This window comes from Mustela lutreola, chromosome 3, assembly GCF_030435805.1.
Source record: "Mustela lutreola isolate mMusLut2 chromosome 3, mMusLut2.pri, whole genome shotgun sequence".
NCBI classification, from domain to species: Eukaryota; Metazoa; Chordata; class Mammalia; order Carnivora; family Mustelidae; genus Mustela; species Mustela lutreola.
In genome coordinates, this window is record NC_081292.1 from 34504156 (window position 1) to 34648334 (window position 144179).

The 144179-nt window shown below is 42.6% G+C and overlaps 1 protein-coding gene and 3 long non-coding RNA genes across 5 annotated transcripts; 2 read left to right on the forward strand and 2 right to left on the reverse strand.

Annotated features, from left to right (window-relative positions):
• Nucleotides 1-4088: 4088 nt before the first annotated feature.
• Nucleotides 4089-44189, reverse strand: ATP6V1C1 (ATPase H+ transporting V1 subunit C1). Its single transcript, XM_059165874.1, has 14 exons — nt 44011-44189; nt 29298-29468; nt 28229-28296; nt 23146-23231; nt 22422-22516; nt 20698-20789; nt 19585-19683; nt 17611-17679; nt 9967-10059; nt 9784-9877; nt 8051-8148; nt 7110-7236; nt 5422-5513; nt 4089-4556 (listed from the first exon to the last, which is right to left on the reverse strand). Exons 2-14 carry the CDS (start codon nt 29427-29429, stop codon nt 4547-4549), a joined length of 1155 nt encoding a protein of 384 aa, XP_059021857.1. The 5' UTR covers nt 29430-29468; nt 44011-44189; the 3' UTR covers nt 4089-4546.
• A 7320-nt stretch (nt 44190-51509) lies between these two features.
• LOC131826523 (uncharacterized) lies at nt 51510-62948 on the forward strand. 2 transcript variants are annotated; one of them, XR_009351632.1, is made up of 4 exons: nt 51510-51653; nt 60081-60223; nt 60384-61269; nt 61626-62948. It is a non-coding gene; the product is annotated as an uncharacterized LOC131826523 (long non-coding RNA). The 2 variants fall into 2 exon arrangements; XR_009351633.1 differs by lacking the exon at nt 51510-51653 and adding an exon at nt 54337-55450.
• A 1713-nt stretch (nt 62949-64661) lies between these two features.
• On the forward strand, nt 64662-76770 carry LOC131826524 (uncharacterized). Its single transcript, XR_009351634.1, has 3 exons — nt 64662-66029; nt 75442-75558; nt 75850-76770. It is a non-coding gene; the product is annotated as an uncharacterized LOC131826524 (long non-coding RNA).
• Nucleotides 76771-90134: 13364 nt separating this feature from the next.
• LOC131826525 (uncharacterized) lies at nt 90135-105647 on the reverse strand. The gene is made up of 3 exons (XR_009351635.1): nt 105605-105647; nt 104261-104343; nt 90135-90781 (listed from the first exon to the last, which is right to left on the reverse strand). It is a non-coding gene; the product is annotated as an uncharacterized LOC131826525 (long non-coding RNA).
• Nucleotides 105648-144179: the final 38532 nt, after the last annotated feature.

Sequence of the window (144179 nt, forward strand, 5' to 3'; positions counted from 1 at the left end):
TTGGTGTTTGTGGGCTTCTCTAAATTGACTGTTTCATAACCAACCACGAGGGAGCGTGGGGGAATAAACTACCTGTTTGCTTCTAAGTGGCACGAGGGCGCCCTCTTGTGGTGAAATGTAGACCCACGAAAACACAATTCCTTTTTAAAGAAACAAGTTAACTTTATGCTTCTAGCAATTCATTAAAACCTGTACTGACCTGTAACTACTCTGAGAATCAGCTCAAATATGCACCTAGTTAAATATAAAATCTGACAAGTTGTATTGGTGAAAAAGATAATTAAAAATGATCTGTCACAGGATTATCCAAAGAGGTCATCCACATATGACTAGAAAAACCGTGAAATACATCAAAGCTGCTCTTTGGATTTGATATTCTGGAGAGATTCTGTTCATCCTCTGGTTTAAGAAAAGATGATTTGCAAGTTCAAATCTATACAGTGTTTCCTTTTTTGACCTAACATCAACAATAATCTTTGCTGCACCCAACCTTTTTCACTTTTGACTTAATACCCCTTTCCTCATGCAAACCATTCTTCGAAAATCTGCTCTTGTTCTTTTCCACTTTTATAAGCAAAATAAATCATACCCAAACTGGGTTTTCAAAAAAGGATAGGAATGTGATTTTGGTCACTTTAGTTTTTGCAAAAATTACAATTTGATATTCTACGGCCTTGCAAGGGTAGAGGACATCTACGCTGATGAGTTTCTGCTGAGGCAGAACTTTCTGGTTCTGTTGATTAATAATGTAGAATGCTTCTTTAGGTGGCAGAGCTGGAGAAGCTGATTTCTTCATAATGATCCTACTGAACGCCGCCTGTGTGAATGAGAAATCACTATTTGAACGAGACCTCAAGATGCTCCCAAATCCTAAGCCAATGACCCTATATCTGGGGGTTCAGGGGAAGATTCTCTCAAAGGCGTCTCATTTAACTGGCTTATCACCAGCATCTGAATCTTCTGGGTGTTTGTTTAAAAATGTAGGTTATTCCTTCGATCTACACAGGACTTACAAACCACATCCCTGTGGAGCTGGGCAACGAATCTGCATTTTTATTAAATTCCCCAAGTAAGAACCACTGTAGATCTAATCAATTTCAATTTTAAACTATCGGAAAATCTGTTTGTGTTTGCTCATGAACTTTGTTTTAAATTTTCTTCTTGCATTATCTTAACCATTCCCAGTGTGGAGGATGTTGTCCTGCTTCTCCTGTTTCACTCTCTTCTCCAACTAAGCCATCGCTATTCCTACTGCTGATTACTTCCATGGTTTAACCTTGTTCCCTTTTTCTCCCACAAGTCATGGGGCCCAGATCCAAAACTAGTCTAAAGGTGAATGTGCTGGTAAATAAAAGTCTTGGTGGGCAAAAAAACCCCACCAGAATTACATTCATATATTAATCTAAAGCTATCCAGGTTAGAAAAATAAAGACCCTAAATAAGTTTACAGTACTGAAATGGGTAAACTTACTTTAGATTACAGACCACTAAATTAGGGAAGTTTTCAATGCACTTCCTTTAGAACATAATACAGTTACAGACCTAGGATAAACCATCTTTCACTGATGTTAACAGAAAAAAGAACCACTTTTTTTCCTAGACAATAGCAAGGTTCTCATTATTAGCTATTCTATATTTGTATATGTGGCCTTTAACCAAGTGCATCTGACACTCTGATTTTTTTAAAGATTATCTTAGAGATAAAAAGAAAGAACAGGGGTGGGTGGCAGGAAGGGGCAGGAGGGGGGAGAATGTCTTAAGCAGACTTCACGCTGAGCGTGGAGCCCAGTACAGGGCTTGATCTCACGACCTCAAGGATCATAACCTGAACCGAAACCAAGAGTCAGAGACTCAACTGAGTGCACCACCCAGGCACCCTGTTACTCTAAGGAAAAAAAAACAAGGAAAGAAAGAAAGGAAGGAGGAAGGGAAAGAGGAATGAGAGAGAGGGAAGAGGCAAGAAGAGAGGAGAGCTAAGAGGAGAGGGCAGAGGAGGGGAGGGAGAGGAGGGGGAGAGGAGGGGAGTGATGGGAAAGAAAGGCAGAAGCAGCTGAGAATAAAAATAAAAATACAAACATCTAGATCAATTTATATTTTATTTCTAACATTTGGACTATTTAAATTTGAAGTGACAGCAAAGAAAAGTTCATGTTTGCAGAGTACCTGTGATGCACAAAGTATTATTCGAAAGGTATTACTTGATATATGCTCGTTTGCAAAGCTACATGGGGGGCGCGTGGGTGGCTCAGTGGGTTAAGCCTCTGCCTTTGGCTTAGGTCATGATCCCAGAGTCCTGGGATCAAGCCCTGAATTGGGCTCTCTGCTCAGCGGGGAGCCTGCTTCCTCCACTCTCTCTGCCTGTCTCTCTGCCTACTTGTGATCTGTCAAATAAATGAATTTAGGAAAGACAAGAAAAAAAAGAAAAGAAAAACTACATGGGAGTCTTCCTCCCAGACCACACAGTGTCTGTCCAAGAGCAACTTCAGGAGGCAGGAAAACGCTCCAGGTTGAGGAACTTGGGCTCCTGAGAGTAGCAGGCAGCAGGCACATCATCACCCATCACCGACAAGAACGTCTGCACTCCTACGTTCCCTCCAAATACCAGCACAATTTAATATCTCATAAACCACATCTAGTAACTTTTCTTTTTCTACATCACGGTCTTTCTTGGATCAAGCTGAAGGAAAAGTGTGAGGCTCACTCATACAGGACACCATAGAGGGCAAGAGGCATGATATGGACAAAAGAGCCCAGCAGTCAGAAACCATGGGTTTGAACACTTACTCTAACCGAAAATCTGTGAGAGGTAAGAAAAGAAACTCAGTAAAGTCCTTTGCCCCTGAGCCTCCACTAGTAGAGGGGGGACCACCAGTCCCCCCAATACAAACATGGGGAAGGGATGAGGCAATAGGTACTGAGAACACTGGCAGAACGGTCTCGAACAGATGCCCAATAAATGTCTAATGAATCTCAAACTGACCTGAGCCCCATCCTAGAGGAGAACCAGTAGACTCTGAACAAAGCAAGAAAAGTTGGAAGAGTCCCCTTCCAGGAACAGTAGCTCCCATTAACAATTTATATAAAAAATCCAACATGTACTGAAGCTCAGAGATACTCAAACTGCTTTAACATTATGCTACATCCACAAAGTCTACTCTATACACACATCACTTCCTTCTAACCTTCAAACTCCACAATGTCATGAATCTTGATGGTGAAAAGAAGCTGGAGGCACTCATCTAGGATTCTGAGTACACGCTTCAAGCACTCACCGGGCACCATTTCAAAGCACTACACATGCAAGTGGGATCTCTTTCGCTTAGCACAGCAGCCCTGTTGGGCGGGCACTCTGGTTACCCCCGTTTTATGAAGGAGGGCTGGGGCATGGAGATCACAGGGCTCCACAAGAGCTGGACGGCTACATCTCAGCCACTCTGCATCCCTGAGATACTACAGTGAAAGTCCTGACACACACTGGGATTTTAAACTTGAAGTGACCTTACCTACCCGCACTGGAACAATGTTACCATCCAGGTGAAACCCAGAAGTCACCACGCAGCCCACCAGCTTGCTCTTCAATGCCAAAAACATAGCCTCCAGCCCAGATTATGCCCACTATCCAGAGACGAAGACACAAAATATACTTGCAAAAAAAGACAGAAAACTACAATTTTCTGACACCAAAACCAAAAATTTTCAGCTACCTCTTATCCAAAGGAAAATTGAAAATAAAATCTGCATCCTCAAAATGTCTTAAATTTAGAATTCTGACAGGGAACTTGGCAGTATGTGTCAAAACTTTAAATATGCATACCCTACGGCCTATGAAGCCTGCTTCCAGGGTCCCTCATACAGAAATACTAACACATTTCCATACTAAAGATACCTGAAGAAGATCTACTGCAGCAGTGTTTGTCAAGAGCAAAACCAAAAAATAACGCGAATATCCAGCCAGTCAGCTATCTTATGGCGGAAATACACGATGGAAAACCATGCAGCCAGTGGCGGGGGAAGAGGAAGCTCTAGACAGACTGCCATCTAGCGATTCTGGACATACTAGCAAGCAAAACAGCAAGTGACAGAATATATGCAGTCTGATCCTACATTTATTTAAAAATAAACTAGGTTTGCACGTGTGTGATATATACATAGAAAAAGGCCTGGAAGAATACATCAACTTCCCTGAGAAGAAATCGGGGGGGGGGGGGGCAGGCAGGCAGAATCATCTCTCAGTTTTTACCTTCTAGAAATCTGAGTATGTTTGAAGTTAATTTCTTTTGAAATAACAACATAAATTTGGAAGTAAAAAGGATTTGGGAGACTAATTTCTAGAAGGAATAGAATAGTTCAGAAATGCCCTTAAAACACTAACTCCCTTCTCCCATCCGCAGGCCTGGGAGTGCACGGAAAGGGAGCATGGTCACAGAACCTCCTGGAAAAGCTCCTTCAGTCGTCCAGTTCAGAGATCTTTACAGCAAACAATGCCTCCTTTCAGACGATGTCATAAATGATATACGAAGGCTTGTCCAAACGAAGGCTTGTCTGGTTAAAAAATCCTAGGAAGGAAACATGTAAAATCAGGACTTACACAAAACAAATGACTGAAGCCGCAAGGTTTCACTACACTTTATTCGAAGTTGGCCCTACTTCCTAATTATTCAAGGGAACTCAAAATCTAGTGTCCAGACGTAAATATCCATCATGTATTGAAAAATAATCTTTACATTTGTGCTGTGACCCCGAACTGGCACACTGACATCCTACGCAAGGCAGACACAAACAGTTGGCCCCCGGTACGGAGAAGAAGTCTGGAAGTGGCCCAGTAAGTGCGCTCTGCTCTCTTTTATAACCTCTCAATCCGGACCGTTATCTTGCAAAGTTACACACACCACAATACACCTTTGCACAGGTAATTTTATTCTCTCCTGTGGGTGTCAACAGTGCTCACAGATTGGAATTTGAAACATTCAGAAAGCACATACCTGAATATCATCACATTTTGTTACATCATGATTCAGTAACTACTGAACAGTTATGTCTACTAAATACAGTGAACAAAATGGTACAAACGTTTACCATTCCCTTGTAAACAAGGCTTTTGTGCACAACAGTAACAAATGGAATTAATGCATACCACAATATCAATGAAGAAAGACCTTCTCTTTAAATAAACTATTCTGTTTATAAATAAACTCTGATTTTTTTTTTAGTACACATTTACAGACCTGATCAATAAAAAGAAATAAGACATTTAAGAAGAAAATATTGAGAGATGGACCACTATGAAGAACTCACTAGGAAAAGTGGTCAGAAGCAAGCAAAGGACAATAGGGAGTTAAAAGTACTGTCATACTGCAGCCTAGTTCTGTTAGATTACACCAACACAAGGACAGGATTGTCTGGGAAGGAGCTCGTTTTTACTTGAATTCCAGCAAGTTGCAATCAATCTTGTAGTACACATAGGGGTAGTATTCCTGTTGACTCAGGTTTAAGCCTGGAATATCCATAGGAGCCTACAGAAAAACAGGAAAGTTATCCAAATGAGTACTGACAGAAATCAAAGGGAAGAAAAAATTAAGTATTACCGTTTACCTTCTGACTGAACACCTACGCTGGCACTAGGTGTAGATGTTTATGCTAATTTAATCCGACTTGGGCATTATTACTCCTATTTTGCCAATGAGGAAACACAGTGGGTAGTAAAGCCAGATTTAAGCCCTCACAGACTCCAAACCCTGAATGTGTTTAACCATGACCCTATGATCCTTTTTTATGCATAATGTATAAAATTACTTTTTAAATCTCAGGCTTGGGGTCTTCAGTTTACGGGGCATGTGGCTTCTTAAAATGTTGAATAGAAGAAAACCAAGTACGATTTTAATGATATCACTTACTAACTATGAATGTTTTAAGAATATATTGGTGGGAGGGGTGCCTGGGTGACTTGGTAGACTTGGGTGTCTGCCTTTGGCTTGGGTTGTGATCTCAGGGTCCTGGGATCGAGCCCCAAGTTGGTTCCATGATCAGTGGGAAGTCTGCTTCTCCCTTTCCTCTGCTTCTCCCCTCCACTCATGCTCTCTCGCCCTCTCTCAAATAAATAAAATCTTAAACGAAAAAAGAATATACTTGGTAAGGGAATGCCTGGGTGGCTCAGTTGCTTAAGCGGCTGCCTTTGGCTTGGGTCATGATCCCAGCATCCTGGGATCGAGTCCCACATCGGGCTCCTTGCTCAGCGGGAAGCCTGCTTCTCCCTATGCCTCTGCCTGCCACTCTGTCTGCCTGTGCTCGCTCTCTCTGACATAAATAAATAAATAAATAAAAATAAAAAATAAAAAACTGACCTGGATTAAAAAAAAATGTGTATATATATATATATATATATATATATATATATATATATATACTGGTAGGAAATTAGGTATCAGTAGTTGAACCTCATGTATTTTCTTGACAATTACATGAAAATGTAGAAAGTAATTTCCTGCATTTACTTCTATCAAGAAAAACTGGTGTGTCATGGGTTCTAATTAATGTAAATGTAAGGTACTACCATCCTAAAAAGGAAAAAATTCAAGATTATTTGAAATAAAAACCCACTACAGTTTTAAACATCAGCAAGAGTTTGCTTATACTGTCTGAAAACACACTTTGCTTACACCCACCGTCTGAAGTAAGATAGAAACATACCGGTTTAGAAAAATGGTAGCTCCCTTTAAAATACTCCTATACTGACTTTGCTACTTGTCCCAAATACAACTGAATTACCTACTTATTATCTTCTTCTCTGAAATTTATTAACTTTGGTAAACAAGTAGGATAGTATTGCTACTTGCTTCTTTACTTCTGCAGCTATAAACATCTGATCTATAGCAAGACAATGACTGGCGTAGAAGCAAAAGCACTGCTCTAACTAGTATAAAACACGGTAAACAATGTCAATTACCTGCTGTGTTTATCTAACAAATTAACTGAGGACCTCAAAGTAATAAAAAAAAATAGATTTAATAAACAATATTTACTATCCCTTTTCCATTTATCTCCTTCCAATAATTTTTTTCTGAAATTCATTCCAGTTCCTGCTCCTCCAAGGCACCTAAATAAGTGCTTACATCAATAATGGCCGCCGCGCTGCTGTCTAGATGTTTGTACAGTTCGTGTAATACTTCTCTTAGTTTCTTCACTGTTTTCTTATTGGGCTGAAGGAGCATTGCTTGGAAGTTCACTGGCAAGCCATACCTTTTCAGGAAGCAAATGTTCAGTACGTAACACAAGTAAACATATAAAGAGATTTTCTTTTCAAAGCAAATATTCTCGTAGTCTTCTTTAATCAGTTAATAGAGAGAGGGTACCTCATTTTAAGGACAAGCTCAACTAATATACAGAGAAACTCAATCTTCTCTGGTCCTCACTGTCCACTAGAAATCTTACCTTAAAATGAGAGCCCACTGCCTATTAGAATTTACTTTTAATTACTCTTCGATTTTTAATCTATGAATACCCTCAGCAATAATATGTACGCTTAGGAGACACCTTCATGATAAGGAAATAATACAATTACATCTTGAAAAGTCAATGAAATTTACAAATGGCAAATACAGCTACAGATAACTATTTTGAACTACTTTTAATATGAGCAAAATATATAGAGGATCATAAGATGATTGACATTTTTAAGTATCTCAAAATGATAAATGACTCTAGGTTAATATGAAACAGTGATTTCAAATAAACCATCAGTATACCAAGTACCAAACTACATGTAAAGTATGTGAAAGATCTTTTAAACAAATATTAGCTAAATACTTTATAATCTACTTTTAACTTTACACCAGCAACGAACCAGGGAGTATAGTAGTATGGATCCCTTTTTCCAAACCTGGCATCAAGGACAAGACTAATATGAAGGTAGGATACTGACAATCTCTCTCTCATGGTTGTCCTTTTGGTTTCTCTCCATCAATTTCCTATTACGACTGTTGTAACAAAGAGGTCTAATGTAAAGGGATCCATAAACCCTTCATTTCCAAGTTTCTTGATCAACTTTCTTTACCTTAAAACAGACTCAACAAAAACCCTCAATGCTTTCACATGAATCCACGCAATAAACGCCTCACTGAAATTTACTTTCAGCCACCGTACAAGTGGTCCCTATAAAAAGGAAAAAGAAAATCACCACAAATTTGGTCTTGAAAATGGCAATTAGAAATAAATAAATCAAGTATTTTTAAAGGAGTGACTATCCAGTAAGAATTTAGAGGAGAATTAAATCACATAATAATTCACTTTAAAAATGTTTCAAACACTTCACCTTAAATAAGATTAAAAGGTTAGCCACTACACTATAACCTTAGCAGACACCAAAATTCATGGAATCTATTTCACTACACAGAAAAAGGCATAAATTTTAATGAAAGCAGTTTAAACTGATATACAATATAGGTATATCCTAGACTTGAAAATCAAAATATAAAAAACTTAGTGCAATACATGCCAGACATTTAAAATAGGATTCAACTTATAAACAACTCCTCAGGGACAGGATAAATAGTGACATATTAAGTTATTTAATACATATCTCTAGGTCTTAATTTTTTCATACAGTATCAGGCCTGTTGATCTAGATCCCTTAAACCTCTTCACATTCTGAATTTTTAATGATTCTATTATGTAGGATAACTTCTCTTTGAACTTAAAATATTTGGTATAGTTTCCAGTACTAAATAAAAACACTCCTTTAAACAGATTTTAAAATAACTTAATACTGCCTTTCAGTACATAAAAGACATACGTGATCAGTTCGGCTGAATTATTTAGTGAACATCGTTATTTTCATTTGACGTACCAACCAATTAATTTAAGCAAAAAGGACAAGACAATGTGAAAATCTTTGGTTCAAGTATCTGTTCTTTAAAAAGGCTCCGGACCTTCTTAATAAGTTGGTTCTACTGGGCATTACTTGGTTAGGGTTAGTTTTCTCCAATGGAGATGCTATGGTTTATAAGTACTTAGGAATAATTTTAAATGGGATTTATTTTTATTTTCTCTTGCCTTACAAGAGAAAGAAATTTTCACTTATCACCCCTTTCATGCAAGCTTCTAGTCTTCACAGTAATCCAGCACTCAAAGATGACAAGAGAGTTGACACCACCTTCCCTTGTCACTTCTCCACCTCCCTTCCCAATTCTGCCTCAAACATACAAACTCTCCAGTGGTTTAAAAAGAAATTGCTTCAGTATCATATTGCAGCATTAAAAAAAATTTGCCACAAGGAAATGAAAATTCTTCCTGAAAGAACTACTACTTAGTTAAAATAATACCTCACTACATTGCATTTAAAATTAATTCCTGATACAGATTTGGATGGAGTAATTACCTTTAAGGCATGGATTTTCAAGATCTAAGTTTGCTTAGAGAAAATTCATTTTGGTTAAGAGAAAAAGTAACTAAACTCAAATGTCTTAAAGTAAAATCAGTTTTCTCTTTTAAATAAAAAGGAAATAGCAATACTGTCTTTTCTTCTGCTTAACACTGATAATACTAAATATTAAGAACACATATGCAGCACCTGGGTGGCTCAGTAGGTTAAAGCCTCTGCCTTCAGCTCAGGTCATGATCCCAGGGTCCTGGGGTCGAGCCCCCATCGGCCTCTCTGCTCAGTGGGGAGCCTGCTTTCCTCCTCTCTCTCTCTCTCTCTCTCTGCCTGCCTTTCTGCCTACTTGTGACCTCTCTCTGTCAAATAAATAAATAAAATCTTAAAAAAAAAACAAAAAAACAAACACATACAAACTGCTTTTTCTTGTCGGTAGAAAGCCTGTTCATTTCTTCTTTATCTGCTTTCATCTCCTCTTCATTATACTGGAAGTCACGAACGATGAATCTGAATTTGGAGTGGGGGAGAAACAAAATTGTCCACACTGTGTATATAGGAGATCCAATAAATTAAAAAACAAAAAATAATAATCTTACTTGTTCTCCCTGGCTTTGTGTCTGAAGTCATCAACTGCCTTCCTGAACAAGGTGACATTACAGAGATAACTGTCTTGGTCCTCGGAGAGAACACTATGGGGAAAAAAAACCCAAAAAAGTCCATTTAAAGCTTTATATTGATTGCTCTCTTTCACACCGAGGGCAGAATTCACAAACAGGAGGAGGAGGAACAGAAGGGTGTGGCAGCCCTTCCCAAACCACCTCCAGGCTAACTACTTGTACTGCCTTGGACACTCTGGGCACTCCATGTTTATGATATGTAACTTTACAAAGTCTTAACAGCCCTATGCCATCTGCCTCTTCCTAACCCAATGAACTCCAACATTTAATCAAGTTCAATGTCCAAACTCTAAAAACCATGCTTTCCCATCTATCAGTGCCAGGCCAGATGTAGCAAAATCAGTAACTACTTTATTCCAGAGGCTCCCTGCTTCCTTGCTAATAAGTACGTTCTTCTCTTCTGGAAACCAAATTCTCTCTACCTCTCTCCAGCCCAGCCCAGCCCTGCCCAGCCCATGAAGGCCTGGCTCACCCTCTCTACACTGCCAATACCTCCTACCTCGGATCCTTCCTTCCCCGCTGCCCCCAACATCCTAACTCAAAAACAGACAAAGGCAACGGTCTAAATATCCTTTGACAAAACACTTTTCTGCATCTCAGGGCTTCCTCCTAGGCTCTAGAAGAATCCCAGCGAGGTGAGAACTTCTATCCAGTCATGGGTCTCACGGACATCACTGGAAATACTTTCCCAGACATAACTGTAGGGAAATTTTAACTGTCATATAAATTCCTACGGGGAAAAGCCGTTTGGAAAGGCAAACCATACTGTTCGTGCATACCAGGACTCCCGCTTGGCTTTCAAGTTACCTACAGCTACTCATGTAAAGAATCCCACAGGCAGGGTCTACAAAGCCATACACTGAATTGTTCAACAGTGATGAGGCTGGGGCAGGAGTATCACTTAATTTTATATGGAGGGGTCTCTTTTCCCTTCTACTTTCCAAGTATTAGGTTTTTTTGTTTGTTTAGTTTTTATTTACAATGTGGAACTTCTGAAATCCCCAAAAATAGTATTTTACAAACCTGAGTGCTTGTGGAATTCAAAGATACTTTACTAAATATGAGGGAGAAGGAAAAAAAAAAAAGCAAGTTTAGTTTTTCCAAGAAGTCTAAGAACTGCCTGGTTAGCAGTCAATTCAGGTAAATTCAGGAGGCAGTGACAATACTTAATGGCAGAACGGCTGTAAGAACGGAGGCAACCTGGCTCTTGGTCTACCTCTCCAGCAGCAGGACCGGCACGTGCCTCTGGGAGGACTGATCACTGGCATCGCTAACAGAGAGAAACTCAGCTACTCTGGATCTGGGACATTAAAACTTCCTTTTCAAAGAGGTGCCCTCTTGGGGCACCTGTGTGGCTCAGTCAGTTAAGCGTCCAACTCCTGATTTGGGCTCAGGTCACAATCTCAGGATTGCCAAGAACAAGCCCCCTACTGGGCTCTGAGCTGCGAGTGGAGCCTGCTTAGGGGTCTCTGGGTCCCTTCTCTCTCTTCCTCTGCCACTTCCCCGCTCCCTCTCTTAAAAAAAAAAAAAAAGAAAGGTGTCCTCTCTGGCTGGCTCTGCCAGCAAAGCTAGAGTGTGTGACCCTGGATCTTGTGAGTTCAAGCCGCACATTGGGTGTGGAGAGCATTTAAAAATAAATTATTTTAAAAATGTAAGAATTAGGGTGCCTGGGTGGCTCAGTTAGTTAAGCGTCTGCCTTCAGCTCACGTCATGACCCTGGGATCCTGGAATTAAGTCAGGCGTCAGGCTCCCTGCCCAGTAGGGAGTCTGCTTCTCCCCCTGCCTCTGCCTGCTGCTTCCCCTGCTAGTGCTCTCCTTTACTCACTCTCAAATAAAATCCTAAAGAAAAAAAAAAATTAAAATTTAATAAATAAATAAATAAATAAATGGTGCTCTCTCAAAACTGTTACCCTTAGTTCTTGCTCCCGGTGCCTATCAAATCCAAGGCAAGGCAGCTACCAAGCGGACAAAACTCAGTAACGAATCTTTCATGATCTTCAGGTCTCCCAGGCTTACCTCCGTAAAATGCACACTGTGATCCAAAAAATCCAAATCCAATCTGACAGGTGAGTGCAGACCCCTAACAATATTCCTCCACTACCATAGTTATCTTCTAAATTCACACCGTACTTTGCCGTTTTTAAGACCATTTGAAAAGCACCTGATGTCTGCCACAGCTCTGTGACAATGAGCAGCACAGTCTACCATGTAGAGACCTGGGTCACAGCAAAGCTGTTTGGCTTATTCAAAATCCTTATGGTGAAGAAGCCAAGATTAAAAATTCAGTCTTAGGACTAAATCCTGCTATGCTACCTTATTAAGAAAAAATAAATGGGGGTGCCTGGGTGGCTCAGTGGGTTAAAGCCTCTGCCTTCGGCTCAGGTCATGGTCCCAGAGTCCTGGGATCGAGCCCCGCATTGGGCTCTCTGCTCAGCGGGGAGCCTGCTTCCTCCTCTCTCTCTCTGCCTGTCAAATAAATAAATAAAATCTTTTCTAAAAATAAATAAATAAAATAAAAAATAAATGAAACCATTTGCTTTTCTTTCTACCCCCAGAAAAGATATTCCTTCAAACATTATAAAAAACAAACCATGAGTCCTTGGTATAACGGACTTTCAATCATTTAACATGTACTGAGCCTCTATAAATGTGACCGGCTCTTGTTACGTATTGGGAATAAAACTAAGACAACTTGGTTCACGGACCTCAAAGCATGGGTCTAATCCAGGAAACAGAAATAAGTAATACAATACAGAATTGCAAATGTTACAACAGAAGATATATGTGACATATTAGGGCAAAAAGGTAACTGATACCATCGCAGGGGAGATCAAAGAGTTTCACAAACGCAGTGATGCCAACCGGAAGCGGGAAAGGCAAAGGAGAAAACATGCCCGGAGAGCCCCCCACGCAAAGGCACACAGGTGTGGAAGAACCCGGCGCATTTGGGGCTCTGCCAGAAACAGCCACAGCTGAACAGAGTACAGGGAGGGGTGTGTGTGCACGCTTGTGTGCCAGTGATAGACTGGTACACCACAAAGTGAGAACGGCACCAAGGCAGGAGGCTGCCGAGAGGGAAGAGAAGAGCGGAGACAGAGGGGACGAGCTGACCGCAATTCCAACAGTCCAGGCCAGAGATGGAGAAGCAGCGGCTGCAGCTGGGGGCGGGTGGGGGGAGTTAAAGTCAGTTGAACCGTAAGAAGTTGTTGGTACCTGACCATTTTTGACCTACAAAACAGCAATTTTGTATGAGTCAACCAAATGCGACTGGAGGTAGAAATAACACGGCTGTTAGACTGGGTCGTGGGAGGGCAGGTCGGGAGGGAGAGGTACGAGTCCAAAATGACTGACTACCATGGTCTGGTTTGGTAACTAGGCACATGCTGCTGCCACACACTACAAGAAGGGGGGCGACTGAGGCTGAGATTTGGGGGGATAATGTCCTATTCACAGTTACGCGCCTATTCATGGCGCAGATATGTATAGTGTCCAGGAGGCACCCAGGTGTGAGAGTGAAACTATGGGGTCAGCCAGGCTACAAATGGAGACTTCGGAGTCCCAAAGCTGCAGGCAGCGGTCAGAGCCCTGGGTGTGGCTGAAAAGGCGCTGACAGAAGAACAGGCTGTCCCACTAAGACAGAAGAGTCCACGTCTAGACTTGCCAATACTCAGGGCTACCAGATTCTCTCGAGCTCACTCTGGCAATTCACGCGTAAAAGCCCGCAGGCTGCATTACAGATTAATTCAGGGAGGGAATGTGCAGGAGGTCACAGGGGCAGAGATGATGGTGCAGGCAAGACAACAATAGCTAAAGTGATCACTAGAGAGTCCAGGCTCAGCGGGAGAGGAAGCATGGCTGGAGGAAATCAACAATGTCAGAGCAAAGGGATAGGGACTAGAGATGTGGACAAGGTCAAAGAGCAGGTTCTGGGACAGTAGGAAAGATGGAAAGAGGGCTCAGGTCATGATCCCGGGGTCCTGGGACTGAGTCCCACACGTCAGGCTCCCTGCTCAGCAGGAAGCCTGCTTCTCCCTCTGCCTGCTGTTTCCCCCGCTTGTGTGCTCTCTCTGACAAATAAATAAATCAAATCTTTTTTAAAAAATAACAAATAAATAAACGACGACAACAAAAAACTCAAGGGGAGGTGATGATTTGTGAGCTGCAGGGATCGGGGAGACGAGAAGCCAGAAGCTGGAGGCATTTCAAGTCAAGCCAAAACCAGCATGACCTTAAGTGACATTATGAAATCAAGGCACAGAAACAAAATCAAAGCCAGAAGGAGAGGAAAGAGTTAAGAGAGTGCCATCTTTTAATCTTGGACTATGCCTGGAAGGGAGCTTAGTTTAGCTTAACCGAGGCTGCACCAGTCTTACTAGGTTCAAATAAATGACCCAAACGCACTGCTTCCTTTAGTTCTGCTGTTTCACAGTAGGAGCACCAACCTCACGCAGGCGTAACCAGGCCTTAAGGAAATGGCCATGTCTTCCAGACATTTCACGGCATTTTCAGTCACCCGTGTGGGTAGCCTTGCTTCTGGAGCTCAGCGCTCTACCCGCTGCTTTGGACTTCTTAGCTTGGTCCTAAAACTCAGAACTGCCATCTTCTCTGCGCCTTAATTAATCTATGTCACTGCCAAGGCATCTCTCCTGCCTTTCTTCATAAAAGTTATCTTTGGGGGCACCTGGGTGGCTCAGTGGGTTAAGCCTCTGCCTTCAGTCAGGTCATGATCTCAGGGTCCTGGGATCGAGACCCACATCGGGCTCTCTGCTCCGCGGGGAGCCTGCTTCCTCCTCTCTCTCTGCTTGCCTCTCTGTCCACTTGTGATCTCTCTCTGTCAACTAAATAAAATCTTAAAAAAATAAAAAAGTTATCTTTGCAATCCCTGCTCTGAAAGACAGGGAAAACTTTTCTTTGCACTGGCAAGTACAGGTTTTCGTAGGCTTTTGTAGCTGGGTTCCTCTAGCTCCCTCACCAGAAACCTCTGGGGGGCACCAATGCATCTGTGGTACTGTATCCAATAACACAGAAAAGGCCAAAGTTAACTAGTCATCGGACCTGGTCAGACTACCTTCACAAGGAAAAACACAAAAAGGAAAGTGGCAATCCTGAGTACAAGTGAAAAACACCTGTCTCTGAACAGTTTTTCCAACAAGAAGCAGAACAGCAGCCCAGCCTCCACTTTCTTGGCCATACCTGTGCACAGCACTGACACACAGCCCCGTGCTTCTCCATACAACAATGCTGGGAGTTCAAAAGTGTCCAGTGATTTTAAGACTTAAGTAGAATACTTTACAAATAGCTGGATTCTAAGCATTTTTTAAGTGAAATTATCTCCTTCAGATTTGAAGACCGTATTTTTCAATTCATTCTTCTACCTTGCAATTTCACTTTCATCTTCACTGCTCCCAAGAGTAAGGACTCAAGTGCCAAAAAGCAACAAGTGAAAGTATTACTACTTACAAGTGACTTAAAAATGAAGCACTTGAAATAATTACTAGCATATAGAAGCAACTCAAAATTGTTAGTTATTATATAAGCTAAAAATCCAGCATCAAGTCTTAGAGATGCTTCCTGAACAGTGGACAAAATTCCAAATTAACCCACCCCAGCCTGTCACAGGGCTAGGGGAGCTGCTGCTGTTCTTGTGGACTAAATTTAAACAGCTGAACTTCCATGTCAGTGGTTCCAAGTGTCTTCTGAATGGAGACGCAAGCAAAACAGAGGTTCTCAGAGACCAGTGGTCAGGGAGCACTTACCCATCATTTAAAAGATGGGTGCTATCTAGGGGCGCCTGGGTGGCTCAGTGGGTTAAGCCGCTGCCTTCGGCTCAGGTCATGATCTCAGGGTCCTGGGATCGAGTCCCGCATCGGGCTCTCTGCTTGGCAGGGAGCCTGCTTCCTCCTCTCTCTCTCTCTCTCTCTGCCTGCCTCTCCATCTACTTGTGATTTCTCTCTGTCAAATAAATAAATAAAATCTTAAAAAAAAAAAAAAAAAAAAAAGATGGGTGCTATCTACACTGAACTCTTACTGGTTGGGATTTCTTTCCTTTAAGCTACTAGAGTAATATTCAAGAGATGCAAATCTCTGAAGTAATATATTTAAAGCCCTTCTTTCAGAGTAAATCTGAAACTTATCTACACACCACTCCCCTGGACTTTGGGTCTGGCATATATACAACCTTCTGTTTACAATTCTTCTGTAAACACCGGGTCCTTGGGTCTCCTCCCTCCCTGCCTCTATGGCTTTAATGTTCTACAGAGTACAAAGGTATAAGAAGTTGTCATCTGTCAAGATAAACAGCTTCAGTGGGAAACTAATATGAAGATTAAGGCTTTCCCTTAGTCTTCAGCTGGTGTGAACTGAAGGTATCCCCCAAACTGGGGGGGTGGAAATTGTGATGGGCAGAGGTTTGTGGTTTAGTACTCAAACAAAAATCAACATTTGTGAAACTACAACAATCATATTACCTTATATTTTGTATAACTTATCAAGCCTTAAAACAGTCTCATCATGTGTACTGGGAAGGTGCTATGTGCATCTTACAGACAAAGAAAAATGAGGCCCAGAGAAGGTAAAAGACTTACCCCAAGTCACACAGCAAGTTGGTAGCAGAACCAGCAACAGAACTCAAATCCCTGGATCCAGCACTCTTTCCATTATACTAAGCTACCTCCCATATGACACAATGAAACTGGAAAAGAAAATATTGCATGGGCCTAACCTTACTAATACCACCTCTTTACTATCTGCTATACCTTTTTCTCCCCACATGTTGCCACCTCTTGAGGCACAGCCATACAGAAGAACCCTGGGGGGCTGCATATACACTGTATTTAATACTTTCTCAAAGAACACCTCACAGTATAAGATCCAACATTAAGAAACCTGACTTTTAGTCCTAATTTGTCATTGGACATTGGCACAGCCAATGCAATCAAATACCTTGGGCAACTATTGAATTCTTCTGTATTTTTACTCCTTTATCCACAAGAATAACTGACCCAACTCTTCACAGAATTTTAAATATCAAATTAGACAATGTATATCAAGCCATAAATTTAAACACTTAGTACAAGTTTTTCTTAATGCAAAATAAGATTAGGTAGAATCCACACTCACTGGAAAGTGAGATCAACATGATACTCTAGCAGCCATTTTGATATACTTCCTTTGCAAGAGAAATGAAGAATTATAGACACGGAATAGATATACAATAAATATTGAACAAAGAATTTTCAGAAGGTGGCACAGCATGGCAGAAACAGTGACCTGGGTTCTAATTCTAGCCCTGCCATTAATGAGATGTGTGACTCTGGGCAAACCCCTTCACTGCTGTGGCCTCAAACTTCTCCATCTATAAACTTATGACAGTACAGATTAGACTGTACAAGGTCCCTTCCAGAGGTCTGTAACTGTGATAACTAAAGTTAACTTTATAAGGTGAAAAAGATGATCCTGAAACCACAATTTACAAAGAAAGATAAAGCTATTTCCTAACCCAACATCCCAATTATAAAAAGGAATTCTAGGAAAGAAACGGGTTTTACAAAGACTACTACTTACTTGCTAGACCTTGGAACTACCATTTCAGCTAGTGTTTCGTACTGCTTAATCCAGTCATTGTGGTTTAACCTGCAGAAAAGATACAGTAAGTAGCGGAAAAGAAGAAAAAATCCCTGCCACATCCAGAAAGAGAAAAAAATATGGGACAAACCGGAAATTCAACTAAGTATACCTCAAATCTATGTAACCAAAAACAACAAAAAAATTTTTTTTGAGTTTTATACTGAGAATGAATTTCAAACACAGTGAGTGGTGGAGCAGGAACTACAGTTCACCACTCTTACATCCAGTAACTATTGCAAAAGAGGCACATCCTAGAACTAAGTTTGGAAAGGAAGTAAGCAAAATACAGATTTTAAATGACTTTCAAACTTCAGAGTTAATATGCATTACCTTATTAAAAATAAACTAATTTAAAGGCCATATTGAAATCTCTATCATGTCTATTCACTCGCTGCATCAAACTGTATTTACTAAAAGCCCAGCGTACCAGGAAGGATTGAGTAAATTAAGTGACAGCAAACCATGCTGTACACAACATTGTGCAACAACCCTTCATAGAGACCAATGGTTTTGGGTGTGTGCAAAAAGACAGTTATGTTTGCAACTTAATGAACTTCAGTATTTGTAGGTCACAGAGTGAATAATTCAACAAGTAAGGTATCCTAGGTCCTATGTTTCAATTACAATGTACAGAAAACTAAAAATTTCTGATCTTAAACACAAACTTTCAATAAAGATTGCAGCAAATCTTTCACCCAAGCGTTATTTTCCTACACAGTATAAAGACACAGATATACATAATTTTATTATAAATAATCAGTGCTCTAGTATTCTGCAGTAAAAGGAGAAAAGCTGATGTCAGATAATATTGCAGACATGGTAAACTGAATGCAGGTGCTTTTTCCCAATAGTCCCAGTTTCCTAACCAGATAAAAAAATGCAGAGCAAAGCAAAGGATGAATTTGTGCAATGACACTATGAAGAATCCCCAAATCTCTCACCTCAGTTCAGATCCTCCAAAGATTTCCTGACAGCAAGACTTTAGTCCAAGTCAGAAATGAAACCATTAACAGTGTTTCTTTCTCATACACACACGTGCAGTGTGCACAGAGTTCTAATCCTTCCTATGAGTGTCCAAAGGTTTCATTTTACCAAGATTAACTATGATCAAACACTAACACAGAAGACCTAATCTGAAGATTTCAAAGGGTTCTCTAACCTAGCAAACCATGCCCAGAGCCTATGCCTGTTTTCATAAAGACAGTTTTCTGGAAACACAGCCACATCCATTCTGTAGGTACTGTATATGACTGCTTTCAGCTACAACCAACTAATCTGAAGATTTCAAAGGGTTCTCTAACCTAGCAAACCATGCCCTGTTTTCATAAAGACAGTTTTCTGGAAACACAGCCACATCCATTCTGTAGGTACTGTGCACGGCTGCTTTCAGCTACAACCAGAGAGTTGACATGGCAGAGTTGAACAGCTGTTAAGAGACCCTTGGGCTTGCAAAATGTAAAATATTGACTATATGGCCCTTTTAAAAATAAATTTTCTAACCCCTGGCCTAATGCATCCTTTGTTTCTTAAAGGGTTTAATTCATCCTGACCAATCATGAATATTTTTCAGAAAAACAAATACAAAGAGCTTCCTACTTTGAAAAATCTAAAATCTGTATTTTTTTTTAAAATCCAATAATTTAGCATTATTTAATTTTTAAGTAAGCCCACTCTACTAACCTGCTAACTTGGATTAGAATCGCAATTTGTAACTGATGTCTCCATTACCAGATTATGAACTCAATTCTACTGCGTGTGTCCTAGGAATACATGTTGGTTCACAGAATGAAGGACAATGTAATAGTCCCTTTACCACTGGGTTCTAGCGGACAATTCAAATTCCAGTATCAGATACTAACATTTTTCTTATATTTTAACAAGTAAAAAAGCTTTTGTAATTAAAGAACATACTTGGGAACTACAACCAGTAACGTGACGAGATACTCTGAATCAAGAACAAAGTCATCCTTCTTCACAATTTCCGCTAAACTTCTAGTTAGCAAACTTCCTCTGAGGAATAAGAAAAAAATAATCAGGCTGATAATGCCTCCATAACACAAGTAAAGAAAGAGCAGGCTAATTACATTCACATATATATACTATACATACATCTTGTGAAATGGATTAATCTTTTTAATGTCTTTACCTTGTAAGAAGTCAAAATTTAACTATTTCCCACCCCCACTGTTAAAGAAATGTCAACATTTATCAAAATTTGCCTCTAGTATCTCCCTTTGTATTTTCTTTAATTATTATAACTCAGTTCTTCTCTTGATTACATATATAATACCTCGACTGGGCAAGTGTTATTCATTATATGTCAATTAAAGTCTATTTCACGATACTTACAAAATTATATCATCTAAGGACAACCTCTGATTTTCCTCCCTCTCCCTGGATATCATCTGATACTAGGCAATTTTGGTTAGTTAACCCAATAATCAACTCTTTCAAATCAGTCTTCATTCGGTCTCCCAGTACGTTTCATAATGAAAATGACTTGCCCTGTTTGTACCACTGATGGTATCCAACCAATTTTCCCTCTGGAATATGAACATGTAACTTGAATAGTTAAATGCTTAAAGCTACATTTGCAGTAGTCATAGTACAATGAGATCATGAAAACATGTTCTAGTTTTTAAAAACCTAACATGTAAAAAAGCTGAATCTGCAAAACAGAAAAGCACATAAATTACACTGTAAAAGGATTCTTCAGTAGAATTCTTTTAAGCAGCAGGTAATTGTTATGCAATTAAACTATGATTTAATTTAAAACAATTTCAGACAGTTTTTCAGTAAAAACTCAAATGCATAAAGGGATAAACTAAACAAGTACAATAAATCAACCTCGCATCTGTTTTGACTAGCCGGAGTTAATAAACTTTTCTCCAGAAGTAAACAAACACCATTCTGATTACAGAAACAGCATAAACTGGAATTCACTAAACCCCAACAATAGCTCATTCAGTGCATGCTAGAGTGCTTCCCTAATTCTTAATATTAACATATACTTGATATACTTACGCATTCTTCCGTTCCAAATTCTGAAGATTTCCTTTCAAGTTATTATATGCGGATGCTCTAGATTTCAAGTCATTGTCAATTTGAGTCACTCCCTTTAAAAATGAAAAAGAAAAATAGGCAAAATTTTCCTAAATCTGCCTATACTAACACAAATAAAGTTAGCCATACCTCAATATTTACTTTAAAAAACACCATCACTGGTTGCTGATGTAAGAATTATTATTTTAAAAGCACAACTTTAAAAGGTCATTTTAAAATATAACCTACTTCATTTTTAGAAAATTTTTTTCATTTAAAAAGAACCTACTTCATTTTTAATAACCCTGATAATTTCCATATGAATTTCTTCTACCAAAGATAAAGTTTTAGTCCACATATATTTTAATTACGATTATGACATTACCTCTTAAAACATGCAAATGAAACCTAGGCCACTGGGTACACACAAATTATTAAAAGGCTTAACTTCACAAGGCTGAAGGATGAATTTCCCAAAAGTAATAAACCACACAGTTTTGTTGTTCACAACACCAGTATTCTTACACAAACTATTTTTGCAATTAAATTACAATTGTGGACGAATATATTTATAAATGTTACAGAAGCTGATTGTTCAAAAAGAGGCCATTTCTAAAGCTACTAACAATTTAGGAAGAAAGTACAAATCGCAGATTTAACATTTGAAGAATTAGTTTCAACTCAGCTCTACTATTAGTAACTGTGTGGCACTGGGGTAAGTCAATTCACCTGTGTGAGCCTCTTTCCTCTATATACTTCTATCAGATAATGATGATTAGATCCTTGATAAGGATCAAAAAAAAATAAGGCTCAGTCATACTAAGAGCACCGTATTATATAATCTAACTATTCATTTTCATTAAATTAAAATGATGACTTCAGTTTTAAAATCCTTAATAACCTACTCATTTATATATTTAACTATAGAGCATACTGTTCAAATAGTCATTGGGAGCCAGGAAAAAAATCTGTCCAAGTGATTTAAACCACAGTTTTCACCCAGATTATAACAATGTTGACAATTAAAAGGGCACTATTTGCCCTGTTTATAGCTTCAGGTAAGACTTTTACGTTTTCTCTCAAGTTCAAGGACTACAATATAAAAGGAACTCTTAACTTGGTGAGTTCATGGATGAGCTTTACAGATCTGTGCATGCCCTGAAACTGTACATAAAATCATGTGTATGCAAATACATGCATTTTGGGGGGCGGGTAGAGGACTGATATAGTGAATGTCAAAAGGTGTCAGAGAACCCATAAAGTTTAATGTCTAATTCAGACTATACATAACCATGCTAAAGTAATCATTGTCATCTACCTGAATGACTACTAAATCTTCGATTCCAATTTCCTGTTCTACACAATCTCAATTACCCTTAAATTATAAACAATAATTAAATTATAAATAATAAACATTGAATTTTAAAGTTTACTTTCTTACTTAAACACCGTTGAATACAGTATTTAAGTTAACCACTTGAGTAAGTAAACACCACAACTTGGATAATGTACATAGCAAAAGTGTTATATTTTAACATCTTTCTTTTTTGGTAAAGTTGTACTAAGGGTAGCTCCCATTTGCATCAATCATGTATAATTTAGCTGCTTTGTCAAAGCCTAAAGAGAATTTCCCAGCTAAATACTTACAAAATAAATAAAGCCATTATAAATCAATGCGTCCTACCCGTGTCATTTTTTAATCTTACCTTGGCAATTATTTCAGAAATATTTTTCAGGGACTGCTTGATTGGATACTTAGCCATGTCCCACTGAAACCTTGTTATGTAAGTAACCAAGTCAACTGAAATAAGGAAATAAATTAATTACTGAGAAGCAACAGACTGTTTATAGTTTCCAACACAGCAGTAACTTTCTAATGCTAAAATTTGCTTTGAGAAAATCAGTAAAGATGTCATCATTGCTGGAGAGTCCTGATTTCAAAAACATGGAACCATATTAACTAACATGGATTAATCAACATTTTTACCTTATAATCTGACTGAATCTCTTCTTACTCAAAATTCCATATTTTTATATACACGTGTATGTGCGTATTAATGCTCCTTCTAATCTGATAGCTTAAAAAACAGAAAATGCGTATACCCATGATATGTCTCATATGTAGGAGAAAGAGACACAAAGATAAGAAACGACTGCAAACTGTCTCCTCAATAAGCAGAATTTGACAAAAGTATGTTCTTTCTTTGCCAACTTACTCCAAATGAAACTAAATCTTTTAAAACCAGGTGATAATTGTTTCTAGGAGTCTAAACTTCAACAATCTTCAAAACACAAACCCTTCCACATTCAAATGAAAAAAATAAAAAATGCAGAGTCAAAGAAACCCTCAACAACTATTCCCTGTTTTTGTAGCTAAGTCATTCATTCACCTCATGTAAGTCAGTATCAAATCCTGAAATATTAGCTTACCTCCATTGGCCAACAGATTCTCTTGAACTTTATCTTTACTATCCTCTAATACATCAGCCATGTACTGAGCCACTTTTTTAACCACCCTTGGGAAGGGAAAGAAAAAAAAAATCAACAACCATTTTCAGGAAAAAGACCTAAATTCCATGCTATACAATGAACATACCTCATATACACATGAATCTGACTATGTATGTTCCCATTATACCTATCTGTATAATACAGAACAAATGAGTCATAACTTCTATAAAAAGGTTTTAAGGATAAAAGGGACAAAGATCAACTGAGCAACTGTAGAATTTTAAAGAGACTACATGCAGTATGTTTATTAAGTCTAGAAAGAAAGTAATAACAAACTAGTGAGAAAAATACATTATATGACAAAAATGGGTCCATGAATCTGACTGCAAGGACCAACAACAAAGGACGGTGGCTGGGAGCTAGCATTCACCACTTAACGTATTTTCACTTAGGACAAAAGAGATCTGACAAGCAACAGAATACAAGCAACAGTAATGATGAGCTGCTGTATTATTTATTCATTATTTATTGAGCATCTACTATGTGCAAGGAACAATGTTAATGCCCTACTACTGAGGCACCTAGATATCTCCTTGTCAATCTCTTCATTTTATGTAAGTAAAGATGTCAAGATATAAAGAAAACGAATGACTTAATCAAAAAGTCACAAAGTTACAAAACCAAGCTAATGGCAGAGCTGGGAGTAGAAACATGCTGTCTGGACTTTGGTGTTCTTTTTCCAGTTCCATGTCTGCCTCTAGCCCTGGTTGGGATACAAAAAAGTAAACAAGACAAAAAACAAACAAAAAAACCACACAAACACACACATAAAACCCCCCACTAGTTTCATACTGCTTAAATCAAAATGGAGAGATACCAAAAGACACAAATGACTAAATACAAAGCAATCTATGGTTAAGTGCCAGCTGAGAATACCAGATTATAGAGAGAGAAGCATAAAGGAAAAAGGGACCACTTCCAACTACTGTAATCAAGAAAAGCATAATGACTCATGAGCAGGGCAATGAAGGTCAGGAATGGTTTTGAAAAGGTGATCAGATGGGAAGAAAGTATATTTTTGCTGAAGGGCATCCTCTGAGTCAAGATCAGGAGGAGAAGAAAAGAAAAGGCATTCAGAGGATGACAAGGGATCCAGAACTGCCCCGAGTGCTGTGCTGAGAAGGGAAGTTAGGCTGGCAAGGAAGCCTGGAGCCGGACTGCAGATAGCTAGCCTCTGATGTCAGACTTTAGAAAAAAGTGTCACATGGTCAAAACAGGGCTTTAATCTGAGGACCACAAGTTCAATGGCAGGGAGGGTAGACAAATTAAACTCCTGCAAGGGAAAGGGCATCCTTGTGGCTCAGTCAGTTGAGCATCCAACTCTTGGTTTTGGTTGAGGTCATGGTCTCATGGGTCCTGGGGAAGAGAACCGTGTCTGGCTCCGTGCTCAATGGGGAGTCTGCTTGAGAGTCTCTCCCTCTGCCCCTCCCCTAACTAGCACACATGCGCCCTCACTCCCCCTCAAATAAATAAATCTTTAGGGGGAAAAAAGAGAAAAGAAAAAGAAACTCCTGTAACATAAACCAATAAGGGCCAGAAAAAATCTTATGCTAAATGAACTCAAATCTAATCAAGTACAACTACAGAAAAAATTATGTAAGCTGCTAAATCTTCAACACATTCAACTTGGGATTTGTACATCCACTTGGCTGTGTCTCCAAAATTCATTTATCCCGTTAGAGAAGACAAGCCATTATTCCCATGTAATTTCACAAGCATCTTTTAAACAGAACCATTTGCTATGAACATGCAAAAATGGTCATATGTTTACCACAGAAATAATTCAGAGTGTAGAAATGCCTTGTGTCAAATTTATAAACTGAGTGTGTAATTCAGAACGTCCCAATTTCCCTGTGCATCTCTACAAGAGTATCTATGTCAAAGTACACATGGTCACCTTGAAAACTGCTCTGATGATTAGATTACTTGATAAGTAAAAACTGTAATTTACTCCACGTATCACAGTGTTCAGACTTTAAAAATTGGAACATTTAAGTCATTTAGCTACCATCTGTCAATTTTACCAAGGTCTAACAACTACAGGATTTTTAAATTCCTCATACGTTTCAGAAAAACTGACAAAGACAAGATTGCATAACAGTGCAGAAAAGAAAAGCGGACAAACTACATAGGTATCTTTTAATTTCACAACCAAATGAACTACATTTAACCTAAAAACTTTCCAGATTCCTTCCCTAAAAAATGTGAGCAAACCTTACACTCTATTCAGGACATTGCAATGGTGACTTAAAGACCTACAGCACCACTGAGGTGATTAATAAGGATCCAAGTAATGACGTTCTCTGGGACCTCCCTTCCTCAGTGTGATGAGGGGATGGGAATGTAGGGAAGCTCATCAGCTCAGAGATGACAACTACAAAGGGTTCCCCAAACTTTTTTCAACTAAAAATGTCGCATCAAGAAACCAAGAATGTTCATACCATCAATTATTTTCACATTTGCCCTACAATGAATGCATAGACTCACTAACTGCAAAGTTACTTTTTCATTCATCCTTTCACTCATTCTTCTTGCCAAGTCCTTTGTCTTATTTTAGGCTTTTATAATAATATATAATATATTATAATATCTCCTGCTTAATCTACTGTATACCTGTCTCCTAACTAGCTTTTTTGCCTCTGATATTAAAGACCATCAGTACATCTTTAGGTCTGCTTACTTACTACACACTGCTATGTTCAAAGGTCTCTTTGCAACATCAGCCTCTATTACCCAGAGACCTGGCATTATGGTGGTTCTATCAGAAAAGCCTAAGAGCAAACATAGGAAACCCTTCCAAGCAGACTCAAGAATAAGTTCCCTTAGAGCGCCAATCAAATATACATTTCTAAGACTCTCCAAAACTCCGTATCTTACAAAATTGTACTTATTTACTCAACCCCTAAGTATTTAAATGCTCCATATCCCAAGAGTCAAAGGGATTGCAGACAAAGGCCAATCAATCAAAATGCAAAAAGTGATCAAGGATCCTATTTCCATCTTCAGTTGAAATAAAGATCAAGTAGGCATCAGGAGTGACTAAAACTGTAGTTTAGAAAAACTCTTTTACTATAACTGAATTTTAAAGACAAGAGTATCACTCCTGTCTCAACACAAGAGTATCACTCTTGTCTTTAAAATAAATAGCATAACATTTTATTGGGTCAAAGACTTAAAACTGTTAGGATGCCAATACTCCCCAAACTGACCTACAGATTCAACACAATCTCCATCAAAGTTCCATCTGACTTCTTCCCAATAATTTGACATGATCGTAAAATTCATGTGAAAATGAAAGGAGTTTAAGAACAGCCTTTAAGAACAGTTCTTAACAGGAGTTAAGAACAGTTTAAGGAAAACAGAGAATTCATACTTCCTGATTTCAAAACTTACTACAAAACTGCAATAATAAAGAAATGTGGTGCTGGCATAAAGACAGAAATAAGGATTAGAAAGAAATGTAGGGGTGCCTGGGTGGCTCAGTGAGTTAAAGCCTCTGCTTTTAGTTCAGGACATGATCCCAGGGTCCTGGGTTCAAGCCCCACATCAGGCTCTCTGCTCAGCAGGGAGCCTGCTTCCTCCTCTCTCCCTGCCTGCCTCTCTGCCTACTTGTGATCTCTGTCTGTCAAATAAATAAATAAAATCTTAAAAAAAAATTTATACACAAATACTCATACCAGCATTAATCTTATTAGCCAAAAAATGGACATAAACAACCTAAATGTCCACCAACTGATAAATGGATTAATAAAATACGGTATGTCTGTACAATGGAATATCCTTTGGTAGTAAAAAGAATTATCGATACATGCTACAATATGGGTAAACCCTGAAACACTATGCCAAGGAAAAGAAGCCAGTCATAAGAGACCACATATTGTATGATTCCATTTATACGAAATGTCCAGAATAAGCAAATCTTATACATATCTCAGAAAATAAAATAGCAGGGACGCCTGGATGGCTCAGTGGGTTAAAGCCTCTGCCCTCGGCTCAGGTCATGATCCCAGGGTCCTGGGATCGAGCCCCGTATGGAGCTCTCTGCTCCGTGGAGAGCCTGCTTCCTCCTCTCTCTCTGCCTGCCTCTCTGCCTACTTGTGATCTCTCTCTGTCAAATAAATAAATAAAATGTTAAAAATATATATATATTAAAAAGAAAAAAGAAAAGAAAATAGCAGACAGGGAATAAGGGGGACAAGAAACAGGAGGTTTGTGATGGTGGCAATGGGAGAGTGATGAAAATGTACTGTACTGACTGTGGCAATGGCTGCACAACTCTTTGACTTTAACTAAAAATCACTGTACAGGGCGCCTGGGTGGCTCAGTGGGTTAAAGCCTCTGCCTTCAGCTCAGGTCATGATCTCAGGGTCCTGGGATCAAGCCCCACATCTCTGCACAGCGGGGAGCCTGCTTTCTCCTTCTGCCTGCCTCTCAGCCTACTTATGATCTCTGTCAAGTAAATAAAATCTTAAAAAAAAGCACTGTACACTGTACATGTGAACTGCATGGCACATAAGTTATATCTCAGTATTAATATTAAAAAGACAGTCACCATTTTCATACTTCAAACAGCTGTATTTTATTGTACATAAATTGTACCTTCATGGGGTGCGTGGGTGGCTCAGTCAGTTAAGCCTCTGCCTTCAGCTCAGCTCATGATCCCAGGGTCCTGGGATCAAGACTAACACTGGGCTCCTTGTTCAGCAAGGGAGCCTGCTTCTCCCTCTCCCTCTGCCCCTGCTACTGTGTGCATGCTCTCTCTCTTTCTCTCAAATAAATAAGATCTTTAAAAGTAAAAAATTTTTAAAAATGTTAAAAAGAATCTCCATTAAAAAAAAACAACTATACCTTCATAAAGAAGATTTACAAAGAAGAAAAAGTCCTTATTTTCTAAAACCATTCCAATAAGCGAAGTATTACATGTGATAATAAACCCAATGTCCAGGTAGCCTGATAACAGTGACCCTCATGTGGCTCCAGTCTACGCATACAAGTACATTACCCTTCTACAAAGGCATCCAGTTTAGCCAGTTCATCCGACAAACCAACCAAGACATCCAGTGTGCCAACCTAGAAGGGAAATATACCATTTTACTACCCAGGTTTCATTCCCCCACCTTTTGTTTTACAAGGCGATACAACATCTTGATTTAGAGACTACAAATCTTAAGTTTTCCATATTTTAATTTCATAATGTGCAAGTGTGGTTAAAAAATGTTTGTCAGATGTTTCAAAGCTATTTATATGTATAAGATAATCCTCTAATTCATGGGTACAACCACTATTTAAGATGTGCAGTTCCATAATGGGAGGCCTATGCCTCTGCCTGTACTGCCCAGTGACAAGTGGCTCACCTGAGGTCATGGTTACAACAGCAGCACTTAAATAGGGGTCCATGACTATCAGTGTCCCAAAGGAACTTATAACTCCCCAAATATTAAGAATTAGCAGTTTTAAGTATTTCTTAAATGAATATGATGTATAAACTGGCAGGGGCGCTAAGTTAACCTGCTAAGTTAACCAGCAAAATAAAAATGTGCATTTTTTCCATTCTGTAAAATTACTGAGAGCCTGCTTCCCTTTGAGGCTGTTAGGTTACAGACCTTCAAGAAATGTTAAATAAATTAACTATGTTAAATAACTAGGTGAGATTTGCCAAGTATGATTAAAGAGGTTCAGTGTTAAAACACATTATTGAATATTTTATAAATTCAATTAACAAAACATTGAGTTCGCTGTGAAATTTAATATATATTACTAAGACTTTTCACTTCTGAAGATCATATTTGTAAATGTATCAAATATTTTCATAAGATTTCACATCACAATTACAATTTAGAAAAGCACAGAAGTCTTAAAAAATGTCCTCTCATTTTGATAGTTTGCTTCTAAAATCTTAATCTCCTCATTATTTAAAAACTGAAGATCAAAGAGACAAGTTTTCAATTATACCAACAGCTAGAAATGAGCTTTTTTTTTTGAAGGAACCCAGACATCTCATTTCTTTTCAAAGGTAAGCAGAGAGCTCTTTGTGATGAACGCAAATGCTATTCTGCACCATGCAGTTTTACCTTTAAGTCAGGAATGTTAAACTTTGAAGCAAGAGCAAGATTGTTGTTCTTTGTAGTTGCCGCGTGCAGTTTCTCCCAAGTTTGCTGACATGTCTTCTCTCCAGGAGCAGATATAAGCCAGAACTCAGTCATATTTGTTACCAAGTATTTTTTCCAAAATCAAGAGTGACTCTGAAAGACAAAACAAAAAATACCTTTAATACCATTTGTTTCTAAAGTATTTCAGAGTCACAGGATAAGATAAATATTAACCTGTTTCAAAATTAATCCAACACTGGCAGATGATCCTAAGCAAAGTCAAATTTAATTACCTGGAAGTAAATCCACATGTATGGTAGAGGGAGATTTATTTATGATACTAGAAAAAAAAAATGACAGACTTTACACATGAAATATCTAATTTTTTTAAAATTACAGAACATCTAAAATGGGAATTACTCAAAGAAGTGAAACTGAAAATACCAGCTACCAACAGTTTCATTACACTAAAGAGGTAGAAGAGTCACAAATTTATAGGTTTATCTTAAACTTTTAAGATGTAAAACCAAAACAGGAAATTTAAAAACATGCGTAAGTTTTACCTTTGAGAAGGTAACTCAAGGTAGGTAACTCCTTTGAGAAGGAATTGAATCACTGCATTTGAACAGTACCCACTAAATAAATTTATCACATCTGGCTTAGCAACTCCTACCAAGTTAACAAAATGGTTGTTAAATTTAATCCATATTCAACCTAAAGGAACCTCTTCAAATCCCTGGCATATACCTAGTAGCCATCAAACATTTATAAATTTGCAAAAAAAAAAATCTTGCAATTGCCTCACACATAAAAAATATGATTGGGGGGGGTAAGGGGTGGGGTGATACACCACCCCTGGATCTGAGTGAGAGGCTGTGGATCCCCTTCCAAAAACTCCATTAAGACACAACGAACCCTCGGGTGCTTGGGTGGCTTAGTCAGTTAAGCTTTTGCCTTCGGCTCAGGTCATGATCTCAGGGTCCTTGGATCAAGTCCCACACTGGGCTTCCTGCTCAGCAGAGAATTTTTCATTCAACCTGTTTTCTGGGATTATTCATGGTGATCCATACATTGTAGTTCATTCATTTTAAGAGCTATAAGGTATTTTATGAATAACCTAAAATTTATTATATATTTTCTTCTGGAAGGATAGTTACATTTTACTTTTTTGGCTATTATAAACAATTTGCAGTGAACAGCCTTGTGCATGTCTGTTTTTGTGAAAGAGTTTCTCCAGAACAGAGAGAAGTAAAACAGCTGAATTGAGTATGATAATATGGTAGACCGTCTTCAAATATGGAGGTGACAAATCTTTCCATGCTTCAATACAATGTGACTGCCACTCCTCCCATCAAAAGGTGGATTCTATCTCTCCTCACCTACAATCTGGGCTGGTCTTGTGACTTGCTCTGACCAACAAAACTCAAGGAAGCCATACTATGTGAGTTCAGGACCCAGGCCTCAAGAGGCCTTGCAACTTCCACTTCTGTTTCTTGGAAGGTCCCCAGATCACCATGGAAGGAAGCATGTAGTCTAGTCTATGGGAAAATAAGAGGCCTCATGGCAAAGAACCAGCAAACGCTGTGAAACAGCTGAGTTTCTTGAAACTTCCAGCGTAGTGAATGTTCCAGCTGAATGCAGCTCTATCAAGCCCAAATGAAATAATCAGAAAAAGCACTGAGAAAACCCAAAGAATCAGGGGAAATAAAAAATCACTGTTTTAAGCCACTGAAGTTTGGGGTGGTTTGTTATATAACATGAGATAATGGACAAAACCATCATCAACTTTGCTGGGTACTGTCAAACTGTTCTCTGAAGCAGTTACCAACTGAAGTTCCCACACAAGAGTATACACTGTTCATAAATAGATATTTCAGGAAAATAAAGAAACATGTAAAGGAGAAAGGTACATCAGCTATGTATTTAAGATTTCTTTAAAAAAATATCTGGGGCAAATATGGCAAAATATTAATACCTGTCAAAAATCTGAGTAATGGATACATGGATGTCTGCTGATGTGAAATAGTTGAGTTTTTCTAAATACTTGAAATATTTCAAAATTAAGCATTTTAACTGTTATAAGAACATAATTACCTTATGATAAAATAAAACAATACCTAGCAAATTTATAAAAATTAAATTTTATTAAACTTTCAAATGGAATATCCAGAAGAATAAAGTAGTCTTATTGCTATGTTAATCCTCTGACCACAATTTTGTTTTAATACTAGTAGATGCTTTCTAACCTGTTTATGTTATGACCAGGCATAATAATATACTGAGTAAAAACCTTTTTGATGTTCTGGAATTTTTAAAAAATATTTTAGGGTCGACATATTCAGCAACTCTAATCACATAAGATTGTAAAGTAAGAGCTTGGGCTACACCTATATTAACTACAGGACCCATTTCAGTTAAGTTGCTTTTTAAATTAAATTCTTGATGAAATGTTGTGGGTCAATCTCCTGCTTTCCTGTCATTGCCTAATCCTGTCCTCTATTGCCTAAAATCCTGGGTCACCTCACTTAAGCTGCTCCAAACCTTGCTATCTTTTCACTTGTCTTTGGCCACTTCAGCATTGGCTTTTCCCTATCTCCTCCATCTAATATTCTCACACTGATCAAATCTAGCTTTTTTAGCCCAAACACCAATTACAGGACTACCTTGAATTTTAAAATTCCTGGTTGATTAGAAAATCCAATAACATCTTTCAACCTCTTTTAATAATTCAGATCTTCTCCATAACAGTAGTTTTTGGAAATCTGAGGTTTTATTGTAATTATTTATACAAATGATTCAGTTAAATTATATCTGATGACATTTTATACGTCCTCTCCCCTCGAAATGCAGGTGATTAAATTCTTCTTGAGATTTTAAAATTATCCAAACTGCAGCTTCTTCAAAGACTGTAATAATATGAGCTATTACAGTAGATGTCACTATCATACCATTTAGAGTTCTAGAAAATCTCTTTCATCCAATAGGTTTCCAAAGTATTTCAAGAAAAAAAAAAAAAAAAAAAAAAAAAGAACCCCATTTCTTATTTAGAAATACCTGCCCTGCCCTATTTCACTGAGCTTTTATCAGGATCAAATGAAATAATGTCATGATAATTCTAAGCCAAAGTAGAGTCCAGTATTGTCTAGGAAAGGGGTACCTGAGTTTGAGCCCCAACTGAGATTACTAAAGAAAAAAAGAAAGAAAAAAAACACGTTAACAGAATGTCTAGGGAACTTACAGAAAGTATTCTAATTCCATTTTTCTTTTTTTTTTTAATTTTATTTATTTATTTGACAGAGAGAGAAAGATTGAGATCACAAGTAGGCAGAGAGGCAGGCAGAGAGAGAGGAGGGAGCAGGCAGTGAGCCCGATGCAGGGCTCGATCCCAGGACCCTGAGATCATGACCAGAGTCGAAGGCAGAGGCTTAACCCACTGAGCCACCCAGGCGCCCTTTAATTCCATTTTTCAACTAGAGCCCTCTCTGGGGTCTTTCTGGCGATGGGGAGGAAGAGGTGTCCTCTGTTTGGTACTGTTATACACATCTCCTATACTATCTCGTTTAATTTTCAAGACAGCCCTACGAGCTAGGCAATAATACTTGGAGAGGTTACTAATTTACCAAGGTTACACAAGTGGCAAATGGGGTTCAAATCTCACTGTGTTTGAATGTAAAGTCTATGTTCTTTCTATTGTGTCATGCTAGAAGAAAATGTTCTGCACTCAGACCCAACTGAGCTCTCCTATTTGGAGAGATCCACTTGTAACCTTAAACCCCTTCGTCCTGTTTCCTTCCAGGCTCCCAGCAACCTGTAGGCCCAAGGAATTCTGCTAGATAAAGGGACCTGATTTGAGCTTCCTTTCCCTTTTCGTTTCAGCAGGATCATCACAATTTCAAAAACAGCAACACCTAGCATCCCAAACTATCCTAGCTGCTCGAAGAAACAATATCTCCAAACAGAAAAGGGAAGTAAAATAAAATATTCAAAAGACCTAGAGATAGAATTTAAATTAAATTTAAAAAGAGACCTGGGTTTGAAGTCCATAATAGTTACAATCTTAACTTTATCCATTCTCATTAGTTTCCTCATCTGTGGAATACTACAAATCTCTTCACACAGCTGCTGGAAGGAGTCAACAAAATGATGAATGTAAGAAATGCCCATGAAAACAGCATCAGTAAGTCTCCTGCAAAATCCTCTTTTCTCTGTTTCTGATCAATGTCCACTATTATCCTGTGGACACAAGTCACATAAAAAATTTCTCCTTGCGTGCCTGGATGGTTCAGTGGGTTAAGCCTCTGCCTTCGGCTCAGGTCATGATCTTACAGTCCTGGGATCGAGCCCTGCATCAGGCTCTCTGCTCAGCAGGGAGCCTGCTTCTCCCTCTCTCTCTCTGCCTGCCTCTCTGCTTACTTGTGATCTCTCTATATATATCAAATAAATAAATAAAATCTTTAAAAGAATTTCTACTTGAGGGGCACCTGGCTGGTTCACTTGGTAGAGATGTGACACTAAATCTTGGGGTCACTGAGTTCAAGTCCCAAGCTGAGTGTAGTTTACTTAATTTAAAAAAACAAAACAAAACAAAAAAAACTTGAAATTTAAGAAACTTTAGGCTCAGTTCCAAATAAAATTTATCTTTGCAGACAAATACACATACATGCTTTTTAGATCAGCAAATGAAATCCATATTGCTGAACACCTTTCCCCTTTTATCTCAGCTGCATGGAAACAGTCAAAACCGGGTGTCCACTGGTTATCTTCTCATCACAACCTAGACACTTCCACCTCCTCTGTATGCTTCAAATGACTTATGTTTTTAATCCTAATAATTTCCCTTTATGTCACTGAATATACTGGAAGTCAGGCATATATACAAATTGTATGTTAAACAAAAGAGAAAATTAAAAAGCTCTCCAATCAAATATTGAGCTCCTCAAGACTAAGATCTAGGTCTAAGTCCTTCTGCTCTATGTAGGTATAAAAAGGGTGCCTGGGTGGCTCAGTCAGTTAAGCGTCTGACTCTTGATTTCAGCTCAGGTCATGATCTCAGTGTCGTGGGATCAAGCCCTACAATGGGCTCTATGCTCAGCTGGGAGTCCACTTTTCTTTCTCTGCCCCAAATTCTGCTTGCATGTTCTCTCTCAAAAATAATGTTTCTTAATCTTTAAAAAAAAAAATTTTTTTTTAAATGTGTGTATAGTTTTGCTCTTGAAGAGGCTAGATGCTAAACATTCTCCCCAAATTTTTATCTCCAGCCCAGGCCCTCCATTGCCTCGAGAGCTATACCCAACAAGCCTCCTCAACTAAATACAAAATGTCTCCACTTGGATGTCTCAAAAGCACCTAAAACCCAACATTTCTAGTCAAAACTCATAATCTTTTCCCCAAAACCATGTCCTACTCCAGTGTTCCCTGAGTGAGTCAGGTGTACCCCTGCAACACTGGACAATTAGAATTATCAAATGTCATCAAGGTAACAGCCAATACCTATTGGCCACTTCCTATTTACTAGCACTAGTCAAAATCCTCCATACATATGAACTCATTTCAAACAAGCTTATCAGACAGATAGTAGTTAAAAATGAAGAAACAAAGGCACAGAAAGTGCCTCATACATTAGGAGATAAATCATATAATATGTATCGTGATTTGCTAAGATGGTATCATATCATTAAATGCTAAGAATGAAATGTATTTTATGTTTTCATAGCACCTTCTTTTTAGTATTTCCCTGAGGAACACTTTTTATTAATATCTTTCTTCCAAATAAATTGCCCCTTCGGGTAGGTGGTAGTTTTTGCTCACAACTCAGTATCCTTCATACCTAGCACAGAGGTCAGTATGTAGAACCTCAAAAAGTATCTGGCGAATACTCTCTTTTTTAAAGATTTTATTTTTCTGAGAGAGAAAGTGTGCACACATGCACTCATGAGTGGGGGGAGGGGCAGAAAGAGAGGGACAAGCAGACACCCCGAAAAGCAGGGAGACCTACACAGGGCTTGATCTTGAGCCCTGAGACCATGACCAGAGCCAAAGTCAGATGCTTAAATGACTAAGCCATGTAGGAGCCCCTGAATATTCTTGAATGAATAAATCACTATGTGGATTAAATGAGATAACACAGTTCAAGTACCTGGTTTATCACTGGTTAACTCCCTTCACTTCTCTGGTATTTTTAAAAATCAACTTTATTGAAATATACTTCATATACAATAAAATGCACTCATTACAAAGGTACTGTTTAATGAGCTGACAAACGTACATGCTTGTGTAGCCACCACTGCAACCATGATGAAAAACATTTCTGTGATCCCAAAGCCTTTGTCCCAGTCAATTCCTATTGCACTGCCAGCCTGGACAGATGGTGATCTGCTGTCATGCTACAGTTCTGACTGTCTAGAAATCATTGCAAATAGAAAATATATTATATATTCTTTGTATCTGACTCCTTTTGCTCATAAATCTTTGACGTTAATACATATTATATGATGAGTAGAAGTACACCGTTTCATTGCTTATACTTCATAACATGAATGTACTACAGTTTGCTTATTTATTTGTCTGGTCATGGACACTTGGACTGTTTCTGGTTTGGGGCCTTTCACAATAGAGGTGCTATGAACATTGCACTACAAAGCTTCCTTTGAAAATGGACTTTCACTTTTCTTGGATAAACATCAAGAAATGGAATTCCTGAGTTGAATAATTAGCATATATTTAACTTCATAAGAAGCTGCCAAACTGTTTTCCAAAGTAGATACGTTAACAAAGTATGCAAGTTCCAGCTGTTACACGGGCTCACCAACACTTACTGCTGTGAAGCTCAATTCTGCTAATTTACCAATTTCTTCTTTTATAAAAATGCTGTGGTTTAAGAAAAATTTGCCTACTCTACAGCTTGAACCACACTGAGTTTCTTGAATCTATGTTTAGTTTTCATCAAATCTGAAAAAATTTCATCATCATTTTCAGGTTATTTTTCAGCTTCCCTTTCCCTTCTTTTGAGACAAAATTCACATGTAAAACTACCCAATACTGTCGCACAGGTCAAAAAACTTCTATCCTTTTTTTGAGTTGCTTTTCTAGGCTTCAATTTGGGTACTTCTGGCTCCCTCCTCTAGATTGCTGAATTCTTCTTTACAGTATTCTGCTATTTGTCTCACAAAGTGAATTTTTCACTTTAGGTGTATTTTTCAGCTTTTTAAGTTCCATTTTTTCTTGTAAAGTAGGCTTCAAAGCAGGGCTTGACTGTAGTAATACTGTGAGCACAACAAAAATGTATTTCTTTGGTAATAAGGGGACAATTGTTCACTTTTATTAAAAAAAAAAAAGAACAGATAGAGCTTGAATAAATGCCCCACACATTCATACGTGTTATTAATTTAGAAATATATAGCATGGTTACATGACGGATAAAATATAAATTCATTTTAAAGCATTAAAAAGACATAATTTGCCAATATTAATGCTAGTTCTATAGTACAGAAATGATTTTTGCTCTGTGGCACTGAGAAACATACATTAACCCACTTTTTCGAATGCTTTCTATGGCAGGTTATAAACTTAAAATGTGAAAAGCAGTATGAAATATGGAATCAGGTACAGAACAAAACAAAATCTGAGTGAACTCTTGCTGTGCTCAAGAAACGCAAATTCTTATTTAATTTTTGAAGGACAGAACACAGAGGATTTTAAATACCCTACATAAACATAGCAGGTGGCTTTGTGACCACAGTGTACAGAGTTCTGATTCATTGCCAAAACACCCCCTTGAAAACTTTTTGCAGCTCTAAAAATATTGGTAATAGGCTTAACAACTCACATAAATGTACACTCCTAGTTTGTTTTTCTTGGAAGTAAGACTCAAATCTGCCTGTCCTCACTGTCATCACGACTAGTGTATTTGTCTTAGTTTTTCTGCCTTACCTTCACAATCTTCCTGACCTCTAACAACCTTGACCTCAGGCCTGCCTGCCTTTAGTTCTCTTCCTCCTTGCCTCTGCTCAGACAGTCCATTTTGCACAAAACTTCTCTTCTTGTCTAAACCAATTCAAACTTCCCTTAACAAAAAGATTTTCCCAACTAAGCCTAACCATGTACTAAATCCACTATTATAATCCCAAACTAGTATATTCCCCTCAGTATGGTCCCTCCAACCCATTTAAACCCATGTAATTAACCACATTAAATAAAGCAGACACCTATGTGGTGTTTTGTCTCACATCTCTTGTTGAGTGTAACTGTTTTCAGGGTCATATCATTCATGTCACCAAATGTTGTGGGTGCTTAAGTTTTCAGAACTGTGATAGGATCTAAGAAGCAAAACAAATGAAATGCACTGCCTTTCTTTTTTTTTTTTTTTTTTTAAAGATTTTATTTATTTATTTGTCAGAGATAGAGCGCGAGCGAAAGCGAGCACAGGCAGAGTGGAAGGCAGAGTCAGAGGGAGAAGCAGGCTCCCCGTGGAGCAAGGAGCCCGATGTGGGACTCGATCCCAGGACGCTGGGATCATGACCTGAGCCGAAGGCAGCTGCTTAACCAACTGAGCCACCCAGGCGTCCCTGCACTGCCTTTCTTGAAGGAACTTACAATCATGTACACACAGGTCTATATGAGCAGGTATGTCTGTGTGAGCCATTAGAGGTAGGAGGAAAACTCAAGTAACAAGACAAAAAAGAAAAATCAGGCAGGATACATTGGAAGGGTGCCTGAGTGGCTCAGTCTATTAAGTATCTAACTCTTGATCTCAACTCAGGTCATGAGCTCGGGGCACGTAGATCAAGCCCCGAGTCAGGCTCCACGCTCAGGGCAAAGCCTGATTGCGATTCTCTCCCTCTCCCCCAACCCCGCCCCGCTGCTTGTGTACATCCACACTTTTTCTCTAATAATAAATAAAATCTTAAAAAAAGAAAAATACATTGGAGCAAAAGAGAAACACAAAAGAAAAAGAAAAAGGAAAACCTGGGTACAAAGCTCTGAGATAGTTTATTTACTGTGCCAACCCACTATTGGGAATTTGAAGGCTGTAGATTATTTTCCTACCATAACTGATGTCAATATAAAAAACAGTAAAGCAGTAACTATCATAACAACATAAAGGATTAGGATAATAAGGTCAAAGAGAGACCTGCTGTCATGTCTTCTTGAAGGTGTGACCCTGACCCAACACAGGGGCAACCACAGAAAACAGTACAGCACCTCAGAAGTGTTCCAATACTTAACTGATTTCAATGCTTTCAACAAACCAATAGTCTCTGAAATGCAACCACTTTCCACAGTAAATAAAATTTCTCAACAACTTAAGAGAGACTGAAGGCGGTTTACATGCAAAACAACCTCCTTTTCAGTCCTTGAAAATACCAAGTTTACTAAGTGGCTATTGTTTACAACAAGTGCAAGAAGATACACCTCAGATGTCAGCGAAATATCACACAGCCTTCCAACTGTGACACATCAACCTTTAAGAGAATTCACCAGTGCAAAAGATTTACCACCATCCATTCATTTTTTAAAAAAGTGCCACATCCTACCCCAGAAACTGTTAAAACCATAAAAATAAAAAGTAAGAACAACTGTTTCCTCTTCAAATGTTGAAATTCTACCCTTCAAAACAGAAGCATTGTAATTGAGATTGTGGGAAGGGTTTACTGGTAATAAAACTTGTTTAAAAGTTTCCAATAACTAAAAGGGGAATTTTACCTTTCAAGGAGTAATCTCATGATTCATACAGAAAAAAACTTAGAAATTGTCAGAACATACACTTTCTTCAAATAAATCTTAATCTCTTTTTGTTTCCAACTGCAATATTTAAAATTGCTCTATAATCCCATTACAGATTACCTGAATTTCATGCCAAAAATACATCTAAAGATGGAAGACAATTTTATCTTTAACAGACATATTTTATAAACTACCATCTTTTTTGGTATGAGCAAATAACCATGAGCAAGAGCAAGGGAGCACATGAGCAGGGGAGCAGTGGGGATGGGGTTGGGGGCAAGCCAGGCAGAGGGAGAGAATCTCAAGCCAACTCCCAGCTGAAAGCAGAACCCAAAGCAGGACTCAATCCCAAGACCTACCAGATCACGACCTGAGCTGAAATCAAGAGTTGGAAGCTTAACTGACTGAGCCACCCAGGTGCCCCTAAACTACCGTGTTCTTATATCACAGTTGGCTAAAAATAAATTTGTAAAAGCCAAGCCTTAACTTTTACATAAATATCACTTATAAAAACTGAAATGTTGGGGAGTGGGGTGTGGATTATGTTTGGGCATGTTAGGGAAAATTTCTTGCAATTTCTGGTAAAGGTAGGTGAATTGGTAGACATGGCAGGAGGACACTGTATACCTATTACTGAAAGCAATCATCAGGACCTTCTGAGCTCCCAGAGACTTCCTCTCTGCCAGAGGCAACTCAGCAATGACCCAAGGAACAAACAATTCCTTCCATGTGAGGGGAATCCCTGAATCTACACTCATGGCTCCCAAAGTGTTACTTCCCTTTCATTTTGGGCTGGTATTTTGTAACACTGATTGGACCACAATACCACATTCCACCAGAAGGTGCTTTTATCTCTAACACAATGTAGCCTGAAACTCACCAAGTTACAGACTTTCAAGTTAGTTTTTCCCAATTCATCACTCCAGTAAGCTTGAGATTCTGTTTGATAGCGACAACCACTTACTAAATCACTTACTATGTGATAAGCACGTCAATATGCTATGCAATTTTGCATTTAAATTCTTCAAAGATGTTATTATCACCCCCAGCTGTAGATGGAAGAACAGTTAATGAAATCATCTGTCCAAGATCACATGACTAGAGACTATACATATTTTACAGCTAGTTTATTAAAATACTATTCTTAACTTCTATACCCTCAACATCTAACAGAGTATCTGTCCCTTAACAAGCACTCAAATTTCTGTCCGACGAACAAATGGTAGCACCACATGCAAGTGTTTCATAACCAAATGGTACATCTCTCCTCCAGGAGAAATGTATGGGAACATTTTAGGTTGTCCCAACGTGGAAGCTACTAACTGCATTTAGTGGATGGGGACCAAACAACAGACCATCCTGTCCAAAATGCCAGTAACACCCGTATAGAAATATTAAGCTATAACCTGGTTCATAAAGAAAACCTTCATGGTAAAGTTAATCCACCTGCTAATCAGCTTAATTTACAAATAAGTTCCTATTCACTGATAGCTTGCTTCCAATATCTTTAAAACTACACCAGCTTCTTTTTATAAAACACCATTTTTTGCACCTACCGGGCATTTTATTTTCAAATATACACACACCCCATTTTAGACAAAGAGCTAATGCTCTTTTACCCACTGATGTAACCAAAGCACTTCTCTTCCACAGCTCACTTGGCTCCTTTTGGAACTCAATAAGTGTACAGCAGATTTACACTGTGATATAACATTAGAAGTAGATTACCACTAGAAAATAATTGTGCTTCATTATCAAGAACATAGTTTGAAATTTCTTGTTCCAAGGGTCACTCGTGTCAATAAGAAATTTTAGAATGTCATGGGTCCTGACCCAAGCTCTTTCCAAGGTCACTGTATTAATAGTTTCTATTTCTACTACGTCTTCAAAGAGTTGTTGAAATGGGACTCTAACATGAATTAGTTTACATCTGAAATAGCATATAATTCCACATCCAGAGGGTGAAAAAGATTTACTTCTGCAGACAGATCAAAATATACACAAGAACAAAATTTAACTAGGAGATACTAAGTCAAAACTGTAGCTACCCCTAAACCAACTCAAGTTCAATAGGAAGATGTTTTGGAACTGGTGGACTACAAGGAGATCCCTCTGCAAAGGTTTATTTTGGCATTCCAGTTTTGCTCTTTGGCCAATGGAATTATTTCACAAGTTATGCAAATAATCACAGAATAGTATTTTTGAAGCCCTAAATTTTTTTTGGTTGTAAAAGCCAATGTCAATGAGGTTCCCTAAAACTGATATGCCAAAAATTAAAAACAAGCATCTCCTGCCCAGTTCTAAAAGCAGAATTACACTACCTACCTACCTCTCAGCATTTGCTTCTGTCAGATCCCGAGTACTGTTTCTTTAGATTTTATCTAGTCCCTGCAAGATACACCAAAAGAGAAAAAGAACCGGGAGTTCAGAGACACAACCCCAAGGCTCGGTCTTCGTCACCACTCAAGACTTGCTTGTTGCCAAAGAACTGTGATTGACAACCTGAGCACAGTGAGCTCCACTCTGCAGCTCTCTATCTCTTCCAGTGCAACTGTAAATTGACTAGCTTGACCCAAGCTTACAGAAAAGCAGTTTTGAAAGCAATGACCACCAATGCCAAATCCCTTGAAGGTGTCCTACAAGAAAAAGTTCACCAAAAGTGCTAATGTGCTGTATCAGGAAATTCATACTCTCTAGATACGGCTGTGGTTAAGTATTATGTAGGTAATCAGCAGGAAAAGTACACCAGCAGTCATCACCCTGTGAAAGTTCTGCCAGACTGAGACAAATCTGTTTCTAGTTCCAAGGGTCTGGAAAGGTTCCTATCTATAAAATGAAATGCATTTTCATCTACTCTCAAAGACCTGTCAGGACAAAATAAACATGAAAGGTAACAGACTCTACCCTGTTACTACTATTCAATAACAGGTATTCTGGAGGAGTAATATTACCAAAGGGTAAGTCTGGAAGGCCAAAACAGATTTTGGCAAAGGAACCTTCAGTCAACCCCCAAATGATCCAGCTTCCCCTGTCCTCAGGACTGCTTAGGGGGTAGTTATAACTACCTTCAGTGAAGGATCAAAATAGAATCTAATCATTCTTTCCCTTCCCAACTCCTTAGCTCCTCTAAAAGTGAATATGGTTAAACCTTCTCCTTAATTCCTTGGTGGAAAGAGAAATTCCACCTTCAAATCCTTCCGTGGCTCTCCATTTCCTATGGGAGGAAACTACTAACTTGCCTTACCATCTCTTGGAATTACAACAATGTCCTCCTGAAGTGGTTTTCCCTCATTCAGTTTTGCGCCCTCCACATTCTCACTAAATGTTATTTTTAAAAACCACATCTAACTCACTCTACTGCCTATCATCTTCACTGGCTTTCCTTTGCTTTTAGGATAAAAAGTCCTGCTGGGCCCGATCCCAGCCTTCCCCAACCTGCCTCTCTCACGCATTTCTCTCCGGATTCGACCCTGCTAGTCCTCTTACTTTTCAAAAGCTTTATTCTTCTTCACATCTCAGGGTACTGACATATGCTGTTCCTTCTGTTTTGAACGTTTTTTACTCACACTTTCACACCCTTTTTAGCCTCTTTTCAGATATCAGTTTGAAAGTCATATGCTCCAAAAAGCCTCCTATGAACTTCCCCTAAAGGCCATGTCCCTTACAAACTCTTTCACACCACTGTTATTCCTCCCAAACACATTTCACACTTGCCTAATTATTAAGACCCATCTTCTCCACTGGACTGGAAACTCTATGAGTGTTTTCTAAACCTTCTAAACCTTCCTACCAGCATAGTACTTGGTATATAGCTCAATATATATCAGTAGAATGAATGAGTAAATATTAAAAAGTCTTCAGTATCTGACCCCACTTTATTTCTCACTTCTCTGAAATTCAAAATCACCACAAACCTGGACTCCCCTAGAACCACTCTTTCATTGCATCTTCAGGCGTTCAAACCCTGCCTAGACGGCTTTCCCTGCCTAGAGAGTTCTCATTTCTCTCCACCTGTTCAAATCTCACTGGCTTGCAGAGATCCAACCCCCGTTGCCTTTCCTCCAGGATATTTCCTGATAGTGTCAGTTCATCCTTCTGTCCCTGCTCCATAATTCCAAAGCACTTAGCAATTTTTTTGATAATTACATACAGCCTCATTGTACTTCAATGTGTCATGTGTGTGTGACTTATCTCCCCAACATCGGTTCGAACTCCTAAGGCTGGACTGTTTACAGCCCCGTTCCTGCACTCCCAGAGTAGTGCTAAGTACTGAGTTCTCGCTGAAACATTTGATTTTTCCCTATCATACCAGAATTTTCCTCTGAAAAGAGTATCTGCTTCTCTTTACCCGTTTCTTGGGTGATTCAATATGCCTTACGTGATTCCCCCCTCAAGTTCCTTTCCAGGGGTTTCTTGCCTATCTTTCCCCCATCTAATAAAAACAGTTTGAGTTCTCTGGATTCTTGTTCTTTCCCCTGCCTACAAAGGCCCTGCATCCTCTGGGAGAGTCCCCTGCCTGTAGTGAAGGGTTGCTAGGCCCTTTAAACTGCCATCTCCCTACTCAGAAGCGCGTATGCCCAGTGAAGACTCTTGAGCTCGCTGTGACCTCACACACACAACCCCAGATCCTCATCTGGGCCACTCTGTCGCTTTTCATCCCTCTAAATCAAGGGGCGTGGATTCGCTCCCCTCACCCCTTCCAAGGAGAAATGTCCCAGACCCGCAGTGTATCTCCTTCCTGTCTCGGCTATTCAGTACCCCCTAGGGCCATTTCTTTTTCCCTTCTTCCTCTTCCTTAGAAACAGAACCCACGCCCAAGGTTTCAACGAACCAACGCCGAGAAACCCCACACAACGATGCAGCCAGCTGCAACGCCACAGCCTCTGCCCCTGCACCCACCCCCATCCCTCCCAGACGGCGACCGCAGCGCAAGGTTCGGCCTGGCCATCCGGGGTAACCATCGCTCACTGACCCAGGAAGGTGTCAAACGACGAAGTGGCTGCACTAACAGGTACGGAGGCGGTCAGCCTTGCAGACGTTAACGGCTCAGCGCTCCATCCCTGCCGGACCTAAGCTCCGGCCTCCCGGCTTTCCCGACCCCAGCGCCTACGGAGCAAGTCACGTGCCAGCCGGAGCAGTCAGCTGACCGCGGCGCGCGCCGCTTCGCCTACGCGCGCGCCACTGCGCAGCCGCAGCTGCCGTCGCCGAGGCGACCTCCCCGGAGGGGCGGGGCCGGGAGGTCCTCCCGGGAGCCCGGGAGACCCGGGAAAGTTGGCGGAGGTGGTTCCGGGGTGGGTGGGCTTTGCCGCCTCTGCTAGTGTCCTGACGCCGTCAGGTCCGCCTCTTGTGGACGTCATCGCCACCATCCCTAACGTTATCCCACTTTTTCGGGTTTCTGTGGGTCAGACTTTGTCTCCAGCCCCCTACACAGGCTGCTCCACTCGGGGTTTTCTCCGGGCAGTCCTGTTTTCTGAGTAGTACCCTTCACAGTTTACTTTAGCTGATTCACATTTTCCTTCCAGTCCATTCCAGTTAATTCCGTAAATGTTCGTGGAACATACTGTGCACTAGGCATTCCGCTAAATTTTTTTAGGATTTATCTACCAGAGCGAATCACTCCTTGCCATGAGAGGGCACGTTATCTACTTCAGGAGTGTGTGTGGCGCGTGATGAACATCATAATAGTTGAAACCATATTACATAATGAGAAACCAAAAAAGGTTTCAGAACAAGGGTATGGACGGGGGAAAAGCATGTTCTTTGGGAGAAGGAGGTAGCAAGCCGCTCTTCTGAACCCTGCATATTTCATTGGCTTGGGAAAATAAGGGGGTATTATTCTAATTTAGAACACAGTTTTAGAAATGGTGGAAAACTTTGGAATTTTCTAATTTAGTCCTTTTAGATTTACAGATGAGGAAAGTGAAGAACCAGAGGTCACAGAGCTGTTTAGCACAAAAGCATAAACATGCCTCCTTTTAAATCCTCGTTCTACTACTATCTGTGTGACCTCAGGCCTCTAAAGTTCAGTTTCTTCCCCTGTGAAATGGTGGTAATGATACACACCTTTTAGAGGTATTCTGAGGATTGAAGAAGTATGCATTTACCACAGTAGCTGGCACACAGAAAACACCCAGTAAATGATCACCAGGATTACTGTACATTACGGGACCCAGGTTTTCTGAGCTATCTCATACCTTTCCTGCTCCTGTGTCCCTGTAGAAATTCACCCCAAAATTTCTTAAAACCTCAGTATTAAATTGTACAAAGTAACAGCAAACAAGGCTATCCACAACCTGATTTTTTTTTTTGCTTGCTTGCTTTTTTTTTTTTTTTTTTTTTTTTAACCAATTCTGGATGAAGTTCAAGCAATTCTGACAACCAGTTCTATAACACAGCTTTGGAAACTTGTCAGGAATTCCAAAAGCTTTATCTGTGATCACAAAAATGGGCCTAAAGGCAGTATTTTGTTGGTACTGTACTGTCCAATAAAATTTTCGTCCATGATATAAGTGTTATTCTGTGCTATGGATATGGTAGTATCCTTATGTGGCTACTGAGCCCTTGAAATGTGGTTAGTGTGACCAAAACTGAATTTTAAATTTTATTTCACTTTAATGAAATTTAATTACACACGGAAGGTTAGTAGTAACTGCTTTAGATAGTGCAATTTTAGGGTCTGCATTTGAAATCTTTTGGGGTTTTTTGTTTGTTTGTGGCCCTGAAGCAGAATTCGCATCTCAGTTTTTTAAATTTTAAATTCAAGTGCATCCACTTCTGACCTCCTGACACTTTCCAGTGTTTTAAATACCATGCTATGCTTAAGAGACAGTGTAATATAGTCAGCTCTAACTATTACTAGATCTAGCATATCCCATTCCAAAATTAGCAAGCATATTTAATATAAGCAGGGTATGATTGCTTTCTAATGGCTTCTAATAGCAAGAGAATGTGTTTTACAGAAAGAGAAGAAGCTCACTTTTCTATACGGTACATAGGAGCATGCTACGTTTGTCGTGTGTATAGCAGACATGCCATACTTTTCACTCCATTTCCAACTATCCATATACTCCCCACCGGGAAGTACCTTTTAAGCTTAAAGTCTCCAAAAAACTACATAAAGAACATCTATTTTTCCTCACAATTTCTTCAAGGGAAAAAGATAAGTGTTTTTATTAAACAAAGTGGGAAAAGTATTTGAAACTAACAGCACAATAGAAATCAAAATCACTTCGCCCTCCTATAATATTAAAAATATCTTGAAAGTTGGTACTGGTATTCTCCTGGGAAAGGAGATGTTCTTGCTTAGGAAAACACTTTGATAAACTAGCAAAATGGAAGATAAACGGAGCTTGGGTAAATGGAGACAAACCAAGACATAACTAAACTAGTTTCCGGATTGGAAAGAAACAGAATTGGAGTGAAGAGGTGGGAGGAAAGCATAGGGAAGTGAAGGGAAGAGAGAAGAGAAAGGAAGCAACATGGTAAAGGGCTTCCAAAAACAGGATTGCTGAGAACTCCATTTGAGATTGCTGGCATGTAAATCTTCTGCCATCTGCCCCAATTTTTGATAAAGTCTAAGTTCAAATGCTTCATATAAGCTTTTACTTTGTCGAAATTTCTGCCATCAAGTTACATTACATAAAGAGCTCAGACAAATGAAAAAGAACAATCAGTAAGATCCCAACACACAAACGAAGAAAGACACAAACAATTAGGAAAAGAAGAAACCACTGGCTAAAACATATAGGAAAATATTAACCCTTACTAGGGTTCAAAAATATATATAAGACAAGGGTGCCTGGGTGCAGTTGGTTGAGCGCCCAACTCCTGGTTTCAGCTCAGGTCATGATCTCCATGTCCTGAGATTGAGCCCTATGTGGAGCTCTGAGCTCAGCATGGAGTCTACTTAGAGTTTCTCTCTCCCTCTCCTTATGCCCTTCCCTTCTACGCACTCATGTGCTCGTGCACTTTCTCTCTCAACAAATGTCTTTAATATATATAATGACAATATAAGTATCTACAAAAATATTTATAAAGGAGAACCTTTATTAGCAAAGATAGAAATATATACATAATAGCCAATGCTGCTGAAAACGCTGTGAGATAGACTCATACTGCTAGCGGAAATGTAAACTGGTACAACTTTTACAGTCAGTAATTTGACCTAATTTGAAGGTGAAAGTTTAAAAATGTTCATTTATTTGCTCTACATTAGATTGGAAGTAGTTCACAAGATAGTAAAATATTTATGCAAAATATGTACATTATATCATAAAGTCTTATTTTCACCAACAACAACATCAATTGAAGACTTAGTCGAAGACCTAAGTCCCCTATGAAGGTGAAGTGTTGAACATGGTTTGAGGTTTACATCTTGAATGTTTGAAGTTTAATATTCATAATTAATGAATAGAAGACACTAAACCAGTGGTTCTCAATCAGAGGATATTTGGCCATATCTGGAGACATTTTTGCTTGTCACAACCTGTGAGGAAAGGGATATTACAGGTATTTAGAAACTAGGAATGTTGCTAAACATCCTACAGTGTACAGAACAAGCCCCACAGCAAAGAATTATCTAATCCAAAGTGTCAATAGTGCTAAGGAGTGAGAACACTGGTACTAGACCAATGATATTCTCAGATTGCAAAGCCTTTTTTTTTTTTTTTTAAGATTGATTGATTGATTGACTGATGTTAGAGAGAGAAAGAGGGCATGGGGGGAGGGGCAAAGAGAGAGGGAGAGAGAAATTTTAGCAGACTCCGTGCTGAGTGCGGAGGCTCACACCATACTCAATCCCATGACCCTGAGATCACAATCTGAGCCAAAACCAAGAGTTAGACGCTTAACCGAATGCACGGCCCAAGCACCCCCCAAAGTTTTTTTTAACTTTTATTTTTTTAAGTAATCTCTATTCCCAATGGAGGGCTTATACACATGACCCTGAGATTGAGAGTCACATGTTCTACTGACTAAGCCAGCCAGGCATCCCATGAGATTCCCAAATTCTTGATTACCAACATGATACATAATACTCTCATTTTTTTGTCTTTTTGTCTTTTGTCTTTTTGATACATAATACTTGATTAATACTTAATTAATCAATAATTCTTGATTACCAACATGATACATAATACTCTCGGTTTTTTGTCTTTTTGTTTTTGTCTTTTTGATACATAATACTCTCAGTTTTTTACGACTTTAATATCTACCTCTGCTTTTGTCATAAGCATCTGGGGTGCCTGGGTGGCTCAGTGGGTTAAGGCCTCTGCCTTCAGCTCGGGTCATGATCTCAGGTTCTCAGGATCTCTGCTCAGCGGGGAGCCTGCTTCCCCGTCTCTCTCTCTGCCTGCCTCTCTGCGTACTTGTGATCTCTGTCTGTCAAATAAATAAATAAAATATTTTAAAAAAGAGAATCAGGGACGCCTGGGTGGCTCAGTTGGTTAAGCAGCTGCCTTTGGCTCAGGTCATGATCCCAGCGTCCTGGGATCGAGTCCCACAGCAAGGAGCCTTGCTTGCTCATGCTTCTCCCTCTGCCTCTGCCTGCCATTCTGTCTGCCTGTGCTCACTCTCGCTCCCTCTCTCTCTCTGACAAATAAATAAAATCTTTAAAAAAAATAATAAAATAAAAATAAAAAAGAGAATCAAATGGAATCATGTAATAAATTATAGTCACATTGCCACTTTGGGTTATCAATCAGGCTCACTCACCAGCTAAGAAATTGGTTCCCATATGCCAGCCTCATAGTGAATTCTGGACTCGTCACAGTGACAAATTTCTATATACCATGCCCTGTGCTTGAGAAGAATAGAAACAGAAAGGTTTTTTTTAATCAACAAATGCCAACTATTTAATGAATAATGGCTTTCTAAAAATAGATTATGTTTATTCCTATTATAACAATTAGTAGATCTTAATTATTTTTCATAATTAGAAAGTATAGATAAGCAAAAAGAAGAAGATGAACATCACCCATCATTCCACAAAGCAGGGAAAATCAATTTGGTACATCCTTCAAGAATATTTCAATTCAGATGCGTGCACATACGCAACCTTTGGCGTAGATTCAGAATAGCAAGTGGGGACTGTCTGTGTCTGATCATCCCCAGAGCAAGAGTCTAGGACATCCATTCTCCTGGTGCCTCAGCTGGGCTGTCAGCTGAAGGATGTCTGACATTATCTCCATTCCTTCCCTGCTGTTAACCAGGATCACCTGTAATATTTCCTCATTCATAAAGTTTTTTTGAGTCCCATAATCATACCTATAACAACAGCAATTAGAGCTGGACTTCTAAAGTGCTTAGTTTTGTGCCCAGCACTGTTCTGTGTGCTTTGCATAGATTAATTCATTTAAACCTCAAAACAACCCTTTGATGCAAATATTATTATTAACCCCTTTTTACATATGAGGAAACTGAGGCATGAGGTGATAATGTAATTTTACTAATTAGTAAGGAGCAGATCTGAGTTCTGAACCTAAGCTGTCTGGCCTATGAGTCCATGCTCTTAACCTCTGCAACATAAAGCTTCTTGCATTGTCTCTTAGTTGTATATCTTTTACACTCTGAATTCTCATGGCATTCTTATGGAATTTAGTTATTTCACTTGCATTACAATTTTCAGTTTTACCAAGACCACCTTTTACTCAGTCTTGAATGTGCAGTGTACACAGTAAGCATCCAATAGATGATTAAATAGATTCTACAATTAAAGGAAAGGTTGGATTTTCAAACATTTAATAACAGAGGGGCAGGGAAGAGGTCACTGAGTAATTAAATCTGTCAGTTCCTTTCTTCTGTTCCCTGTGTTACTGGTCCCTGAACTAATAGAAATGATCATCTTTGTCATTATCTCCTTGGAAATGTCATGAAACCTTCTTGGGAGCAGCAAATTATATTCATAGAAGTCGAAAGATAAAAATGTGTTTTTTCTTAAAAGGAGTTCTGCCCTTTCACCTATATTTCAAGATTTTGTTCACTTTATTATTAATATTTAATTTGCTCATTCTGGCTTTAAATAACATATAAGGAAAGTTTTGAACAACTACTGTTCTGTACTAAGAAGTGGCTGGCTACAGGGGTGCCTGGGTGGCTCAGTGGGTTAAAGCCTCTGCCTTCGGCTTGGGTCATGATCCCAGGGTCCTGGGATCAAGCCCCACATCAGGCTCTCTGCTTGGTGGGGAGCCTGCTTCCCCCTCTCTCTCTGACTGCTCTCTGCCTACTTGTGATCTCTGTCTGTCAAATAAATAAGTAAAATCTAAGAAAAAAAAAAAAAGAAGTGGCTATCTACAGACTAAATCTGTTCAATTTTCATCTTACTTACACCAATAGTCTAAAAGTAATAGCACAAGAAGTTAGCATTCAGTAGTTATAAGGAGCCAATCTGTCAAAGAAAAGAAGGAAAAAACACGCAAAATACAACTGATAATAATTATAAACATGTTTTCTTTAGTTGCCCCCTATTGTTAAATCTAATTCCTCAAAAACTCCAGATAGGTCTATGGTTGCTATGCTGCTAGCTCTTCTCCAGGCAGAGGCCCTTCCTCACCATTCTGGCACTCAGCCTCAGGTCCTTTTATAATAAAACGACTAGCCTTTTATAATGGCTAGTCCTCATACTTGTCCTGGGTGAGCAGAAGTTCACCCCCACCACCACCAATAAAAGAACAGTTACAGAGATCATAAGGATAATGACCGCTAGGTTGAGTACACCACTCACCAAGTCTCCCTAGAGTGGGGGCATAATAAATCACTATAAGTTTATAAAAATGTCTTGTCCTTCTTGCGTGGTTCTTGCAGATGAAAGGTCTGGGTGAGAGAGGGAATGACTGGGGAAAAGTTGAAGGGGTAGCAGCTGGAATGGGACACACTGATTTTGTGATGCAGGAAGGAGAAAAACCCAGCTCCTGAGCAGGTAATACCCCAGACCTTAGCCTCAACTAACTGGCCAGGGATATTATTGATGGGGGAATTGCTTGAAACTTCTTCCTTGTGGACCAAGGCAGAGTCTATACAGTTGTTAATACAGTTTATTGTACCTACAATAATGCCTTGGGTAAAGGGAAAAGACCAGTGGATAAACTTGGGAGAGTCTTTGGACTTCTCTTAAGTTAGACCCTGGTGTTTATGTGATCTTTGGGTGGGTTGATTCTAAGATCCTGGGATAATGACTGAGGCCATTGCTGTAGGATGGCTGTCTCCTTTCATTGGGATTGCTGTTCACAGTGGCTTTAATAAGATGCTATATGAGACATATTGAACATATTTGACCCCAGCCCCTGTCAGTTAGGTGATCAGAGTGGCCAAGGGAATGGCAGACATATTTATGAAAAACAGTCACAAGAAATCAAGACGGTGTAGAAAGGAGGGGTAGATATCACTGGGAGATAGTGTTTTTCATGGGTTTCTTGCATTTCTACTGTAGTTCTGGACTCTCCTTTTTTTTGTCCCTCCATTTTCAGGTCCAGTTGATTCAGCAGGTAAGCTGTTACACACTTTTTAGCAGATTCTGACCCCCATGGCAACCATCCCGCTTGGACTCTCTTATTAAGGATGTTTGTGTAACAAACAGTATTGGAAGATAGAGATATCATCTCCCTCTAGAGCAAAGTTCTGGTAAGCTTTTTTTTTTTTCAAAATTAAAACCTTTACTCTTTCAAAAGACACTCTCAAGAAAAAAAAACTACAGGGGCCCCTGGGTGACTTAGTGAGTTAAGCCTCTGCCTTCGGCTCAAGTCATGATCTCAGGGTCATGGGATCAAGCCCCGAGTTGGGCTCTCTGCTCGGCAGGTAGCCTGTTTCCCCCACTCTCTCTGCCTGCCTGTCTGCCTACTTGTGATCTGTCATGCTCTCTGTCAAATAAATAAATAAAATCTTAAAAAAAAAAAAAAGAAAGCAAAATACAAACTATGGAAGGGGGGAAGATATTTAAAGCATTTTTAAAATATTTTATTTATTTGTTAATTTGAGAGAGAAAGAGCACATGTGAGCAAGGGGAGGGGCAGAGGAGGAGGAAGAGGAAGAGGGAGAGAGAATCTCAAGCAGACTCCATGCTGAGTGCAGAGCCCCGCACAGGGCTTGATCTCCTAACCCTGAGATCATGACCTGAGCTGAAACCAAGAGTTGGGCACTTAACCAACTGAGCCACCCAGAAGCCCCTTGGTAAGCAACTTTAAAAATACATATTTGGGGTGCCTGGGTAACTCCATTGTTAAGCATCTGCTTTTGACGCAGGTCATGATCCTGGGATCCTGGGGCAGAGCCCTGCATTAGGCTCCCTGCTCAGTGGGAAGCCTGCTTCTCCCTCTCCCACTCCCCCTACTTGTATTCCCTTTCCTGCTGTCTCTCTCTCTCTGTCAAATAAGTTAATAAAAAAATCTTTTTAAAAACCCAAATATTTATTCTAGAATAGTTTCAGATTTATAGAAATGTTGTGAAGACAGCAGAGTTTCCAGGAACACTCAGTTTGCACTGTTATCATTCTATATTAGTATGGTACATTTGTCTAAGTAAGCTTTTATGCCATCCAGTATGAAAGACTTGGGTGTCCTAAACTCAGTGTCCTCTTCTGTGTGCAACCCACTGTGTGTCCAGACACCCACCTGGGTCTTCCCACATCACCCCTGAAGTTCAGCAACAGGACTCTGGTCCTGAACTTTATAGCAGAAAAGGCACCCATGACGTGGGACCTGGATTCCAAAGTAGGGATCCTCAAACAGAGTGAGGATGGACTTTGAAAAGTACAGTTAATAGCACTGTGTGGAGGAGGGAAATAGTATGTCAAACACAAATTAACATCTAACAAAATACTCTTGGTAACTGGAGAACATGAAAGTTTTGTGATTTATCAAGAATAAGCATGGGCTAGATAAGGGGGAGGGGGGCTATAAGCACAATCTCAGATAGACTGTGTGTTAGGCAGGGACTCAATGCAGCAGGAAAGGTAGTGCTCGCTCTGCCACTTGCTACTGTGTCTGAATCTCAGTTTTCTCATTTATAACCTCTGCAAGAGCATCCAAATATAGCTATTGCTGTGTAAAACCACATTAGATGATCTTTTGGGTTTAAAAAGTAATCCTACAAAATTAAATCCTATAAAATTAAATCCATGACACTACCAAATGCACTATAGCATATAATTATTTTTCCTGACTGCATTGCTTACTAGCTGTATGATCCTGGACCAATTTTAAATTCCTAACCTGTTACATGATATGAATATTAGCACCTCATAAGTTTGGAAGTTTGAGATAATGGAAATGAGAGTGCTTTGAAATCATACTTGCTATATAATTTGCATTATAGTTAGGATTATTATATGCATTCTCTAACCAGGCTATACACACACACACACACACACACACACACACACACACACACATCAGAAAAGGGAATGAGTACAATGCAGAAATAAAAGGGTGAATTAAGAAAACGAGGTAAACACTAACCAGATATAAGTGAAAATGACATCAGCAACAGGAAAGCAAGCAGGAGTGAACCTGCTGGTTGGAATTTAGGCTCTATTTCTTCACTTTAGACCGTTAAATAAGAGCGGTGACAAGCTAAGATTTTCTTCCAATAAATGTAAATTTTGCATTCCAGACGAAAAGAATAGTCTCTCCCTCCACTTGTAAGTCTCTGGGTCTGATAAATTATAAAGAAATCGTTGAGTGGGGGGTTGGGATTGGTTGACTGGTATTGGGAAAGGATAAATATGAGCAAATATCTTCAGTCCATTATTAAAAAGCAGCCTGATAATTATATGTGATTGTATTCTAAAATAAAACAAATACCTCCAAATTTGGAATTTAGAGACACTGTTTAATTCACTTTTTCCTCAGCAGCCAATAAGTTTGGGCCCAGAAAGGAGGAGTCGCACAGTAAGTCCCCTTGATACCTATGCTTCTTTGATAAGAAGTGTAAAATACTATTTTGTAAATCCTTGCAACCACTTTACAAATATCAGAAAGTTAATCACTAGCTGTTTAATTTGATGATTCATTCAATGCTTTTTTAAGAAATTGTGCCTACCTACCCCAACCGCACCCGTCAGTCTACCCTCCCTATCACCCACAGAACTTGTACTAGAAACCCTTAGGCTTCTTGTTAAAAAGACCTGTTTGTGGAGCCATGAAAAAAAAAAAAAACGGACTTCGAATTCTGGGGAATTGTGGCTTGGTTGTCTGCACTTTATTTTATGTTTTAAGATTTTATTGATTTTTTTTTTTGAGAGAGTGAGTGAGCATGAGCATGGAGAGGGGTCGAGGCAGAGGTAGAGAGAGAATCTCAAGCAGATTCCACACCAGACACAGAGACCCTGAGATCATGACCTGAGACGAAGCCAAGAGTCAGATACTTCACTGACTAAGCCACCCAGGTGCCCTTTGTGTATGCGTATTTTAATAGAACTTCATTAAATTTATTAAATCTTTGCACTAGAACTGGTCCAATAACAGATGTGAATCTATGTGCATGGTTTTATTATTCATATAGCATTTAGAGTGCAGTAGTTGTGCACCCAACAAATATTCATAAATGCCTGCTGTGTGTCAAAACTGTACTAAAAAATCTGCTGTCGTTTTTTGGATTGTCTACCACCAACTACATTAAACGGCCCTTTCAGATGGGGACCCTAAGCAAATATTTCTTTGTACTCCTAAAGACTGATAATGTAACCTGCACTTAAGAGTTGCCCACTCGGGATCCGTTCACTCCTCCTTCCTTTGTAACAGAATCCTAGTTTTGTCCAGAGACCCATCAGTAGAGCCAAGTATTTCAGAGGAAATTATCGGAATAGATCTGATTCCTCTGAAGGTAATGCCATTACCCTTACCAAGATTGTGTCAGGTATGATGACCTATTTCTGGCCAATGAGGCATGAGGGGAAGTCTGCTGCGATGCTTTGGCAAGTTTCTTGCCTCCTCCAAGGGTGGTCCAGGCAAAGGTGGTCTCTTCCTCCAAGTAGTTATGATTCTGTGCTATCTGGAACCGTAGCAAACATCTTGCTACTTTTCTAAGGATGAAGTTTCCACTGGGGACAGCAGAGAGGAGAAATGGGAAATACTTTGGTCCTTAATTACTTTGTTGAGCTTCTAATCAACCAAAGGCAACATCTACTCTACCTCAGCACTTCTGATTCATTGTCAACACCAGTTTGAGTCTGTGTTTCTGTATTTGCAGCCACTGCATCCGGATGGTTCAAGATGTTGTTGACAATGACTGGGAAAAATAAAACGATAGACTTGCCATATTCACAGATGGTGCTACTGACCACAAGTGATGTTTATTTGTGGGGCTGGGAATAAAAACATCAATGTAAGACTTACAGTCTTTACTCCACAGAGCTACCCTCTCTCTCCTAAGCCCCTATAACCTCCACGTATGCCTTTCAGATGCAGGAAGGTCAGAAGAAGGTGAGTGGCTCCCAGAAATGTCTAGTGGCCACCACTGTCCTCTTTGGCCACCACCACCCCCAGCTGAATCTGTCTCCTCGCTTGGCTTACCTGACACTTGTTGACTATATCACTTTTCTTCCTTACATATCCAAACTGTTCTCCCTCTCCTTCAACGGCTCCCTTCCTCCCCTACCCACGAAAGATGAATCTTTCCAGAGATGCCTGGGTGGCTCAGTCGGTTAGGCAGCAGCCTTCAGCTCAGGTCGTGATCTCAGGGTTGTGAGATTGAGCCCCACATCAGGGTCTCTGTTCAGCGGGGAGCCTGTTTCCCCCTCTGCCTCTCCCCACTGCTCGTGTCTGTTCACTGCTCGCTCTCTCTCTCTCTCTCTCTCTCTCAAATAAATAAATAAATAAAATCTTTAAAAAGAAGAAAGATGAGTCTTTCTAAAAAATGGACTCGGGGCGCCTGGGTGGCTAAGTGGGTTAAGCCTCTGCCTTCGATTCAGGTCATGATCCCAGTGTTCTGGGATTGAGCCCTGCATCGGGCTCTCCGCTCAGCAGGGAGCCTGCTTCCCTCTCTCTCTGCCTGCCTGGCTGCCTGCTTGTGATCTCTCTCTGTCAAATAAATAAATAAAATGTTTAAAAAAAATAAAGAATGGATTCTCCATTCTCCATTTCTCCCATCTTACTAGAGTTTGTGGCTGCTTAGCAGACAATTTCTCCTGGATATTGCACTCTAATCAAAATCAGTGTGTTCAAAGTCAGACCTACCAATTTATATCTGAACACCATCTCCTTTATCTGGAAATGATACTGTAGCTCTTTCAAGATTAAGATCTTGATTACGATCCTCTTTGATCTCTCCATCTTCCCCACAATCTTCATCTGGCTTCGAGTCCTAACAAGCCCTCTTGCATAATGTCTCTTACACATACCCCTTCCTTCTGTTCTTACAGCCACTATCCTGGTTCAGGCTCTGACTTTATCTCTTCAGACCTGGAATACTGCAGTATTTCTAAAATATACTCCTCTCTGTGCCTTCCCCCTGCCTGGTCCCCAGTCCTTCCCACATACTCCAAAACAGCTTCCCAAGTCAGAAATCTTCAGTGAGTTCCCACTGCCTTTAAATTCATGTCCAAACCCCCAGGCCTAGGAAGGTTTCAAAAGGAGACCCAAGTTATCTTTCCAGGCATGGCTCCAAACATGCCTCTCTCCAAACTCTTCAATCCAGACATGCAAATGTGCTCCTCATTTTCCATGTACTCCTTGTACGTGGAAAATGTACGTACATTTTCCTCCCTTCAGCCTTGGGTATACACTAGACTCCCCTTTGGCTTCTCCCTGTCTCCCGCTAGCAAAACTGGGCCTAAATTTACCAAGGCCCAAGTAAGAGTCTGGAAGTGTTCTGGTTACCTCATATGGAAGTTATTCATGAAAGTGATAATAATGATTTAAAACAGTAAGTACTCTTCAGGGGCTCCTGGGTGACTCAGTTGTTAAGCGTCTGCCTTCAGCTCAGGTCTTGATCCCCGGGGTCCTGGGATCAAGCACTCCCCCTCCCAGGCTCTCTGCTCAGCAGGAGGCCTGCTTCTCCCTCTCCCATTCCCCCCTGCTTGTGTGACCTCTCGCTGTGTCTCTTTCTGTCAAATGGATAAATAAAATCTTTAAAATAAATAAAAATAAATAAAACAGTAAGTACTCTTCAATGGATGCTTACTCTGTGTCAGCCACTTATAAAATGTGGATGGTAAAATCTACCTAATGGAGTTCCTATGAGGAGTCCACGAGCAGGGCTGGGCCCAGACCCTGGTATATGTGTGGAAGGTGCCCAATACAAATCAGCTGAATTGTCACTAATTACACCATTGAAATGTCTCAATGAGATTTTGCTTCCGGTCAAAACGTCATGTCTTGTCTGCTCAAAACAGAATGAATGTGGGGGGAGTGCCTAAGATTACCGTTGGGCTTGGGAAAGGAGAGACCCAGTTCCGGTTCCTCACAGCGTCCGCAGCGCAACTTTCTGAGTCTTAGGCAAATAATTGTGTCATTGTTCCAAATCACATATATGCAGTGATATGCTTGTTCTTTATGTTTTGTGTGTGTGTGTGTGTGTGTGTGTGTGTGTGAGAGAGAGAGAGAGAGAGAGAGAGAGCGCTCTTCACTTCCTTGTTCTAGGCACCAAAATGCAGAAGTCAAATAGCATTAGGGAAAAAGTTCTTTCCAAGATGATTAGAGGAATAAAATCATATGGCAGACTAAAGAGAAAGCTCTTTTCTGGTGGGCAAGAGCTCCTCATAAGTTTTTATCCCTTTTAAAATCAACGACAGTTTTTCCCTAGTGCTGTATTTACTCTTGCTGTTTCTCAAACCAAAACACAACTTAAGAGACCCATTACTACATAGGAATGTTAACTACGTGGTTTGCATGCTAAGTCTGGGACAAGGCTTACTCACATTCCAACTCTAGGAAAGAAATTAGCAATTTAAATCTCACTCCAAAACATACTGTGGATTTACTCCTCAGAACTTCCCCCCAAATCCCAAACTGCATTCAGTCACACCAAGGTTAGGACGTTATGATTTACATAATAAGGATTTGATAATAAGTAAATATTTCACCCTTTATAAAACTGAGATAGGAAGCAGAGTTAGAATTTAGAGCAACTTAAAAAGATTCATTTAGTCCAAGAAAAGCCCTATCAACCTGGTGCTTTGAAAAATTTGGCACCATACATTAATGAATGACAGAGGATTCAAAAATCCTGGAGGGGGAAGGTCCCCTTGCCCCAGTAGGGGCCTGAATTATAACACACAGGGATGCAATCTCCATCTCTTGGGATGTCAGGTATAAATTAGCCGGTCAAGGACATCTGAGTTGTTCCCTGGAAAGCTACAGCATTCTCTTCTATCCCAACATTCTTATATAGTCAAGACTCCTGGATTAGGTTTTTATCCGCAAATCTCCTGGGGTGCTGGTTAAAAATACGGATTCCTAAGGCTCAACTGGAGGCCTGAAAATCTATATTTTTAACAAACACCCACGTTTTGGCTGATCCATCCTTCAACCCACATCACTCTGCAAAGAAGTTTGTTTGTTTGTTGTGGTAACAGATATTCAGGCTTTCTGTTTTGTGAAGCATGTTCTCCCAGCGTGCTGAAGATTCCCCAGGTGTGGGGCTAACATCCAGCTCTGTCCTCTGAAGCAGGTCTTTCTCCTCTTTTTCCCTTCATCAATAGTCACTTTTTCTGTTGTATCTTTTCTTGGTGGGGTGGGGGAGGGGATGAAGCTCTTCCAGTGACTGTAAGAGGAAACCGGTAGCAATTACTCATGTGAGCCTTTATCTGTGACTTTCAATGCCTTCATTACTTTTTTTTTTTTCCCCTTCCATGGATTCCTTTTCAGAATAATGGTTTTAAATTCATAAAATAAAAAGGAAACCAATTGTATTGAAATACTGCTCTCAAATATGTTCTAAAAGGTGCAAGAGTCACGTGTTCTTCTTTATTAATATACTAGAAAACAAAGTCTAGAGGCATGTTTAGTTGTTTTCTTCATTTTAAAGTATAGGGAGTATAAGCAATATTTTGAAATATTCATAGCAACTTGAAAATATCTACAATTTCTATTGATGACAAAGTCTTAGGCAGTGTTAAGCTTTGTTGACTACATTCATAATTAAGCTTTCAGTTTGATGAGAATGAATATAAAGATAAAAATGTTTTCTTCGTGCAAGTTCATGGTCATGAATTCAAGGTCCTTGTGCCTTGGGTACAGGTTGGGAAATATTGCCGTAATCAAATGGCTTGATTAATTGTGGAAATTCCAATCACCATGGTTGGCCAGTACAGGCTCTTCTTACACAAATGGGATGGGTTAGAGTTTTTTAGCCGAAAGTCTCTGACAGTTACCCACCATATTGCCTGGCAGTTAGTAAGGGATCACAAATGTTTTGGAAGTTTCTCTTCCCTGGATGTTTGTCTTGTGTCCCCTTGCAGTTTCACCTTTTCTAGTGATGCCCCCAGGCCTTCCTACAGCCATCAGCCATCGCATCCCACTCTCTCTAAGCTCCTAGGACCTCACTGGACCAGGCCCCCTGTCCTTGCGCCAGGTCCCAACTCCACGCTTCAGCCTCTGCCTCTTCCACTTCCTCCCCTTCAGCTACTACTTTCCACCCTGTCCCCTGCATAGCTCCTGTCCCCTCTGAGAGTTACCTGGCTGTGTTTTCCAGTCTGCCAACAAGTGCTTATAAAACCCTTCAGTGGTCTAGTCCCATGAGGGGTGTGAAAAAATATCATTTCTCTTGGCCCACTGATGCACCAGATTTGAAAAACATTTTTTTCACCCTTTAGTCATCAGCATTAGTAACAGACACGTCAGCAAGTTATCTGGCTGTAGTCTCACTGCACACCAGAGCACTGACCTGGCCAGCTTCTCTAATTGAGTGCCAAGCCCCCAATTTACGCCCACATACAAACAGGCAGTTGGGATGGGGGATGGGGAGGGAGGGAGGAAGAGAGAAGTTTCCACGTTTACACAGGAGGGAATTTAGATATGAGAGGCTCAATAACATGTCTTAAATCGAGAATAATAATAATAAATGGATTATATTATCTTAATAACAAGTCTTGATACAATAATATTATTTCAGAGTTGGTGGTTTTACAGTTGTATTCTACTGGAAACAGATTCTGGGACCAGGAAAATTCATAAGAAAATGATGTATCAGGGAGTGTTCCCAGGAAAAAGGACCATGTAAGGGAGTGACATGAAACAGAGGTGACTTGGGGAGGGGTAAGTCACACCTCAAGGGTTGTCCTATCAGAGGACAGGGATGGGAACAGGTATAACCCATTCCTGCCAGTCATAGATTAAGGGCTGCCGTGGTTGGTGGGGGGGGGGGGGGGTAGGGGCGATGCGGGCAGGATCACCAGGGAAATCCGGTTCCCTGCAGCGCAGGTAAGGCTGGCTGTGGCCGAGAAGGTGTGGCTGGCGGTGGAAAGCACACCCAGAGTCAGTGCCCTCTGCTGGCATCCGCGGAAGGGGATCTCAAAAAAGGAGCAGCGTTATGGAAGAAAAGAAGAGATAGCTCTGATTTTGCTGTTTTATTTCCACATGGATACCAAACTCATCACTCCCTGAAGAAGCAAAAGCAACCTGAAGAGGATAAGGTGCATTGTTCTCACAGTTGGGAGGCCTGGGCTTCAGCCCTGGTTTGGGCAGCAGCATGACCCTGGGGGGACCCTGGAGGAGCCGATCAGTCTCGGTGGCCCTCAGCTTCCCCTCAGGACCCCGCACAACCTCAGAGGCAACAATGCCAAGTAAACATTGGTTGGTTGACTAAAAATGTGTTATTTCAGCACTGTAGGAATTTAGGTCGTGGCTAACCTCCAAGCTCCCTTCCTGCTGGGTCTTTAACAGGGAGACTTCCTCTCGGTTTCCATGTTTCTGTTATTCTTCTAGAGGAGTTTTCTTTTGTGTATGTGATTCAGCTCTTCAGAGGGCCCCGTGACAGTCATATGAGATGTGTTTAATTTTGTACAGTTTAATTGCATATTAGCAACAGCGTTTACTAGATGACTCTGCTCTTCCAAGGAAAAATCATTCAAGATTTTTGTTCTTGGAGACTTAAAAGAGGAAAATATAAATGCCTATTTTCTTTGCTAGTATCCATGTTGTGATAAAGAAATAATAAAAAGTGGCTTTTTCTCCAAAATGTATGAATAAATGACTTCTGGTTTCCATTCTCAGGATGAGATTTATGCTCTTAGACTTGACTCCAGTTCTGGGGTATTCTACGATAGGTTTACAACTGGAATGAACATCGTTGATGCTGTCAGGTAAGGCAGAGTGTGGAGGGAGGAAGGTCTCTCCCTTGAGGGGCAGACACAGAGGTGTGGCCCAGGTCCCCCTTCAAGGAGGGATGCGCTACCCAGCTGGGTCAGCTCCTTCTAGGTGGGGCCTTAGCTGCTTAAACTGCTTCATCCAAGGTCATGCCTGCCCGGGAGATCCTGAGTCTGGTGACTGAGAAAAGTGGGGATATTAAAGCATAACAGTTTTGGCCTAACTAGGGAGAGGATGACATTAAGTGCATGCTCCAGATTTTTCTGTTATGTTGCTAAAGGCTTTGTTGGGTGGGTGTAGCAGCTAACTTCTTCCTCAAAGCTGTCCTGCTTCCTCTCACATCCTTTTACAGGTGCTAGTCTCTGTTAAACATCTTGCACCCCAAACTCTCAAAGACTCTAAGCTGTAACAGTTGGTGCTGAGGGTGATCCCAAAAAGCAGGCAATAAAGTGAGGGTTCAGAAGTGGATCCCACACCACCGGGCTGGCCGTGAGGACCCCACCCATCACTGGTGGCTGCTAATACCAGTGGCCATTCAGCTGTTATATCTCTCACAGTGGGCGGGGTGGGGGATGATTTGGGCACGAGTACCAGGAGGAGCAAATACACTTGTGGGTGCAACAGATAAGTTATTTGAGACTTGGAAGGAAAAGGTAGAGACAAAGGTAACGGGATTGGGTGGCTATTGCCAAGTCTCACTGACAGCTACACAATGTTGAGGAGCCGCTGAGGTGAAAACCAAGTTTGAGATGGAGGTGCGAAAGCCAGAAGGCTCATGGATATTCGAAGATGCTCCTTCAGTCCGGCAGCGTTGGGACAAGAGAAGTGTTGGACTTCTTCAGCTCAGAGATTGGACTTCATAAAAAAATGAAGGCAGGGGCGCCTGGGTGGCTCAGTGGGTTGAAGCCTCTGCCTTCGGCTCAGGTCATGATTCCAGGGTCCTGGGATCGAGCCCCATATCGGGCTCTCTGCTCAGCGGGGAGCCTGCTTCCTCCTCTCTCTGCCTGCCTCTCTCCCTACTTGTGATCTCTGTCTGTCAAATAAATAAATAAAATCTTAAAAAAAAAAAATGAAGGCAGGTCTGTGTCAAGATCAAGGCCTAGGTTGGAAAATCCTTTAATCTGAACAGATGGAATGAGACGTTTTGGTGAACGTCTCCAAAGATTTTTGACTTCTCAGAGTCTGGTCTTCCTAAGCCATTGGCCACCGTAGGACTGGCATGATGGGCTCATGAGTGGAGAGGCCACGGTGACAGAGACGGAGGCGTAGAATATTTCCAAGAACACATAAAGGTGGTTTTCGCCTTGTACAGTAAATGCGGGGTGGTAAAAATGACCATGCACCCAGGGGCATCTCAATGATGCAGTCAGTTAAGTGTCCAGCTCTTGAATTCGGCTAAGGTCGTGATCTTGGGTCATGAGATCAAGCCCCGCATCATGCTCTGTGCTCAGCTCAAAGTCTGTTTGAGACTCTCTTTCCCTCTTCCCCTGCCCCCAGCCTGTGCACACAATCTCTCTCTCTCTCTCAAATAAATAAGTTAATCTTAAAAAAAAAAAAAACCCATACACCCCAAAACCATGCAAAGCAAAGTTAACAATCAACGGGAAAAATTATGATTGTACTCCAACTTTTAAAACTTCTGTCCCAGGGTGCCTGGGTGGCTCAGTGGGTTAAGCCACGGCCTTCGGCTCAGGTCATGACCTCAGGGTCCTCAGATCGAGTCCCGCATCGGGCTCTGCTCAGCAGGGAGCCTGCTTCCTCTCTCTCTCTCTGCCTGCTTCTATGCCTACTTGTGATCTCTCTTTGTCAAATAAATAAATAAAATCTTAAAAAAAAAAAAAAAAAGACTTCTGTCCCAAAAAAATGAATTAAAAAAAATAATAAAAATCAGATTTAAAAATAAGGTTTTGTCAAAATACTAAAAACTGTGTTACTATTGGTTATAAATGTATAGGGAACTGAAAAACAATAGTACAGCTAATATATATTTAGTAAACTGTAACTTGAAACATGAGAAAGCCTGGAAATTAGCAGTTTATTCCTGCGTCAGTAAAGTTAGCAGGAATAGTTTGGACAGTGTTTATGTTCTTGCATACTTTTCGAGATGGAGAGAGCATCTTTTTCTGCCTCTGTGGAGAACTGTTATATTCTTTTCTAGGTCTGGATTAGCTTTCCACAGTTAACACTTTGCGATTCTAGTGAAATTGAAATTGAATTGCATGAAAAATTTCGAAGAGTTGTTTCAGCAAAGTGTTTGCCAGGTCCACTTCCTCTGGGACATCTCCATCCTCTCTCTCCTCCCCCTTTCCATTTATTTATGTATTTATTTATCAGACAGAGATCACGAGTAGGCGGAGAGCAGGCAGAGAGAGAGAGGGGAAAGCAGGCTTCCTGATGTGGGGCTCAATCTCAGGACCCTGGGGTCATGACCTGAGCTGAAGGCAGAGGCTTTAACCCACTGAGCCACCCAGGTGCCCCAGCTCCTCCCACTTTCTCAGTCCTGTTGCTACCTTTGGCCTTCACTAAGTTCCTCTGCTGTTCGTCTACCTAGAAGCAGCTGGGCACGTGCTCCCACAGTCAGTTCTTTCTTCTGTAGTTCCTTTGACTCAAATTGCACTTCCAGCATTATCCCTTTTGGAATTTCCTGCTGCGCTTTCATCTTTGTTGGCTGTGGGAGGCTGCAATAAGGCTTGAGGACCAAACCAGGCCCTGACTTGTGCCTCCTTTAAAGTCCAAATAACCTAACAAAAGGTTTAGGACAGGAAAATTTGAGTAGCACTGAGAAAGGGTCTGTGCTATGTGTTGTGCTCTCGCCTACGTGACTTCCCACACGCTTGCTAAACAATTTGGTTGGGGTCATAAGTTCGTGGCTGGTCCTTGCTGCCCTAGTACAGCCCATAAATTACTTTCAGGTTTGCTGTATCAATACAGAACAATTGTACATTTGGCATCATGAGGTCTGCTTATAGTCAAATGTGAAACTTATTATTGGGAACTTGTGGTTGTTTAACTAGATACAGATGTATTGCTTCTCCTATTATCACTATATATATGGCCTTAATGCTTTGAATAAACTTAGCACTATTGGACATCCTCCTCAGTGCCCCTCCTGCCCCCATCTCTCTGCTTCTCGAGTTCTTTTCTTCATCCTCTTACCCTCACGTTCCTGGTCGTTTTGTCACACCGGCCACGACAGTTGGCCAATTCCCTCTTTCGGGCATCCATTATTGTCAACTGTACCATGGGTTTCTCCTGGGAAAACAGGCAACACAACTAGATGCTTGGCTGCCTGTGTGTGAACTGAGCAAAGAATGGCAGTGAACAATTGCCAAATGACTTTAAAAGAAGTGATGTGATCAGTACTAATCATGACACGCATCTTCTATTTACATAGTGATTTGTGGACTAAAGAGCTAATGTTGGGCTTGTACTCTATGCACAGTTAACATACTGTTAAAACTGAAATTTGAACCACAGTTGTTGGGGACTGGTGTCATTCAGCTGAAGTTTGTGCATAATTTGGAACCTTGCAAAGCAAGGACTCACTGTACTTCCAACACTTGCCAAGACTGATCTAGCGAGGCTACTGTCCAGTGGCCAATTGATCTTCAGCAGAGATCAGTACTGAGGCCCTCATTCCTCAATGAGGCCAACTGGCCACTTGATGGCAAGTTGGACACATTAGGTCCCTTCCATTTTGGAAGGGCCAACAGTTTGTTCCCATAGGACCATATTCTGGGATGAGCTTTCCTCTTCTACCTGTACAGCCTCATCCAGCACCACTATCTGAGGACTTACACAGTGTTTGACTCACACGAACCAGATCCCACATTGTGTCAGACAAGGGAACCAACTTAACCAGAGAGGAGTGGTGGAAACAGGCCGTGACTATGGGATCCACTGATCCTATCCCCCAAGACACTGCCAGCCCAGTGGGGTTGGAACACCCTGCAAAAGACAGAGCTGAAGTCCCAGCTAGAGACTTTACTCTGGGAGGACGCATCCTGGAGAGTGCAGCATGTGCATTGAACCAACATCTTCAGGTAGATTTGTGTCCCCAACAGGAAGAATCAATAAGCCCAGTTGGCCCTATTTACCATCATTCTCATTGACTGACTTTCGAGGGACTTTGTGTTTCTTATCTCCACATTGCTGGGCTTTGCAGGATTCGAGGTCCTTGGCCCCAAAGAGGACTCAGGGAACCCAGAATAAGTGCATGGAATAATAAACTACAGCTGTTGCCCAAACACTTTGCACTTCTTGTGTCCAGGGACCAGCAGGCAAGAAGAGAAGTCACCGTTTTGGCAGGGATAACTGACCCTGATCATCAGGATTGGGTAAGGCTATTCTTGAACAATGGGACAGGGTGAAATACGTGCCCAATCATGACTGTAAATGGACAGGTACAGAAACCTGACCTGAGAAGGAAATGGGGACCAGGGCTCAGGGCCCTCACTGATGACAGCTAGTTAAGGCCCCCAGGTAAGTCTCCAAGGCCAGAAGAGGAGGTAACCAAGGGTGAGGGGGATCTAGAATAATGAAGGAGGAAAATGATTCAGATCAATTGTGGCCCAAGACCAACTGTCGTGATGGGGACAAAATTTGTTTCTCCAAAAGTGTACCTTAAGAAGAGAGGCCACTGGAATCCTGAAAAACCTGCTTTCTCAATACGCATGGAGAATGGATCCAAGCAGCAAAAGGAGATGGAGGACGTGGAGATCCATGGCCCAGGACCTCCTTTCAAGGAAGGACAGAGGTACAGCCCCGCTCGGGGAGAGGGGTAAAGTAATTTTCATATTTCAACTTTATTTTAGAAGTAATATAATGTTTTTTAAAAAGTTTATTCTGTGATGGTGAAGATATTGTCATTGGAAGAAAGCTCCCAGTCCCCCAAATATAAGGATCTCCAGTAAGCCAGATTGCAGAGATCACTATACTAAGTTGTGAGTGATAATGCTGTTTATTTATATGATATGTCACAATATACAAAGCATTTTTATATTTACAGGGTTACTCGTTCCAAACAGCCATTCTGCGCACTAAGCAGATACTTATAGTCTCTCTTTTAAGAAAAAAAAAAAAATTAAGAAAAACTGCAGAATGTCTGGGTATAAATCCCAGAGAAAATTCCGCTCTTGTGCTCAAGGAGAAAATACAAGGTTATTCATATAACTGAACAATTGAAATAGTGAAATGTGGGGTGCCTGGGTGGCTCAGTGGGTTAAGCCTCTGCCTTTGGCTCAGGTCATGATCTCAGGGTCCTGGGATCTAGGCTCGCATCAGGCTCTCTGCTCAGCAGCGAGTCTGCTCCCCCGCCACCTCTGTCTGCTGCTCTGCCTACTTGTGATCTCTCTCTCTGTGTCCAATAAGTAAATAAAAATTCTTTAAAAAAATAGTGAAAGGTGGAAGCAAACTAAATGCCCCTCAGTAGGGGAATAGATAAATAAAATGTGATATATTCATAAATTACAACACCATATAGTTAGTTTAAAAAGATGAAATACAATACATAATTTATAAAATACATCAATCTCAATATAAATCTCTGAACATAATATTGAGTCACTGAATGAAAAATTTCAGAATGTATTATATCATTTAAGTAAATTTTTAAAATAATATAAAAACAATACTAAATAATACATATATAGAACTTTTAAAGTATTTCTATTTCTTTTAAGTTTGTTTATTTATTTATTTTTTACTAATCTCAACATCCAGTGTGGGGGCTTAGAACTCACAACCCCAAGATCAAGACTCCCATGCTCTTCCAACTGAGCCAGCCAGGTGCCCCAAGCTTTTTAAGTATTTTTAAATAGACTAATTAGATACACAGTATACTCCCTGGAAGGCTTCAGGTGGTAGAGTATAAAGGCAGGGAGGATCCCTTGCTTTACAGGAATTTTTCTTCGATTCAGAAATCGTGTGTGGCTCTATTGAGAGCTGGCAAAGAAAGAGCCCATTGAATTAGGGTCTATAAGTAAGCATAGCCTGATCTTTTTAACTTCCAGACCCAGGATCCCCATTTCCCTTTCTCCAGGGCCAAGCCTCTTCTTCCCACACTCAGATTTCTGATTCTGGAATACAGTGTGTGCTCCCTGGAAGTCTGAGGCAGAGGGATGCCCCTCACTCCCCAACCCTGCCAGCCCCTCAGTGCCTCCACACCCCCATCACAATGAGGTTTAGTTCCGGGGTTAAGCCCAGTAGCAGTGAGCCTGCCACTCAGCACTTGGAGTGGTCATAGGGACCCTCTTTCTGCCACCCCCTGACTGTACTTCTTCTATCCTGTTCAGTGGGGCTGAGCCCTGTGCTCAGGGAGAAGCAAGAAGAAGGAAAAACAATTTTATCTTTCCCTAGTGTGGACAAGAGTACCCAGAATCGGTTACCACTCTCTAAGATCTGGCTCAACCTAATTTATCATTCCTAAAGGCCACTTAACAGTATGTATTTCCTACTACATATGTTCTTTTTTAAACCCTGTTCTAACCAGAATGCATTTGAGTTGCTTCTCATTTCTAATAGGTTGAAATTATCAAGGTATCTGAGATCATCCCAACCACAAGAGTTTGCAACCCAAGGAACAAAGGGAGCAAAAAATACTATGTCAAAATATTTTACATATTGAATTTTAAAAAGCAGTCATTTGGGGTTTTGAGACACTAATGTATTCCTTTTTAAAATATTTTATTTATTCATTTGAGAGAGAGAGTGAGAGAGAGCATGAGCAAGGAGGAGAGGGAGAAGCAGGTTCCCCGCTGAGCAGGGACCTGGACATGGGACTTGATTCCAGGACCCTGGGATCACGACCTGAACTGAAGGCAGATGCTCAATCGATCGAGCCACCCAGGTGCCCCAAGACGTTAAAGTAATCTCTCTACCAAGTTCAACCAAAGGGATAGCAGAGAGCAGAGAAGATTGTTTTGTTATTGAGAATAAAGATCACCTCTATTTCACTAGACTGGGACAGTTGAGAATTAAGTAAGACAGGCTTTGCAAAGCATTTGGTCGTTTGCCCGGCTCATAGTAGGTACTTAATAAACTCAGCTGCCATTCTGTCTTGGTGTACCATATTGACTCTTGGGTTCAGTGTAAGAAGATTCCTGCTCTCTCTAAAGTAGCCCTTGTCCCAGGTTAAGTGCAAATAAAATACCTGGGGATTTTGTTGAATTGTAGATTCTGAGGCAGTGGGTCTGGGGTGAAGCCTGACAGTCCAAATTTCTAGCCAGCTTCCTGGTGTTGCTGATGCTGTGGGGAAGAAATCCCCTGGAACTATCAAGGTTCTGCCTCAGGAGTTATAATCATTCCTAGAGCAACTGGCTGGCGCTCAGTCTGAAGAGTGTGCGACTCTTCCCCCACCCCTTCTTTCCCTTTTTTTTTTTTTTCCATTTCATTTCAGGTCAGAGATTTGATCAATACCATATCAGAGCATGCGACTCTTGATCTCAAGGTTGTGAGTTTGAGCCCTACACTTGGTGTAGAGATTACTGTTTTTTAAAAAAGATCATTCTTACTTATTTCTACCCAATAGTTGTGAATATGTTGCTTTACCCCATGTGCCTTCCCTGACCCCCCATTCACCGACTCGGGTCCTATATAACTTTCAAGGAGTAGGTTAAGCCCCGCTCTTGATAAAAGCTTTTTCCCCAATTTGTGTAGCCCTAAATAATTAATATCATCTCTAAAGCCTTGAATCAAATTTAATAAGACTGGAGAGAGATCGGATAGTTAACCTAAACACTTAGTTAAAGTGGGAATATAATTTAAATATCTCCGCTTTAAACTTTTAATAAAAACATCTAAATACAAGTGTTGATCAATTTTTTGTTTTGTTTTGTTTCATTACGTGAGGCCTGTTCAAGTCGTTCTCCACTGAGAAGTGCTCTGCTTCAGCTTTCTTACTCAGCCATCCCAGTCACACATGGTTTAATTCTTCTGGGTCTGATATTTTTTTCTCATATTTGCACAGACTTCTGGCCACACCTAATTTGACCACATTTTTAAAAGGACTTGCCTTCGTTTATTTAATTTGTTCCATAGACACTGCAATTCATTCTTTTTGCCCCCAGATTTCACTTGGCTTCCTAATATTTAAGTTAAATTAGGTAGTTACAAGAACAAGTCCCCAAACAGGGCTGGAAACAACCACAACTAACTGTTGCTAAGAGTATGATTCATCTGTGAGAGAGGAAGTTGGGGGTGGGGGAGACCTGCCAACATTGCCCCTCTCCTAATCCCAGGAACCTACGAATGTTACCTTATATGGCTATGAAAATTCATAAAGGGAAACCTCACTGAACATGGACTCCGGAGGCCAGAAGGGGGAGCCCTCAGGCACTACCACTTGGTATCAATGACAGACCCCAACGGGAGGAATCCACAGTTAAGGACATCAACAGGAAGAGAGGCATGTTGCTAGTTGATACTACTTTACTACTCCAGCAAGAGAAAGGAAGATTTTTCTCTTTGCATGGCAACAGCCCAGACAATGATAGACGGTCACAACTCAGCCTATGGAAAGCCAGTACAGTTTGAACTCCCAGTTTATTCCGATGGACTTTTTGTTTATAAAAGCCTTCCCAACTTCCCCCCCTTACAACCCCCCCCCCCCAACAACGTTCCTCTGTAAAAGAGCATTCCTCTCCTTTGTTCTCTGGATTTGCCTATGGCTTTTGCTATAGCTTGCTGTTCTGAATTGCAAGTCCTTTGCTATTCTCAAATAAGCCCATTTTGTTGGTAAAATAACTGGCTGTTTTACTGTCCATGTCAACATGGCAAATAGGATTTTGCAGATGTGATTAAGAGAAGGATTTTGAGATGGGGAGATGAACCTGGATTATCTGGATGAAGCCAACATAATCTCTTAGAAGGGTCCTTATAAGAGAGAGGCAGAAGGGTCAGAGTTGGTGGTATATTGTGTAACTATAAAAGCAAGAGGTCGGAGTGACATGAGGAAGGGGCCATGAACCAGAATAGAGAAGCTTTCTAGAAGCTGAAAAAGGGAAGAGAACAGATTTGCCCTACAGAAGGGAAGGGAAGCAGCCTGGCCAAACACCTTGCCTTGAGCCCAATGAGTCTGATTTTGGACTTCTGACCTCCAGAGCTGTAAGATAACAGAAGATTGTTGTTTTAAGCCATTAGGTCTGTGGTAATTTGCTGTCGCTTCCATTGGTACTAACACAGACCCAAGGGTCCCGCTCTGGAGAGGTACTCGAGTGCTGTGGGCAGGGTGGTGCTGAGGGAAAGTGTTCATCCATCTGGCCAGTGCAGTCAGTGAAGAGTAATCAAAAGCTCTTCTACTGTAATTCATTTGGCACTGTATTTTGTTCACTAATTCTTTCATATGTCTTGCCAGAAGGATGGGGAGATTTTTTTTTTAATTTTTAAATTTTTATTTAGACAACATGTAGTACGTACATCGTTAGTCTTTGGTGTAGTGCTCAGTGATTCATGAGTTGTGCATAACACCCAGTGCTCGTCACATCTCATGCCCTCCTTAATGCCCATCCCCCAGTTGCCCCATCCCCCCATCCCCCTCCCTTTCCACAACCCTCAGTTCGTTTCCCAGAATCCAGAGTCTCTCATGGTTTATCTCCCTCTCTACTTTTTTCCCATTCAGTTTTTCCTCCTATCCCCTATGATCCTCTATACTATTTCTTATATTGCACATATGAAGCCGTACGATAACTCTCTTTCTCTGGATGATTTATTTCACTTAACATAATCCCCTCCAGTTCCATCATATATGTGAACCATATTCTCTTTATCCATTTATCTGTTGAAGGATGTCTCAGCTTCTTCCACAGGTTGGCCATTGTGGACAATGTTTCAATGAGTATTGGGGCACAGGTGCCACTTCTTTCCACTATATCTGTATCTTCAGGGTAAATACCCAGTGGTGCAATTGCAGGGTCATAGGCCGCTCTATTTTTATCTTCCTGAGGAACCTCCATGCTGTTTTCCAGAGTGGCTGCACCAGCTTGCGTTCCCACCAACAGTATAAGAAGGTTCAAGATAGGGAGATTTTTGAGGGCATCAAGATATTCTTTTACTGGCTTTGCATCTTGAGAGATAGCATTTCAAGTCAGGAACTAATCATTTTAGTTGTGTAGGCAGTCTGTGTGGGATGTCTGTGGCTTAATCTTTAGCAAATTTTAAAGAAATATTTTTTCCTGTCAAGAAAATTGGCTTCTCTACTGTGCTAAAAACCTTTCCTCTAGGAGACCTGAGATGGAGAAAACATAGCAAAGGTTTTGTAGGCCCATTGGGCTGCTTTCTGCTATTGCCAACACTATGGCCTGAAAAGTGGCAGGTAATCTCACTTATCTTCATTCCTTCTTATTAAAATGGTGATTATATTAATATCCACCTAAGAGGAATAAATAAGTACAAAAAAAATTCCTGGTCTATAGGTACATAATAGGGTCCATGAATTTTTGCCATGGTGTGTTTGTTGGTAGAGATAATGTTCTAGAATGGTGTGAGGGAGTAAAAGAATACCCATAATGAGAGTACAGATCATCAGATCTTTAATATTTTAAAGCTAGAAGAACTCTTAGGGGTTGGCAAACCCTGGCCCACAGGCCACATTTGCCTGCTTTCTGTTTTCATAAATAAAGTTTTATGGGAACACAGCCATTCATTTACCAATCATCTATGGCTGCTTTTATGCTACAAGGGCAGAGTCGAGTTGAGTACTTGTTATGGAGACTTTATGGCCTGTGAGGTCTAAAATACTATCTGACCTTCTACAGAAAAGTTTTGACCACCTGATTTAGAACACCTAACTTTACAAATAAAGGGGGGAAAGCCTCAGTAAGATAAGGGATTTGGTCCAAGGTCTCATGGCTGGTTAGGGACAGAACCAGGACTATAACTCAGATGCCTTGACTCCCAGTTCAAAGCCTGTATGAGACGGAGAAAATGGCAGTTCTTTGAATCCAGCTCCAAACAGGGTCCTCTGGTAGAGTTTAGCTCTGATCTAGGCTTCTGGGGAAAAGACTGCCAGTTGCCCTCCCCAGACACTCCCTGGTTGGTTCACACCTTCACGTCCCACACATGCAACTTGAAGACCTTCCCCGGAAGCAACGTTCACGTAGAAGTAGAAGGATACTAGACCTAATGCGAAGCCATATAAAGGAATAAAGAGCGCCGGTAACTAGAACTACTAAGGTAAATACAAAACCAGTATCATATTTTTATCTTCTATATGGTTTAAAATGCAAATACATAAACAATAATTACAGATCTACATTCACGGGCACACAATGCATAAAGATGTAACTTGTCACAATAACAACATCCAAGAGGACTGGCACTGCACAGAAGCAGTTTTTGTATACTACGGAAGCTAAAGTGGTATGAATTCAAAACTGATTGCTGTATTTAGGTTAAGAGTTGAATTGTGATCTTTAGACTAACTACTGAGAATACGACTAAAAACTAATAAAACATAAAAAGATGGACCAGGAAATAAGAAAGGAATCAAAACCCTACACTACCAAAAAAAAAAAAAAAAAAAATCAAACACAAAAGCAAAGCAATAATAGAGAAGCTGAGGAGCACTGATTTCTTTCCCAGGTTCTTCTCTCTTTTTTTTTCTTTAAGATTTTATTTATTTGACAGAGAGAGACAGCGAGAGAGGGAACACAAGCCGAGAGAGGGAGAAGCAGGCTTTCCGCGGAACAGAGAGCCCGATGTGGGGATTGATCCCAGGACTCTGGGATCAGGGACGAGCTGAAGGCAGATGCTCAACAGCTGAGCCACCCAGACGCCCCTCAAGGTCCTTCTCTTGATTTAACCTTTGTGTTAACGACTGCAAAATAGGATGAAAATAAGACGAGGCCTATTGAAAAATATATTGCAATGCTTCTCCAGCAATCGGGTGTCACAAAACAGAAGTCATCGCTCGTTTCTCTGAGCCTCCCACTCATGCCTAGACACTGTCGGTTCTCCTTTCAGTGGACTGATCTGCTGGGCGCTTCTAGTAGGTCTGTTGGGCAGCCCCGGCACTGGTTGAATTCATTTCATGAGGTTTTATTATACTGTTTGAAAGACGTTTGAGTTAACTTTTTTGTATTGTTTTTGACCATGAGCTTACTTCCATGTCCTTTGTGTAAAACATTCAAAATACCAGAAGAAACTCAAATAGACCATGAATGAAGGAAAACTGTCTTGTTATGTCAGGGTCTATGATAACTTATGTTAGCATTTGAAAATCTTGAGCCCCTTTCAATAAAATTGGGTGTCAGTGAAATGAGATTTGGGAACGTTGGGCTTCTTTCTGCATAGGATAGAAACCCCAAGGTAAATTGAGACAAGAAGAAAGTCTGTTGGTTCAAGGAACTGAGAAGTCCAAGGCTTCAGGCACTCACACTATGTCATCAGGATCTCCAGGTTCCCCCAACGCTGGGCTCTGCTGCTTCTGTGTTGGCTTCCTTCTGAGACAGGTGCTCCCCTGTGCTGGTGAGACTGGGGCAACTCTTCCAGCTTCACGTCCTTCCAGGTTCCGATCCTGGAACCTGGAAGGACGTGAAAAAGAGAGAGAAAGAGAGTTTCCGGTAGAAAGGCAAATTCCTGGGACTCATTCTGACTGGACTGGTTATGGCTCCTGAAGGGTTTGGGACACTGATGTCCAGCCCTGTCCTGGAATCTGAGCCAGAGGCCCACTCAGAGCACAGGGACAGAGAGTAAGGGCAGGGGTGGCATCCCTAAAGGAACTCAGAGTATAACCAACAGAAGGGGTAGGGGGTGTGAATATGGGGTTGTCTCTGCACTCCTTCCCACGTAGACGGGTAGATGGCAAGAAGACCACTGATGTCCACACGCTCTTCACTCAGATGTCCCAGAGGGGAGATATTGGCAAGAAGGGAGTCAGTCCCAGGATGTTAGAAGCAGCCGTGTCCTCAGAGACTCTTTAGTCCAACCCCTTTTTTGTGCAACTAAAGAGGCTGAATCCAGAAACATTAATGATGTCACACAAGGCTGCCACTTCTTAGTAGCGGTTGGTTGGGAGTGAGAACGTCCAGGTGTTCTGATCTTTCATGAAGACCCCTTCACTAAGTACCCCTGGCAAAAGAGGTTAACTAGGGGTGCCTGCATGGCTCAGTGGATTAAAGCCTCTGCCTTCAGCTCAGGTCATGATCCCAGGGTCCTGGGATGGAGCCCCAAGTCAGGCTCCCTGCCCAGTGGAGTCTGCTTCTCCCTCTCCCTCTGCCTGCCTCTCTGCCTACTTGCAATCTCTGCCTGTCAAATAAATAAAATCTTTTTAAAAAAGAAAGAGAAGAGGTTAACTAGTAGAACTTCCTGAGTGCGCTAATATAAAAATCTTCTTCAAGAAAGGACAAAGATTATAACTTACACTTTATCTCCCCATATGTGCAATAAGATGAGGTAGATGTCTGTATATGCACGTGGGGAACACATAGATTTATATGTATTTGTCTCTATGTAGATACTGCATAGATCTCTGTATGTGGGTATATATATATATATATATATATATATATAGTGTGTGTGTGTGCATGCGTGTGTGTGTGTGTGTGTGTGTGTGTGTATACATGACAAGAGAGAGAGAAAAAGAGAGTTTGATTGTATCTTAGGCTCATGCCTGAGTAGAAACAGTTAAGTAAAGGGTTTTTCCCCCTGCTTCAAAATGCATGGAGTTATAGGATAATTATAATTCAACACCAGGGAGAAGGAATTGATTATCTCCAAGTTCCCCCACAGTCTGTGTTATTTTTATTGATTTTTCTGAAGCTCATTTCCAAACATCTGAGTAAATATACAAAATAAATATTCCTTTTAAGTCATTACTATCGCTGTTGGGGCTGGAAGCCAGGCTCTCACATCTGTCCCCTTTCCCATATGCATCAGTGAAGGGCCAAGTGCTCTGCTGGAACATCTGGCAAGCTTGGGCTGGGATTGGCTACCATCACCGATGTGGCCCGGCACTGCGTTCCACTGGAGGCTCATCTAGACACTGCTCGTTGGATGATATCATACCGAGACAGAGGAAAAGGCCCCGATCTGAGACCGTGAACATGGAAATCTCACACTTGAGACAGCAGGATGTTTGTTCCTCTGATTTAAGAGACTTCAGATGAATCTGATCCAATAATCCAAAAGGAGTACTAGGCCCAACATTTGGCTTTTTTCTTTTTTCTCTTCAGATAATCCAACATGCAACACATCCTACCAAAAATAAGGCTTGTTAAGACCTTCTTCTGTAAGTTGGCTGCTCCCCTGGACGTTTCACTGTGGCCACTAGTCTTGGCTACAGTCTTTAGGTATGGATCACATAAGTATCTAAAGGGGTTCTTTGACTTACTGCTTTTTTTTAAAAAAAAATTTATTTATTTTAGGGGCGCCTGGGTGGCTTAGTGGGTAAAAGCCTCTGCCTTCGGCTCAGGTCATGATCCCAGGGTCCTGGGATCAAGCCTCACATCAGGCTCTCTGCTCAGCAGGGAGCCTGCTTCCCCCTCTCTCTCTGCCTGCCTCTCTGCCTACTTGTGACCTCTGTCTGTCAAATAAATAAATCTTTAAACAAACAAAAAAAAGATTTATTTATTTTATTTTAGGAGGAGGAGAGGAAGAGAGAGAGAGAGAGAAGGCCAAGCGGACTTCCCTCTGATCGGGGCTAGATCCCACAACCCTGAGATCAGGGCCCAAGCTGATACCAAGAATCGGACACTTCACCAACTGAGTCACCCAGGCACCCTGACTTATAGCTTTATAAATGTATATAATAAAATGAACTTGGTACAGCCGTTTCAGAAGACAGGTTGGCAGTTCCTTATAAACTAAACATACCCTTGCTACACCATCGAGCAATTGTGCTTCTTGGTACTCTACCCAAAGGAACCCAAAGCTTATGTCCACACCAAAACTTGCACATGGATGTTTCTAGCAGCTTTATTCACAATCACCAAAATGTGGAAGCAACTACGATCTGTTTCAGTAGATGAATGGATAAAAAAACTGTGGTTCACCCAAACAATAGAATATTATTCAGCACTAAAGAAATGAACTGTCAAGCCTTGGAAAGATATGGAGGAAACTTCAATGCATATTATTAAGGAAAAGAGGCCAATCTAAGGCTCTATGGGGGATGATTCCATCCAGAATCATAAGATCAGTGGTTGCCCGGGACAAGGCTGGGGGTGAACAGATGGAGCGCAGAGGATTTGGGGATATGGTGAAGATACTCTGCACGATACTACCGTGGTGGATATATATTATTATACGTTTGTCTAAACCCACAGAATGTACAACACCAAGAGTGAATACAGAGATAAACTATGGACTCTGGGTGATGATGTGTCAACATAGGTTCATCAGTTGTAACAAATGTATCACTCCGGTGGGGGATATTGGTAATGGGGACAGGAGGTATATGGGAAATCTCTGTACCTTCCCCTCAATTTTTCTGTGAAGCTAAACATGCTCTGAAAAGATAAGATCTTAATAATACAAATAAACAAAATGAACTCTATGCAACAGCCACCAGTTAAATTGAAGCTGCTTACACGTATCCATTCATTCTAAAACTATTACTGAGTGTTTCCTACATTCTAGGCGCAGGGCTACTCATCCAAGGGCAGGAAGCAACACCTCAAATAGTACACAATTGTTTTTATATGAACCCGTCATCCCTGTGAAGTGAATTGGTAGAAACCCTTCGATATTCTGATCTAGAAGTCTCTCTCTGTGGTTCAACTCAACTCCTTTCCTTCTGTCGTCCAGTGAACCTTTCTTGCCTCACTCGAGTCTGTGCTGTCCATAGCTGTTAACTCCAACTGCAGAAAATTCTCTCTCCACTTGTATGTAAAGTTCATCCTCTAAGTTCAGCCATCTCTTTGGCAATAATATTTATGAATATGCATTGTGGCAGGAATCCACATACTGCTAAATCCACATAATTTAGAAAATCTCTACTCTTTCAATATGTATTTTTCACAGTTCAGTTTGAAACCATGTGTCCTGTCACCTGCTCTGCTCTGGAAATGCAGCTCTCACGGTCCCTCCGAACTTTGGTAGAGTACTGAGAGGGGTTTCACAATCATTCACTCTCTGAAGGAACTGAAAAGCTTCTAAGTTGAGAACAAATTCCAGGTACTTTCATTACCTGGTAGCGTTCCCTCTGTTGCTAAGAAGTTCTTGAACTAGATGATCCTTCCTGTTCAACATCATCAAGAGCTTCCTCTACAGTTGGCATTCTTCTGACTGCCCCAAATGGCCATGTTTCCCTTCCATAGTTCTACCTGAAGTAGGAGGTTGTTAATATTAATACCTTGTTTAGTGCACTAAACAGGAACTAGATGGTCCAGGGATGGTCATCGAGAGAAGGTCAAGGTTTCTCATTATGAACTTCCCATGAGACTCTTCGGGATCTTATGCCAATCTCCCCTGCTCCCCTGACCTGCTCAGCTGGGCAGACCATTTAAGCTCCAGCTCAAGCCCACTTGTCACAAGTCTATAATGGGCTGTTTCTTTTCCTTTATGCATTTTTAAGAAAATGTTTTGTTTTCAACAGTCATATTTAAGGTCAAGGGCACAGTCCTGAAAACTGCATGAAGTTGACAGTTTTGAAAGGCCAGTTTGGACAATCTAAGCCACGCAATTTGCAACCCCTGCTCTAGCAAATTATCTGAAGACTGCTTCTTCTGAAACTCACTCTTCATAATTACCAGGACTTGATCAGGTCAGCTGGCTAAAATCGGCCAGGTTTTTAACTTATTAAATAAAAGAGAACTGTTCAAACTGTTTATCTAGTAGATATCACTACTCTCTGCCTGTACTGGTGTCCCAGACTCAAGTCCCCCAGTGCCATCAAACTTGGTGTCCATTTGTGGAGAGATGGATGAATAAGTAGGTGGGCTGCATCTTGTGGGATCCTGTGCTGCAGATAAAACAACAAATGAGATGACAGACAACAATTCTTAGCTCTTTAAAAAACATAGTACTGGGTGAGGAATAAAACAGTGGGGAAAAAATAAAACAATAAGTGTATATACACAAAACACTATATTTATACAATGAAGGCATATTTCAGGAACACAGGAAACACATGAAAGTGGATACTTAAGATGGGGTGTGGGTTGTGGTGATAAAAGGGAAAAAATAAAATACATGAGAAGCCTTGTTGAAATTGTGATCATAAGGTGGTGTGAAATGAGGATGAGATGGACACTTTTGAGGTTTCAAAAAAGGCATCAATAAATAAGAGTTTTCAGAGAAATCATCCTGTAAGTTAGTGTTTCCCAACAAGGTTCCATGGTACTTGAACATTCTGAAAGGTGTTAATAGGTATTCCCCAAAAGCAGATTCTATGATCAAACACATTTGGAAAACTTAGGTTAGACAAAGCTAATCAGGGTTCTTCACTTTGGGTGCTCTTGGAACGTATAATGCGTAGTGTAATCCAAGATGAATATATGCAGTATTTCCTAAACATCTTTAGTCTTAGAATACTCTTTGCCAAAGGCCATTTTTGCAAAGCACAGAGTAGGAAATGCTCTTCTAAACATTTACCCCAGTTAACTTTCTTCCCTCAGGACAATCTTTATAATCTATCCCTACCTGAGCTCCAGGCCTCATCTCTGCCATGAAGAACCCCTTGCAACCCACAGGAATCTGTATTCTGATTTTTATTGCTGCAACTCTCTGGCCTTCGGACTGAGACCAATGAGCCATAAGATCAGAATACTTCACTGTTGCTGCAAAATACTTACTACTGCGGCACTAAGATCAGAATACAGCAGGAAACTTCACTGCTGCTCCTGCATGGTCTGTTTGCTTTCTTAAGGATGAATGGGACGTTATCATTCTTCTACATCCTAGCTTTTGGTTAAGTAGGCTTGAATAAATTACAGGGAAGGTCCTTTCAACCAATCATTTTACCCCATCTATTCAAATCAGATCACAGTAATATTTACTGCCTGTTTCTCCCACTGGCGGGTGAGGATGGGTGAGTCATATTTACAAAGCATCCTAACAACCACGTGGGTGGGTGGGGGAGCTTTCTTCACAGTGTTTTAAAGCTTTAATAAATTTAAAGAAAAGTGAGAGGGCAAAACAAGGTGCTTGCAAGCTTCCAAACATGGCTTCAAGTCGGTCAGATGGTTTCTTAGCTTTGCCTAGCTCTGTCCATCATCACTAGTATTCAATGATGATGATGGTGATGAAGAAGAGGAGGAGGCTGGAGGTGGTGTGGTAGCTACCTTATAAAGTCCATACTTTAGGCAGCTGCCATGCTAAGCACATCTGCTACCTTCACAGGTTTAATAAGAGAGGTCACTAAACAGTGCCTTTACCAAAACCACCTTCCCCACCTGACTCCCAGAGACCTAAAATTCCATCTTTATATACCAGTTTCTGTAGCCCCTTCTACATTTGTAAAAATGTCACAAGTATTATTCTTGGTGATACCTTTGTATAAATTTGTTTCTTGTGGATTTTACTTTTTTTAAAAGATTCTATTTATTTCAGAGAGAGAGAGAGAGAGAGAGTATGAGTGGGGAAAGGGAAAGAGGGACAAGCAAACTCCCTACCAAGTGGGGAGCCCCATGCGGGACTCGATCCCAGGACCCTAAGATCATGATCTGAGCTGAAGTGAGACACTTAACTGACTGAGCCACCCAGGAGTCCCTGTTTATTATGGATTTTTAAAAGTCACCCAGCAGGGCACCTGGGTGGCTCAGTGGGTTAAAGCCTCTGCCTTCGGCTCAGGTCATGATCCCAGGGTCCTGAGATTGAGCCCCGCATCAGGCTCTCTGGTGGGTAGCCTGCTTCCCTTCCTCTCTCTGCCTGCCTCTCTGCCTTCTTGTGATCTCTGTCTGTCAAATAAATAAATAAGAATCTTAAAAAAAAAAAAAAAAAAGTCACCCAGCAGAAGACATTGTTCAAACATTCAACTTTGATTATGGTGTGAGGGAGTACTCTTTGGGAGAACAGAGACAGATGAAACAAAGCAATCCAGTTTTTCCTCCCAATTTGTACTTAATTAAATAATTGACATTCACTAAGAACTCACTATTTATAAAAGATACTTTCAAGGTCCCTGGAGTTTTAAAGATCAATATAGATTGCAATCTTTGCACTTAGGACTTATCAAGGAGGCAATCATCAATAATTATAATATGATAAAGTGCTTTAATAAAGACACGAGAATTATGTATGGAAACCACCCAGCCCAGATGCTCAGCACAGAGGAGTTGCTTTTTTCTCCCTGTTTCCCTGTGAGAGTCAAAGACAGCATCACAGAGAAGCATTCTGCCTTAGAGGAATCTTCCAGGCAGAGAGTAGGAGATGACAATGGTGTGCTAGTGAATGTCGAACAACCAGAATGCCAGGAAGAGGGCGGGGGAGGCCCCAATGTGTAGGATTTGCTAATTTCCATGATATACATTTTACTGTGGCAGATTTCAAGGTACCAGCCACTGAACAGAGTTGGGGCCAGAGAGGTGCCTGAGCTAGTAAGCGCGCCAGCTCCAGGGCACCACTGGAGAACCAGATGGAAGGAACAGCATGTGCTAAGGCGTGGAGGTCTGAAACAGCTGGTGATCAGTTGGCTCTTGTCCCGAAGGGTGTGAGTTAGGGTCTGGAAAAGAGATGGACATGGGGAAGCTCACACAGTCTGAACCAGATAACCCCTAAAGGCTAGATAGGTGTAGCCGTGTGAGGAGAATCATGAAAGAACGAGGAAAGTGGTTTGGGAAGAGATTACAAAAGGCATTCAACTTTTGCAATTCTCTCCTTTGCGCAACTGACAGCGACGACGGAAACCATCCAGGATTTACCTCTAAACTCTAGTGGCAGGGCTGAGGAATTACCAGAGGACAGGGAGATTGGGAGGAAGGGGACTGGTTAGTAAATTTTCAAAATAGTCTTGAAAAGAACTAAACTGCCAATGCTTGGAGCCTTTGGACCACACAACTCAGCCATTTCAGTCATACTCATATATATCCCATCTCGTGGGGTTCATTAACTCAGGTCTCTGGAAAACAACAAAAGAAAATAAATATAATTTTTAAAACATGGCTAAATATAAACTATACAATAGAGTGCATCGCTCTTTCAAACAGAAATGTTCACGTATATTTTTATATACAGTAAATTCTTTTATGAATCCCTGTTCCTCCGCAACAGGGAATGCTTTATCTGCTTCTGCTTATCTTCTTATTACAAATTCTTATTGCCTCTTCCTGAGTATCACACTGGCTCCATTAAGCTCCCATATTGGTGATAGATTTGCTTGATGTTCAATTATGCAAGTGCTCACCCCCTCGAAGCTCAGAAGAGTTTGTTTTCGCAGCTGCAGTGCCCCTACTGCTCATTACGCTGGGCCAGATTTCCTAGGTGGGAAGTTCTGTTGCTGAGCTCAGCATCTACCCTGGAGATATCAGACTTTCTCAGGCCTCCAGCCGAAGCCACACTCCCAGCCCGCAGCTGCACGGCCAGCTGTGTGGACCAGCCTTGTGGCCCTGGGTCTATGTCAGCTGCCTGGCTGGAAGGCTCCCTGACTAGTTCCCTGGTCAAGAGTGGTCCATCAGATGGTCACCTAACTGCAGCCACTGCCACACATTACTGTGATGCTATCCAGGGACTGGCAGTTAGCCTCGTGGGTGGTCCTGTGATTTACAAAGGGAGGGGAGAGTGTGACGGTGTCTGCAGAACCCAATACCATCTCTTTCTTTTTCTCTCTCCTTCTTTCTCATTTTTTTCCCCTGTTTTCATTTTCCTTCTGAATTTGGCATCAGAACCAAGCATTTATGACCAAAGGCTGCATTGCCCAGCTCCCTTAACTTTGGTACCACCAGCAGGAAGAGGAGAGCTCAGGTGGAGATAGCAGAGGTAAGAGGAGAGCTCAGGAGATGAGGGACCAGTGGAAAAGTCCGCTGCTGCTTCTCACTCCCTCTCAACCCCACCTCTGAGCCAACGAGGCAAGTCTGCTCATACCTCTCACGAATGCTACCCCAGGGTCTCTGCCACACTGGAATGCAGGGGTTGAACTTGAGGATCCTGGGGTCTGGCCGCCTGAGGCAAACCTTGTCCTATCACCTGCCTGCAGCATGGCCTCAATAGGACTGCCAGGTTGAGCAAAAAACAAACAAATGCAAACAGGAGACTCATTTAAATTTGTCAGATAAGCAATGAACTCTTTCTAGTCTAAGTACCTTCCAGGCAATATTTATACTAACCTATCATTTGTTAATTATCAAATGTAACTGACTATTCTGTATTGGATTTGGCAATCCTAGATCTCAGGTAAGTTCCTTCACTTCTCTTGTCCAAATTTCCTGGTCCAGAACTTGAGAATAATGAGCTGCCTACCAGAAAGGACTGTTAATTTGAGGATTAAATGAGATAATATATAGAAAATGTTAGGAACCTGTCTACTGGCCCACACTAAGAAATGTTATGTGGATATTCAATATGGTACGGTGGAATGCATGGACTTGGGAATCGTGTAAGACAAGGTTCAATGTGACTTTAGGCAAGTTACACTTCTTTGCACCTCAGTCTCATCATCTGCAGAATGGGGATAAAGTCCTCATGTTGTTGAGAGGAGTAAATAAGACTATACATGGAAATTATTTAGCACAATGCCTGGTTCATAGTAAATGCAATTAATAGTATCCTATGTATTATATAGTCATAAGAACACCATCCTCACTTCCTCCATGAGCCATCTTTTTTCTTTTCATGTAAGCTTTATTCCCGACATGGGGCTTGAACTCACAACCCCGAGATCAAGAATCACATGTTTGGGTGCCTGGGTGCCTCAATGGGTTAAGCCTCGGCCTTCGGTTCAGGTCATGATCTCAGGGTCCTGGGATCAAGTCTCACATGGGGCTCTCTGCTCAGCAGGGGGCCTGCCCCCCCCACCTGCCTCTCTGCCTACTTGTGATCTCTCTCTGTGTGTCAAATAAATAAATAAAATCTTTTTAAAAAATAAAAATAAAAATAAAAAAGAGTCACATGCTCTACCAACTGAGCCAGTGAGTCTCCCCTCTGTGAGGCACCTGTGCCATGCATCTTTTCCATCCTATTCCAACAGGCACTGATTTCACTCCCTCTAAATTTCTGCTCCTTGCTGATTTTACCGTCAGCTGAACCCTTGACTGTATTTCATCATGCACTGTTTGCTAACTGTCCCGTTCACGGATGCCTTATCTCACCGGTCAGATCCTGGAGGCCTCTTCTTCTAACTGCTGCCTTCTATGCTGGGCACCATTTTTGGTACCTATCTTTTGACTGATTAATTTTTTTGTGCCATCGTCATGGATGTGAGGACCAAAAGGAGTCAAGCCTGCATCTCCGATGATCTACTTCCTGAGATGGACTGTGCAGACTCTCTCCCATGTGTGGAACCCTGCAGAAACCAATCAAAGTGTCAGAGCTACCACTATCGTGAGCTCGGTCAAGCAAACTGCTACATTCGTTACTTGTCCTCTCCAAGTCTCTGGCACTGGTAGGCTCTTCCTCTCAAATCCTGCTGGTGAGGCTTAAGACATGAAGATGTTTAGCACACAGGTACTGAACAGATCAGTGACAGTGCATTGGAAACAGCCTTAGTCCCTTAAGAAGGGACAAAAACAGAGATTTTGGTACATCGGAACAGGGTAACAACAGTAAAACCTCTAGACCAGTGAAACCAACTTGGACTTAATATTATAATCATCTAAAGAGCTTTCAAAACTACCAAGATTCCAATTTAGTTGGTGTGGGTCAGGGAGCCCAGCTGTCTGGAGTTTTGAAAGTTCCCCAGGTGACTTAAATGGGCAGCTGTCTCTGCTAATACTGCTTTAAATGGAAACCAACAGCCTGCCTGACATGTGATTTTTGGTAAGGGCAGAAAACTGAATTGGCAACAGGTTGAGACCTAAATACCATTTCTTTTTCTTTTTTCTTTTCTCTCTTTTTTTTTTTTTTTTTTTTGCTCCTGGACAGTAGATAAAACAACTCTAAAATGACTTGATGTTCTTCCAAATTGCTGTGTAATTAACTATCACTGAACAAACTTCTTGCAAGGCTTTGCCAATGGCATATTCCTATATCCTGTTTGGTGAGCCCATGGAGAGCCAATTTTCCAGTGTGGGGTAAACTCTGGTCTGTGGGTACTGATTACTAAAATCACCTGCTGGCCCAGATCACAAAACTGGAGACTGTTAGAGCTGGATGGGTTGGGGGACGCTGGAGCAGAGCTGTTGAATGGGCACACAAATCACCTGGGGTCTTGTCAATGTCCACCTGCCAACTCAGTGGGTCTGGGGAGGGCCCTGGAAGTATGCATTTCCAATAAGCTCCCAACTGGTCCCGGACCACATTTTGAATGCAAGGCCTTGGGGTAAATCTGCCTCATGGAGCTTTTAAAAATTTCTGGTGCCTAAGCCCCACCCCAGACCTAGTGAATCAGAATCTCTGAGCATCAGCATTTTTTCCAAAGTTCACCAACTGATTCTAATGTGCAGCCAAGATTGAAACCCTCCCATCTGGCAGCCAGGAAAGTGAGGCACATAGAGATGAAGTAGTAAGAGAGCCGGCAAAGGGTCTGATGCTTTGAAACCTGCAACCCCCACAAAACCTTCTTCCTCTTCCTCTTCCATTGAGACAGAAAAGTAGATTAGCAGTCGCCGGGGCCAGAGAGAGGAAGGAAATGGGAAGTGACAGCTAATGGACACAGGGCTTCTTTTGGGGTGATGGGAATGTTCTAAAATTAGCCCGTGGTGATGGCTGCAGAACTCTGTAAATGTTCTAAATGCCACTGGGGGGTGCACTCGAAATGGGTAAATTTTATGGTATGTGAATTAGACCTCAGTAAAACTATATAACACACTTTCTTTTTCCTTTTCCTTTCTTTTTTTTTTTTTTTTTAAGATTTTATCTATTTATTTGACAGACAGAGAGCACAAGTAGGCAGAAAGAGAAGAGGAGGCAGGCTCCCCACTGAGCAGGGAGCCTGATATGGGGTTGGGTCCCAGGACCCTGGGATCATGACCTGAGCCCAAGGCAGCAGCTTTAACCCACTGAGCCACCCAGGCGCCCCTATAGCATACTTTGTTTGTTTTGTTTTTTTAATTTTTTTTAATTTTTTTAATTACTTTTCAGTGTACCAGAATTCATTGTTTATGCACCACACCCAGTGCTCCATGCAATACCTGCCCTCCACATTACCCACCACCAGGCTATAACACTTTCTAAACGTCTGCTTCCCCTCACTATCATTTTCCTTGATCTGATTAAAGAAATTCTAACAATAGCAGCGGCTGGAGGTAGAGAAGGGGGGGCGGGGCAGGGTGTATATAAAGAGGCTGGCACCTGCTTGAATGCGGGCTAATTCAGGGGTGTTTCTAGCTGAGCTTTTCCTCTCCGGGCCTCATTAACTACCATAATTTTAAGGCATCCTGGGGTCTTCATTCTGAACGGGCTTTCAGTTGCAGGCTGAAATTTGGGGTTAAGTCATCAAAGTTTCAGGTCACAGGCATCTCAAGAGCAAACCTCTCAGACTTAGGGAAAGAAAGACTGTTCTCCTATGCAAATGAGGGCTGCCATAAAATGATTTCCCGGAGATGGCTTTACACTTCAGAAAACCAGGAAATAGGAAGTGAAACTTTTTTCCCATGGAACTTATCACCATCATTTTAACATATCTATGCTGCAAGCATATTTATATTCCAGAAGATTAAGTAGATCCCAGTAATAGATAGGTTTAGGGTGATAAACACTCAGCAATCTGTTCATAACTGGTAGGCAAAGTATTTAAAAGGGTAAGGATTTAACACAAAAATAAGGGAAAGAGATCCTGAAATTTCACATTCTTAATCCTCTTCACAGCAAAGAGTGGAGATGTTAGGGGGAAATATCTTCATGGGATCTGATAGAGTCTCCTTTTTTAATTTTACCCAAAAGGGGTTTCAAATGACTCAGACCCACTAAGATTCCAGAGCATTCCATACCCTGAAAGACCTTCTATTCTACCAGTTAATTCCTAAAGCTCAACTCTAGACAGTCGGGGAGCTGTTCCTTCAGTCACTGGACTTAGACTAATTGTTAATCCACACACAATTTCAAGGCCATTAACCAACAGAGGATTTCTTTATACACCCTCTTCAAAACCTTTCTCTTAGGAATCCGAGGGTGAAAGAGGGCTGTAATTATTCTTTCATTGCTCCAGTGAAAATGGGAAGTCTTAATAGATTGATGTGAAGGCAGGTATTCAAAACCATTTATTTTTGGGGAAAGGACCAAAATCCCTTTCAGTTTACAGGATGAATTTCCCATCCACTGAGGTTGCTTAAGAAGTCTGCAAGATAGGGGCGCCTGGGTGGCTCAGTCAGTTAAGTGTCCGACTCTTGATTTTGGCTTTCGTCATGATCTCAGGGTCCTGAGACTGAGCCCTGCACTCTGGGCTGGGTTGGGAGCCTGCTTAAGATTCCCCCCACCCCACTCTCTCTCTCTCCCTCTTAAAAAAAAAAAAAAGTGTGTGTATATATGTATGTGTGTATATATATATATATATATACACACACACACACTTTATATATATACATATATATGTGTGTACATACATATACACACATATACATATCTACATATTTATAAATATATATTTTAAATATACATATTTCTGTGAGATAAGCCACATTTGTTCTGTGACATCTTTTAACCTACCTTTAAGGGAAGATAGACACATGGAAAGGTGGGGTTGTTTTTTCTTTTTTTTTGCCTTTTTCTGGAAGAAGCTAGAACAGGTCCTTGTTACTCAAAGCTGGTGTCTGCGGACCAGCAGCCTTGGCAAGGGGGCTTGTTAAAAATGCAGGATCTCAGGCCTCTCCCCAGAACTACAACATCAGAACCTGTACTTTAACCAGGTGCCAGGTGATTCATATCACATTCAAGCTTGAGAAGCACTAGTCCAGGTCACCTGTTGTTGAACTTGGCTGCACATTCTAACTACTTGGGAAACTTCTAAAAGTTCCAGTCTCTAGACCAATTAATCAGAATCAGACCAGGGACCAGTAGCATCAATATTTTTAAAGTTTCCCCAAGGATTCCAAAGCACAGCCAAAACAAAAATGAATGGTTCTGGGTCAGGTATCAGCAAACTTTTTCTGCAGAGAATCAGATAGTAAATATTATAGGTTTCATGGGCCGAACTATTTTAACCACAATTCCTCGGCCATTGTAGCAGGAGAGTACCCAAAGACAATATATAAATGAATGATTATGGCTGTATTCTGGTAAAGCTGAAGCCGGTCGCTGATATGTGAATTTCACATAATATCATGTGTCATGAAAAAAAAAAACTTTTTTTTTTTTTTTTTTTTGGTATTGTGCCAACAATTTAAGCACACAAAAACCATTCTCAGCTTGAAGGTCATACAAAAACAGGTGGCAGGGTGAGATTTTGCCCTCCAGCCCCAGTTTGACCATCCCTTAACTAGGTCACTTTCTTACCAAAGGGAGGAAAAAGCCCTGAAGACTTTCACTTTAATTTAGGCGGATGCATAAGCCTAACAGCCAGCCACCAAATACTAATTAGCATTCTAATGCCGGGAGCTTGATCTGAATGCTCCCTCTGCCCTGGACACCTTAGTGCTTCTGGGATGACCCCAGGTGACCAGCGAAAACCTAAACGGGAGTTCTCCCACCCAGCTGCCCCTGCTCACTTTGTTTTGAAGATTTGGGTTCACACAGCTCAGCATCAATCCAGGCTCGTTGCCCGCAGGACAATTCATTGGTTGCGTGAAGGAGTTTCAGAGGAACTAAAGAAAGTTAAATTTCTGTCCTTGAAGGTCTTGAAAGGTAATGGGTGAGAAGACAAAAGATGCTGTAGGAAGCTGGACATATAATCAATTATACTTATTTTTTTCTTGCTGGCATTTTCATTCTAAATAGGGAAACGGTTAAGTGAGCCTCTGGACCATGGTCCTCTATCAGATTAGCAATGAGCTTTAATTGGATATATTCATGCCGGTTTTCTAAAGAAGTGATTCATAGACTTACACAGCCGTCAGGGGGAAGAAGGGTCATTTAATTTTCTCTCTTGATTCAGCCGCGGTGCTGTGGTTTTGTGTGTGCGCGCGCACATCTGCTTTCGGAATGATTTAAAAACTGAGGTGTATCATTTAGCATTTCCTTTGCCTTTAAGATTTAGAAGTGCCCTGCCATTGTTCCCACTCCCGGCCCCGTCTCCGCTGTGATCCCCGGCCGCAGCAGAGGAGCGGCCCGACAGTAGCGGGGCCCCACTAGCTTCCGTCCCTCACCCTTCTGTAGGCTGCCTCAACCGGCTCTTTCTAACTTTCCTTTTAACCCTTTTCTGATGACTTCATGAAGGAAGGCTCAGTTAGCTACTAATTGCCTTTAAGACTTCTCTAACTCTTGCTACTTTTTTCTTTTTTATTAAAATTTTTTATTTTTTATAAACATATATTTTTATCCCCAGGGGTACAGGTCTGTGAATCGCCAGGTTTACACACTTCACAGCACTCACCAAAGCACATACCCTCCCCAATGTCCATAACCTCACCCCCCTCCTCCCAACCCCCCCCCCCCCAGAAACCCTCAGTTTGTTTTGTGAGATTAAGAGTCACTTATGGTTTGTCTCCCTCCCAATCCCATCTTGTTTCATTTATTCTTCTCCTACCCCCTTTAGCCCCCATGTTGCACTGGACCAGGAGGGGAGAATTCAAGAGATAAGTAACACTTGCTACTTTTTAAATAAAATTTTAATTTTTTTCTTAATAATCTTTACCCCCAATGTGGGGCTAGAACTCTGACCCCAGAGATCAAGAGTAGCATGCTTCACCGACTGAGCCAGCCAGGCACCCCGCTATATTTTTTTAAAAACATAAAACAGTCTTAGCAAGCTCAGGGCCTATGGTCAGCAATGGTATTCAGCTGGAAATCAATGACATCATTTTATCATTATTGTACTACTTATCTTTATAGTTAGCTCTAACTGAACTATCCATTTAAAGGAGTGAAATAGAGTTCTCGAAATGAACTGATGTAATCATGGTACAAATATATTTACGTTTATAAAAGCAAACTGATTTAAATAAAAAATTATGGGCACCGCAAAAAAGGAATAATTTGATGAGATGGAGGTATGAGCTCACACTAAGGTAATCAAGTTGCAAATATAAATGTATCAAATCAACAATTAAAGTTCTACAATGTTACATGTCAATTATAACTCAAAATAAAAAATAAACATCATGTGAATATTACATATCTATATGTACAGCAGGTATGTACATATCACAAATTGTGACATGGTATGAGAATAACTGAAATATGGGGAAGAAGCCTTGGGAAGAAGGAACCAGAGGCTAATGCAGCTCAAGGTCAAACAGCTGAAAGAACCTAGAGGCTCCAACAGCCTTTCAAAGGAGGTAGATAAAGAAGACCACCAGGAGGAGGAGCTGGCAGGGTTGAGAGGTCAATACTCTTTGTCTTTTCTCCAATCCAATCAGAAGGCCACTGAAACTTAACTCTTTAGTTGCTCACAAAAACTATTGAGCGTTTAGGAGCCTCTTCTCCTAATGTAGTTGCTATTTCAAGAGAGAAAAGTAACAAAGAAAGATATTTTATAGTTTCTTTTCAAATCAATAAGAGGAAGGCAATATATGTTCAAGGAACAAAATATGGGTTTAAGTGTGGAATTAGAAATAAAATTTGTAAAGCATCTTGATAATTAACCATTAAATACATATCAAAAGATTAGTAGAGGGCACCTGGGTGGCTCAGTGGGTTAAAGCCTCTGCCTTTGGCTAAGGGTCATGATCCCAGAGTCCTGGGATCTATCGAGCCCTGCTTCTAGCTCTCTGCTCAGCGGGGAGCCTGCTTCCCCCCTCTCTCTGCCTGCCTCTCTGTCTACTTGTGATCTCTGTCTGTCAAATAAATAAACAAAATCTTTAAAAAAAGAGAGAGATTAGTAGATATTATATTAACTTTGTGTGGCTTCCTAAAATTCTAAAAGCTATTATACAAACAGCTTTTCAAACACATTTTTGATGTCCACTTTTTTTAAAAAAGGTCTTATTTTTTGTTTGACAGAGAGAGAGCTAGAGAGCACAAGTGGGGGATGCTGTAGAAGGAGAGGGAGAAGCAGACTCCCCACTGAGCAGCCCACTGTTGCAGGGCTCAGGACTTGGTCCTGCGACTCTGGGATCATGACCAGAGCCGAAGGCAGAGGCTTAACCAACTGAGCCACCCAGGTGCCCCTTGAAACTCACTTTTATAAATATTATTGATTTTATTTTTTTCTCTATATTACACATTAAGCAATTTGTGACCTGCAGAGATCACATTGATTTTCAGATATCACACAGTTGAAGCTTGAGTTCAAGTCTCCTCGGTTCCAGAGTCCACCCTCTTCTGGCTCCGCAGGCAACAAAACCACTACTGGACACAACAGGCAACGTCGTAGAAGTGTTTTGAGAAGAAGAGACACGTTGTTCTTTATTGGCAAATATTTCTTGAGGGCTTACTGTGTTCCAGAGGCTAGGAGGAAGCCACACAAAGGAGTACAATGCAATTCCACAAATAGAAGTTAAAAAGTGATAGAGACAGCGCTTGTGGGCCACCACAAATGGCTTTTAGGTTCTGCATCCCACAACCTCCAGTGCACTTGGACATCCCCTGCGGTAGCCCAGTGCTGGTGGGGAAAAGGACGTTCTCAGCTCTCAGATGGGAAATGTGAAGGTTTTTAGAAAGCGACCAAGCAATTCTATTAAAGTTTAAAATACACAGATCCTTTCAGCATGAGGGGAGCTTTTAGGGGATTGGTAACCTTCCATTTCTTGATCCAGGCTTTGGTTACACAGGGGCATTCAGTCTGTAAAATTCAGCAAGCTGTATGACTTATATAAGTTATATTTTAATGTGTATTGCTCCTGTATGTATATTTTAGTAAGTTGTAGACAATAAAAATATACCCTCTGATCCAGGAATCCTTTTCCAAGGGAAGATCTTCCATAGAAGTGGGATGTTTATTTAAACGTTTATAGTGACAAAATTTGGAAACATCATGAAAGCCCATTAATGTAGTACTTGCAGCACACCTTTGTGCGGAATAGTATTCACCTATTAAAAAGAATACATTACATCTCTAAAAAAGAATGAATTATATGAACTTGGAAAGATTTCCGTATTTGTTATTGAATGAGATGTCGAGAAGATATATAATTTCATTAAAAAACAGCATAAAAATTCCCCAGTACAAATACATTGAATATCTCTATCAGATGCTATGGCACTGAGAAATGAGGGATGAACATACACAAAGCAGTTAACATTGATTTGTGGGGAAATAGGGGAGGGGGATTAATCTGATTCTTTTGCTCATTCTGAAGCAAGCATCATAATGGACTTTTTTGAAAATAGATTTTTTTAAAAGATTTTACTTATTTGTTAATTTGACATACAGAGAGAGAGATCACAAGTAGACAGAGAGGCAGGCAGAGAGAGCAGAGGAAGCAGGCTCCCCGCTGAGCAGAGAGCCCGATGCGGGGCTCGATCCTAGAACCCTGAGACCATGGCCTGAGCTGAAGGCAGAGGCTTAACCCTCTGAGCCACCCAGCCACCCCTAGATTTTGTTTTTAAAAATGGTTTGAGATTACAGAGAAATAATTAGAGTATGGAAAAACTGAGCGGCTAGTACAGATTTACCATATACCTCAGCCCTGTTAAAAGCATGTGACATTAGGATGGGACATGTGTTACGATTAATCCACTAATATTTCAAACACTATTATTAACTCGAGACTATAGTTTCTTCAGACTTCCTTAGCTTTTACCCCAGGCTCTGTTTCTGTTCTGGGATCCCATCCAGGATGCCACAGTACATTTATTTAATTGCCATGTCTCCTTGACTTCTCTGCTACAGTTTCTCAGGCTTTCCTTGTTGTTGTTCATTGAAGTATAGTTGTTACATTAGTAATGTAACATTAGCAATGTCACATAACAATGTTACATTCCTTGCCGGTGTACAACCCAGGGATTCCTCAACTCTGTATGTTAGGCTATGCTCAGCACAAATGTCTAGGTGCGTCTGTCAGCTGCCCATGTTCATGATGACCCCGATAGTTCTGAAGAGTATTGTCAGGCATACTGTAGGCACGAAGATAGTGAGGCTAAACACGTGTGGTGGGTGGTGGGCATTAACTCGGGACAAATTCTGTTAACTGGATGGGTCTCATCCACCAGGCAGAAAGACAAGGACAGAAAAGAACCAGCAGCCTGGGGGGACATGTGCAGGTCTTCTCTCACAAACGAGAAATCAGACGTGGAGGGATTTTTGTATGAGGTGGTGTGGCTTGGTAATGTAGAGGGTGGACGCAAAGTCAGCCTGCCTGGCTCCCATTCCAGCTCTCCACCTGCCAGCATGTGGTCTTGACTAAACTCTCTGCATGGAAGTGTCTTCGCCTCCCCACCCTTTATTTTCTGCTCCAGCCTCTTACTTGTTTCTTTCGTCGCAGATGAGAACAGGCAAATTAATTTGTCTGATTACTTGCTCTTTTGTCTGTCTCCCCGGTAGAACGTAAACTACACAAGGTAACAACCCTGACTCTCTTGTTTACTTTCGTGTCCCTGTACCAACCACAATACATAACACATACTAGATGCTCAATAAACACTTGTTGAATGGATGTTTGGCTGGATGCGTAAATGGTGTAAAGATGGATAGGTAGATAGAGGCAGGGATGAACAAAGACAAAATATAAATAAAGTTTCTGAATCTGCAGGTCTGGTGACTCTGGGTCATATCTACCCACTAAAAGCTATCCTAGAAAAGCCTCTATACACCTTGGCTATGATCTGCTTCCAAACTCATTTATTTGTAAAATGTTCTATTTTTTATATTCCTTGCTAATATACTATATCAGCATACAAACCTAAGAATATTTATCCTTTTTATTTTTTTTTTTAAGATTTTATTTATTTGGGAGAGGCAGAGATAGCGAGAAAGAACATGAGCAGGGAGGAGAGGGGGAAACAGGCTCCCCGCTGGGCAGGGAACCCCCTTGTGAGGCTCAATCCCAGGACCCTGGGATCATGACCTGAGCCAAACTTAATGTACTTAGCCACCCAGGTGCCCCCTAAGAATATTTCTTAAACATGGGATGAAAATCATCTATCATTTGAAGGAATGCTCTGCCTACTCTAGCTTTCAAATATAAAATACAGCAAGGCAGGTCCTATAGCAACAGAAGGTAAATTCTACCCAAGAAAGGCACTTTTCTCTGCATTGGTAAGTCACATTGGTGATTGGGTAAGGTACCTACATAATTAGATTTATTCCTGGTCCTGGAGTTCTTAGGGTTACCCACTGCTCTTCGCATCTTATATTTGAGAATATCATATATTCTGTGATCACACATGGTTTTCTCTCCCATGTCTTATAATTAACATTCCTTAGGGCCAATGGTCGAGGATTAAACCAAACCATGAGGTGATCTTAGAGACATTTATTTTTTATTTTGTTAAGATTATATTTATTTATTTGACAGAGATCACAAGCAGGCAGAGAGAGAGGGGGAAGCAGGCTCCCTTCTGAGCAGAGAGCCTGATGCGGGTTTCAACCCCAGGACCCTGAGATCATGACCTGAGCTGAAGGCAGAGGCCTTAACCCACTGAGCCACCCAGGTGCCCCGAGACATTTTCTTTTAAAAAGATTTTATTTATTTGTCAGTGAGAGAGAGCACAGAAGCAGGGGGAGCAGCAGGTAGAGGGAGAAGCTGGCTCCCCATTGAGCAGATGTGGGACTTGATCCCAGAACCCTGGGATCATAACCTGAGCCGAAGGCTGTTGCTTAACCAACTGAGCCACCCAGGCGTCCCTAGAGATATCACCAGCTCCTAATATTGCCCCTAGCACCAGGCCCTGATGTACACTTTTTATTTTTTTAGAATTCACATTTGTGAAAGACTAAATGGAAAGTGGGACTACAGGAGGGGGAGGGTAGACATGTGATCCAAACCAGCCAATCAGATGCTCACACCAAGCCTTGTCATCTCTAGGGACTGACACAATAGTCCAGTGCGGGGACACTATTCAATATGGCAGCAGCGGGGTTTACTGGCCACTGGAAGGTGAAAGCAGGTGGTGGTTTCTTCAGCAGTAACTCCACAATGCTGTGTTGTTTTTCCTATGGTGTGACCTGGCCATGTTTTTCCTGCTGCTCAGTTCTCATGGCTATTTTCTGAGCCCCATTTTCCACCCTCCCATTGATTCTGTGAACACAATACCCTTCTAGTACATTCCAGTAAACAAGTTATCAAGAATCTGCCTCTGTAGTAGACACTGTGATGGGCTCTCCAAGATCCCTTTCAAGTCTGAAGAACTTATTTTCTCAGCTGTTGAGTGGGCAGCTGGCAGGCAGCCCTCTTTGGAATGGCCTCAGCCAAAGAGAGTCTTATTACCCAAGATCACACCTGCTTTACTGGACCAATCCAGAGACTGGTCAACATAGGGCAGAAAGACCTAGCCCCCTTAGCCCAATTCAAGTGGGATTGCCCCATGAAAAACACAATGCTCAGATCCTTTCAGATAAACAATGAAACATTCTTTCAGTAAAAGTGTATTAAAAGTACTATATGAAGATACTTATGGCACAAAGTTATCCATTATTTATCTGACATCCAAATTTAACGGGCCATCCTGTATTATTATTTGCTAACTCTGGCAACGCTAAACTCAGGGCAACTCCACAGTTCCATCCCAGCTTCAGAGCAATCTGTGGGCTTGGCTGAGGCAGCATTTCAGCTCATCTCCTGTCTCTGTGCATGCCTGCTTCCGTCTCTTCTTTTCCTTTCCTTAGGTGGTGACCCCAACCCCACCCTCCGGAATAGCTGCTGCAAGTTGACCTCTGTCTCAGAGTCTGCTCCCCAGGAAACCCGACCTGTGACATGTCTCTTCCTCGCAATAGGGTGACCAGCTGTCCTGGTTTGCCTACAGCTGGGAGGGTCCTCAGATGGATGAGTCAATGATCCTACCTTGCAACCAGGAATTCTAACAAATAGAACTCCTCATGGCTTGGATGACCAGACAGTCACTGCTGCTTGCCCTCTGAGGGCCCAGCATGTGGGCCTGGCTCTTGCTTTATTCTCTGATCCCAGAGAATAAAGCAAGAGCCGCAAACAAATCTTTGTACTGAATCCAAGCCTGTTCCACTGAGGCTCTGAGATCCTGCCTTCTGTCACAGGAGATCAGCTTCTGTGCTCCCTGGAACACTGAGGCTGTTACTTCCTGATGTGGACAATTGTCTGGAGGCTAGACTCCCCCTGTTTTAACTGCAGGATTGGTCTACCCAACCCCCACCCACTTCTATTACTTACCTCCAATTATACTTGAGATGTTTATTGATTAATAGCTCAGATGTCTTCTCCAGGGTCAATCTCTCTTTCCAGAAAGGACTTTACCTTTTTCCTTTTTTAAAAATTTTATTTTTAAATAATTTCTGCACCCTTCGTGTGGGGCTTGAAGTCTCAACGCCAAGATCAAGAGTCTCATGCTTTACCAACTGAGCCAGCCAGCCAGGTGCCCCTAACTTACTTCCTTACTTCCTTATTTATTTGTAGAAAGAGAAAGAAAGTGCTTGAGCCAGGGTGAGGGAGAGGGAGAGGGAGAGAGAGTATCCTGGTGCAGGAGTACGAAAATAGGAAAATGCAGCTCATTTGCTTCATGCTGGGATAAATTCAGGCAGGATTTATACTGTGAGGTGCCCTATGGGATCAGGTCAAGGCTGGGACTTAACCTGAAATCCCATCCTTATGTGGTCCTCTTCCCCATCCGTGTTCTGCTACTCCCTACTTCCTTAGCTGTCTCCCTTGGAAATAGCCCTTTAATAAGTCACTTGTACCTGAGTCCTCTTCTCAAGCTCTAATCCTAGTAAGTCTGACTTAAAACAGCAGGTAAATAAATAAGTAATGATAAGCTGTTATCGGTCTATGAAGAAATGAGTATGGGGATAGAAGGACCTACTGTAGACTAGGAAGACAGGAAAGGCTCCCGAAGTGGGAGACATTTCAGCCAGGGAGGAACCAGATACACGAAAAGCCAGGGGAGGAGTATTTCAAGAGCGGGAAATGGGAAGTTCTCAAGGCATGAAAGAGCTTGGTGTTTGGCATGTTCTAGGAATTGTCCGAAGGCTGGCGGAGACGGTAACAAGTTGTGATGGGGATGGCGGACAGGAAGGCAGATGCCAGCCCATACAGGACCTCGAAGGCCATGATAAGGCCTTTGGTGTTTCCTATTGGTGAGATGGAAAACCACTGGAGAGTTTTCAGCTGGGGAGTGATACACATGATTCACATTTTAAGAGGATGGCGAGGGCGACCTTGGAGAGGTCATGAAAGGCAGAAGAGTGGTTGGGATGCTATGACAATAGTATTCACATAACAGGTGGTCTCAGTTGTGACTAAGGAAGTAGAGGTGGAGAGAGAAAAGGTGTATTTTGGAGGTAGGATTGTCGCGAACAGCTGACGGGTATTAGCAAGAGGGATTAAGAGTGAATCTCAGGTTTCTGATTTTAGCAATCGGGCAAATATGGATGCCTTTCATCAAGATAGGGCTCACTGATGGGGCACCTGAGTGGCTCAGTGGGTTAAAGCCTCTGCCTTCAGCGCAGGTCATGATCCCAGGATCGTGGGATGGAGCCCTGCGTCAGGCTCTCTGCTCAGAGGGGAGCCTGCTTCCTCCTCTTTCTGCCTGCCTCTCTGCCTACCTATGATCTCTCTCTGTCAAAAAAAAAAAAAAAAAAAAAAAAAAAGATAGGGCTCACCGGGAAAGGACTGGGACCAGAGAAGCCCACACATCATCTAATTCTTGTAAGAGCCCTTTACCTGATATTGAAGCAGGCAGGGAGAAGTGTCTAGCTGTAGTTCACAGCTTGTACAGCACAGGAGAAGTGAAACCTGGCTCTGAATACTGACCTTGGCAACCCTGGCAGTCACAGCAGGCTCCCAGAGTCTTATTTGCATAAGAGGCCCTCTGCCCCCAGAGAGAAAGACTGAAAAGGGCTTATGATAGATGCTGAGGTTAGAAGAGAGGGGGAGATGAAGCCACCCTAACCCCCCATGAGACCAATCAGGGAGCTCCTGGGAAGTTTTCTTGACTTCTATGAAAGGTTGGCGGGAAGAGCATCTCACAAAATCACCTACCATTTGGGACAGAAAAGGGATGCCTCTTTGCAGCTTTGGGGGAAGCTATGGGGCGGTGGCAGTTGCTGGCTAGTACTGCCCTGGACTCAGCAGACCCTTCCCCACCCATCAGCCTTAGCTTCCCAGGCCCCTCTCGGACCATGCAGGTATGACTCTGGCCAGGAGCAGCTCCCTGCTGTTTCCTGCTGGGGCAGGCAAGCTTCATCATGCCTCTGTGGAAGCCAGCTGTTTTCTGCTGGGGGACAGGAAGCGGAGAGCGGGGATCCTTCCCAACCTTTTACACCTTGTGGCAACAACTCCTTCGCCTTTAGGGCTTAGCTCTAAAATTAGCTGTTTTGTGAAGTCTTCTCTACTTCCCCAGGCAACATTAGTCACCTCTGTATTCCTACATTGTCCTGCCGAGGCACGAGGCACGAGCTATGCACTTTTTAAAAAAAGACTTTATTTATTTTTTTGACAGAGAGAGACACAGCGAGAGAGGGAACAGAAGCAGAGGGACTGGGAGAGGGAGAAGCAGGTTTTCTGCTGAGCAGAGAGCCTGATGCGGGGCTCGATAGCAGGACCCTGGGATCATGACCTGAACTGAAGGCAGACACTTAATGACTGAGCCACCCAGGCACCCCATGTGCTATGGATTTAACTATCCCCGTCCTGCAGGCAGGGAAAATCGGAGCCTTTACAGCAACTGAAGGTGGGGTAAGGGTGGAAAGCTGTGGGGCTGGAGGTGGGCACAAGAACATTCTATATCACACGAGCCAGATGGGGCAAGAAAGTTTCCAGATGACCCTTCCAGGCCTAACTGGGTGAGAACGGAGGATCCAGGAACGACAGGTCAACTAAGGAAAGGTTCCTTGGAGAGGCGATAATGTGGGTTATTTTATTCTGCTACTAAGACTTTTGCCAAATGAGGTTTACAAATTGAAATTACTCCTTGATGTGTCTTTTCTCTGGAGTCTCTAAAGGGCCTGTGGACATGAGCATCTGACCCCATTTGTCTGTCTTGCTCAAGAAGGTCCAAAGTATGGCTTTTCACCAAAGTATCCTGGATTTGTCCCGTTTGCGCATGGCGCTGTATAAAGCAAATTAAAGAGAACTCAACCCTGTTTTACATCTGTCACAGGGCTCCTACTAAAGTTTGCATCGGTAGCATCCCCCATTTATGCAGCACCTTACAATTCATAAGTGATCAAATTGTTTTAATTTTCATGCAACATCAAGGTGTTCTGCTGTAAACCCATGTAACAGATGAGGAAACTGAGGCTCCCCCAGGTCAGGCACCCCGGGCGGAAGTGCAGAGCCAGGATTAGAACCCAGATGCCCTGTACCTCTTTAAAGAATGATCGGCAAATGCACCCTGAGGAAAGGCCTTGCTTCTACTCTTCTAAAAGCCTGAGAAAATTCTAATTGCTTGACTCCTGGAACTCAGGAAGACCTTTTTGACTGTGGTTTGTGTCGTGGCCAAAAAAAGCATTATCGCAGGGCCTTGTAATTAGAGGGGCAGTTTGCAGCGTGCCTGAACCCAACTGAGAAGAGCTCAATCATAGGTCGATAAATAATCCTGTTCCATAAAGAAGAGAGGCTTCCAGAGAAAATAAACAATAGCAGATTGCTCCTGCAGTAGGAATGTTCCATTGTGTGAGTACAAATAAGACGCATTTTGTAAAGAAGGAGGAGAATGATGTGAAAAAGAACCTAGAGGGGATAGCAAGGAGGAAAACTCAGGATGGAACCACAGGCAGAAAGAAAAAGACAGAGAACATGGTCCAAGAGAAAGGCCATGAAATGTCAAAGGTGGACATTTACTTAACAATCTGAAAGTAAGAATGAAAAACACTGTGAGGTTCGGTCTTGAATCAGTGGGTACTGAATCCCACGGGGCGATTGTGCCATGAGAGACATCCATGACGCAAGAGGGCAAAGATCCCAACAGTGGCATTTACTGAGTTCTTGCTAACATGCCAGGGGCTTGTCCTAGGGCTGGAAAGATATAATCCCATTCACGTGCACAATGACACTTTAAGAGTTTTGTAAACTGTACAGATGAGAAGCTAAGGCACAATTTCGGGACCTTACTCAAGGTCAGTCAGTGAGCTGGTGTGAAGACAGGAGGTGAGCCCAGGGCTCTTGAGCCAATGCTCTTAACCTGTGTGGCTCAGTCCCCTGCTGTAGGTGGTCTGCCTTGACAACAAAGGTTTATCAGAGAGAGTTCAGACTAAGGTTTCAATGCAAAGAGATACAAAGTGATCTTAAGCAAAAGGTTGGGACTTGGGGGAGGAGTCTCTGGATTGAAAGCACTAGAAACACAGCTAAACCCAAAGGGAGACTTTTGCAGCAGACTGAGGTGATTTCCAGGTTGAAGGAAGAATCTGATAGTTAAGGCTTGGGAGCTCAGGAAACAGGGAGTCTCTGAGATTTCAGCCCCCAGAATTAGGGGTGTGAGAGGTCTTGGGACTCTCCTACCAGTCATCCTGCTTCTCTCCTTGAGCTGACTTCATTTTCTCCTATTGGGGAAGGTTCCTTCAAGGGAGGTGGTGGTGAGGTGGCCTCGGTGGCTATGTGCACGTCCCCTGACAAGAAACCCCACAAGCAGAAAGAGAAAAAACAAGAACAAAACAAAACAAAAAAACCTCTTCTTTCCCAACTTCTTTCCCTTTTTCCCAAAGGTTAAAAAAAAAAAAAAAAAGATCCCAGGGCAGAACTATAATTGGTCCAGCTTGGGTCATGTGCTCAACCGTGGGCCAATCACTGTGGCCCTGGGGGCAGGCTTCTGTGATTGTCAGCCCCCATCACTATGTTTGCAAGGGGGCTGTGACAGAGCTTTTCCCAGAAGGAAGGAGCTGCTGTTCTGCTGAGAGTGAAAACCAACAATTTCTATGAGAAATTGGACACCCAGCAAGAAGATTACAAACATCAGAAGAGATGCAAAAACAGCCAAGATAAAATAGTTGACAGCAAGGATACAATGCTCGATAAACTTTGGAAAGAGTATATAATGAAAACGGGATTTAGGCATGATGAGAGGAAATTTATCTAACAAAGTAGAGGGTCTAAAAGGCAATTTAAGAGATGAATTAGGATGTCAGCTCTGAAACCTCTAAATTGTTCTATTATTAAGGCAGGTGCATTGTGGGAGAATTAACTAATGCAGGGGCATGCTCCTAGTTCGTGCCCACTAACTACTAATTCATTTTGATGACAGGTTTTATTAGAAGTTATTGCTTGCAGCACTTACATATTTATAACGTATTTTTAGCAGAATAATTTGCATATGTAAAGTTCTGCAGAAATGCAACCAATAATAATTTATTATTGAGTCATTGAGCTTATGTTAATTCTTTCATGCATGTATTTATTCATTTACCTGTTAGTCACTAATGGAGTGGAGACTGTATTTCAGGTACTGTGTTGGGCACACCTGTTTTTCTGCCTTCAAGGCACTTAGAGTACAGGGGAGGAGACAGCTATGAACTGTGCCTGGATAGGTATATAGTGGACACTGTGGAGCACTGCCAGGTCTTTCCTTCAAGACTGAGACACTTTGGGGCACCTGGCTGGCTCATTTGTTGCGGCACATGACTCTTGATCTCGGGGTTGTGAGTTCGAGGCCCATGTTGGGTGTAGAGATTACTTAAATAAATTAAAAAAAACCTGAGACTCTTTTGCTCCCACTTATAGAGTGTGTGCTCATGTTAAAGGCTCACAGATGAGCCCACCCTCAGGAACTGCCCTTGGCTGATGGGAGGTGCTTCCCCCAAGGTCCTGACCTCTAGAGCTGGGGCAGACCACATCCTATGACTGGTCAATGACCGGTCACTGAGAGGGTCTGATGGCCAGTCTCCTTGCTTCCCCTGGAGACAGCACTGAAGAGTCATCCTGGTCCCAGAGCTCCTTGTGGGATCAGTGGAGGCCTCTGTTACGACCGTATCACTGTCCAGCTCCTTCCTTGGCCCAAACTGGTTCTTCTCCCTCGCTTACAGGTGTTGTTCCTGAGAATACTCTCTCCAAAACAGTCTGCATGCAAGTCTCCTCTCTTGAGTCTTTTACAGAAAACCCCACCTAAGATAAGGGACAACTCAGAAAATTCTCATCAGGTAAAGCTGCCATATTCTCATATTGCCAGAGCCTGCTTTCCAGATAGAAAACGCTAGTCACCTTGGAGCAAGTCTTTGCTTGAAGAATCACCTGAATACTCCCTCTGTTGTTTTGTTTTGTTTTTGTAAATATAAGAAAGAAGGTACCCTTTGCTTTAAAGGAAGAGAGTAATAGAACATTCTTTGCAGCATGAGAAAGCTTGCCCCTCTCAATCATTCCAGCCTACGCAGCTGGTCTGCTAAGGAGAAAAAGGGATATGTTGCATAGCAGACCAGGAGCTTCCCAGGAAGGGAGGAAAAGAGACTTGGACCCTCTCCCCTGTGAGGGTCATTGTTATCATAAACCCCTGTGATAAATAGGATGGTCCCTACTCAGGTCCCCTGGTGAGAGAGGAGGAAAAGGCCCCAAAGAGGAACTTAACCAGAGCAAAGGGAGAGTCCCTGGAAAGCCCCTCCTGTCGTGGGCGCCCTGGTATGCAGGGTGGGCTGTGACAGAAAAGATGAGCCCAAGACTGCAAGTTAAAGAGTCAAAGAGAAACATTTCTAACTCAGGACGACTCTGAGGGATTTTCTGTCAGAGGACGATGAGGAATATGACATGCGAGGCTGTTCATCCCTGTAGTACGCACACATACTATTGTACAAAACCAACTTTTGATACCGACCCTATAGAATAGTAACAGAGTCAATCACAGAGTAAAATTGGGGCCTACTAGGGGGCCGATGACATTTCGTAGCTCTCCTTTTCGAATTCAGGCAACCAGAGTCCCACTAATCGGGGAAGGGAGGCTTTGAGCAATTTCTTTCACACCCAGAAGAAATCCAGTTGTATTGGTACTTTAACCTCGTAAAAGGGGCTGTACTGGTGGCACGTAATTCCAAAACAATGTGAGGAGTATTTTAGGATGAGGAATGCCTGCTTCCAGAGGAAAAGAAGCAAGCCAAGTGTGGTAGGCTGAGCAGGAGCCAGCAGATGAAGGAAGAGAGGCGGTCATTGGTCAGAAGGGCATCCAAGACTTCCCAGGACAAAAGCATAGAGGCGGGAAGGCATACTGCGCCCGTGCATAATCTGTGTGGATTTGGAACCCAAGAGGATCCAAAGCAGTAATTGGAGACAGGGTGAGACAACAGAAGGCCTAGAAGCCAGGACAAGACACTGCAACTTGTCCAGGTTACCACATCTTGTCTAGAAAAGCTGCAGTTCCTGACTTTTATCAGACAGACTCCGATTTTCTTAAGTTGGCAATTTAAAAAAAATACTTTTTTTAAAAGTTGTAGGAGTTAGATAAAACATCTTTAGATTTGCCCACAGGCCTCTCGCTCAGGACTTCTGTTAGAATGAAGATCAGATAAGTGGAAAGATCATATCTCATAATAAAAGTTCACTCTTGGGGCAGCTGGGTGGCTCAGTGGGTTGAAGCCTCTGCCTTTGGCTCAGGTCATGATCCCAGGGTCCTGGAATCCAGCCCTGTGTTGGGCTCTCTGCTCGGCAGGGAGCCTGCTTCCTTCTCTCTCTGCCTGCCTTTCTGCCTGCTTGTGATTTCTGCCTGTCAAATAAATGAATAAAATCTAAAAAACGAAAAAAAAAGTTTACTCATGGCAGTATAATTAGAGAAAGAGATGAGACAGGAAGATGGTTTATTCAACAAATCTGCTGAGACTTGTGGTGTGACAAGAGGTGGCATCACAATATTGGGTTGTGGACCCTAAGCTCGGTGCAGGAGGCAGATTGAATGAACAATCACACGTATGTGTGAGTACTCACTGTGAACTTACTCCAGGGAAGAGAGAAAGGGGAGGGCCTACATTATGGCTAAAGAGGGAAGAGAACCGGGGCACCTGGGTGTCTAAGTGGGTTAAGCCTCTGCCTTCTGCTCAGGTCATAATCTCAGGGTCCTGGGATTGAGCTCAGCGGGATCTCCGCTCAGCGGGGAGCCTGCTTCCCCCACCCCCTGCCTGCCTCTTTCCCCCCCTCTCTCTGCCTGCCTCTCTGCCTACTTGTGATCTTTCTCTCTGTCAAATAAACAAATAAAATCTTAAAAAAAAAAAAAAAAAGGATGGAAGAGAACAGAGTAAAGGGATATTTGGAAAGTTTGGTAAAAATTGAGCTGGGAAAGAAAAGAGTGGGGAAGTTTCAAGGTCTTATTTGGGATAGTAGGTAGATGCTGTTTTAGGAAAAAACTGGTCACTGGGACCTTTGCCACTATCGAGAGTTCCATAAACAAAGTGAGCATGGCTTCAACAGATGATGCAAAAAAACACAAGTTAAGACCTACCTTTTCATTTCTGTCCTCTTACTGAGCCATCCAAACAGTCCTATTCGTCTCTTTCTGGGAATATTACCAGCCCTGCCTAGTTCACAAGGATTAGTCAGGCTGCTTCCGATAAACAAAACCAACAGGAGTATATAGAGAGAAGTAGAGAGAGAGAGGTTTATTCTAAGGATAGGTTCACATGAGCACAGAGGCTGACAAGGCCCCGGATCAGCAGGCTGGAGACCCAGGGAAATCAATGGTGTATTTCTGGTCCAAAAGCCAGCAGGCTCAAGACACAACACAGCCCATCTTTCAGATCAAGTCCAAATGCAGGAAAAAGCCCAGTGTCCCATCTCCAAGGCAGTCAGGCACAGGACTTAGTTGAAGAAAAGTCAGCCCTTTTGTTCTATTCAGGCCTCCAACAGATTAGATGAGGTCCCACCCACTGTAGGGAGAGCAATTTCTTTTACTCACGCTGTGGAATCAGATGTTAATCTCATCCAGAAACATCTTCATGGAAGCATCCGGAATAATGTTGGACCAAATGTCTGGACACCCTGTGATCCAGTCGAATTCACATATAAAATTAACCATCACAGGACTTGCGAGTATAAAATGAAATAACTGATTTGAAACTACCTTAGACAGTTCAAGGGCCCTGCAAATATAGTATAGTAAGCGGAGAAAGAATTCATTGCTTGTAAGCTACTGTTGGATATTCTCCTATAAATCCATTGCCTCTCCTGCCCTGGGTGTGGAAGGCTGGTCTCTGCCAGGAGCAGTACATGGACTCCCTGAGTCTCTGGTGTCTGGCTGGGAGACAGAGCAGAAGACCAGGAACCAGAGGAGACAAAGGTTGGGCTCTCATGGGAGGCTTAGGTCCTGCTGGTGTCCCCCCCCCTTCCTGGCTACAGCTCCCTCCCCTGCTCTATCAGGCCTAGAGCTAACAGCTTCCCTCTGCTTGAGCTTCTGGGTGCTTCTCCACCTCTGGTTAGGCTCTTACCCTCTCAAAGAGCAGGTACCCAGTAACCGTCTTGATAGATATTAATATTAAATTCATCCCTGAGCTCTCAGAGGACATTCTTATTAATTCTATCTCTAATCTCAAATCAATTCGTGCCATTTTTTTCTTTTAATAATCACCACTTTCATATGTTTGACCCTGAAGAAACTGTCATAACACAAAGGGAAGAGTGAGCCACCTTTGCCAGGAGTGCTTGATGCTAAGGGACAGGTGGCGTGCATATATATTAAAGCTCCTGATAATAGTAGGCATTTGCATATCATAACTTCTTCAAATACTGGGTCACTTCTTGGGGTAGGCAGAGCTTGAGCACTACGCTAGTGGTGACAGTCCCCAGCCACAGGTTTTCGGGTTCGGTGGCAGGGTCTCAGCCGGCTCCCGGAGGGCTGTCTCCTCTGGGGTCTCGAGGACCACCTGCGCATGCTCTGTGGGCCCTGGGCTCACGCCACTTGGCGCACGGGATGGCGGGCAGTGGCTGGGTGACAAGCCTACGCTACCGAGGCCCCCACTGACCAGGAGAACGGAGCCTGCGATAGATCCTTTAATAACAGCAACTACTGCACCAGGAACTGTGGCTTTGTGCCCGAGGCTGCGGTCTTCCTGACCTATTGCTTGCCATCTCCACTGCTGGTACCCGAGTCCATGCCACCATCTGTCTCCTGGGGGACTGCAACTGGCCCTGATGCTCCTGTACCAGGGATTTATCTATGGTCTCCGAGATCCCCTTCTAAGCTCTTCTCTGTAATATGGATTTGGGATGATGCAAATTTCATTCCCCTCTCCCTGGCTCTTACCTGGCAGCTAGCCGGCCTCCTGCTGGGTCTGACCCTGTGAAGCATTAGAAGGAGACAGAAAAGTGGGAATAAGGGAGAAGGAGCTTTTTTCCTGTTTTATGGTATTGCCCCAGTGGCAGCAGGTAATTGGCTCCAGGGACTTGGAGTACTTCCAGCACCCCAGGGGCCAGTCCTGCCCACTCCCTCACCTGCTGAGCAGGCCGCTGAGAGATCCGAGAACATGCAGAGCCACGCTCCCTGGGTGAAAGCCAGAGAGAGAGCAGCCCATTTTCGGAGCTCTGAGTGTTTGGCTTCCCTCCGGGACCCTCACCCCGTACCAGCTCTAGGAAGCCCCTCTTCCAAGCTCCTAGGAGCCCACAGGAGCTGTGGCTTGCAGTTACCAATCCCTGGCTTATTACTCTCTACCTTTTTTTCTTGTACTTTTCCTTTTACTTTCAGCCTTCTAAGGCCTGTGAAAAGCAATTCTATTACAGCCCCTCTTTGAAATACGTACCGTGATGTTTCTGATTGGCCCTTGGCTAATGCACTTTTTAAGCAACTTTCCACTTATCAGCCAGTTATCTTCTGAAATGGTGCCTCCGATCGCATCACTCTCCAGCCCTGCCCGTCAAGGTGCTTAGTTTCAAACAGTGGAAACCGGAAACCAGTGCCGGCTGACTGCTGAACAGAAGAGGAATTTATTGATACTGGGGAACTTGGAGAGAATGAAGAGGAAGACGGGAGACCAAAGTGCAGAGGAAGGCTTGCAGGGTGAAGCTGCTGGAATGGTTTCCTGAGAAGGCACCCCCTGCTTCCTTTCCATGGGAGGCTTGGGGCCGCTGGGGCGGCAGCGATCCATCACCCTATGCCGGACTCTGCTGCCCTGCATCCCTGCACCTTCCTGACAGCACTGAGGTTGCCCTAATAGTTTCTGACTGGCCTTGCATCTTTGAGACACACTCTGATGATTCAAAAAGTCCCACACTAGGGCACCAGATCAGCCTTCTTCTAAATGTTAGGCGAGGCCTTCTCATCCCTTCGAAGCCTTGGCTTCTATAGCAAGAACTCGGACCCTGCCTTCCATTATTTAGTGGTTACCACGAGAAAAAGGGCTTGGTATGCTGGCCAGGCAGTGACAAACATCTGCCAGGCTGCCTAAAACCCACCAATGGCTTCCCCTGCCACTTAGAGCAAAATCCCCTAACTGAGCCTTCACGGCTGGCACGATCTGGCCCATCAAGCTTTCGGACCTCACCCCACGCCATTCTCGCTGGCTCGTGTTCCCATCACATGGGCTTTCTGTCTGTCTTTGAACATGCCACACTCATTCCAGCCTTCAGTCTGGAAGGCCCTTCGCTGATCTTTCTAAGGGACCTCCTTTTCACTACTAAGTCTCAGCTCAAACACCTCCTCAGTGAAATACCAGGTTTGCCCTGATATCTTCTTGTGTGTTTTTTTGTTAGTTTGTTCATTTTCTGCCTTGCTTTCTGCAGAAGGTGACTCCTACCTTGTCTGTCATTGCTGCAGTCTCCCCGGGCACTGGGGAGCATGCCTGGTGTGGAACAGGTGCTGAATGTTTGTTGAATGAATGCGTGGATGGCTGGATAGCATGAGTCTGTTTAGGATGGAGCTCTCCTCAATGAGGAAAGAAGCAAAACAGTTTCATAATGGAAGCAATGGAAAATGGGATCCCATGAATGCTTTTTAAAATCATTAACTTTCTGGGATCCATCCATGACATTTCTTTCGGAGGTTTTACTAAGGAGTTAGGGATCTTAGGTAGGTCCTAAAAAATCTGTTTTGATCTTCTGGAGAAACCATGGGTTTCCTTCTGATGACCACCAGCTTGTAGTCCTCCGTTCTAACAATTAAAGTAGAAGGAAAAATTGAGTTAGGGAAAACCACAAAGTGCACCTTATTCATACTGAGTGTGCAAGAGGCTGTACAGTTACAACTGTTACAAGGATATACAATTGTTGCACGAATTTGTGTCAGACGCACCTGAGTACTGCTCCCACATCTAATTCTTATTAGCTGTGTGTTGTTGGCTCTGCCACTTTAGCTGGGTGACCATGAGCAAGTCACTGAATCTCTCTTGGCTTCAACTTCCACGTTTGCAAAAAGGGAATAATAACAGCACCTACATTATAGGGTTGTTGTCAGGACAAAATTAGTCACTATATAGAGATGACTTAGAAAAGTGTCTGGCATATGTGCTTTGATAAATTACCATATAAGCATGAGCTATTATTACAGCTAAGATTGTATCTGTTGGTTGAGAAAAGAAACTTGGCCAAGATAGAAATTTATTGATGTCTTGTATATGTTAGAGGTAGGCAACCCAGGGCTGATGTAGCCGTTTCACAGTCATCGAGGACCGAAATTCCTTCTTTCTTCACTACCATCTAAACATAAGTTATAGCCTCAAAGCACAAGATGGCTCCTGAAGCTCCTGTCACCACGTCTGCATTCCAGGCATCAGGAAGAAGGCTGAAGAAGGACCTCGTGGCAGAGTCAACCTTCATTAAAGAACCTTCCCAGAGGACCCACACAGTGTTCTCACTGGCCAGAACCAGACAACATGGACACACAAAGCTGGAAGGGGCACAGGAAAATGCAGTTTTCACAGGGCACATTGCCATCCCAAGTAAAATTGGCCTTGTGTTCTGAAGAAGAAAGAGAGAATGGATATTGCACCTTGTGCAAGTTATTTAACTCCCCCCCCCGCAAATTTTAGTTTAGTTTCTATTTTTTTTTTTCATTTGTACAGTGGGAACAATGGTACTTATCTCCTACAGCTAACTGGAAGGTTACATGAAATAAAGCCTAAAAACCGCTAGCACAGTGCCCAGCACATACTAAATAAACCTCAGCCGTATAATAAGAAGGACAAATGTATGTCTGAATACTTCTAAAAAGAAGCTAGGCAAAACCAAAAGAACCGAAAGTAGAAAAAAATATCCCTGCGAATAAAGTACTGATTAACTTCAGAAAGAAACCTACTCTGTCTACAGTTCTTCTACCTTTTCATTATTTTGGCGCTCTTTATCTCAACTGGCTTTCGGCTGACAAAATTCCAGCTTTAAATATTATGTCACCTTGCCATCCGACTAACAAAGGGCCACTGTGTGTCTGGGTGGGATGGTCTCAAACTCGTGGTTCTGAATCTTTCTGATCTCACCCACCATCCAGCTTCCGTTCCATTGTGTCCAGGGTTCTAGACCAGTGGCTTATGAACCTGGCTGATCCTAAGAGTCACTCATCTGAAGAGGTTTATGAAAATACAGCCTCCCAGTCCCCACTGCCGGAATCAACCTGAAAGACTTCTACATCTGCCTCAGCTGTGTCAAACGGACTCTGGGATTTTGGGCTAAATGACTCACCAGCTTGAACGTTTACATAATACAAATGAACCTACTTTAAAACATAAACACTGGCTGAACGTTATGAGGGCCAGGCATCGTTCTAAGCATGTTGCATGGGCTAACTCATTCAGGTACTGTGATTCCCCTTCATGGGGCTCAGGAAACTGAGGCACTCAGAGGCTAAGCAAGTTGCTCAGGGTCATGCAGAAACTGGGAGCTGGCATTCAGCCCGGACAGTCCAGCTTCTGAAAGTCTGTGTGCTTAACCCCTACCCCTTCCACGCTCCAATCTATATAGAAGAGTCGAGGCCCTCCAATACAAATTATAAAAATCTGAACAGACTTCCTCTTGGCATCTATCAAGTAAATTGCAAAATAATCTTACTCATGATCGTTTATCTTCCCAACCATGCTTCGGCACAGGTAAATTCGTTATAAAAGTATTTCAAGGCAAGCATCAAAAATGGTGTCGAAACGATATTTTTATGTGTGTGTGTGTTTGCATGGTTCTTTACATAAAGAAATATATCTGCAGGGGCGCCTGGGTGGCTCAGTGGGTTAAAGCCTCTGCCTTTGGCTCAGGTCACGATCCCAGGGTCCAGGGATGGAGCCCCACATTGGGCTCTCTGCTCAGCAGGGAGCTTGCTTCCCTTCCTCTCTCTCTGCCTGCCTCTCTGCCTAATTGTGATCTCTGTCTGTCAAATAAATAAATAAAATCTTAAAAAAAGGAATATGCTTAAAAAAAGAAATATATCTGTGCACACATATATACACATATATATACACATACGTGCTGTAGAAGGAGGCCTACAGAAAGTCTAAGGGAAAATGTAGCAACCTGTGACAGTTAATTCTGTGTGTGTTTATTTATCTGAAAGACACATATGAATTTTTTCTAACAAAAATTTCTTAAATTTTAAAGATAAGGCATTTTATATATTTTAAAGCAAAGACAGTATAAAACAGCAGCTCTATCCTATTTTCTTGGCGAGTCTTGCAAGCCCTTCATTTGAAACTCCTCCTGTAAGATCCTTCACAAAGAAACCTGAGGGGCGCCTGGGTGACTCAGTCATTAAGTGTCTGCCTTCAGCTCAGGTCATGACCCAGGGCCCTGGGATGGAGCCCCGCATTGTGCTCCCTGCTCCGCGGGAAGCCTGATTCTCCCTCTCCGACTCCCTTTGTATTCCTGCTCTCGCTGTCTCTTTCTGTCAAAGAAATAAATAAAATCTTTAAATTAAAAAAAAAAAGAAATCTGATGGAAAGTCTGGATTACAGGTGTGTTTGCCTGGTGGCCGGCCAACCTATTGGTGTTAGAGGGTAATGGATGTGGGTTTAGATTCTAGCTGTGACATAGATGTCAGACAGGTTACTGAATGGCCCAGCCTCACGCATGCTCATTTGAAAGGTCCAGGGGCTGATCCTTTTGCAGGGCTGAACACACGTATACAGGTGCTTAATATAAGCCAACGACCATAGTTAGCCAGAAACAATCGTCATCAGAACATAACTCAGAATTGTTATGTTCCAATCCCCAAACCAGCACCTTTTGGCTAATCATAAGGATTATAAATAATTTGTTAATTAGAATTAAGCGTCCACTTCTGTGAAGAAGTTTGAGGGATGGAAAAGGTCAGGCTGAATTCGGGGATCCTGGTGAGGTCGGTTGAAGTCTAGTTTCTAGTTCAATGCATGTATGTTCCTTGAGACAGGCAGTCACCCTAAGCCCTGGCTTCCCAGCTTCTGAACTTTCCATTTTCCAAAACACAGATTTGTGTGAGTCACACCCTCGTGTGCCTTTCTGCTGTGTCTGCGGCCTGGCTGTTTCCATTCTACCCACGGCCATCCCCACCCCTCCTGCTCTAATAGTGGCTGTTAAGGCCTTGCTCAAGTCGTCTCTCTGCTTCCATCTGGATTCCTCCCCACCCCCAACGCTGCAGAAATTGCGGTCTGGAGGGTTACCAGTGACATTCTTCTTGCCACATCCAGGGTTCAGCCTTATCTTCCTGGACCTTGCTCTATCAATCATCACTCTCTCCATGTCTCCAGGCACCTTTCTTTCAGTCTATAAATATTCTCCAAGCTCCGGCAGCTTAAAAAAATAATAAGAAATTAATAACCTTGGCCTCGTGTCGCTCTGTGGCAACTGCCACATTTCTGGAATTCCAGCTTCTTCGTGGTCAAGAGTTTCAATTCTGGAAACTTTAGCTCCCATGTCTGCCATTGTTAACTGTAGGACCTTTTGCCTCACCTTCCTGTGCCTCAGTTTCCTCCTCTGTAAAAGAAGGCTATGATTCCCATCCACCTGTCAGGTTGTTGTGAGAATTAATGCATCAATGCAGAGCCTCGTTATACAGAAGGTGATCAATGTTAACTATGATCTGAGTCCCCCATTCTCCCTTTCATTCTTCAGTGTACCAGAACCTGGCTCAGGATTCACCACTCCTGAGACACTTCTCAGAAAAGGTCACCCATGACCTACTACTTGTTAGTCAATGGCCCTCTGTTGCATTTGACATTACTGGTTATTTCCTCCTTCCTGAAACTCTCTATTCCCATATCTCTTGCCATATCCTGCCACGTACCCATGTCATCATGCCCTAGTTAAACTGAGTGTGTGCACGCACGCATGCGTCCATATACGCACACACCCACGTGCACACACACTCACCTTCAAACCTTTGCTCTTGTGAAACTATACCACCGCCATCAGCGCCCAACCCCTCACCCTCCAGAGTTTCTTTCCCTCATGCCTTCCTCAGGTTAACTTCCATCGATCCTTCAAGATTCCTCTCAGACCTTGCTTCCCCTGGAATCCCTCCTTAACACTCTTTTCCCACCAAAGCTGGGTTGGGCGTCCTTTCCTGGTGCTCATGTATCACTCGTGCACTTCTCACGCTGTGTTATCATTCTGTCTCCCCAAATGACTGTGAGCTACCTGGCAAAACTAACAGAATCATTTCAGACTCCTCTCTTAGTTTCTAGCACTTGATAGGGTGTGAGATACATAGTAGGAACCCAGTCAATGTCCATGGAATTAAGTAATCAACTAATTAGTACCAACCTCCATCTATATCCCCTAAGTCTTAGGTATTAGATGCAGAATGACACGACTTGCCAGGAGTCAAGGGTTTAGAAGAAGTCAGTGGCAAGGAAAAGAACAGGCTGGGAGCTCCTGGCTGGCTTTGCTGGTAGAGCATGCAACTCTTGATCTTGGAGTTGTAGGTTCAAGTCCCATGTTGGGTGTAGAGATTACTTAAAAATAAAGTCTTTTAAAATAAAAAAAGCATTTTTAAAAAATGCATAAGGGGCATCTGAGTGGCTCAATTGGTTAAGCGTCTGCCTTTGGCTCAGGTCATGATTCTGGAGTCCCAGGATCAAGCCCAACATCAGGCTCCTTGCTCAGAGGGGAGTCTGCTTCTCCCTTGGCCTCCCCCTCCCCCTCCTCATGCACTCTCTTTCTCTCTCTCATTCTCTCTCAAATGAATAAATAAAATCTTAAAAAAGAAAAGGCATAAGGTTTGACCACATGTGGTAAGAAAGTTGGCAGAGATGGGCAGTTTGGCAAGACGGAGGAGGCTATCAGGTAGATAAACTCTCAACATGGAGAGGCAGCATGCTTCGGAAAGCTGACTTCACCTTCCTTTAAGCTCTCAGGTTCTCACAGAAAATCACTAGCTGAAAAGAATGCAGAAGACAGGCAAAGAAAAGGATATTCCCTTTCTTTCTTGCTTCTTTCCAAAAGAGCACAGTTAAAATGATAATGCTTGAAAACTTCTGGGTACATGCTATTTGTTTCTTCCAGATACATACTATTTGTTTTAAAGGATAGAAAGAAAGAAAGGCAAGAAAGAAAAATTTGTTTTCAAAAACTTAGGAGAAATTCAGAACATTCTTGGCAAGCTGATATACATTCCCACAGGCACGGTTTATTATCTGCTTGTGGGCATCTCCTTTGCAAGCCGGCTATTACACCATCAAGCACAGAACCCAAAGAATGTCTGGATATTTAGTAACTTTGTTACCAGTGATTTTCCTCCGACATGAAGGCAGATTCACCAGGAATGAAGAGAAATTCACCATTCCTAAAACTAGTCATCAGCTAGAGGCATTGGGCATTAATGCTAACAATTAAGCTTGTGAAAATCAAAACTTCGTCTTTTTAACAGTGCATTCACACGGCTCAGAATTCAAAAGATGCAAAGGAGTGTACAATACAAAATTTTTCTTCTCATCTGTCCTTTCAGAGTTCTGTTTAGACAAAAGGACATATAAACATGTACATTTTCTCCCTGCTGTCTGCTTTTTGCTATATCCAACTATACACTGGTTCTCGAACCTTACTTTTTTCACCTAACAATGAGTACATGAAGGAACTTTCTTATTTGATTGGTTACATGCTATAGATACCCCATGATTTATTTAACCATTTCCCTGCTCACAGGCATATAGTTTGCTTCTAATATTTTGATGCTCAAATAATGTTGTAATAAATAATCTTTACATCCATCATTTTGCACGTGTACCCAGGTATCAGTCGCTTAAATTCCTAGAAGTGGATTAGCTAAGCCATGGGGAATGTTCATGTGTAATTTCCTTAGCTCTTGCCAATGTTCTCTCCAGGGAGGTGATTGTACTATTTCGCCCTCCCGCCTGCCTTAGATCTCCAACGACAGTGTTAGCTGACTTTCTAGGCTTTGCCAATCTGGAAGGTGATGAATAACATCTCCATATACCTCTAGCTTGTATTTTTCTTAATTTGAGTATGGCTCCCATCCAAGTACTAACCAGGCCCGACCCTGCTTAGCTTCCGAGATCAGACGAGATCGGGCACGTTCAGGGTGGTATGGCCGTAGACTGTATTTTTCTTAATTTGAGTATGGCTATACTTTTTCTTCCCTCCTCCTCCTCCTCCTCCTCCTCCTCCTCCTCCTCCTCCTTCTCCTTTTATTTCTCAGGGCTATGCATATTTGCCCCTCTTGTTATAAAACAACCACCACAACCACCATAATAATAATAGCTAACACTTATGGAGTGTCTTACCATCTGCCTAGTACATTACAGGCATCTCATTTACATCTCTCAACAGTTCTGTTGTTGTTTTTTTTCTTTTAAAGATTTTATTTATTTATTTAATGGTGAGAGAGCACACAAGCAGGGGGAGCAGCAGAGAGAGAGTGAGAAGTAGGCTCTCTGTTGAGCAGGGAGCCCCAATGTGGGACTCGATCCCAGGACCCCGGGGATCATGACCTGAGCCAAAGGCAGATGCTTAATCGACTGAGCCACCCAGGGGCCCCAAGAGTTCTGTTGTAGGTATCATTACTATTGCTGATTCACAAATGCGGAAACTGAGGTATAGGGAGTGGAAGTAACTTGCTCAGGGTCTCAGAGCAATAAACAGCAGTGCCAGGGGTTGGAACCAGGCTTCCTGACCACAGAGTCCATGATCATAGAAACGAGGTGGCTACACGCACTGATCAACAACCACACCACAGCAATAGGGGCCGTCAGGCATCAACTCCCAGATTCCCTCCCTGATATTCCACAAAAGTAGCTGGCTAACGTTCTCTCACGCTCTTACCTCCTTTTGAGGTTATTGTCTTCTCAGGTTCTAGTCTCCTTTTGAGATGTGCTCTTTAGGGACCACACTATCTCAGGGACCCAAAGCTCCCAGAAATGCAGCCACGTGAGAAGAATAACTGAGCATCTGAGTGGACATCAGCTCATGGACAGCAACCGCAGACCTAAAGGAAAGAAGAAGTAAAGTTCATTCGTCAAACATTTACTGAACATCTGTTATGCGCCAGGCACTGGGACACAGCAATGAACAAGTCGAACCAGGTTCCTGTTCTCTAAAAATGATATTACATTGGGCAATAAATAAATAAGAAAAACATTGATAGTAATAAGCACGATGCAGAGGGCTAGAACTTGTAGTTTGGTAAAGAGGGGCATCTTCGGGCTGGCAAGGTGGGGAAGGCCTCTCCAAAGGAGGCGGCAGGTACACTGAGAAGTAAATTATGAGGGGAGGAAAGGAGCTACTGTGGTTCAGGGAAGAGCATTGCAGGCAGAGGAACAGCCACTGCAAAGGTCCCAAGTCATGAACAGGCTGAGCAGATCTGCTGAAGGGAGAGGCTGGTGTACCTGGAGCCCAGAGAAAGGGAGCAGCGTGGTTCTGCGAGAGATGTGGCCAGAACTTGCCTCAGGGCTCCTAGGAGCGGAAATGAGAACCTGGGGAATTGCTATGCCCAGTGGGAAGCTCTGAAGTCTTAAACTGCTGTGGGGGGATGGGAACATGGGTCTGTGTGTGACCTAATCTGATTTAATTGTTTTGAGAAACAATCCCTTTGGCTGCTAGGAGGACAGCAGATGATCGTGAGGCAAGGGAGCAAACACGGAGACCAGCTGGAGGCTATGGAAGTGGCTTGGACAGGCAGAGACCATGAAGGCTTGGACCAGAGCGGTGCTTCTCAAGCTTTAGGGCTTCAGAATCCTCTGGGGGTCCCTACCCCACTGTTCCTGATTCTGGAGAGGACTCGAGGATTTTTGCATTTCTAACCAGCTCCCAGATGGTCTCCTGACCCTGCTGGTCTGCAAATCACATGGCGAGAGGCATTGACGAGACCCGAGAGGGAAGCAGTGGACAGATTTCGGCATATCTTGGAAGTAGAGTCCGCAGGACTTAGTAATGGATTGCAGGAAAGTGGAGAATCAAGGGTGACTTTGGGGTTTTGGTTAAGCCACAGAGGAAACAATCCCATGGGGGTGTGTCCTGAGAGGGGAGAACGCAAGCAGGAGCAGATAGAAGGGGGGTAGAATCTGGAGTTCTACTGCGGGCATGTGGAAATGTCCGTCATGGGGTAGTGACTTCTGGTGCTGGGGTGAGAGGAGGGGCCTGGGATGTGATTTAAAGTGACAGCACGGGAGGAGGGGGCCCGGGGAGAGTGTGTCCTTGGGGAGGAGGAGGAGCGTAGGGTAGACCCCTGGGCATCCAACATGTCGAGGTTCAGGAAGAACAGGGGAACCCGTGGGCAGGCCGCACAGCTGGAAGCAAGGTGCAGGGTGAGAGGCCAGACTGCAGAGGAGAGCACCCACCATCTGGGAAGGGAAAAGAAGAACCAGCGAAAAGGAAGGCAGGACGCTGTGAGACTCTGGAACCGTAACCGCAGCTAGGTTCTTCAAGCATCCTGAGCAACCATCAACTCCAAATGCTTTTCTTCTGGGAAAGTGAGGAAGGTGGAAATCCCAGCGATTACAGCTCCCTCTCCAGCCGGCCTCGAGTCCTGGAGTGGCGGCAGCACTTGAGAGAAAGAAATAGACTGAGTTCTGGGAGTTGGGCCTGGAAAGGAGAGTAGGGCTTCAGAAATGACCATGGATGGCTTCTCAGATGGAAGGCCTATACCATTCTGGAAACTTCTTCACGTTCACTTCGAAGAACAAGCATTCCTGCTCCTCTCTCCAAGGGCAATTAATTCTTCACCTGGTGTTTGTGAGTGCTGGGCTTCTGAGCTGAACCCTGGCTCCACGGAGGTCTCCTCCCTTGTCTGCATTTTTGATGGCTTCCTCTGGCCTGGCTCCTTCCCCTCAGACTACAATAATGCCACTCTAACCTCAAATAAAGCTCTGTTCCTCCACCCTTCCTCCCCTACATACTGCTCTCATTGCTTTTACCCCAAACTTCCTACACTGATGCTCATGCTTCCTTACTTTCTTTCTCGTCTGCACCGCCTGGAATTTGGCTTCTGTCCCTGCCACTGTCTCCAAAGCCACAGCCACCTCCTAACTATCAAATCCAGGGTCTGCTCCTGTAGGTCCTTGGCTCAGCAGTGTCTGTGCTGCATTTCCCACAGGGATCACCCCCTCCTTCTAGAAACTCTTGCCTCTACCATTCCATACAAATACTTTCTTCTCCCACAGTGTGACCTTGGGGTCCAGGACCCTCTGAGACCCACCACTGGTGGTCTGGTCTCCTTCTCTGCCCTCTCCTGGATGATCTCAGCCATACCCTTGCACAATCACTTGGCCATGAACTGATGGCTAGTGACACTGCCATTCGCAGCTTCCTGTTTGATATTTCCATGTTCCGCATGTCAGAGATATCCAAAGCAAAACCTAGGGCCACAGTTTGCACTTAAGAAACATACATTAAATCCATATTTGATGAATGAACTGGTTTTGTTGTTGTTGTTGTTTCTGGTTCATGCCCATCTTCTACCTGTATTAAAGAAAAGGCAATAAGCAATACACAGAACACAAACACCTCTTCCCCTTCTATCTGTGTTAATGGAGTGACCTCACACCCTCCTCTCTCATTGCATCTAATTGGTCACCCAGGCTTGTAGATTCTATCTCCAGAATGCTTCTGGAATCTTACTGCTTTATTCTTTTCTGTTCCTACTCTGCTGTTATTTCCTTTTCTCCAGGTGACCAACGGGAGCCTAACTCGGTGGCTCTCAAAGCTGACTACACATTAGAATCACCTGGAAGATCTTAAAAGACATCTAGGCTCACCTAGGCTAAACCTGGATGTCTGAGGGGTGAAGTGTGAGCACGTGTATTTCTAAAAAGCTCCACAATTGATTACAGTATGCAGTCAGATTTAAGAACCACAGATACTTTCCCTCTCTAGTTATCCAGTATTTCCCTCCAAGAAAATCATATCTCTTCTGTTTTAAATCTTCAGATGACTCCCTATATCTTATAGCAAGATTTTATTTTATTTTATTTTTTTAAGATTTTATTTATTTATTTGTTATAGCAAGATTTTAAACTCAGGTCCCAGTTTCAGGGGGTCTGTGAACTCCATTAAATTATACTCAAAACATTTTTTTAAAGATTTATTTAACAGAGATCACAAGTAGGCAGAGAGGTGGGCTGGGGGAGGGGGTAGGGAGGTGGGGGGAGAGGGAGAGCAGATTCCCTGCTGAGCAGAGGGCCCCATACAGGGCTCGATCCCAGGACCCTGAGATCACTACCTGAGCCAAAGGCAGAAGTTTAATCCACTGAGCCACCCAGGCGCCCCTATGCTCAAAATATTGTAGGGAGATGATTCATCCATTCTCAAGGAAGTCTGCTTCAAAAAAAGTAAGGAAATACTGGTAAACTCAACACTTACTATGTGCTAAGCACTTTACCCTGCAGGAGTCATTAATATTCAAAACTAATCCATTAGTATGAGTGTCACCTCCTTTTTACAGATGATGGTTAAGTAACTTCCCCAAGTCAGCAAGCTCTTGGAGTCTGGACTTACACCCAACTAGATCTACTCTTTACCGCGTCCCTGGTTTGCAGGACTAATCCAGACCAGGTAGTTCCCGCAAAAAAGGCCCTCCTCCACCTGCCTAATCACTTGTATCCCTCCTCCCACAGCCATGCTCTGGCCACCCACTTCTCTCCATTTTCTGAAATCACATAGTCCGAGCCTCTGTCCCCCACACATGCTCTGACCACTCCCTAGAATGTCCTCCTTACGCTTCCCTGCCAAGCAGAATCCTACTTACATTTCAGGACTCAGCAAAAAATGTTCCCTCCAATTCTCTGAATCCTCGTCTCCCCTTCCGCGTTTCCCCAGAAGACCTCGATTACGGCACTTAGAGCATCAGATGATAGAGGGTAGTGTTCTCATCTCTCCCTCGACGGGCAGAATTCCTTGAGAGAGACAACTGTGTCTTGTTCATCTGTAACACCCCAACATTTCATAGCACCCTGGCCCACAGGATGGGCTCAATGAATATTTGTTTAAAAAACAATTATAATTTAATTGTATGAAGACCCAGGTTTGATCCCTAGTATCTCCGCAAAAAAAGAAAAAAAGAAGGAGAATAGAATAGAATAGAATAGAATTTGAGTGTGCTTTCTACTTATTAGGGAGTACCCATGTTCTAAAGTAGGAAGAGTAGGCCTTTGTCTTATGAGAATGACGTTTAGGATGTTCTTAGGTTGCCAAGATGTCCCTGCCGATCTCATAGAGTTATTGTTAAGATTGGATGAAATAATTATTTAAAAGCACTTGGCATTGTTAAACACACTAGGAAAAAGAAAGCCTGAGTATGAACTAACTCTCTGCTCACGTCCAGTGGCTAATGGGCCATTATGAATGTCAGGAAATGTAGATTTAACAACCAACAGCTACATGCCTTACAAAAGTGTCTGTCATTGCATTGGCATCTCCTGCTCTGAAGCAAACAATTTCCTCATTGCTGTGGCATTCTGCACAGCTGAAAGAGCCACACCAGGAATGCTCCATTGAATTAATACTTACTTAAAATTGATTTTGTAAAACATGTCTCAAGTGTCCTGAGAGGTTCAGGCAAAGTTACTTTTTACCAGGGGTGAGCAAACAGAGGCATTGGGGTGCAGTTGGACATACATGGGCCTTTATGAAGCTTTCTGATTTCGATAGTATCCTGTTGAGGGATGCCTCAAATAGAGCACTTGGGAATGAATAAAACTGGTCTTTTAATGAAAATTATAAAACTGTGGCAAACTCATGAGGTTGGACATATCTTAATTTTGAATGTTCTCACTCAGTTTCCAAGTGTTTTTTTTTTTTTTTAAAGATTTTATTTATTTACTTGACAGAGATCACAAGTAGGCAGAGAGGCAGGCAGAGAGAGAAGAGAAAGCAGGCTCCCTACTGAGCAGAGAGCCGGATGCGGGGCTCGATCCCAGGACCCTGGGATCATGACCCGCGCCAAAGGCAAAGGCTTTAACCTGTTGAGCCACCCAGGCGCCCCTAGTTTCTAAGTGTTTTAAAAAATTAGGCTAGCTTGCCCCACTTGCTAATGAAAGACTGGGTATTTTCATTTGTGGAAAGTGATTTCTAAGCCCAATCCTGCAGTCTGGTAGAAGAGAAAATCATTAAACTTATGATAGCATAATACACCAAGCATCACAGAGTGTGAGGCATTTGGCAAATGCCAAGGAAGAAAGAGAGAGAGGTGGTGGAAGGAAGGAAGAGGGAGGGAGGGAGGAAGAACAGAGGAAGGAAGGAAACTAATAACTGAATGTCTACAAGGACAGAGTGAAAGGAAACATTACTTGCCCCCCCTCCAACAGACAACCATACTGAAAAACTTTTTCACTGGAAGAGGTATAAGCTGTATCATGTGTGCACACCCACACTTGTGTATCCTCGTGTGCACACACACAAAGTAGGATATTAAAAGAAAGTCTCATACTGTAGAGAAGGATCAGAAAGACCAAACCAATGCCAGACCCTCATTTAATTGTTTCCCGACAACAGTGTGATGAGCGTAATGGTTAAGAGTTCTGGCTTGTAAGTCAAACTGCTGGGTTGAAATCCCACTTCTACTTCTGACTGTGGTAGAGATCACCTTCTGTCCTCCAGTATCCATTCTCCCCCTTTCCCCTGAATTTTAACTGGACCTGTGACCTTCAAGAATAAATACTACATTTCCTAGCCTGCTTTGCTACTAGGTATGGTCATGTGATCACATTCTGGCCAATGGGATCTGAACACAATCGCCAGGTCCAGCCCTTGAAGGGGCCAGCTGGATGATCTCACTTTTCCTTTCTTCCTCTGTAGGAAACACAGCAGAGATGTTCCTCCATCCTTGACAAAGAGGAATCACATAGCCCCTAAGGAAGGCAGAGCGACATGAAAGAAGTCTGCCACCCCAACAGGGTAGAGCAGGCTTCTTAGCCTTGGACTGCCATGATGAGACTAACATAAGAGAGAATTAAACTTCTATCTTGTCTAAGCCATTGTTACTTTGGGCGTTGTTAGCAGCAGAACTGACATCCTAACAGAGTAACTGATGAAAAACAAGTCGCTTAACCTCTATGGGCCTCCCTTCTCTCATCTGCAAATTGTGGAAAATACAGTTAACAGTAAATACAGCAGCCGTAATAGTATCTTCCTCCTAGGGATAGGGCATTAAAATGTTGAGACCAATTCCTGGCACCTAGTAAGTACTCATACATGTTAGCTACTAGGAATATCGAGGTTGAGTTATTGAATGGTATTTATATTACATACGTAGCATGACAGTAGTCTCTGGTAGTTCTAAGCTCATGATCTCCTCAGACATCCTCTTCTCACTGGCATTTAAATATCTGTGTAAATTTACTAAACACTCTTACATGGAACTTGGTGGGTGGGTATCAAGTTGTATGCCGTGAGCATCATATAGAGTATTGTTTTGCACATCCTGTATAAATAAATTCCAGAATGTGCCTTTCTTAGTTAAGAAAATCCAGAAGAAGCTTAAAGTTAACCATGAAATATACAGACTTGAGAAAATTCTGGGATGGGCAGCTTTGAAGCCCCACTGAAGCCCGGATTTATGTTTATATTAGGAGGCTGAGAGTTCACAGGGATAAACTCAACATGTTCAACTGATTTCACCTCCTTGGCCTTCCCCAAACTCAGTCCCCCTCCCCTCCTTTATTACCACAAACTTTACACTCTGAAGAGAACTCAGCCCCAAGCATGTGAGGAAAAAAAAAAAAAACCTCTCGGGTCCCTAAGACCTGGGGGCTGAGCTGCTCTTGTGTGTGAAGTGAGGTGGTTCCCCCCTCAAGTGGTGCTCCTCCCAAAGGTACCCAGGTTTGCAACCTGTAAGAACTTTCTGGAAGGAAACAGTAAGACCTAGCGCCTCTTCTTTATTGCGGGGGGAGGGGAGTAGAGGGAGAGGGAGAATCTTAAGCAGGCACCACACCCAGCACAGAGCCAAAATCAAGAGCCTGACACTTAACTGACTGAGCCACCCAGGTGCCCCCCAGCCTCTTCTTTTACTTTCCAAAGTTAATGTGATATTCCTGCTAGATACAGGGTGCAGCCCCAGTTGGCTTAGGCTGAGGTCAGATGTCAGGAAAGAACAGCCAGCAGTGCCCCCGTGAAGGCTCAGGGTCAGAGGAGGGTTCTCTTTTGGAAAGTTAACCATGGGAGCAGTGTCCAGAGCTGATCTTCTCTGGTCTAGCCATGTGACATTACGGGTGGGCCCAGGGAAAATGGCTAATGGTCACTGCGAATGTGGGTCCCCTTGGCTGTGGAGCAGTCATATCCAAGCATAATGCAGGGCTCCTCTCTCGTGAAGCCTGTGTCTTCTACTGTGTTCAGGGGCTCACCTGGACTGCCCGGGGCTGACCAGCAGGCATGCCTCAATGACTACAGAATGTTCAGGAATGGATGGGGCCTCCTGATGAGATAAGGCCTCACCCTGCTGGGTGCCTTTCTGCCTTGGGGCTCTTATATCTTTAGGTGCCACAGAGGAGAAGGAAGGGCTTATCAGTAAGCATAATGATAGCTTAGACTGACTCCGTAAGACTGAACGGGTTCTCTTGGAATTCCTAAACGTATCCTAAGAAGGAACCTCAAGAAGGCGAAGAAAGAAAAGGAGGAAGGAAGAAATTATCTTCCTGTTTTCTTGGATATGCATTTAAAAAGATCTCTGGAAGGATACATAAGGAACTAGAAACAGTGGTTACCTTTTGAGGGTTGGGGTAGAATTGAGTGGATGGGGAACAGGTGAGACTTCCCTGTCTTCTTATACTTTCTGGATTTTTGGAAGCATCTGGGAAACTGAGTCAAAAAATTAAAATAGAATAAATGAAAAGCAATAAATAAAAACTATGTCTTCAGATAATTTAGGGAGGTTGAGCAGGGTGTGAGAAGAGGAAGGAGGGGGAATGTAGCAGTAGCAGTTACAGACCCTGTTCCTAGGCCAGGCTCCACCTCAATATAATGGAAGGCCAAGATGCAAGGAAACGTTGCCTCATTTTGGACCTTCATCTATTAAAACAGTTACAGTTATAGGGCACCTGGGTGGCTCCGTGGGCTGAGCCTCTGCCTCTGCTCAGGTCATGATCTCAGGGTCCTGGGATCGAGCCCCGCATCGGGCTCTCTGCTCAGCGGGGAGCCTGCTTCCTCCCCTCTCTCTGCCTACTTGTGATATCTCTCTCTCTCTCTGTCAAATAAATAAATAAATATTTTTGAAAAATAGTTACAGTTATAATCTTGTCTCAGCTACCTCTGAACTTGCTCTTAGATCTGGGCTTTCTTTGTCTCTCCCCTTCATTACTCTGACAGCCTTCCAACAGGCCTCCTTGTGCCAAACTACTAATCCCTCGAAGCCATCCACAAAACTTTAAATTTCTTTTTGGAAATGAAAACCTGATTGCACCCCTCCAGGCTCTCTCCATGCTTAAAGTCCTTTGTAGTTGCCCACCGAACGTATGATAACATCTAAATTCCTTCTACATCCTTCCAGGATCTTGCCACACTCCCACTCACCCTGCTCTACCCACACATGGCTGCTGGTGGTTTTCTGAATGGCCCATCCTGTCATGCTCTGTGGCTTTGCATATGCCATTCCTTCACCCTGAAGTCCCCCTTCATGTTTTGTCACCCTAGAAAGCTCCATTCTTCTGTCAGGATTTGGCTCAAATGCCATCTTCTCTGTGACCCATCATGGCCCCTTTTCTCATCCCCAACCCTGACCCATCACCCCACAACACTCTGGACACGTGCCTATTAACTTTTACTTCATTCTCTTAGCTCTATTTCTATAGTTTCATTAGACTCTCGGCCTCATAAGAGCAGGAGTCATGCCTTAATTCATCTTAAATACTTTTTTATTGTTTAAGTACAGTTTAGGCACAATGTTATACTAGTTTCCGGTGTACAACGTAGTAATCTGACGGTTCTATACATTACTCAATGCTTACTGTGACAAAGTAGTTACCATCTGTCAGTCACCATATAATATTACATATACATTTTAAAGATTTTATTTATTTGCCAGAGAGAGAAAGAGCACAAACAGGCAGGGGGAACAAGAGGCAGAGGGAGAAGCAGACTCCCCACTGAGCAAGGAGCCCGATGTGGGGCTCGATCCTAGGACCCCGGGATCAGGACCTGAGATGAAGGTAGTCGCTCAACTGTCTGAGTCAACCAGGCATCCCACAACATTATATATTTTTAAAAAGATATTAAGTAATCTCTATGCCCAACATGCGGCTCGGCTCAAATGGACAAGTTTGAGAATCGCATGCTCTCCTGACTGAGCTAGCCAGGTGCCCCCACCATACAATGTCATTACAATATTATTGACTATATTCCCTATGCTGTACTTTTCTATTTATCTTTATACTTCCAATACACAGAAGAAAAATTATAAATGGATGAACAGTTTGCTCCAAATGACATTCTCAGGATTGGCCACAGAGAGCAACTGCGGAAGGTACCCTAAGGTTAAACTTGCCTTCCAGAATTCTGTAAATTTGGCTCTGTCCCTGTCTAAATAATAATGAAGTTTAAACACTACAGTTGGCTCTGTCCCTGACTAAACAATGGCTGGAGTTTAAATTATAGCCAGATAAATCCTTAGCTTACTTTTTTTCCCTTAGTGATTAAGTACTTGAAGGAGATGTGGCCTGATACCAAGGAGCAGTGTGGTTTTAGGCACCACATGAATGCTTTGGAAAGTCGGGACGTGTCACATTCCTTAGTAACAGCACAGTGATACTGTAGCAACAGGTAGGGTCCAAGAGCAACCATGTGTGGACAGATTCACTTTGGGGGAACTCCAAGGAGTAGAGTAGGGGTGTTTTTAGTTCCAGCTTGGAGAGCCAAGTGTGGTTCTCACATGGTACTTCTCTCCGTAGGGTAGGTGAGGTGAATGTTAATGGAATTCTAAACTGCTGAAAAACTAAACCCCAGGGAACTTTGTGCAGAACACTTTTTTTGTGATTTTTTTTTCACTCTGGTAAAATATACAGAATTTGCCATTGTAACCATGTAGGGAGTAAGCTTCAGTGGCATTGACTACATTTACAATGTTGCACAGCCACTGTCCATTTCGACTTGTTCATTATCCTCAACAGAAGCTTTGTCTCTTCTCCATGTCTGATTTCCCCCTTTCCTCCAGTTCCTGATAACCTCCATTCTCCTTCCTCTCTCTATGACTTTGCCTCCTCTAGGTACCTCCTACAAGTGCAGTCATACAGTATTTGTCTTTTTCTTTTTGGTTTATTTCACTTAGCGTAATATTTTCAACGTTCATCCATGTTGTAGCAGGTGCCAGACCGTCATTCCTCTTTATGGCTGAGTAATATGTCATTGTATGGATATACCACATTTTGTTCCTCTGTCCACCCACTGGTAGACATTTGGGTGGTTTCTACCTTTTTGGCTATTGTGAAAAATGATGCTATGAACAATGGTGTACAAGTAAGTGAGTCCTTGCTGTTCATTGTTTTGGGGTATATACCTAGAAGTGGATGGGTTTCTACGGCCGCTCCACCAATTCACATTCCCACGAACAATGCACAAGAGTTCACTTTCTCTGCACCCTTACCAACATTTTTTCTGCCCTCCCCCCCTTTTTTTTTTTTGAAATAACCATCCTAATGGGTTTTGTAGTTTCCCTTTACATTTCCCTAATGACTAGTGATGAGCAGCTTTTTTACGTGCTTACTGACCACTTATAGATCTTTGGAGAAATGTCTGTTCAAGTCCTTGCTTCATGGTTTGTTTGTTTGTTTGTTTTTAAGAATTTTATTTATTGAGAGAGAGAGAGCACGAGTGGGGAGGAGGGGCAGAGGAAGAGGGAGAAGAAGACTCCCCGCTGAGCAGGAAGCTGGACTCAGGTGGGACTCGATCCCAGGACCCTGGGATCATGACCTGAGCCCAAGGCAGATCCTTAACCTACTGAGCTACCCATGTGCCCTCTTGCCTCATGTTTTAATCAGGTTATTATCTTTTTCTTATTGAGGTGTAGGAGTTCCTAATATATTCTGGATACTAATCCTTTATCAGATAAGGGATTTGCAGAGATAATTTTTAAACTCCATTCAGGAGGGAGCAGTAATATTATATTCAGTAGCCATCAAAGTGGTGATGCCCAGCCTTCTGAATGCTAAAATGAAAACTATGTTGCCAGCTGGGAGACTCGATCCCTTCCTGTCAGCACCTAAGAACTGGGGGCAAGCAACCAACAGCAATAGGTGGCAAGAATGAGAGCCCAGTGGGGTCAAGGCACAAGGGGAAGGATGACCAGAACTCAGAGGGTCAAGGGAAAGACCCCAGAGTTGCCCCTCCCCATCTCCCCAGCTGCCTCAGATGTTGACTGAGCAAGCCTCTTCTGATTCCTCCTCCCAGTGCCCACCTGAGGATATCCTGCCCCAACTTCTCCCCTCCCTACCCTCATCACCCACTGAGAGTCCCATGTTATTTTAGGCCAGGCTTTCTTTTCACTTTGTTTCTGGGGCCTCATTCATTCAAGGCTGACAATGCAGCTGATTAGAAGATAGCTGAAAGTTCCCATCTCCCCAAAACAGAGCTGTGGTTAAGAAAGGGGCATCAGGGGGCACCTGGGTGGCTCAGTGGGTTAAAAGCCTCTGTCTTTAGCTCGGTCATGATCTCAGGATCCTGGGATCGAGCCCCACATCAGGCTCTCTACTCAGTGGGGAGCCTGCTTCACCCTCTCTTTCTGCCTGCCTCTTTGCCTGCTTGTGATCTCTATCTGTCAAATAAATAAATAAAATCTTAAAAACAAAACAAAACAAAACAAAGAGGCATCGGCTGGAGCCCCATGGTCAAGCTCTGTCTTTGAAGCCATTGGCTGTCTGGATCCTGGAATCCCTGTTTACGAGCCCTGTGATCTTGGGAAATCACTTCTCTGCATCTCATTTGTTTCATCTGCCAAACAGGGATAATAATAGGATCCACATCAGAGGGCTGCAGTGTGGATTAAATGAGATACTTCCTGGAATGTGCTTAGTCCAGGGATGGCACGTTGTGAGGGCTTCATAAGCATTAGCTATTATTATCTTCCCTGCATCCAAGGTGCTTCTTAAGTTCTGGAATTGGCACGTTCCCGCGAGTGACCCCACACATTGCTCCTCCTCTGATGTTCTACTGGGTGCCTTTCCCAGGTGGCTGACTGCATGGTCTACGAATAGGTAATGACGCAGCCAAAACGACGTCCAGCATCATAGTCAATAACATTAGAAACTGAGTCACAGTGCCCAGATAACAAAGAGAAGAGGCATTTGTCCCAGAGGAAGGTGAATCACTCATAACTACCCTACAGAGAGCAACGAAAACACTGTGATATTTTCCTTGAGTACCCCAAATCCCACTGCATTCTCCTGGGAATGTGGTTATCATTTCACTGCTGCAGCCGAGCATCATTTAGGAAACCCAACCATGGGATGCCAAGGAAGAGACGCATGAATGAACGCCTGGCTCAGGCCAAGATCCCCATGGCAGAGCAGCTAAGAGTGTGAGTACTAGAGTCAGGAGTCCTCAACATCACCCCCTTCCAAACCCCCCGGCTCGGCTATACATCTGCTGTGTAACATGGGCAAGTCGCTTAACCTCTCTGGGCCTCAACTATTACCACCTGTAAAATGGGGGTAATGGTACTGCCCACTTCACGCTATTTTGTGAGGCTAAAAAGAACTAATACATGTATAGGACTCGGAACAGTGGCTGGCATAGAGGAAGCCTTCTCTTAAAAATACGTGTAACACTCTGGATTCATCAACCAGTGAGCAAACACACAGTAATGGATATCAAAGAGAGACAGATGGAGAGGGTGACCCCAGGTACTCCAAGCAGCATGTCAGGCTATGTGGTGAAGGAGAAGATAGCTTGTCGCCTTGCCTTGGTGTTTGGCACTCACTGGAGTGGCCGCCCTCCTTATCACACAGAGACACCTGCAGCCAGCCGGGTGGGGAGAGGAAGCTGAAGGCAAGAAGGATGAAGAAGCCTCACGGGGGCTTTTTTGGGGCAGGTATTGGGAGGTACCCAGGGCAGGGGCATTCATTCCATTCAAAATCTCTTGGAAGACGACCAGTTTATATTTGCATATGACTTAAGCAACACCAGCTTCATTATTTTTTTTTCCCACCAGCCCTTAGCTGTGAGATTACATTAAAATAAGTTGTAAACCCTTTCCATGGCTCTCTATACCTCTGCAGTTTGCAAAGTGGGTTAGTATCAGGCCAAGGGTGCTTCTATTTTTTTTTTCTCCTTAAAGATTTTATTTGTTGGAGAAAGAATGAGCACAAGCAGGGGGAGCAGCAGAGGGAAAGGGAGAAGCAGGCTCCCTGCTGAGCAAGGAGCCCGATGGGGGCTTTGATCTCCGGACCCTGGGATCATGACCTGATCCGCAGGCAGCGGCTTAACCCACTGAGCCACTCAGGCGCCACCCAAGGGTGCTTCTAGACAGGCATGCAGGGGCTGCCGTGCTGCCCCCCACCCCCAACTTGGTGTCCCAAAAACACCTCCACTGGCTCTGCGGTTTCCCAGGAGTAAACTGCCAATTCTCAGGTTTCAAACTCGTCTTGGTTTGGCATTTTGGCAATAGCTCCCTTCCTGGCTCAACTGGCATTTCCTGGCACCCACTCCCGTTAAATTCATCCGCTTGAAGCAGGCGTACAGCCCGATGCTTCAAAGCACAGAATCCGGGGCCGTTTTACCCGCTTTCAGTACTTCCTGGCTGCAGGAGTGGAAGCTGATCACTCCATCTCTTAGGGCCTTAGTTTCCCCACGGTCAAGACGGGGCTCACCTGCGCCTTCCAGAGCTGCTGTGAGGATTACAGGCGATAAGTGAGCCGTGCTTAGCGCATACCAGGGCAGGGCTGGTGCTGGATAACTGGGAGCTATTATTAGCCCGCAGAGGAAAGCACAGCGAGGCCCTGCAGCTGCTCTCGGGATTCCCTGCTCCCTCCTTCTTCCCAGTCTCCCAGTTTAAGGAGCAGGATAATTACCAACGTGTTGAAAACAGAGTGGGGTGCAGGTATATATCTAAAATCACAACCCCAAAAATATGTCCATAAAGGAATAAAATTACAAACCAGTTTGGGACCAACTGTCCCAATCCAGCTGTCCGGATTGTGGGGGCACCCTTTGCCCCAGGCAGCTAAGTGTGGCTGTTTTGTGAAGTGATTTGAATTGGGGGTGGGAGTGAGGAAGGCAGGGGGTGCGTCGGGGCGGGGCTGGGTCCCAGATACTGGGCTCTGATGTGGTCTGATCTGGGAAGAACTCTAATGGAGCCCACCCACAGGAAGGGGGGAGTCAGTCCCTCTGTTCTCTGTGTGCTAACTGCGCGACAGGCAAGGGCTGGGGACAACTGAGCCAGAAGCAGGAGGTACTAGGATTTGTCTTTGGCACCGGGGTAACCAGACTCTAAAGTGCTTGTTATACCCACTCTTGCAAAACAAAAACAAAACAAACAGCAACAAACCCAGGTGTCTTTGGCTAATATTAAGCAGGCTGTTGTCCTCTGAAGGGAGTTCGCAGAGTTACTACAAGAGGTATATACGGTGACCTTTTACAGGGCTGGAATGAGCTCAAAGTGTCTTCCAGAGAGAAACAGAACAAAGAGATCTTGGGTCCTTTGGCTGAAAGGAAAACAGTCTTTATCTCTTTGAGGTCAGCCTCCTCCCTTCTTGTCTGGTTATATTAATATCAAATGAAGGACACAAAAGGGTCAAACGTGCCCAGGCTTATCTCTTGGCCAAATCCAGGCTTTCTTTGCCGAAAGCAAGCTTTTAAGACAGGCATTTCAGGGAACCAGATCCTTCTGGAGTTCCCTGGGGCTGCAGCCCTTGGGGCCCCAAGGCCCTCAGAGGTCTGTTTTCCTACCAGGAAGGATCACGCGCAGTCCTCCTGGCTTCGTGAAAGAAACCTGAAGTAATGTGGCCAGAGAGACTCCATAGTCCTTCTCGGTTGACTTTGTGCAGTCCAGACTGGAACTTTCTGGTGAATGAAAGGGAAATGGGACAACTAGGAAAACACAGAGTTCCCTGTGGCATTTCTAAGTGGGGCTGTAATGATACACACACAGATAAGTTATCTGTTCTAAAGACAAAACTTGTGGTTTTTTGGGGGGGTGCAGATTAAACTTCCCTGAAAAAAATCTCCTACGAGAATACTTGCAGTTGGTTTATCTCCTCCTCTCCCTTTCCCCTCATTTTTCCTAGCCCCTTATTCTCCTCTCTGGACATTTCTGGAGGAAGGCACATCAGCTCTGTCAGTCCCTGCAGAGCTTGCAAATGGAAGTCGGGACGGTGGGACCAGCAAACGGTGCCACAGCTTTCCAGTCTTGCACAGAATCCTCTAGCAGCGGGTGCCTCTGAACAGAGCTGTCCCAGAACAGCCGGAGAAGTCTTGAGTCACTGGCTCATAGACTATCTTCTTGTCTTTAATCCTCATGCCCAGCAGTTCTGCAGGTCTCTCGGGGGGGGATCTCGGAAGTGGCCCCCTTGTCCCAGCCCTCTCTGTCCCATCCCTCCCACAGGGGTCTGCAGCCCCCAGAGTGTCCTGAAGTGCTAACGTGAACACCCGAGCGGCTAAAACCAAGTATGAGCAGATGAGGTCCTGGGCCCTGCAGCTCCCTAATGACCAAACACACATCTGAACCCCAAAGGACTGGAAAAGGAAACAAAAGCCAAAAAAAGGAACCCTGAAGTCTCATCTACAAGCTCCTAATTTCCTTTGATGCAGAGGGGCCGAGCTGCATCAAGGGGCCGCCTCCCTTGGGAGGAGATGCCAGAGTCCATTTCGTATGCAGGGAGGCCAGACCTGGACTCTCCCTGGGGCTTCCCGTGGGTCACTCAGTTTTACGTCAGCTTTGGAATTGAAGGGAGGCACCAGGATGGTGGGAAACCTGCACCCCCCCTACAGAGCTGCCTCTGCCCAAGAAGGAAAAAGCTTTCCTTCCCTTGCATATGGGAGCCTTGGGCATAAGTGGTGTTAGCTGATCTGTTCTTTGTTCTTTTTTGTGTGCAAGGGAGCCATGGAAGAAAACAGACCCAGGAGGGTTGTTACTGCTATGGAGATTTTTTTTTCTTATAAACAGTTCAAGTTGTAGAAGAATCTCGAAACTTGTTGCTTGGAAGGGGTCAGCATAACTCTCAGTCCTTGAAGGAGTCCTGCACTACTGTTTAGGGGAGCAGAGAACCCCCCACCTATCCCACAGGGTTTTTTTGTTTGTTTGTTTGTTTAAAGACTTTATTTATTTGACAAAGAGAGAGAGATCACAAGTAGGCAGAGAGGCAGGCAGAGAGTGGGGGAAGCAGGCTCCCCACCAAGCAGAGAGCCCGATGTGGACTTGATCCCAGGACCCTGAGATCATGACCTGAGCAGAGGCAGAGGCTCAACCCACTGAGCCACCCAGGTGGCCCCCCACAGGGTTTTTGATCCTGGCGGCACAGCCCCTCCACACACGCCCAGCAGACAATGTGTCCTGACCCAGGAAGCTGCAAGTCTCGTAAAGTCCACTCAGAAAGTTGTCTGAAGGGGGCTGAGAAGTACCAGAGTTGCAGGCTGGCAGAGAGGTGGGGACGAGTCACACCAACGGTAGCTCACCCCGTTTGCATGCAGGCACCATGCCCATGCTGTATGCTGATCATCCCACTTTAATGTCACAGCACCAAAGGAAGGAGGCATCCCATCCAACCCCATTTGACAATTCTTCAGTGTAGGATAGCGGCCCAACGCTCCGTTCCTAGAGTCACACCTCGAGGTTCAAATCCTCACTCCACCACTATCTGGCCATGGGACTGTAAGCAAACTCCCCAACTATCCCATGCCTCAGTTTCCTCATCTGAAAAATGGGGATGGTAAGAGACACCAAGTGCTGCGATCAGTGCCACGCTTGTAGCAAACTGCCATTTTATCACTGCGACCTTGTCCATCCAGCTCAGAGGCTATAGAGCCAAGATCAGATCTGAAGATTAGATCCAAGTTATCTGGCCTCCAGGGCCTCTGGCTCCAGGCTGTGCGGGTATCTTCTAGGAAGCAAGAAGCAGGGAGCTGCTGACCAAGCCCCAGGGCATGGCCTTGCCTCTCCTGCTTCAGGGGTCTATAGGCTCACCCAGGTCTAGGTGAAGGCTAAGCTGCAGCGCAAGCGCCATCTGGCACCTTCAGCAGCAGCGACTCACAGACAGACCAGACCTGCGAGATCCCTTCTGTCCCTGCCATGACCAGCTTGTGACGCAAAACTGTGCCAGGAGAACCGATTCTGGGAGGCCTTTGCTGTACCTTTCAGCCCTGATGTCCTGCCAAGCACTGTGCTCGAGGCGGCTGCATTCTCCAGCCCTGGCCTTCTGGGCACCGCTCTTTTCCATGAACAATTCAATGAGCTCTTTCTTCAGCCCAGCCATGCATCAGCAAGGCTCGACGTGGGTTTGGCTCACCACTGCTGATCAGTGGGATTGTTGGATTCCAGTTACCAGTGTGGGAGGGGGGGCTGCCCTGCCGGGGGCTGCTCCTTCTTGGGTATTCCCCTGGCTGGTACCCTCACCCTGGTAACTGTTCCCCAGGGACTTCTGTGATTGTTGCTAAAGCAATCATGCCCTACCCCCCACACCCAGCCAGGCAGTGCCTCCCTGAGCTCAGGGAAATAAACCCAAAACTTGGGCCCATATCATTGCTTAGTGGAAGGGCTCAAGGAACATCGGAGAACTACCACCCCAAATATCTTCCCCACTGATCAACCTTCCAGCCTGAGATCCTCTTCTTTACAGGCATTATTTTAGGTTGTATTTAAGCTAAACCTGTGCTCTGGGTTGCTAGGACACACCCAGCTTACACCTGTTAACCCTGGATACTTGTCCCCTTTCATTCTCAAAAGTGTCTTGGTTGGGGTATAAAGTATCTGGTCCTCCTAGTTTCAGTACGTTCTCTGGGGGACTCCCATGAAGAGCCCATGGTCCCTGGGCACTTGTATTCCCTAGTCCAAGGTACAGAAATCAGGGGAGGAATGGGAGGAATGCAGGGTATGGCTCTAGGTTTGTTCCTTTGGTTGGGGGCAAAAAGGGCAGGCAGAAAGGAGATGAAAGAGGGGAGAGAGTTCAGATCAACTGGGCTTAAGAAAAGACCCGAGGCTTCTATCCTCACCTTCCCTGCCAGCCCCAGTCTGGTTAGGTGCCACTCTGAGTTTTCTGACCTTTCCTGGGTGACTCCAGGATGACAGTTGTCTATTGATCTGCCAGATTCTCCAGACCATCAGCCTCCTAGGGACAAGGACTCCATGTTAATCAGCTTTCTATCCCCAGTGTCTGAATTCATGTTTGTCACATAATAAGCATTCATTAAAAATCTTCCCTGGGGGCGCCTGGGGGGCTCAGTTAGTGTGTCTGCCTTCTGCTCAGATCTGAGGGTCGCAGGGTCCTGGGATGGAGTCCCACATATGTCCCGCTCCCTGCTCTGCAGAAAATCTGCTTCTCCCTCTCCCTCTGCTGCGGCTTGTGTGCTCTCTCTCTCTCTCACTCAGTCTCTCTCTCAAAGAAATAAAATCTAATTTTTTTTTTTTTTTGCTCAACGAATAAATGACTCTGAGACTCAATTTCTGCATCTGTAAAAGGAAAACCTAGTCTTCTTCAAGATGGTTGTGAGGCACAGGGGTATTTGTGTTCACTGTTTAGCGCATACCCAGATATTACGGACTTTCATTAAATAATAACTCAGATGCTATCGCCATGATTAGTTATGCAGTCAGCCTCCACGCAGTTGCACTCAAACCAAGCTGGAAGACTGGGACTACACCTCCCAGAGAGCTGCCATCTGATTGTGATATGCTTTTCTCTCCTAGGCTGCCTCTGAAGTTCAATGTCAGTTGGGTTCCTGTGGGGGACTTCTTGGCATAGGAGGGGAAACACACAAGGTGATTTGTTCCATACTCACTTAGGGTCACCTGTTCTTTGAAAATAAGGCAAATAAATCAAATGGTTGGGGGAAGCACTAGGTGTTTGGGAAGGGGCTATCACATCATTGGTTGCAGAAGTGGGGGTGCAGTGCAAAGTGTACAGAGCAAATATGAAAGGTGGGAAAGGGGTTCCACCGTGTTCATCTGCTTTGTAGTATTGGGCAGGACCAGGATGTCTGCTCCATTCCTTACTTCATCCTCAGAAAGTCCTATGAGATGGGGTTTTATTACTCCATTTTCAGTTGGGAACACAAAAGGGAGTGGTGAGATAACTTACATGGGGTTCAACGGTTGTTGAGAAGCCACACTGAGCGCTGGGATTCGCTCCCGGGCCACCAGAGCCGGAGCCTGCATGCATTCTTCCCAGCTTGCTGTGTTCCCCAAGGTGGTCCTGGGGTAAGGAAAGCAAGAAAGATCTGAGATGAGGTAGCCTGATTTACATGTCCTGACCCAAGCTACAGGCAGTGGGGCCACTGAGGCTCACCCCCAGCATAGGGCCTGGCCCATGGTAGGCTCTTGGCAAACCCCAAATGGAGCCAGTGAGAACTGAGTTCAGATGAGCTCTTGCCAGACCATGGGAGTAGGGCAGGAAGTACCATTTGCATCATTCTCAAATGCCCTTTATTTGCTTCTTCCACGGGGATGTTGAATCAGGAACCCAAGGAGAAGTGTAACTATATATTTTGTGCAGAAACCATTACTTTTCACTCTACTGATTGATTGATTGATTGATTGGGGAGCTAGAGAGTGCATGTGTGACCACGTGAGTGAGTGGGGGGAGGGATGGAGTTGGGGAGAGAGAAAGAGAGAGAGAGAATCTCAGGCAGACTCCCAGTGAGCACAGAGCCCTGCCTATGCGTCTTAATCTCACTACCCATTAGATCATGATCTGAGCCAAAGTCAAGAGTTGGACCTTTTACCGACTGAACCTTGCAGGTGCCCCTCATTTTATTTATCTTAAATCGGAGAGATAAGAGTGCCCATGAAATGCCTATAAAAATAGAGTTGGCCTAAATGGCATATACATAATTTTACAATTCATGCTTAATAAATTTTTCTTTCATCCCAAGACATTTTGAAATGAGAATTTATAATATTTTGGAGCTGGGAAGAACCTTGGTGTTTATCTGATCGAACCCTTCATTCTTCAGATAAGAAAGGTGAGATGCAGTATCATGTGGTTTGTCTAAGGCCAGGCTCTAAGGACTGATTGAGCTGGTTAGAAAGCCAGAGCATTCTCTCTAAGCCACCCGCTTTCCAAGTGCAGAGAGCGAGCCATTAGTGAGTAGTGAAATCAATATCACAGGCTCTTACCTATTTTTAATTGTATTTGATCTTAAAAGATCTTTTTAATAGACTTCATTCTTCAGAGAGTATTTTGGTTAATATAAAAATTGCACAGAAGGTAAGTATGTTACAAGGGCTGAACCAATATTGATACATGGTTATTAATGAAAGTCCACAGTTTATTTTAGGGTCACTATTTGTGTTGTACATTCTCTGGGTTTTGACAAATGCATTATATGATGTGCCCAACACTATCCTATCATATAGAATAGTCTTGGTGTCCTCAAAATGTGCTGTACTCCACCTGTTCATTCCTCCCCTGCTCCTCCTGGACCTCTGGCTCAATTTTTTAATATATAAGAATAGAATTTTTAAAATCATAGTGCATATATTATCATAGCAGAAAGAGAATCTCAAGCAGGCTCCACTCCCAGCACAGAGCCCAACACGGGGCTCAATCCCACAACCCTAAGATCATAACTCAAGCTGAAACCAAGAGTTGGATGCTTAACTGAGTCACCCAAGCACCCTGAAACTTTTGTTCTAGATATATATGTAAATATGTGTGTCTTTAGGTTAAAATATAAAATATACTTCTTGCTGTGGATTGGAGGGGGGAAAGAGTCTGAGAAACACAGCTCTAAACATTCTTGTACACAAAATTCTAGGGAATAAATCCAGAAAATGAATACACAGATGGAACATTTCATATATAAGACCAAAACAAGGAAAAAAAATTCATAACTAAGAGACATTAAGAAAATAAACAAGGATACAAAAATTCCCTGAAGAGTGAGTACAAAGAGGTCAGAAAGTTACAGCTTTTCCCCAAATCAGTTTTGATTTTAGTTTCTTTGTTGGGACTGCAAACCATTCAAAGACTTTAATGTTCTCAGAGTACAAGATCCGGAAAGGGGGAGGAGGGTTAGGTAGAGCAAGGGTTTCATTCTTGCAAACTAATTCTGTTCAAAGTTTCCAAAAATGTTATCTCTGGATGGTAATCAACAACAAAAAATGTTGCTTTTCAGGAGGTTTTATTGAGGTTCTTTTAGCTCTACAGCTATTGACTTTTTTATCAACAGGGCTGCTGTTGTTTAACTTCATGCCATGCCAAGCGTATCAAGATTTCTAAAGGATTCGAATTTACGCTTGAGTCAGATTCCTCAATTTTTAAACATCTCCTTTCCATGTACATTGGTACTTCATCCATCCGGGGGAGATGTGGAATCTAGACACACCAGTGTGTCTCGAGAAATCCTGATATCAAATTTTGAATTGCATTGGCCCATCCTGTGGTTTACGAGTAGCCTAGGGCTCAAATCTCAGGTCCTGCTAATTAATGCATAAGCCTGAAAAGCGATTTTCTCTTAGTATTCTTTTTCAAGAATGACATATACAAGTTCTATATTAAATGATGCTAAGATTATTTTAGAAGCCTCTCTTTGTGGGAGTAACGTGCTGGGCTAAGCTCCCTGGCTAGGATTTCGAATCCTATCAATAACCTATTGGCATAGAAATTAGTGTACTCATTTAACAGTTGAACAAATTCAAGCTCAGAAAGCTTTTTTTTTTAAAGTTTTTTACTTTATGATTTTTATTTTTAAAAGATTTTTATTTATTTAATTGACAGAGAGAGAGAGTGAGAGAGAACATGAGCAGGGGGAGTAAGAGAGGGAGAAGCAGCCTCCCCACTAAGCAGGGAGCCCGAGGTGGGGTTCCATCCCAGGACCCTGAGATCATGACGGGAGCTGAAGACAGACACCTAAGGACTGAGCCACCCAGGCTCCCCTCAAGATCAGAAAGCTTAAGGAGAAAGCCCAATGTCACCCAGAAAGATAGTGGTTAGGCCAAATTGGAACCCAGGTCTGGAAGAGCATGGACCTAGTCTTCTGTGTGCCCCTGGAGCCTAATATAGGGCTTGTTACATAGTAGGTGCTCAGTAACCTTTCCTGTGGAAATGCCTGATGAAAGAGCAAAGGCTTAGCAAAGATTTGGGGGTTTTCGGGATAAGTGAGATAATACTACTGCTCTACCTGCCATTCACTGAGCACTAACTCGGTGTCAGATACTATGTTAAAAGATCTACGTGTATTATATACACAGAGCACAGAAAGGAATTAAGAGGAGGTCTGGTGGAAAGGCATCAGTGTCACTAACATCATTATAGATCACTGTAATGGTAGCTATCATTACAGCCCAAGAGCTTATAACCTTATGATCTCTCCAACCTACACACTCCATGCTTTTCTCTGAGTGGTACTGACCAGGTCAGCGGAGGGTCAGCCCTTTCCGCAGGGAACCAGCCCCCCCCCCCCGCCCCCGCCTGACGTTTCCCTCCACCTTCTTTTCACACAGGCGCATTACAACATGCTGTGTTGGCCAATCCCCCCTCTCCTTTTTTTAAGTATACCTGATGCTGAAGCAAGCCCAGCGTTGGCCAATCCCTACGTTACGCAACGAACCCCCAGGGTGTTTTTCGGAGCGAGGGAGGGAAGGGGCTGCGGGTCCCCCGGCTGGCACCTCGTTTGCATAACGTGCTCTGTGCTTTCGGGTTGAATTGAGAAAGAAGCCACGTGGTCTGGTGGCCGCAGCTGGGAAAGAAGAGCGGTGTGACTCAGCAGCGCGGTGCGCGAGGAACCGTGCAGGCAGCTCTGAGCTGCGGCAGACATCGGCCTCCTCCGGGCCACGGCCACGGCCAGAGCCACGAGGGAGCGGCGTGCTCCGAGCAAAATCAGCCCCACAGGCAGCCCTGGGCGACGGGAAGGAAAGGAAGCGAGCTGCCTGTGGTGGGACCTGTCAGGCTGTGGTCCGAGGGCTTGGGGACAGTGCGAAGATCTGGGTCACCGAACCAGGAGGTATATCCTTAGTCCTGGAAGTTTTTTGTGACCCGAGCTAGCGCATTTTCAAGTGGGGGAAGTGTCAGGTAGTGCCCATGGGTCTACCTGCCGTCTTGAGCCCACAGCCTTGCACTTAAACTTCTAGAGATTAACGGGAATCCTCATGAAGCACGGGTGGGAATATTATGCATATTTTTAGAAATAGAGCCCTTTATCACAATCATAGGTCGTCCATCTAGTGGTCCGACTATTGAACTCAGTAACAATATATTTTGAAATAGGACTCATGTAAATATGAAGTCACTGTTACCCTTGATGACTTGAAAGACTTCCAACAAAAATTCTCAGAAGGGAGATCTTACTTACAGTTTATTCCTTGTTTGTTTAGTCTTTCATTCAGTCAATCTGCAGTCTATCATCCTTTTGAGAAACTGTTTATATTCTCTGAGGTACAGCTGATGGTGAGCTGGGTAGAAAGTCGGGAAGACTGGTGTTTGAGTCCCATTTTCACTAGGACTTAATTGTGAGATCATAGGAAAGTTGGTAAAATGTGGGCGAAAATTCTTTGCTTATATTCTAAGAAGCTTAAAAAAATTCATCTGAGATAACGTATGGAAGGTGCATCAATGGCAAGTGGTAAAGTACTATAGGAAATTCCTGTGTTTTACCTGTTAAAGAAACCAAGACACAGAGTGAACAAAGCATTTGCCCAAAGTCATAATTAGCCAGTAAGGGAGGGCCAAAGATGAGACATAAATTCAGGTGAACGGACCCATTACAGCTGGAGCTGATTCAGCAAAACAATTTCTTTTTTTGCAGTCAGGAAGCATGTGACTGTAAGAGACCTCAGTCCCTCAACATATGACAGGTTATTTCCTGAGAGCCTATGCAGATCTCACAGGATTCAAGGATGGACAACAAAGTGTTGGGCTTCATTCAAATTGGCCAGAGAAGGGGAAGCCCTCAGGAACGGAGTGGCTCTTCCCTGTGTCTGTCTCTGATTCTGAGTCAGCTCGGCCTTTCCTCCATGTTGCCTGCCTTCTTCACTCATTCATCCTGTGAGACACACAACATGACTGCTCATCCGGGACCTACCCTGTGACCACCAAGCTCCAGCACCCACCCACAATCAGCAACACACACTGAAATTCTCCGGGGATGAGGGAATTAGCCTGGGTCATGGGCGTCATTTCTGAGCCAGTGATTGGTTCCTCCTGGGTCAGGTGTGTGCCCACCTGGTCCAGTCAGCTGGGGGCTTCTCTACCCCCACCATCACCACCACCCATCTCTACAAATCACATTATCTCACATTATCTTGTGCAGCTTCTAGAGAGCTGTGGGGGTGGTAAGGGTACTAACTACCACTCTGGTTGTTATCACATAAAGAGAGGACTATTTATAGGTGGAGTGTACTTGGAATGATTTTATGATGTATTTCAGTTATGAAATGGAAGACCCAAATTTCCTGCTCCAAAAAATCAATTCAAGTTAATAAATATTGTGTTGGGCTCTGAAGATAGACACATACGTCTACAAGACATGTTCACAAATAACCATAATATAAGACAGTCCATTAAAGTTTCTTAAAAGCTGTTTTACAAAATGATATGGAAGCATAAAAAAGGATTACATCTCCTGGGGAGCAGAACCGTTTCACTGAGTAAGTGCAATTTGAGGTTTGTCTTGAAGTATTCATTTAGCGTTTAGAGAGAGAAGTAGGAGATCAGCAGGACACACGTGAAGTAGTGGGAAAAGAAAGAGCAAAAAAATGGGAGTGAAGTTAACTTATGGCTCTGAGAGGGCAAAAAAACTATAGTGTGGCTGAAGAGCAGGGTGCAAAGGGAGGAAAAGAAACCACCAGGAACTGACTGCCTCAGGTATATGCTGGACGTTTCCACATGTGCCCTGTTCAGTCCTGTCAACAATCCTCCAGATGGCACACATATTGTCCCCATTTCATCAAGTGTGCAAAGGCTGAGGCCATTCCCTCCCTTGGACCATAATGAGGAGAGGTGTGGAGGGTGACCGAGGGCAGAAGGAAGGAGGTCTGCCTGCTCTGTAACCAGCCCACATGAGGTGTGGCTAGCTGGCTCAGTCAGTAGCATGTGAGACTTCTGATTTGGGGGTTGTAAGTTCAAGCCCCTCTCTGGGTATGGTGATGACTCAAAAATAAAATATTAAAACACCAAAAGACAAAAAAAAAAAAAAAATCACCAAGTCCCCATTTGATTCTGAAGCCACTGGGCAGGAAGTCATGCAAGAATTCTAAGCAAAGAACAGAGACCAGACTGTCAGGAGTAACACATTACAGAAAAGTGTTCCTAACCCACAAACTTGAAAACCCATACTTCCCAGACCTCAAGATGCCCCATCTGTCTGCCAGTCCCTGATGCTCCCTCTTTCTCCATTCCCTAATGTGGGGGTAGGGGACAGAATGCCATAGTAACAGAATAATCTCTTTGGGGAGTCACCAGATACACTAAAAAAGAAGAGAATAAAAACAAGACAAACAAAAAAAAAGAATTCTGAGCATGAACAGCACGCTCAGATTTGAATTATAGAAAAATAATGCCGGTGGTAATGTGGGGGGTTAAATAGAGTATTCTCTCTTTTCATTCATTTAATTAAAAATATATACCAAGGCGCACCTGGGTGGCTCAGTCTGATTCTTGGTTTCGTCAGGTCGTGATCTCGGGGACGTGATCTGAGTTGTGAGAATGAGCCCTGTGTTGGGCCCTGAGCTCAGTGTGGAGTCCACTTGAGGGTCTCTCTCCCTCTCCTCCACCACACATGAGTACTCTCTGTCCCTCTCTGTAAAATACATACACATAAAACTTACTGTGGGCCAAGACCCTTTCACCAGGCCTTAGGAAAAACTGTTTTACATGCCAGACACCATCCTAAATCTCATGAAGTTTACAGTCTCTCTTTATGTGTATGTATATAATATAGATCTTTATATATACTTTTGTTTGATAATACACACGTACACATATATGACAATAGTAAACTTTTACATTTTAATTATCTTTTAGCTCACAAAAATAGTAAGATGACATTCTTCTTTTAAAAATTATCTCTATGGGCACCTGGGTGGCTCAGTGGGTTAAGCCTCGGTCTTCGGCTCAGGTCATGATCTCAGAATCCTGGGCTCGAGTCCCGCATCAGGCTCCCTGCTTAGCAGGGAGCCTGCTTCCTCCTCTCTCTCTCTGCCTGCCGCTCTGCCTACTTGTGATTTCTCTCTGTCAAATAAATAAATAAAATCTTAAAAAAATTATCTCTATATTCTAAATATTAATCTCTTATCAGGAACATAATTGGCAAAGATTTTCTCCCATTCTGTGAGTTGCCATTTTGTTCTGTTTATAGTGTCTTTTAATGCACACAGTATTTAATATTCATCAAATCAAATTAGTCTATTTATTTACTGCTTCTGCCTGTGCTCTGGTTTCATAGCTAAGAAATCACTGCCAAATCCAATGTCATGAAGCTATTCCCCTATTTCTTTGGTAAGACGTTTACAGTTTTAGGTCTTCTGGTTAGGTCTTTGATTCATTCAAGTTAATTTTTGTCTGTGACGTCAAGTAAGGGTCCATCTTCATTCTTTTCCATGTGGATATACATTTCCCTGGCACCATTTGTTGAAAAGACTATCTTTTCCTCACTGCATAGTGTTGGCATCCTTTTAAAAATCATTTGAAAATCATATAATTGAGGGTTTATTTCTGGGCTATTTTCTTTCATTGGTCTATATTCTGTCCTATGCCAATACCACACTGTTTTGATTTCTACGGCGTAATACATTTTGAAATCAGGAGGTGTAAGTCCCCAAAATTTGTTCTTTTTCAAGGTTATTTTGGCTATCTGGGGGCCCTCGAGATTCCATATAAATTTTAGAAATTCTATTTTCTATTTCTGCAAAACAAAAAAAAAAAAGCCATTAGATTTTGATAGCAATTACACGTGAATCTGTAAATTACTTTGGGTAGTATTTAAATAACATTTTGAATACACGAAATGCCACTGAATTGTATACTTTAAAATAGTTAATTGTAAGTTGTGTGAATTTCAGGTCCATTAAAAAAAAAAAAAAAAGATTGGGCAATTATACCTGAAAAGCGGGTATGGGGTGGCAAGAGGTGGCTGGAAGGGGTTGAAGACTCTAATGCAGAGGGTAGGTGAAGGTCTCTGGAGTTGAGCAGTAAAAATGCTGGAAGCCCAAGGTGCTCCGGAGGTATTTTTTTACAAGGAGATTCAAGACTGCAGTTTTAGAATGATACAAGTGAGGCGGAAGGGTGGTCATCACTGGAATGCAGTGGAGATAGATGGGATTATAGGGGAATTTTACTACTACTGTATCGTCTTAAAGAGAAAGAATAATGAAGATTGTCTTAAAGCTGTAATATAGGAACTTTAATTTAGGAAAAAGAAGATAATGAACTAGATGCCTTTTTTTTTTTTTCTAATTATCATGGGAGTGGCAAGAATGTGTTACATGAAACAGGCATGGGTAGGGAGTGGGCATGCCAGCTGGCTTAATCTGTTATTTATTTTCAGAGTAATGGTCTGGCCATAGGACTGAGGAGCTAGGAAAAGGCCAACTCTGCTTCCCGACTCCAAAGTATATATGGTTTGGTAGAGCAAATACCCCTCGATTCAAAACTGAGGCAGGGGAAGCTATGTTTTTTGTTTTTTAATAAAATAACCAGGTTTCTGTTAAGACAAGCAATGGGAGACAGTCTTGCAATGTGGAAGGGCTTATCCACCATGAAATGGGTGTCCAAAGGAAGCAGCAGAAGGGCATGAGAAAGAAAGGAGCGGCAGGGGAATGAATGCAGGAAAGCACAGGGAAGTCTGGGATCCAGTGTAGAGGATAAGACGGATGGTTGGAGACATTTACATTTTAAGCACTTATACAGTATGCAAATAGGATGGTTTGGTGAGAAATAGCAGCCTGAAGGGCCCAGAGAGACCTGTGAGGTCAAGTTTAGTAACAGAACAACAGGCCTCCTGGGATCTGAACAAGATGCTTGACTTGAGCTGGGACACTGGGTGGTAGAATCAGGGTACGCAATAACATAACAGTACAGACTCACAGAAGCAGACAGTAGCGGATCGCTTGAGGGCCCTTGGGCAAACCAGACTAAAGCTGAAGGTTTAGGTTGGGATTAGAAGGCTATCTCCCAAGGGTGGGGCTGGGATCTGGAGAGATTTATAAGTCAGCAGAGGAGTCGAGACATGATTTATAAAAAACAGAGGTTCATTACAGGCTTTTGCCCATGGAGGGCAGATGAAAGCAGCATTTAAGGAAGATTAGTGCGAGAAATGTCCATGCAAAGTGAATAGGGGCTGGAAAAATTGGACTTGCTACATTCTTTTTTTGCCTAAGCACGATGTGGTATAGGATTAGACTAGGAAGGCGAAGATAATTTAAACAAACAAACAAACAAACAAGTAGCCCTTGTTTTATAGATGGATAAGGTGATGGAAAGACAGGATTAACATTTTTCAATACTCTGGGGACGCCTGGGTGGCTCAGTTGGTTAAGCAGCTGCCTTTGGCTCAGGTCATGATCCCAGCGTCCTGGGATCGAGTCCCACATCGGGCTCCTTGCTCAGCGGGGAGCCTGCTTCTCCCTCTGCCTCTGCCTGCCATTCTGTCTGCCTGTGCTCGCTCTCTCCCCCTCTCTCTCTGATAAATAAATAAAATCTTTAAAAAAAAATTTTTTTTTCAATACTCTGAACCTGGCTGATTGAGAGAAAAAAGGAATAGGATCAGTTGATGAGGAAGGAGTAGACAGTGATGGATTTAGTTTGGGGCCTAGATTTGTTTGAATCTTACAGATAAATGAGACTTTTACATCTGGCCATGTGGAGCAACGATCACATTTTATAGACGAAGAAATCTTGAGTTTGAGATGACACAGGACATCCTAGAGAAGGTGTCCAAGGGGCTCCTGGCTGGCTTAGTTGGTACAGCAAGTGATTCTTGATCTTAGGGTCATAAGTTCAAGCCCCACATTGGGTGTAGAGATAACTTAAGTAAAACTTAAAAAAAAAAAAAAAGAAAAGAAGAAAAGATATCTTAAATGTAGCTGGCCATTTATAGCTGCATTTTAGAACGGAACAAAACTAGTGATATCAATTTTTGAGTCATGAATAGTTTCATCAAACAATTCTGTAAGAATGAAGGAATTATCTGAAGGAAAATAAAATATAGAGCAAGGGGAGAAGACAGAGGACACAGAAGATAGCAGAGTATTGAATCAAGAAGTGGAAAAGAGACAGGAATTTGGACTTTGCTATTGGATAGCTCTAGGAATTTGACAATTTACTAACTTCCTCTGGGTCTCAGGCTGTAGTCTTATCAAGGCTTGGTGGGTATCGGGGAAGGTCTGCTTCCAAGCTCACTGTGGCCTCTGATCT

What these genes read in the sequence shown, in the direction of transcription:
- ATP6V1C1 (XM_059165874.1), bottom strand. Translation starts at nt 29,429, where the DNA reads ATGACTGAGTTCTGGCTTATATCTGCTCCTGGAGAGAAGACATGTCAG. An exon ending in AATTTGGAACGGAAGAATGC is followed by an intron (nt 19,684 to 20,697) that starts GTAAGTATATCA and finishes CTTATTCCTCAG; the next exon opens with AGGAAGTTTGCTAACTAGAA. An exon ending in GCGCGGCGGCCATTATTGAT is followed by an intron (nt 5,514 to 7,109) that starts GTAAGCACTTAT and finishes GTTTTTCTGTAG; the next exon opens with GCTCCTATGGATATTCCAGG.